The 144,179-nt window shown below is 42.6% G+C and overlaps 3 protein-coding genes across 4 annotated transcripts; all 3 read right to left on the bottom strand.

Annotated features, from left to right (window-relative positions):
• Window positions 1-28,132: 28,132 nt before the first annotated feature.
• Window positions 28,133-43,698, bottom strand: LOC308089449 (endoplasmic reticulum mannosyl-oligosaccharide 1,2-alpha-mannosidase-like). 2 transcript variants are annotated; one of them, XM_080434169.1, is made up of 14 exons: window positions 43,135-43,698; window positions 42,250-42,366; window positions 40,949-41,057; window positions 40,490-40,623; window positions 40,101-40,240; window positions 39,850-39,965; window positions 37,174-37,353; window positions 36,838-36,986; window positions 36,009-36,197; window positions 34,804-34,994; window positions 32,861-32,981; window positions 31,167-31,361; window positions 29,437-29,568; window positions 28,133-29,023 (listed from the first exon to the last, which is right to left on the bottom strand). In XM_080434169.1, exons 2-14 carry the CDS (start codon window positions 42,352-42,354, stop codon window positions 28,814-28,816), a joined length of 1,971 nt encoding a protein of 656 aa, XP_080290295.1. In that variant the 5' UTR covers window positions 42,355-42,366; window positions 43,135-43,698; the 3' UTR covers window positions 28,133-28,813. The 2 variants fall into 2 exon arrangements, with proteins under 2 accessions (XP_080290295.1, XP_080290296.1); XM_080434170.1 differs by having other exon boundaries at window positions 37,174-37,350.
• A 698-nt stretch (window positions 43,699-44,396) lies between these two features.
• On the bottom strand, window positions 44,397-61,509 carry LOC308088464 (collagen alpha-2(I) chain-like). Its single transcript, XM_080432921.1, has 11 exons — window positions 61,457-61,509; window positions 60,495-60,548; window positions 60,242-60,295; window positions 60,128-60,145; window positions 59,950-60,003; window positions 59,604-59,666; window positions 59,152-59,317; window positions 57,557-57,666; window positions 57,030-57,110; window positions 47,137-47,319; window positions 44,397-46,513 (listed from the first exon to the last, which is right to left on the bottom strand). The coding sequence occupies exons 1-11, from the start codon at window positions 61,496-61,498 to the stop codon at window positions 46,355-46,357; spliced, it is 984 nt and encodes a 327-aa protein (XP_080289047.1). The 5' UTR covers window positions 61,499-61,509; the 3' UTR covers window positions 44,397-46,354.
• An 88-nt stretch (window positions 61,510-61,597) lies between these two features.
• Window positions 61,598-141,394, bottom strand: LOC308088919 (uncharacterized protein; the record flags this gene model as incomplete). The annotated part of the gene is made up of 56 exons (XM_080433502.1): window positions 141,170-141,394; window positions 125,118-125,265; window positions 122,487-122,645; window positions 121,463-121,655; window positions 118,991-119,113; window positions 99,485-100,033; window positions 98,426-98,470; window positions 98,083-98,202; window positions 92,258-92,296; window positions 92,117-92,170; window positions 91,188-91,241; window positions 90,850-90,957; window positions 90,168-90,221; window positions 87,927-87,980; window positions 87,603-87,647; window positions 86,907-86,960; window positions 86,593-86,637; window positions 86,203-86,256; window positions 85,958-86,002; window positions 85,778-85,831; window positions 83,872-83,916; window positions 83,717-83,770; window positions 81,458-81,502; window positions 81,037-81,090; window positions 80,242-80,349; window positions 79,574-79,627; window positions 79,023-79,076; window positions 78,698-78,742; window positions 78,219-78,272; window positions 78,014-78,058; window positions 73,216-73,269; window positions 73,044-73,097; window positions 72,396-72,449; window positions 71,954-72,007; window positions 70,671-70,724; window positions 70,412-70,456; window positions 70,184-70,228; window positions 69,758-69,865; window positions 69,539-69,592; window positions 69,200-69,253; window positions 68,538-68,591; window positions 68,122-68,229; window positions 67,977-68,030; window positions 67,402-67,509; window positions 67,266-67,319; window positions 67,015-67,068; window positions 65,725-65,778; window positions 65,517-65,570; window positions 63,972-64,079; window positions 63,742-63,795; window positions 63,410-63,463; window positions 63,231-63,284; window positions 62,269-62,322; window positions 62,119-62,172; window positions 61,902-61,955; window positions 61,598-61,663 (listed from the first exon to the last, which is right to left on the bottom strand). Exons 1-56 carry the CDS (start codon window positions 141,288-141,290, stop codon window positions 61,598-61,600), a joined length of 4,290 nt encoding a protein of 1,429 aa, XP_080289628.1. The 5' UTR covers window positions 141,291-141,394.
• Window positions 141,395-144,179: the final 2,785 nt, after the last annotated feature.

Raw genomic sequence — 144,179 nt, 5'->3', positions numbered from 1 at the left:
CAGTTTGCATAATGGGAGTTAGTTTCATTGTGTGATCTCAGCCTCTCCTGTCTAAGCTATTTATATATTTATATTACATATTGTGATGTCACGTGAAACTAACCAATGTTAGGTGTTCTCAGAGGGACACACACACGCACGGACGGGTGATTTGTACTGGAAGGTACTGTTCCAATCAAGACTGATTGATCCTGTCTTACCTCACACTGATTGATCCTGTCTTACCTCACATAAATGGCTTTTTGAAGTGACACACCTATTTATAGGATTTTATTTCGTCATGCGTCCCTCTAGCCAATCAAAGGCATTGGTGTCAACATATTGACACGTGTCACGTGGAGCTTGACCAATGTTAGCTTGGCTAGGAGGGAGGTGAACACACAGCGGGACGAAGCGAAAACATACTGTCCGCCTCCGGCGGAGACACAAAAAAAAAGCAGATCTACAAGGTCATAGCGCGGCATATGACCTTGTAGATCTGCTATTTTTAATAGCCCGAAGACATCTAAAAATTACACACAGATGCGTTCCCCGTGTCTGAATGGGTTTAACATGACAGACCTGTGTCTTGGGGTCGGATGGGAATCCTGCTCTGATTGGCCGGAAGGATCTCCAGCTTGACGACGTCACAGGTGCTGGCCAATAGCTGGGTGGCTTCCATGAGGGAGCAGTGCTCCGTGCCGGTGCCGTCTATGGACAGGAGGCCGTCACCTGCATGCAGCGCTCCACACCTGAGAGAGAGAGAGAGAGAGAGAGAGAGAGAGAGAGAGAGAGAGAGAGTGAGGAAACAGTGTTCTGTGTTCCTCCGGGACTGGAGGAACCAGAACCCGGTTCCATCACATTTGTAGAACGGTTTCTGGAAGCTGTCATAGCTGGTATGTGGACTTCACGTCGGCTATACCAGTCGTTCTCAACCTTTTCAGCCTTTTGAGTAAAAGTACAAAAGTATCGGCATCAAAATGTACTTAAAGTACCAAAAGTAAAAGTGCTCATGGTGTAGAATGTCCCATTTCACAAGTTCAAAATGTATAAAAAATCTTTCGAAAATAGCAGATCTACAAGCTCTACAAGATGCGTCGCATCGTGACGCAATGTGAGCTTGTAGATCTGCCATTTTCAAATGGCCGAAATATATACTGTACAGGGCCGACGTGGTTAGTGTGTTTTGTAATAATAATCCAAATCTACAAAGTAACTATTACCAAGTTTTCATATAATTCTAGTGGAGTAAAAAGTAGAATATCTCCTCTGAGATGTAGTGGAGTACATGTGGGGTACAAGTGTTGGAAATTTAAAATCCTGAAGAAAGAAAAAAATACCTAAAAATAAATTGTCCTTAAGTACAGTACTTGAGTACATGTACTCAGTTACTTTACAGCACTGATTTAGGGGGTCCTTGACATGACAAATGTTTGAGAACCAAAGTGCCGTATAGACGTAAAATTGTCTCTTGTGTTGATTTTGACAGCAAATTTTGATTTAGTTTTAGTCATAGTCTTTTAGAATCAAATTCCATTTAGTTTTAGTCATATTTTAGTCATCTGAAAGGTCTAGTTTTAGTCGACCAAATATCATGAGATTTTAGTCGACTAAATCTACAGTTTATTTAGTCGACTAAAATGTATTTTGGCGGTGCCTTGATGGCACCGCCTGATTTTACACTTGGTTGCATGCTGAAAATAGCAGATCTACAAGCTCACCACGCGTCGCAGCGCGATGCGTGGTGAGCCTGCAGATCTGCTATTTTCAGTCAGTGAGCTTGTAGATCGGCTATTTTCAAAGTGCAACACCCGAGCGCAACCAAACATAAAATGACTCGTCTTTTAGTTCTTTTTTTTTGTAACTTATTTTTTATTATTTTCCAGGTAGAAAATTCAATGAACAAAGAAACAAGGATGAGAATGACACAAACACAGAGAAATAAAATGAAATGAAAATAAATAAAGTAAAGACAAACAAAAAGACAAACAAAATTGTGTTGAGGTGGGCGTTAGAACACAGGGATTAACAAATGAACGGATTACAATCTTTTCTTTTTTCTCAAATCAATCAATGAGTTACAGTACATTTCTCATCAAACAGTAAGAAGTCCATTTCTTCCATTTCTTCGCATATTGTTCCGCTCTCAGCCTAAGAGAGAAGGTCAGACTCTCCATAGAGTCTATCTCATTGACAACTGTAATCCAATCTTCCTTGGTAGGTGGTGCGGCCTGTAGCCATTTCCGGGTGATGGCTTTCTTACAGGCAACCAAAATGATATTATACAGATATAAGTCCTGGCTTATGAGTTCAGCAGGGATTTTCCCCAGATAGACTGTAACAAAAGAACAATCTATTTCAATTCCAAAAATGTCTCTAATTTCTTTGATGACCTCTTGCCAAAAGGGTTGAATTAAAGGACAGTCCCAAAAAATGTGGAAGTGATCTGCCATCACTTTGCCACATTGCCTCCAACATTGACCCTGTCCTTGACAACCCCGAAAATGACTTTTCAATTTTGGGGTAATAAAGTAACGTATAGTATTCTTCCAGGCGAATTCCCGCCAAGCCCTTGAGTTAGTTGTCCTTGTCTGACCTTCCCAAATACCATTCCAATCCTCCTCAGATATTTCCAGGCCCGATTCTTTCTCCCATTTCTGTCTGACTTTAGTAGTCGAGTGGACTTTAGAGGTTTGTAATCTGTTATATGTTTGTGAAATGAGGTGTTTACTATCCTTATTTTTGTACGCATTCATAAATAAATGAACCAGGTTGGGTTCTGTACCCTCTACCTGTTTAATTTCCTTATTGACATAATCCCTGACCTGGAGATATCTGAAAAAGTAATTTTTCCCAAGAATATAGGTATCTGACATTTGACTGAAGGATGCAAAAATGCCTCTGCTGAATAATGTACAATAAGCTGTTATGCCATTTTCCGCCCATTGCCTATATCGTTTATCCAGATTGGATGGTTTAAACTCTGAGTCAAATGTCACCCATTTCAATATTCGTATATGATTATCAAGACGCAGTTTTTTGCAGATCCTGAACCATGTCCCCAGTGCCACCTTAGTCCACCTATTTACTTTGTTCTGATAAAGGGCCCATTGGAGTTTGTCACCTAGTATAGTTTGAGCAGGTATCTCAAATTGACTTAGTTCCAGTTCCTTCCATTTCGCTGAATATTCTGGGTTGCACCAGCATATCAGTGGTCTTAATTGTGCCGCAGGAAAATAATCCTCCATACATGGAAGAGAGAATCCACCTTTATCTTTGGGTAATTGTAGGGTTTTATATTTGACCCGAGGTCTCTTACTGTTCCAAATGAATCTTGAAATCATCTTATTCCATTCATTGAAGTCTTTAGAGGGGATTGGGACAGGTAGTGATTGGAACAGATACAAATAGCGGGGTAGAACGTTCATTTTAATGATTTCAATTCTATTTGACATATCTAGTGGCAACAGGGACCATCTGTCAAGATCTGCTTTAATTGACCTAACACCAGGACCATAGTTCTTTTCATATATTTTAGATATATCTTTTGGAATCCAAACCCCCAAATATTTGACAGCTAGTGCATCCCATTTGAAGTGAAATCTGGATCGCAGTTCTGGACTTGGAGAAAAATTATAAGTAAGTAATTGAGTTTTGTGTGTGTTCAATTTATAACCCGAGTAAGTTCCAAATATGCTCAAGGTTGTCATCAATTTGGGTACACTAATCTCTGGATTTTTTAGTGTGAGCAATATATCGTCCACGAATAGGCTTATCTTGTATTCAGTGTTCCCGATTAATACCCCCTGAATCTCTGGATCCTCCCTAATTGCCTGAGCCAGTGGTTCGATGAAAAACGCGAAGAGGGCGGGGCTTAAAACACAGCCTTGGCGACAACCCCTCCCTAGCTTGATTGAGCGTGATAGATGTCCATTAATTTTTATTCTGGCTGTGGGAGATGAATAAAGAGATTTTATACATAGCACTGATTTCTCGTCAAACCCAAATCGTTCTAAAACCTGGTAAAGATAGTTCCAGCCTACGCTGTCAAAGGCAGCAGCCGCGTCAAGGCTTATTAGCGTTGCACTTATCTTTTCCTCAGTCATATAGTCAACCACATGGAGTGTTCGCCTAATACTATCTTGCGTTTGTCTTTCTTTGACAAAGCCTGTTTGGTCAGGATCTATCATGTCCGAGACAATATCTTCCATCCTTCTAGCGATAATTGCTGCAAATAGTTTATAGTCTATGTTCAATATTGATATTGGTCTATATGAGCTACATTCTAATTTATCTTTACCCTCTTTGGGAATGACTGAAATCAGCGCTTCACTCCAAGATTGGGGCATATGGCCCTCTTTAAGGGTATAATTAAAACAACTGAGAAGCAAAGGTAGTAGTTCAGGCCTAAACATTTTATAAATTTCTCCAGTGAAGCCATCAGACCCTGGTGTTTTGTCTGTTTTCAACAAGGATATGGCTTCATCCACCTCAGTACTTGTTATCTCAGCAGTCAATGCCTTATTTTGCTGAACACCTATTGAGGGAAGATCCAGAGAATTCAAAAAGTTGCCAATAGTTGCTGAATCAGCTTTGTCTGGCTGGGTATAAAGGTCCTGGTAGTAAATCTCAAAACATTGCTGTATTTCTTCCTGGTTGTGACACATTCTATTGTTTCTCGGGTTCCTTATTTTATAAATGCTTCTATCAGCTTGTTGTTTACGCAGTCTCCATGAGAGGAGTTTCATAGCTTTAGATCCAGTCTCATAGTATTTTTGTTTAACAAATCTCATATTTTTCTAATTTTCTTCATTGTAGATCTTATTTATTTTTTGTTGTAAGCATTTCAATTGAGCTAGTGTCTGTGAGTCTTTTCGGACAGAGTGTAGATTTTCTAATTCCTTCATTTTCGATTGGAACTCTAACAGGTGACCTTGTTTTAACTTCTTCTTATGTGCAGCATATGCTATAAGTCTACCTCTCAAAACCGCTTTCCAAGCATCCCACAGAACATTTGGAGTAACTGTTCCATTGTCATTATTTAGTAGGTAATCCCCTAGCTCTTTCTTGATATATTCTTTACATGAATTGTCATTCAGAAGACTATTGTTGAGTCTCCATATTGAGTTTTTCTTTTTATTATCTAGGTTTAGAAGAGTAAGATATACACCTGAGTAGCCTGGGCACCATTCCTTTTCGGGTATATGATCCGGTCGGGAGCGGAAGTTAAAAAAATAAAAAGTGGCCGGATGGGCAGAACCGGAAAGATGTCTCACCCCAAAATAGGTCCGTCCTAATAAAATCCTTGATGCGGCATAGTTTAGCTTATTTTTTTAATGTAAATGTGCGTGCACTATCCGGAGACTATTTAGCGTCTGTATTATCCCACGGGGAAATTCTATTCCATTTAAATAGGGATTGGGGAACCAAAACAAAGCGGCACCGCAAAACCGGATGGGCAGAATCCGGAAAGAGGATTATTTTTTCTTTTTTTTTTAAGTAGGCGTGGCCTAGACCGGATCATATGGGTCTTTTAGTAACAGAGACCAGGCTTTCCTCCGAGGTGGAAAGACTGGTGATGCGAGGTTAACACCTGAGTGATCTGACACATCCCTAATACCTATCTTGCACTCACTTATCCTATGTCTATCTGTGACTGGGACAAAGAAGTAATCAAGCCGAGTGTTCAGAATGGGGGGAGCTATAAAAAGTCAACTCTTTTTCTGTGGGGTGGAGTTCTCTCCATATATCTATCATGCCAGATTCCTTCAGCATTTTTCTCATAATGCAGGAGTATTGATTCACTTTTTTATGTTGATTAGTAGAGTCAATTTTATGTAATTGTACATTCCAGTCTCCCCCACATATAACCACTCCAGTTGACTCTTTAATTAAGAGATTAAACATTTTTTGAATAAGCGATTTATCGTGGCCTGGTGGCATATAAGCGTTAAACAAGGTCACCTCTTTATTGTCTATCTTGCCTTTAACCAAAATGTAACGTCCCTCCTTATCTTTAATCTGTGTTGTCAATTGAAAATTCAATTTATTAGACAGTAGAATGGCTACTCCCCTTCTACGCCCTGAATTATGAGAAGAATAGAATGTGTTCACAAAACCCATCTTTTTTAATTTTTCATGCTCTGTGTCAGAGAGATGCGTCTCCTGCCAAAAGATTATTTGTAATTTTTCCCTTTTCATTTTAGAAATCACCTTACTTCTTTTAATTGGATTATGCAACCCATTGACATTGAGTGTTATTACCCTGTATTCCTGATAACCCATTGCGGTTGTTTCCTTCTATCAGACTTTGCCCACCTCAACTTACAACACAATACCTTAAAATTTAAATTGGAAAAAACACAAAAATAGACAATAACATCAAGATAAAGAAAACTTAAAGTGACTTCCACAACTGGAGGACAAAAGTGCTCCTTGGAATCGAGGGGAAGTCCTCAGCTCAGCTCACTCACTTTATGTACATTATAACTATTTTGAGCTGGAAGGTGAATTAAATTAAAATAATCAGCCTGTAAACATGAAAAGAAGTGAAAACTAAATTGAAAGCTAAATCAGGGTATTTCTAAATTATCAGAGTACATTATTATATCAGTAACCTGATCCATCCCTGCTTGTGTTATCATGTCTCCTCATTCTCCTGGGCGTCCTCCTGGGCGTCTTGCTGGTCGTGTTGGAAGCGGCGTAGTTTCTCTCTTATCTGGTGTGGTTGGATGGGCTGTTGTCTGCGCTTGTCCCCTGCCTTGATCCATGATGACGATGACTTTTGTGGTCCTCTAGATGGCGCCGTTTCCCCATCTTCAGGGAGAGGGAAGCCCCTCTTCCTCAGGTCGCTTGCAGCCTCCCTTGCATCATTGTAGATCTTGGCCCCAGTATCAAAGAAAACCTTAAGCTTAGCAGGGGGTGGAGTGCGGAATTTGATCCCTTCTGTCTTGAGTAGTTTTCTTATTTCAGAGTATTCTCCTCTTTTCTTTTTTATTTCTGCTGGGTAATTGTGGTCGAAGTAGATTCTCTTGTTCTTGTAGAGAACTATTCCTTTTTTCCATGCAGTAGATATCACTAGTTCCTTGGTGTAGTCCTCTAGGAAGTTTGCTATTATGGATCTCGGTGGAGCTTCCCTCGGTGGTTTTGGGCCCAGGGCTCTGTGACATCATGTATTTTCAGCTCGGTTTCAATCGGTACCCCCACCTCTGTTGTCAGAAGCTTGTTCAGAAAGTCCAGCATGTTATTATCTTCTTCTCCCTCTGGGACCCCATAGATACGTAAATTATTTCGCCTTCCGCGTGTCTCAAGGTCCAAAAGCTTTGTTTGGGTCGACTCTTGTAGTAGAATCATAGCCTGGAGAGCCTCTTCAACTTCAAGGTTACGGTCCGCTGTTTCCATAACACGTTGTTCAACGTCACCTACTCGTGTTATTGTAGTTTCCAAATCACCCCTCATGGTGCCCAGGGATTGATTAATCTCGTCTCTGAAGTCTGTTAATTCTTTCTTCATGTCCTCTCTCAGTGAATCACGGAGGGAGTCGAGTTCTTTCTTCATATCAGGACGGATTGCCATGATCTCAGTATACATGTTAGCCATCAAGTTAGCATCCGCGCTAGCCTCCGTGCTAGCATGGCTAGCTTTAGCATGCACGTCTTTTTCCATGGCTGGTTTATCTTTTGCAGCCGTGACGGTCTTCCACCTTCCGCCCTCTTGGGTTTGTCCCTTTCCATTACTTCCTGACGAATATTGAGTGTTATATCAAGTGTTTCTAGGGATAATTTATATGTGAGTGGAGGAGCGCTGTTTTAGCCTGCCATTTCCTGTCGCCGTCAAACCGGAAGTCCTCGTCTTTTAGTTCTACTGGATCTCTTGTAACATTTTAGTCTAGTTTTTATTTGTTGACAAAATTGTCAATACATTTAGTCTTAGTTTTAGTCATCATAGCTTAGTTTTAATCAACCCTGGTTGTCTCACCTCTCTGCCACGCTGATCTTGTCTATGATGATGACCTGTTTGTTGCGGTACACCGCGTGGTGAGGCAGATGCCCAGGCCCGTGGAAGGACCCTTCACTATCTCCACCAGCAGGGGGCCCGAGGCCTGCTGCACGGCCTCTGGAAGACAACACACACACACACACACACACACACACACACACACACATTTTATAACCATTAAGACCGGGAAAGCATGTGTGTCATTTTTTTCTTTTTTTCTTTGGGCTATTAAAAAAATAGCAGATCTACAAGCTCATAGCACCGAGTGCATATTTTCAAATGGCCAAAATATATATAAGGCTGAAGTGGTTAGTGTAGTTGCGAACACGGAAGGAGGCGCGGAAGGGAGAATCAAAGAGAATCAAATTGAACTGGGGACCCGCCAAGAGAATCATATTGAACTGGGGACCCGCCAAGATATACTCATATTGAACTGTGGACCCCCAAAAAGAATCATATTTGAACATTTTGGTTGACAGATAAAAATTGTGAAAATAGCTGATCGACAAGCTCACACGCCTCGTCGATCGGCTATTTTCAAAATGTTTGCATCTTTCTTAGGTATTATTTGACAATTTGGCTAATGTTTGGCAATTTTTTCGTATAGTTTGTTGATTACCTTTGACAAAGTTATGGTCTTATTTTTTTAAATAATTGTTTTCATTTTAGAGTTATTAAGTTATTATTATTCCTTAAATTGACAATTTTAGGGTTGGCTGTCCCACAGGGTCCATGTAGCATGGATTGACGCACCAGCTTATGCAGTTCCGGCTCCTTCTGTGGGTCAGGTATGTCTGCTCGAATTATTTGATCAATGTCATCCACAGTCAAGATCTCGTGTCCTCTCATTTGTCCCTCAACGGTGTGTACTCTAGCCTTTATCTTCCAAAAGACACTCCACAGGAGCTTGATGTCGTGGAGAAGTTCATCGAGACTTCTTTTGAAAACTTTGTTGGCGAGCTGCTAAATGATGAAATGATGTTTTGTTTATTGGAAAATGCACTTTAAAAGGGCTTATTGTTGTGATGACGAGGTTGTGATGTCATTGCATGGTGACATGGTGTCATTAAAGGAATAGTTCACCCCATGGAGACTTGAATTCATGGATTTGTTTTTGTCGCATTCCTAAGCCAATAATTTGACCGCTGCCTACCGGTCCACAGCTAATGGTGACTAAAACGGAACGGACATTTGGCAGAAACAATCATTTGAAATGTAGTCTGTTAGTTTAAGATTTGTTTGCCAGTAATATGACATCAGTACTATGACATCAGTCACCCATATTTGGGCATATGGATAGGAAGACACACAGACAGAGGATTTATAGATGTAGACCCCAGGCTAAAGTAAAGGAACCAAACAAATCCTTACAGGCCTGTAACTCTGGGAGCGCTCTCAGAGTTATAGGCCTAATGCATACCAAAACAGGGGGTCTTCAACAGGGGGTCCGGGACCCCTAGGGGGTCCTCAGAGTTACTACAGGGGGTCCGCAAAATCTTTGTGTGATATGATTTTTTTTTTTTTACCTTAACCACTTGAACCTTAGCATCCATTTTCTGAGGAGAACTTTTGCCAAAAATAGCAGATCTCACAGATCTCACAACGCCTTGTAGATCGGCTATTTTTGGCAAAGAGGTATAGGTGTAGAGGGGAAAAAAGAGCAGACCACATAAACAAAAAAAGTTGAATCTGAAACACAATTTTATACAATATAGAGGGGGTCCCTGCTTCATCTCTCTCTCAGCTAGGGGGTCCTTGGCCTGAAAACGTTGAAGACCCCTGTTCTATACTGTAGCACTCGGGTGGCTCAGTGGTCAATGGAAGACCATGATCACAACAAGGCCACACCACCTTCCAAAGAAGATTGGATTAAAGTTAGTCAACGAGATTGGACTCTATGGAGAAACTGACCTTCTCTCTTTAGGCTGAGAGCGGAACATTATGTGAAGAACTGGAAGAAATGGGCGTCATACTGTATATTGGGAAATGTGACTCATTGCTTGAATGTTTGAAAAAAGAAAAAAAGAAAAGATAATTCAGTAATATGTTCATCTTTGTAATTTAACTCCCACCTCAACACAAATTTGATGTTATTTTTGTTTGTCTTTCCTTTTTTTTTTTTTTTACTTTTCTGTGTCTTTTGTTTTTTGTTTGTTAAATAAAATATTTTTCCATAATAAAATGACAACCAATAATAGCACACATGGAGCAATATCCTACTACTTTAATTGAAATGGCCTCCAAAGTACGTCCGGGGTTGATCAGCACACGATCACTCCACTTGCCTCCAAACTTGCCACATACAATTGATCAGATCTCTGGCTATTATTTAGGCTTCTTTCCCCGCCTTCAATGTACTTACATACTGTACGGTTAATATAAAACTACATTTCCTACTACATCTTAACATTTTAGCCACAGCACCCCACCCTACTGCGCATCTCCATATATGGTCATATCAGTTGGATCACTGGTGCAACGTAGCTGTGATGTAGCTGATCGGGCCTAGATGTGAGGGCCGCGAAGCGGCCCAAACCTCTAGTTTGACTAATCGTTTTGCCCTTCTTTTAGCCAGACAGACAATTTGTAGTCCTCGGCTCGCACACACATCTTACATGGACACGCCCCAAGCTGGCAAATATCAAAGCAATAGACCACCGAAGTCCTGACGTCACTCGTTCATCCCCAGGTTCGTAAAGTAATTTCGCTATGGAGAATAACATTGGGTCATCTTAGAATCGTCTCATATAAGAATTGTGGTCCAAAGATAAACAAACTGTCTCGGCGATATTGTCAGGGAGGAGGCTCTGTATCGTTTATGACAGTCAGTCACTTATATTTGATAAAGTCTGTTTCTGGCGAAAATGTAACTAATTCGGCGGAAGTAACATTATCGTTTTCTCACCGTCAGTTGATGCTTCATATCCATAAGAGTAAAACCGCTGGGATCATTTGTTTATTTTTGGAACACAGTTCTTATTTGACACGATATTAAATACGTCTACGGGATTCAGAATGGGGGTGGAAAACTGCGAACCAGGTAGACAAACAAAGGATGTGTAAATTACGTCAGACTTCGGTGGTCTATAGTCTTGCAATTATACCCACATGCAGAGATGGCACGTGCAAATTGTTAGTATTTTTACAGCTGAAGCAAGTAAGGAACAACCAATTTCTAAAATAAAAACAGTCTGGATGAATCATAATATATGTATATATCCGGAGTATATGGGGAGATCTTTATATTGAGATACAACACGCTACGAGCTTACAGATCTGCTATTTCTGAGAAATCTTGAAAATGTGTGCAAATCTTTGAATCTTTAGATTTTTAAGGGCGAACATTTTTAACACACATCTTTGCTTCTGGGGGGTCCCTGGCACAGCAAATTTTCAGGTGGGGGTCCGCGGCCACATACATATCAATTTTTGGGGGTCCATGGCACGAAAACATTTGAGAACCACTGACATACAGTACAGGTCCCCTCTTACAGACGACCATAGCCTCCTACAGACTAGAGCCACGTCAGAAACACTTTTTTCAATAACATTACATCATCAAATTGCATCATCCCCAGTCTTTCAATCTTTCACTCTGTGTGCATGTCAGTCTGTGCCCAAAATATGCCCTAATATGGAGATGTGTGATGTCATGTTGATGACGTCATCACCTGGGTCCCGGGACCGGCACTGGTTTGGTTTATTGCAGTGGTTCTCAAACCTTTCAGGCCGTGAGCCCCCAAAATAATCATATTTGAACTGAGGACCCCCCAAAAGAATCAAAGTGAACTGGGGACCCCCCAAAAGAATCAATTTGAACTGGGGACCCCCCCAAAAGAATCAATTTGAACTGGGGACCCCCCCAAAGAATCCCCCTCCCCCTTGCAGTTTGAGAACCACTATTTTATTAAAAAAAACGAAATATTTTATGTTTTTTGTTTCTTCTTCATCTGCCTCTTCTCCTGAAAGCCATCATCTTTATTGTCATCTTCCTCTTCATCATTGTCTCATAATCTTCTAATTTGCAATGACATTTATTTATTAATTCATTTGTTTGTTTTGTTGATTTTAGTTGTCTCTTTTTTTTGGACTATGTTATTTTTTCATTTGCTGTCGTAGTTTCCACCTGATGTTGTGTGATAGTTCAGACTGCTCCAGACCGTTCTGAATAACTGCTAGCTTACATAACGTCTTCAGACTAGGACTAAAGTCTAAGATGACCACGTCCATCTTTTGTTGATATGTGAGTGTGAAACATCCTCCGAAGACGATGATATGATCTCCCACCATGCAACAGCAAATGGCATCGTTCTGAGATGGGCCTTTCCCTTTGAGCTCAACCCTCTTCCAGGAGAAGGTCCCTGGATTGAATCTCCACAGGTAGCTCTTAGTAGCTGTTAGAATGTACAGCTCTCCATTGTAGGCAAAGGCTGGATGCCTCCCATATCCTCGGAATCCTCCTAAAGAAAGCTGTGCAGAACGCCTGTTCAGTTTCAGCCAGCTGTTGGTCTCTGTGTCAAACACTCTGACGTTGTAGGATTCCCAGCCACCAGAGCCCCCAAAGACAAACATCTTTGTCCCGATGATGGTGGCAGAATGATATGATGTAGCAGGTGGCGGAGTGCCTCTGGTGTTAACTAAAGACCAGGCCATTGTGGTGGTGTCCAACTTGTGGATGTCATTAGTGTATCCAGTCATGATGTCTCCTCCATGGATATACATGACCTTCCCCAAGACACAGGCTGAGTGGTACCTCCTCCCCTCTGGGAGAGTCCCAGAAACCCTGGGTTTTAACCAACTGTGGGTGTCCACATCAAATGCATAAAGCACGTTGGAGTAAAGATAATCCCCACCCCAGATATACACGATATCGTCTACAAGCACAGCTGTGAAGCTCTTGAAGGGAGCCTCAACTCTACCGGTTGTCGCTGGGCCTGGGGGCAACTTCCTCCAGCGCAAAGACACTGCGCTGAAGATGACCACTACAATCTGACTTTCGTTCGGATAGCGACTTTGGTTACCTCCAAAGGAGAACAGCTCGTGCCCCACGACCACAGCAGTGTGGAAGTACTGTGGAAGTCCCTCTTTCAGATGCACCGTCCAGTGAAACATCTCACACCGTTCGGTTCGAGCTGCTAAATGATGAAATGATGTTTTGTTTATTGGAAAATGCACTTTAAAGAACTTATTGTTGTGATGACGAAGCTGTGATGTCATTGCGTGATGACGTCATTAATATGTAGAACAGCTAATCGTGACTCCAACGTTTGCCAGTAATATGACATCAGTACAGTGACATCAGTCATCCATATTTGGGCATATGGATAGGGATAGGAAGACACACAGACAGATACGCACCCGGGGGTCCTTTTGAGGGGGTTCCAGGGGGTCCCCAGCTAAAGTAAAGGAACCAAACAAATCCCCACAGGCCTGTAACTCTGAGAGCGCTCTCTCAGAGTTACAGGCCTAATGCATACCAAAACGGGGGGTCCTTGAAATTAAACCACTGATGTAGACTTTTCAGATGGGGGGGTCCACGGCCAGATACATAACAATTTGGGGGTCCTTGACATGAAAAAGTTTGAGAACCACTCAAGTAGACAGCCAACACCCTGGAAATGGACTGTTTGTGTTGTGTTTGTGTCGATGTGGACTGGCTCAAGGCTCAAGGAGATCTTCTATACTGCAGCACTCAGTGGCTCAGTGGGGAAGTGGCTCCTGAGGCAATAATTTGATGACTGGCGGAGACTCCTATTGACCGATGGATGACCCGGTCATCAAATGATTGCCTCAGGAATGCGACAAAAACAAACAAGTCACCACTAATTCAAGGCTTCATGGGGTGTGTAATTGATAGAAAACTAAAAAACTAAAAACTTTTTTGATAAAAAAGTCTCCGGCAGGTCAGGTAGGTAATTTAATAGGCCAGTGTGAAAAGGGACCTATCCTGCAAACTTTGGAAGCCAATGTTAGCCAATTAGGATGGAATATGAAATATCGGACACATCCATCTTGATCACATGACTATAGAGATACTGTGTACCGATTTGCGTGATTTTTGGACAGAATCTGATGGAGTAAGAGCAAAAACAATGTTTTACAAAAGTCAGCCTCCAGGTGGCGCTCTAAAAGATGTGAAAAATGCTGGGCAAAGGTTTTTCCTTGGCGTCTAGGGAGTGTGCGTGCGTGCAAAGTTTCATGCAGATCGGTGCAGTTATAGGCGAAACAGCCTGTTATAGCGCCACCATGAGGCTGATTTGAATGTTTTTAAGTGTCATTTCTCATCAATTTTGTTTGGCAAAAGTCGGCCTCATGGTGGCGCTATGACAGGCTCATCTGAAAAATGTGGGGCAGAGGTTCTGCTGTGGCATCCAGGGAGTGTGTGTGCTTAGAGATTAGCTGGTCGCAGACAGACGGACGGACGGACGGATAGACAGGGGGCAAAACATACTCTCTCGCCATGCCTTTCGGCCTGGCGGAGACAATAAGTCATTGTTTGGGTGAACTACTCCTTTAATGATCAATGAATCGATTGTGTTCTGGCCTGGATCAATGGAAGTAATGTCGTATACTTGATGTTCTTATTTATTTCCGGTATCAAAATGAAAAGAAAATTTTCAAGGTTTTAAAGAAGTAAAAATATATATATATATATTATATATTGTTTATCCACAAGTTTCCTAGGGCGTTGTGGGCATCACTTCCTGTCGATTTGATATTGGAATCAGGGATGAACGCGTCCCACGCTTTCTACTTGACGTCCACAGTGGAGGGACTGTGTGACTTCTCCAGCTATACGTCTCCAGCAGCGCCACACACACAGCTGAATAAGCACATTATGATTGTTTCCCCCTCAGAGCCATGATGCTACCCTGGGTCGGCGTTTCCTCGCCGTATGGCCGGCACTGTGTGTGTGTGTGTGTGTGCAGGGGCGCCGATGACGCGGGGGCTTCGGGGCTAGCGCCCCCACGCTCAATTGGTCATGAATGAATGAATCTCAGATGTCAGGCTCAAACTTACAGTACCACTACCATTACCATTACTATAGCGGGGCGCAGATAGGTGTTAAGGCAACTCCGCACCAAACAGACTCGTCCAGACTATTGCAGACTACTCCAGACTGCAACAGACTGGTATTCGGTTGGCAAAAGTTGCCATTTAAGTCTGTCAGCCGACTGGCCATTCATGTGCTAATTTGACTTTTAGCCTGCCAGCGTTGGCAGGTCTGCTTATTATAAGCGACTTTGGGCTTGTTTCCCTGCAAAGCCACTTAGGGATGTTCCCAGCGTTTTTTCTTCACTGACGTGCAGTGGTGTAAAGTAACTAGTACATTTACTCAAGTACTGTACTTAAGTACAATTTTGAGGTACTTTTACTTTACTGGAGTATTTCCAATTGTCTATACTTGTACTCCACAACAATTATTTGAAATGTTTAGTTACTAGTTACTTTGCAGATATAAATCATTATGAAACATACATTAACCACTTTAGCCCTATTTTATACCTATAAGCTATTTGAAAATAGCAGATCTACAAGCTCACAACGTGTTGCGATGCACGCGTTGTGAGATTTTTGTACTTTTACTTTTGGTACTTTAAGTACATTTTTATACCAATACTTTAGTACTTTTACTCAAGTAAATGTTGAATTCCAGACTTTTACTTGTAACAGACTCAGAGTACATCTATTGCATTCAAGCCTGGAATTTCGTCATTTTAGGGGCAAGGCCACTTGGCCTTTGGTGTTGTAATTTTTTGGAGGGCACAAAGGCCCTGCCCGGCCTTCCTGCCAGGGCAGGAAGGCCATCCAAAAAAATAATAAAGATTTTTAAGTCCAAAAATGATTTTTAAGTCCACGGAAATAATGCATTTAACTTGAAGGTTAAGGATGATTGTATTTTAATATATTATAAGAATAGTATAACTATCTGTGAAATATTACCCATTTATTTCACAAAATAATGTGTTGGCAAATGACCAATATTTAGTTATATAGGTCTCAATATGTCACATTCAGCCCTGGACTTCACTGACTGAAGTAGGGGTCACATTAATCACATTAGATTCACAGAATGTATTTTACCCACAAGTTATTTTCATTCAAATGAAATGTGAATGAACTTGCACTAATAATGACTTTAGTTGATTTTTCACTCTTTAAAATATAGTATTTCATAATTATTAATAATTACAGCTTGTAGATTGGCTATTTTCACGATTTTAAATGGTTTTTAAATAATAATAAAAAAGGAACATACAAGATTTCCACCCGACAGCCATAATATATAGCCAATATATGGTTCTGTATCAGTATATGAGTCCGTTTTTGCAGATTTCATTCTAATTGGCTACTATGCCTGAATATGAATTTCATGAGCCTGGGTAGGTCACCCTGGCTTGGCGGAGATATGCCCTGTAGCGCACTCCGCACAGCAGCAGCAGCAGCAGGTGAAAGCAATTCACTTAATTGCTCGTTCTCTCTCCCTCTTTCCGTCTCCTCAATCTCTCGCTCGCTCTTTCTCTCTCAATCTTTCACTCTCCCTTTTTTCTCTCCCTCTGTCTCTCCCTCTCTCTTTCTTTCCTTCTCTCTCTGCCGCTTTTTACCTCCCTCTTTCTCCCTCCCTCCGTTTCTCTCTCCGTCTCTCTCCCTTTCTTTCTCCCTCCCGCTTTCTCCGTTCCTCTCTCTCCCTCGCTCCTGGTATCTCCCTCTCTCTCACCCACTTTCTCCCACCCTCTTTCTCTCTGTCTTGCTCCCCTCTCTCTTTCTCTTTCTCTCCCCTCTCTCCCTTCCTCTCTCTCTTTCCCTCTCTCTCTCTCTTTCTCCCCCCTCTTTCTCTCCCCCTCTCCCTCACGAGAAACAGTGAATGTAGGTTTTCTTAGACATGGTCGCTTGTTTCTCTCACATAATCTGGCAACACCGACAGCCCTCTGTTGTCACTGCCACTGCGCTACCAGTCGGCTAAAAAGCTGAACATGTTCGGTCGGCTCTGGGTCGGCCGAAAAGGTCCCGACGGACCCCCCGACGGACCCCTAACCGACTGGCCGACGCTTCCCGAAGCCAATTCGGCCCAAAATCGGGCCGATTTGGATTGGTCTGGAGCCAGCTTTAACGCGCCCTTGACACCTAGAACAATAGCCCAAACAGAGAAACGGCTCGCGGCGGGGGGGCGGCTCAAAAAAATCGAACACAACTTTAGACCAGGGGGACTCGGCACCAAGCGCCATGTGAACCATGGCTATGGCTGTGCTAAACATGTTCTGCAGGTTTTGGCTCTGCCGTCTGCCGGGCAGACTCTGCCCTTATTGAAATGAAGGGTCGCTATGCTGTGTCCCTCGACTTCCTCGTCCTGTGTGCACTAACAGTCACTCACTGCATGCACTGAATACCAGTGGTGGAAAAAGTACTACAATTTTTTACTTAAACAAAAGTATCAATTCTGCGGTGTAAAAATACTCTATTACAAGTAAAAGTAAGGTATTCAAAATGTACTTGAGTAAAAGTAGAAAAGTATTGGTATCAAAATGTATTTAAAGTACCAAAAGTAAAAGTACTCATTATGCAGAAGGTCCCATTTCACAAGTTTTCAAACGTGTAAAATGTATACAAATTCTTTGAAAATAGCAGATCTACAAGCTCACGCGTCGCAAATCTGCTATTTTCAAATTGCCAAAGTATATATACTGTATAAGTGGTTTTGTAATAATAATCTAAATCTACAAAGTAACTCTAGTAAATAAAGTTATCAAATAATTGTAGTGGAGTAAAAGTACAATATTTGTCTATATGTAGTGGAGTAGAAGTAACTATAGGCTACTACTAAAATAAGTACTTTTATTTAAGTAAAACATTTGAGGATGGGACACACTGAAGGATGGGTAGAGTGTTGTTAATGTTGTTTTATGGTCATTTAATGAATTAATTAAGCAAAAAAAATCGTACATGCCCGCGACGCAGTGGGTGGAGGGGGGAAGGGGGGGGGGGGCGAGTGGTGGTCAAGTTCAGCCCCCATGGCCACGCACAAAAGCCGGCGTCCCTGTGTGTGTGTGCTCAACCATGGAGAGGCAGTGTGTGTGTGTGTGTGTGTGTGTGTGTGTGTGTGTGTGTGTGTGTGTGTGTGTGTGTGTGTGTGTGTGTGTGTGTGTGTGCGCGTGTGTGTGTGTGTGTCGGCGTTTCCTCGCCGTATGGCCGGCACTGTGTGTGTGTGTGCTCACCCATGATGGAGAGGCAGTGTGTGCGTGTGCGTGTGCGTGTGCGTGTGCGTGTGTGTGTGCTCACCCATGATGGAGACGTCATATTCGATGAGGAACACGGCCTCCTGGCAGCTCTGCATCAGCATGGTCAGAGCGTCCGCATGCTTCTCCCTGGTCAGAGGCATGCCGTCCATGTTCAGCACCCGGTCGCCCGCCTTCACTGTGCCCTCTCTGTGAGAACACATAGGAGGAGAGAGAGGGGGAGAGAGAGACAGACAGACAGACAGACAGACAGACAGACAGACAGACAGACAGACAGACAGACAGACAGACAGACAGACAGACAGACAGACAGACAGACAGACAGACAGACAGACAGACAGAGAGAGAGAGAGAGAGAGAGGAAAGAGAGAGACAGAGACAGAGAGAAAGAAAGAGATACAGAGAGAGAGAGAGAGAGAGAGAGAGAGAGAGAGAGAGAGAGAGAGAGAGAGAGAGAGAGAGAGAGAGAGAGAGAGAGAGAGAGAGAGAGAGAGGAAAGAGAGAGACAGAGAGAAAGAAAGAGATACAGAGAGAGAGAGAGAGAGAGAGAGAGAGAGAGAGAGAGAGAGAGAGAGAGAGAGAGAGAGAGAGAGATAAAAGGATGACAGGGGAAGTGTTTTAGTAAATCAAATAACCACGTGAACGCTAGCCTCCCTATTCTGGGGCCAAACATTCGGTGGAAATTGCCCGAACTACAAGCTTGCAAACTTTAGTGGGGTAAAAAAAAAAGAGAGGAGGAGGGTGGCCTGGTACAGAGCCCTGAGGGACTACAGGACTCAACAGAGTTGATGCAGGGCTCAAGTGGGTTAACTGTTCGGTGTCCTTGTCCAGGTGGAAAAAGTACTCACATGTTTTACATAAGTAAAAGTATCAATACTGCAATGTCGAAGTACTCTGTTACAAGTAAAAGTCAGTACAAAAGTATTGGTATCAAAATGTACTTAAAATACCAAAAGTAAAAGTACTAAAATGTTTGAAAATAGCAGATCTACAAGCTCACAACGCGTCGCGATGCGACGCGTTGTGACCTTGTAGATCTGCTATTTTCAAATGGCCGAGGTATAAATTAGGGCTTAAGTGGTTAATGTATGTTTTTAAAATGTAATAATTTATATCTGCAAAGTAACAAGTAACAAAAGTTTTCAAATAATTGTCGTGGAGTTAAAAGTACAATATTTGCCTCTGAGATGTAGTGGAGTAGAAGTAAAAGTACTGAACATTGGAAACACTCCAGTAAAGTAAAAAAAAAAGTTCCTCAAAATTGTACTGACCTACAGTACTTGAGTAAATGTACTTTAATCTTCGCTATTGTTGGGAAGACCTGTGTGGTGTCTAAACATGTTGCCATCACTTATATAAAAAACATTATTAGTGTGTATCGTCGCACATTCATTGTTGCCAGGTTTAGCAGAAAAAAATAAGCAATCAGGTCTATGAAAACAATCCCAAAAGAAGCGACTATCTACGGCTATTTGAAAATAGCAGATCTACAAACTCACAACGCGTAGCGATGCGACGCATTGTGAGTGTGTGCATCTGCTATTTAAAAAATATATATACAAATATAATGTTGACAAATACATATTAATTTGGGGGTCCTTGACATGAAAATGTTTAAGAACCACTGGTTTGAACAACATATGGAAACAAGCCCCAAATAATCAACTACATTTTAGAAACAAGCAGTGGTGGAAAAAGTACTCAAATGTTTTACTTAAGTAAAACTATCAATACTGCAATGTAGAAGCACTCTACAAGTGAAAGTCTGGAATTACTTGAGTAAAAGTACAAAAACTATTGGTATCAAAATGTACTTAAGGTACCAAAAGTAAGTACTAAAATTTTTGAAAACAGCAGATCTACAATGATGCGATGCGTTGTGAGCTTGTAGATCGGCTATTTTCAAATAGCCTAGGTATAAAATAGGGCTTAAGTGGTTAATGTATGTTTTATAATGTAATCATTTATATCTGAAAAGTAACTAGTAACTAATACGTTTTCAGATAATTGTAGTGGAGTAAAAGTACTACCAATATTTACAAGCAACTTTACAGAAAAATAAGCCCAATGTCGCTTATAATAAGTGGACATGGCAACACTGCTACCGTAGTGTTTACATTTTACAGAGACCTGAGTGGACAGACACAGCTGTGAGCCGACCAATCAGTAGCAGCAGCGTTATACGTCACAGCTTTAGCCCCGCTTAGCCCAGCTCAGACCTACCCAAGACTGGGTACTTTTTAGGCCCCAGTTTAGTACCACTTACACACCACTCTACCCACTTCATTGTAGTGGAAACCGTTGCTGTGGTGGGCGGTGTGGGGTGGGGCTAGGTAAGTCCATGTATATGGAAAGCCGCCTTAGTTACTTTACACCACTGCGGTCCTCGTCCAGATGAAGTGAAGGGCGCGGATAAGGGACGAATGGACATAAAAGCTGTGTGTAACAGTGTACTGTGGACACTGTGGACGTCACCACACTGCATTGTGTCATCTCGACAGGGAAAGTGGAGTGTGCTGTTAGCACTTAGCCTCGGTCCCAGCCTCACTTATCTGCGAAAAGAAGAGGTTAGCACTGCGTTCTGCGGACACATGGATTCAAGTTTCTCAGTCACCATGACTGACTTCAGTCATTTGGATTACATAGAAGACAGCATGTCCTCTATGGAAGCACATTGCGCAGCGAAAAATAGCCGATCTACAAGCTCTCAATGCGTCTGCGACTGCGACGCATTGAGAGCTTGTAGATTAGGCTATTTTTGGTTATTATTTTGAAAGATTAGAGCATTTGAAGTGGTCAAACTAGTTTAGAAGCATCTTCCATAAAACCCTATTATCTCGGATATTACGCTTGTGTGTGTGTGTGTGTGTGTGTGTGTGTGTGTGTGTGTGTGTGTGTGTGTGTGTGTGTGTGTGTGGGCTCACCTGTCGGCCGGACCCCCTGGCCTAACCTAGGTGACCACGAGGGGACGAGACCTGCGCCAATCTTCATGGAAGCCTCCTGTGAAAAATAAATAAACAAATGTTTAACTAACAATTCCAACCCCTAAACTTAACCTCTAAATGTCTTATCCTCACCCTAACATGAGTCTTTTTCTAAAAGTATCTGTGAAAATATTTTTCCAACCATAAATCAACCATCTTGTGAGGACCACGAACACGATTGAACACACACACACACACACACACACACACACACACACACACACACACACACACACACACACACACACACACACACACACACACACACACACACACACACACACACACACACACACACACACACACACACACACACACACACACACACACACACACACACACACACACACACACAATGGATAACAAACCACCAGCGCCAGCTTTTTGTAACCAAACCTTTTGCCATATTTTAGATTCCCATTGTACTTTTTGTTTTGATATGTACAGTAGGTTAGGATAGTTGAAGGGTTAAAAGCAAGGATAGATAGGTTGTTTTGTTTGTTTATTGGTTTGTGTCTGGGGTTGTTTTCAAGTATGTAAAAACCTGCATCCATTGTAAAATATTGTATTAAGATTCTTCTGTAAATATCATTTAAAACCTAAAAGAAACCAAAAGAAAGGTCACAACAATAAAACAACAATTCGCTTTTCAACCTGATGTCACGGTCCTTTTCATTCCCTAGCCTAGACTAAGGATCCTAACACTTGGGACTCAAGACTCAAAAGAGAAATTTGATGTCTCCCCGGGAGCCTGGGTCTTGACTCAAGACTCTTTTGGGTCTTGAGTCAAAAGAGAAATTTGATGTCTCCCCGGGAGCCGGGACCCGGGACCCAAGCCTCAAGACTCTTGAGCTAAAAAGTTTGTGAATTTAAATAAATCTGAAAATAAATCTGCCATTTAGAACAGTGGTTTTCAACCTTTTTCATGCCAAATTGCCAAATTGATATACATTTGGCCACGGACCCCCATCTGAAAATGTTTTGTGCCAGGGACCCACAGAAGCAAAGATTTGAGTTAAAAATGTTCGCTTTAAAAATGTATATATATTTCAAAGATATGAACACATTTTCAAGATTTTTCAAAAATAGCAGATCTACAAGCTCATAGCGCGGCACTCGGTGCTATGAGCTTGTAGATCTGCTATTTTTGAATATCCAAAGCTAAGTGGTTAAAAATGATTGTGACGCTATCAGTGGCGTACCCACCGTAGAGGCAGGAACTAAAATCTCGCCTCACCTAGAAAATGAAGTAAAAGACTGACTGAAAAACAGGCAGTGAAAAAAATCCAAACAGAATAGTGACCGTCGGACCATTAGCCCGCATTAGCCCGTTCATTCAAGCGGGGGCAGGCAGCTAATCACCACCGTATCCATTCAGCGGAGCAACCCTCGCCTATATAGTGATGCAAATGTGGCCTTTGTCTTCATGGGGTACCAGGAGTGCCAGGGGTGGGGGTCTGGGCCATCACCTGTACTCACCTGGCATAAAAGGGGCTCTGAGAGCAGCTTGAGCCATTCATTACTAAACTACAACATGAAGAGACCACCGCTGAAGAATTGATTGATTGATTATACTTGCATATTGTTTTTCTTAACGTTTTTCAGTTTTGTAGTCAATGTAGTGTTGTTGTTAACTTGTTTCCCCCGAGATTTTTCCCCGAGTACGTCATCTATCATCAAAGCATCTATCATTTTCGATTTTAGATATTATATATAGCAACATTAGTTTAGAAAAGTGGTTCTCAAAAATACCAGATATACAAGCTCGCATCACTTCCAGCAGCGCTGCGAGCTTGTACATCTGCTATTTTTGAATATTTTAGAAAAATCTTGAATGTTTTAACGCTATCGACTTTCATGGTCTTTTATAGGAATACGTGAAGCCTGGCTCTACCATCCTGGCTCGACACAGCCTGGCTTGACAAGGTCTAGCTCGACAAAGTCGCTCCTTTTCAGCCTGGCTTGGCGTTCATTCAACGGAATAAACCAGGCTGTATGGACCAGACTTTGTCAAACCTGGATTTGACTTAAATCCAGGCTTATTGTCTCCGCCAGGCCGAAAGGCATGGCGAGAGAGTATGTTTTGCCCCCTGTCCGTCCGTCCGTCCGTCCGTCATTCTGTCTGTGGACAGCTAATCTCCGGCACCGTTGGCTTGCTCGCTGTGAAACTGTGCACACACACTCCCTGGATGCCACAGCAGAACCTCTGCCCCAAATTTTTCACATGGCCCTTTTATAGCGCCACCAGGTGGCTGATTTGTGCAAAACATATTTTTTGACAGTACTCTTACAGATTTTGTCCAACAATCCCGCAAATCGGTACACAGTATCTCTGTAGTCATTAAACAAAACAGGACTTTCAGATTTTTCATTTTCCATCCTGATTGGCTAAAAATGTCTTCCAAAGTTTGCAGGAGTGCTCCGTTTTGAACAAAATGCCTCAAATCAGGAACACAGCATGCAATTTCCTTGAAATTTTGCACGCATATTTCCCCTATGCCGAGGAACAAATGCCACTTGAACATTTTCAAATCAGCCTCATGGTGGCGCTATAACAGGCCGATTCGTGTTTTTACCTATAACTGCACCGATCTGTGTAAAACTTTGTAAGCGCACTCCCTAGAGGTCAAGGAAAAACCTTTGCCCTGCATTTTTCCCATCTGCCTTTTATAGCGCCACCAGGAGGCCGACTTATATAAAACACATTTCTTTATATTACTCCTTACGATTTTATCCAAATTTCACGCAAATCGGTACACATAATCTCTATAGTCATGTGATCATTTTTATTTTTCATATTCCATCCCGATTGGCTAAGATTGACATCTAAAGTTTGCAGTAGTGGCTTGTTTTGATCAAAATGCTGCAAATCATTCTTTTCACGCACATTCACACTATGTTGAGGAGCAAATGCCACCCTTTAAACATTGGCCTGTTATAGCGCCACCAGCAGGTCTAATTTAGAAAAACATTTTTTGATCAAATGCCTCAAATCATGAATGCAGTGTCCGATTGCCGTGCAAGGCCTAAGAAGAAATGGCACCCTTTTAACATTGGCCTATTATAGCGCCACCAGGAGGCCACAATAACCTAACTGACCTGGCGGAGACCTGTGCTCTGAGGAGCACTTTTTCTAGTTTAATTCTCCTTTCGTGTAATAGAAATGTTATAGAGTGACACCACAGAACACGCTGCTTGGTCATGATTATTAACCCATTGAAACCGGGAAAGCATCAGTATCATTTTCGATTTTAGATATTATATAGAGCAACATTAGTGTGCTACAAAGTGGTTCTCAAAAATGCCAGATATACAAGCTCGCATCACTTCATGCAGTGCTGCGAGCTTGTACATCTGCTATGTTTGAATATTTTAGAAAAATCTTGAATGTTTTAACACAAATCTTCTCTTCTGGGGGTCCCTGGCACAAAAAAATGTTTCAGATGGGGGTCTGCGGCACGATAAAGTTTGAGAACTACTGATTTAGAAGGCATTTCAATTAAACAGTTGGCCCCCATCACAGCAAAGTGTGTTTCGACTCAGCTTCAGTATCAAAACAGGAGCCTGGGGGTATTTCTGCATGTTAATTCCAGGGGCGTGGCATATTAATGAGGGGTTGTTTCTATAGGCGTGGCGTACTGGCACAATTAATGGATCCTGGAATTCTAAATGAGGGCAAAAAAGGAGCCAAGTTTGAGGCGCTATAGAACTCCTTTATGGGCATTTTGGGTGAGAAAAATACTTGACATGGACCATATTGATCAAACATTTATATTTCTGACCCAGTTTGGACGTGTGAACTGCAACTTTAATTACTTTTAAGTACTTTTACTCAAAGTACTTTGTGCTCCCTTTTGTTTTTGAGATCGGAACGCGGAACACCAAGAAAAATACACAAGAAACATGATTGCAATTTTTTTCAAATGTAATTAAGACCTGATCAACATTCAAAGAGTGCTGTGACCATTCATAAGCTGAGACAACAAAAACAATCACATTTCACTATTTGCCACTGTTGGGCTAACCAAACAATAAAACAATACAATTCACCAATTGAATTCTAAAACTACATTTTGACCATTTTGAAGTGTTTTGTTACTGTGTTTGGTACAGGATATCAAAAGCGCTGAGATTTTCTTCTTGGAAATTTTTGGGAAAAAATGGCTTTGGAAACATGGCTTTTCCATTCAACAATTCAAACTAAACCTAATTGTGAACGTTAATGGATTTCTCAGCATATCTTTGGCTCAGGAATTATGCTGAAAAATAACCAGGAATTCTGAGAAGTAAGCAAGGGATTAGCGTAGAAAAGTTTGTGAGAGAGAAAGCCCTTGATGGCAAGATATGTTGATATATATATATATATTATATATATATATATATATAGGTTGAGATCTGTAACCCAATGATTGTTACCAGGCATTATTGAATCCTCACGTCATGAATATGTAAAAATATGCATCTTTGCACATTGACCATAGAAACTCCAAAATAGCAAAGTATTGACAAAATAGCCTGAATGTATATAAATGGATGTCCACGTGGACAGTAAAAACATGTATGGGTTTCATGTTGGCTGAAGCAACACTGAAGGCACACGTTGAGTCGATGCCTATGGTTCTCAACCTGGGGATCAGGACTCTTCATAGGGTCACAAGCTAATTTATGAAATCTGAAAAAAATTATGTCTAATATACAAATGTATTATCTATTATCTCCATATCTGACTGAGGTATGCCCTCAGACATTTGGGGGGAAACAAATAGTTGTAGCTTCTACTGTAGGGGTCTTTCAATTAATTAAATCAAGCAACTTAGTTTGGAAAATGAAAATGATCATTTGACGTCACATTTTCACTGTTCTGTGTTTGTATAGCTATACACAAGTAACGAGGGGTTACAAGTAGGTTTGACTTCATTTTTGAGAACTACTGCTATAGCGAGAAGAGTCAAACATCCCAGGAGAGTTCACGGATCCCACATCATACACTTAGGATGGATAGTTTGGTCTCAATATTTAAACATTTCAAATAAAACTACTACAAATAGAGCTACTATAATGTTACCCAGTGCTATTTACAGGAATGATAGAGATATCTGTTCTCTGTGACTACACATTCAATCCTCAGCCTTAAATTAACTCTAAAAGAGAATTCAAATGAATGAAAATGGTAAATTTTGGTGAATTTTCAGTTAAGCACCATTCACACAGAGCACTATAACTATAAAGATAACTATAACTATATCGTTCACCATTGTATTTGTTTTTATAGATGGTGTGAACTCTGCCATCCACTTGACTTAGAACTATTTTAAAAAATACATTTTTATAGTTATAGTGCTCAGTGTGAATGGCCATTTACACAGTAACACATTGTAATTGTGTAATTGAATGTATATTTAAAAAATCCACAATGGTAATTCTCTTGACTGACATGTATAATTACTAAAACATCATATACACTACGAAATAAGTTTAAGTTATATTACACAAAAATAATTGTGAAAGTATTTTTTTCTCACTATAAAAAGGAACACACAAAAAACAACCAAAGTAACCAACACAAAATTACCGAAAAAACAAACAAACAAAACATTGGAACATTCAATAAAAATTATAGCAGCTGCTTAATCACCCCCCGCATACAAGATTCTAAGTGCACACTTAAAAGTCCATATAAACCACAAAAAGCTTCACAGTATAGAAGTTAATCAGGCCGCTCCATGACGAATGAACCGGGACCCACGCCGTTTTATAGTCCCCGCTGAAACACGAGACCTGAGGTGGCGAGGTGAGGACGCACCCCCTGTCGAGGGTGCGTCGAGCAGGCTAGGAAAGAGCGCCTGAAGGGCAGCTCAGAGCACAGGTGGACATGGTCGGGAATCGAGTGTGAACTGAGCTGCTGCAGAGATCTCTTAATTCATTAAGACCGGGAATGCATCTGTGTCATTTTAGATTTTGGCTATAACCATTATTTTATACTTTGGCTAATCAAAAGATAGCAGATCTACAAGCTCATAGCTCATAAAGTGGTTCAAATCTAAAATGACAGATGCTTTCCCGGTCTTAAAGGAGTAGTTCACCCCAAAAATGACTTATTTTCTATCAATTGCACACCCCATGAAGCCTTGAATCCATGAATTTAATTTAGTTTTTGTGGCATTCCTAAGCCAATAATTTAATTCCCGTCTCCTACCGGCTAATGTATCCGGTAGGAGACACAAAGTTGATTATTTGTGTCTCCTACCGGATACACACCCGGTCATCAAATTATTGTCTTAGGAATGCCACAAAAACAAAAATAAATCCATGAATTCAAGGCTTCATGGGGTGTGCAATTGATAGAAAATAAGTCATTTGTTGGGTGAACTCCTCCTTAAGAGAACAATTAAGCCCTGTGTCATTCTTAGTCCTATGGCGGTGTCGCGTGGCGAAAATTTGCCGATCTCCAAGCTCACAACGTGTTGCACTGAATTTAAAAAATAGAAAATAAATCACCTATTAGGGACGCCCGGTTGAAAGTGGTTATACATGGGACCACCATGCCTGCCACTTTCCTCAGCCACCGTTTTAAGACAGGTTAGATTCAAGTCACATTCAGGCTATCATTCAGCACTAACGGACCAAGCCAAGATGTGGGATTAACCACTTGAACCCCAGCATCCGTATTGTGGGGAAAGCTTTAGCAGAAAGCAGATCGACAAGCTCACAACAGAAAAGACACTAGTGTAGAGTACTGAGGGACTCCGGTCAACCATATGGGGTTTAAGTGGTTAAGGATGTATTGTAACCCAGCTGGCTCTCATTGAGTCCAGTGGAAAGCGTTCCATCTCCTCTCCTCGTGTGTAAGGCACAGATCTGAGGAGATGTTGATGAGAACGGAAAGAAACAAATCGTTGCTGTCGGGCAGAAACCTCTTATCTCCATTTTCCCCCCCCTAAATTAACGCCCTACTTGATCGCACTACAGTGTCACACAAAAGCATCAAAAGTGGCAGATGTACAAGCTTGTAGATCTGCTACTTTTGAAGTATTGAATCCTGAAAAGTAACCGTTTTGGACATATGAGGTTTCCACCCGACAGACGAAATGAATAGCTGAAGCTACAGTATGTGTCCATCAGTCTGTGCCCGGCTCTGCTATTTTTACATGGCTATTGTCACAATCATTTTCTTATCGAAAAAAGAAAAGAAAAAAAACATTTCATTTGTAAAAAAAAGTGTTTTTGTTTTCCAGTAAAAGGTCGAAGAGTTGCAAACAATTCAGTCACTGAGAGAGACTAAAAGGAATTGTATTATTGCAAATAATATTTTGTCATCCAAGCCCTGTTCTTGCCCTGAGATGTGTTTTGTGTGTGTGTGTGTGTGTGTGTGTGTGTGTGTGTGTGTGTGTGTGTGTGTGTGTGTGTGTGTGTGTGTGTGTGTGTGTGTGTGTGTGTGTGTGTGTGTGTGTGTGTGTGTGTGTGTGTGTGTGTGTTTTGCGTGTAACTTATTTATGTGTGCATGTTGTTTATAGATGCTGTTCTTTTCTGTCATACGTCTGTGTGTGTGCGCCTGCACGTAGTAACGGGCAACATCTTGATTTGCCATAGATGTGGCACAGTGTGTGTGCCTGTATTTCAGTCGGTGGCAGCAGGCCATATGGGCAGGGGATGGGCCTCTGTGTTAAACACATATTTGTCCAGGCTGAGGAGTTCGGGATCATCAGAGAAGAGCAGGTACAGGTACTTCAGTGTCTCTCCCAAGAAGAAGCTCTCCATCTTGTCTCTGGGACTGGGGTATTCTGGGTCACGCACATTGTTGATGGAAGTGTAACCACCAGAGGATACCTGAGGGCAGAGAGACACATCGCACAGATTTAGGGGTGCAACAGTTAGATTGGTGTTTCCTCAACGGGGACGATAAAGCCCCCCAGGGGGCATACAGAGAAGTTTGGGGGGGGGGGGGGGGGGGGGCGCTGGAAGCAATATTTTTTAAAGGGGGGAACTGGGGTGCTCTTGGGTGCCGGTAGTTTGACATATTTAAGTGCACATTTTCTAAATAACAGTCATGTTAACAGTCAATTAGAAACAACATGAGGTGTGGTTTCTGAATTGTGTGTAGATGCAAGTTTTTGACCATGATACCAACATACTGACTATGATACTGACACGATACTGACCCTCATACTGACCATGATACTGACACGATACTGACACGATACTGACCCTCATACTGACCCTGATACTGACATGGTACTCACCTTGGTGTACTTATTGAAGTTCTTCAGAATCTCCCAGCCCCAGTCCCTGTACTTCTCATCTTTAGTGAACCTGTACAGGTAGAACAAGCTTTCCACCGTCTCTGGGCGTAGCAGGTTGTGTCTGTCTGCAAGCTGAGACACAAAGATAGAGATTCCCAGAGACAAATAATAAAAAGTCAACATTACATGAGCCCTGCTCATGTAGCGCACGGCGCACAGCTCGTCGTAGTGCCATGTGTCTGTCGCAATACAATCTGGGAACCCATCGCCAAATAAAAAGGAAAAACAGCGCCCTCTGCTGTTTTTTACTCTTTCACTTGGCTCTGGGAGGAGCTCAACGTAGCACCCGTGCGCAAGGAAACCGGGGTTTTTGGTCTACCCTCAGCGCTCCACTTCCGGTGGTGCGCTTATGTTTTCATTCCCACTAACACTATTTCTACACGGAACACTAACACCACTTCTCCCAGAGAACATGGATCGTTTTGGTTATAAGCCCACTTGTTTCTATGATGAAAGAGCAAGTTAAAATGTGAATATATTTCCGTGGTCTTGTCTGCTCCGAGGACGCTATTGTTAAATGAGTTTCAGTTTGTTTTCAGTGGGAAGCGAGAGCACAGACAGTAAATCCCGCCCACTACATTTGATTGGGTAAAGTGCGGCCTGCTTCCTGATCTGAAGGCACGCTCACTTGTAGGCCAGTGCGTACACGTTATGACGAACCCCCCCGACAGATTCAAGCGGAGAGCAGAATCTGCTCTTGAGAGATTAGTCTCCTAAAAAATAAACAGTCCCTCTCTCGTGCGCGAACAGGCTTTTTGCATGTAGTTTAAGCGCAAGGGGGCGGGGCCGCGGGTGGCGGGTGGGGAGAGAGCCTGGCGACGCGAGCTATGTTAGTGCACTGAGTGGCAGTTGGGGCAAACGCAGTCCCCACAACATCATTTACGATTCTGTGCCTATCGGTACATAACTCGGACGGCGCTTAGTCGACTAGCAGACCATCGGCCGGTCGTCGCGGGCACTCGCGCCTGGAGGCGCTCGGGCGCGACTCCTCGGCCTCAAGGTCTGCTGAGTCGGCGCGCCTCCGTCATGGTCCAAAACTATACTTTATCGGCGAAAAAAGTAGTCTGCGGTTGTTGTTTGAAAAATCGTGAATGATGTTGTGGGGACTGCGTTTGCCCCAACTGCCACTCAGTGCACTAACTAACATAGCTCGCGCTTAAACTACATGCAAAAAGCCTGTTCGCCTCTCGTGCACGCCCGCTCACTATCTCATTCTGATTTGTAATGTTTTTGCATCTGAAATATTGAAGGCATATACAGGACTGGACTATAATATTGCGGTACTATGTGGGGCTAAATGGCACTTTGGCACAATTGTTTGTTGCAGGCGGGAGCGGCGGTCAGAAATAAAACGGTTAAGAAAACAGTCCCATGCAGGGCTCTAGCATGCAGCTTATGCTCTAACAGTGACAGTGAACAGAATCAGAACGTGTCGCAGTGCAATGTGTTGTGAGCTTGTACATCTGCTATTTTCAAAAATGGTAATTTTTGGAAAACTGTCACCTACAATGACGTGCCCAAAATAGGGACACCAGGGTTAAAGTGGTAAACAGGTCTAATTTTGCCAGAATTCATGTCCTTATGACAGACACCAGGATCAAACCTGTGACTCGGTGTAGAACTTGTGACAATCTCTTCAATCACAACCTCACTGTGGTCTCCAGCTTTACCTTCACATCCACATCCCGCACGCTCCCCTGATGCATGTTGAAGTGGACGATCTCTGGGCTGAGTCCTGTCTCCATCTGGGCGTACATCTGGTAGCAGGTCTCCATCAGCTCCTTGGCCAGGTCCATGTGCTCATCAGGCAGGCCATTGTGGGCCCCCAGTGCCAGGGTGCCTGGCAGAAAACACACCAAGTGGTCCTAAAAAGAACCCAAATAGGATATGAGTCAGCGGAAAGGCAGCTATATTGGTAGACAATAAACTGTATGAAAAAGATCTACAGCTGTGGTTTTCAAACTTTTCAATTTCAAGGACCCACATAACTCTGAGCAAATGGACCCTTATTCAAGAGATTCATTGTCACAAGGATGTACGAGTACATGAACTGTGAAAAACATAGGTTAGGGGTGCTCCTAACCTCGCATCACCAGACTTTCCACCGCGGAGGAAAGCCTGGTATTCGTTCTAAACCGAGCCGTGTGATCCGGTTTAGAAGAAAAGAAGAAAAAAAAACGGTGGTTCCGGTAGTGGGTTGCGGTTGGCGTTGCATTGTTTTTGTTCCCCACATAATGCGAATCAATTAGTTTTATTCTTGCTAGTCACGCTACGAGTTTAGAATAAAAGATGAACATACCAAACGATTATTATACCAAAAGAAACGATAATCCCAATTTAAACCAGTTTTAAACTAGGGGAATCATTTTGGAGGTGCACGGCACCAGTGGTTCCGGTCGGTGGTTCCGGCTGCCTGATGACGTAAAGTTATTTCCGCTCCGACCGGATCAGAAACCCGAAAATGGTATTGATCCCAGGCTAGGGTGCTCCATATTCCATAATACACAAAAGATTAAAACGATACATAAATAACAATACTAAACTTATCTAAAAAGGGTTAAAAACTGTTTTTAAAAAAAAAACGGTGTAAAAAAACCTGTTCAGCATACAAGGCCGTAATACCACAGAAGATGTTAATATTTTTTTCTTATTTAGCAGTCTTATAGCCTAGGGGAGGAAACTGTTCTTCAGTCTGTTTGTGCCAGCTTTGAGGCTTATAGGTCCATTTGGTTCCTTTTGTACACTCTCAGAGCTACAGACCTGTAAGGGTCCATTTGGAGCCCCCGCAAGGAACCCTGGACCCCTCTTTGAGAACCATAGGTATATCTTTTGTACTGTGGACTCACGTAAAAGCCATAAACTTGTGAGGCTTATACTATGAGCTAAAAGCACTAGAGATATCTATAAAAACATGCTACATTGTCAGTGGAGTCAGCAATATGCAACAGTGTGTGATTTTCACAGAAAATGAAGCATTCCCATAGCACTTGTAACCGAAAACTGTGGTGTCAGTAGTTGCCTAGCAACAGTAGTAGCCACAACCCCAACATGTGACATACTACAATTTATAGCTGCTAACAAACAACAACAACAACAAAAAACAGTGGCTTATTCTTCAATGTGTGGAGTACATTAGCCAGAGTGGCCAGTGGAAATAAAATGTTACATTCCCTGCTATGTGTGTGTGTATACCAACAAACCATGTTTTTATTCATTCTTCAATGGTGAGGAGGAGTACATAAGCCAGAGTGAGCAGTGCAATTAAAATGGTATGCGTGTAGCGTGTACATCAAACAAACCATATTTTTATCGAGTAGGGGGGTGGGGGTTCCGAAGTAGTTTAGCTAGCTACAGTGGTACATACCATTTTAGGGCTGAATTGACCATGGGAGACCTCCCCGACAAAGGTGAGGCCATTAGGTGAGGACTTCTGCAAAAGGTTTTTCTTTACTCCCTCAATTGCCTGTAGGTAGTCATCCCGAAACCTAAAGAACACACATAGAATGACACCAGGCTAGGAAATTTGATCTAATTCACCAACCACTTCCGGTATCTGAACAGGCAGATTGGCTTCTACAGTAGGACAGAAAAGACACTCAGTCTAAACAGTGTTTGGTTTCCTACCAAAGTGACCCATTGATTCGATTAATCTATTACCACCCACAGACAATAAGTACCAGCATATTGGAGGTAGGTGGTGTTAATTCCCTCATTTCCACAGTCCAATTCCACAGCTTGTACGATGAGGAATAGCACCATAGCAAGCTCTTGCTTTGTCACAAGGAATCCAGTGTTGTTGCCAACTAATCTAAGCCAAGAACCTGAGGCAACGCCAAAACACAGACTCAACAGACACCCAGCTTAACCCATTAAGACCTGAGGCCGATTCTACGAATGCCTTCTAAATCCTTTTCTATGTCAGTGGTTCTCAAACTTTTTCGTGTCAAGGACCCACAAAATTATATGTATTTGGCCGCGGACCCCCATCTCAAAATATTTTGTTCCAGGGACCCCGAGAAGCAAAGATTTTAGTTAAAAATGTTCACTTTAAAATATATATTCAAAGATTTGCACAAATTTTCACGATTGTTCAATCTACAAGCTCATAGCGTGGCACAAAGTGACGCACTATGAGCTTGTATATCTGCTATTTTTGTATATCTGCCAAAGTATAAAATCATGCTTTTTAGCTCAAATCTAAAATGACACAGATGCTTTACCGGTCTTAATGGGTTAATCTGAGCCCAACCACTCCTCAAACTGACTGACTGTCTGACTGTCTGTGTTTGCGTTATTCAATCTTTAATTAGACGTACTGTAGTTGTGCATAGAGTGAAGCACAGTTATCACTAGGAAATGTTAATGTCTCAAGATGGTACTAGTTGTGATACTGGTGTGGCTCACAGTTTGTAGGGAGTTAACAGTTGACTGCAAAATCAATCCATCAAACTTATTTTTGTGGTAACTCTGTTTCGGAGTGGTTATATATTAATGTCAAGGACAAATGCCTGTAGCTATACTATTTGGAGAACAAAGTGATTTCTATCCTGAACTGAGAGGTTGGTCAATGTTTGCCAGAGGACAAAGGACGCAAAATACAGTAATAAATAAATACATGAGTAAAAGTGACGATGAAAGCAAGAGACATGGCAAATATGTCAACTGGAGCTTGTGTGCAGGCAAGTATAAGCATGTGGCAAATGAAAGTGAGCATTTCTGTGTGTGAGTCAGAGAGAGAGAGAGTGTGTGTGTGTGTGTGTGTGTGTGTGTGTGTGTGTGTGTGTGTGTGTGTGTGTGTGTGTGTGTGTGTGTGTGTGTGTGTGTGTGTGTGTGTGTGTGTGTGTGTGCAAACAGGCAGCAATCAAGCAATAAGACTTTCAGCAATGACAGCATAGAATGGAATAAGCCAGCTGTTTGACACCGTGGCTTGGCTGAAAACCCCAGAAAGGCGTCTTTCACATAGAGACTGACGCCCTCAGACCTGACTTGAGATCTGAGCGGGCCGTACACTGAAGTCAAAGTCACGATAGATTGATAAATACCGAAAATTGTGGTGATCTCGCCATACGCCCATTATTTGGTCTACACCACTTTGATAAATGAGGGCCCTAGTCTCTATGTGACCCTAAGTATTAGAGTCAAGACTGTCAGTCGAAAACATGGAAAACAACACACAGGGAGGGTTGGAGAAGGGAAGCTGATAAGGCGAAGAGGATAAAACAAGTTCAATATAGGCAAAAGATCTACATTAGCAAATAAAGTTTCAGCAAACAAAAGTAAATAAACAGGAAGTAAAACCCAACTTACTGGCTCTCTTTCTTGCCTCCCTGGATCCACTGCTTGAGCAGGTATTCATAGTAGCTATCAGCCCTGGCACCCAGCGTGTAGATGCCCTGGTGGGTGAACTGCCCACTGTTGGTGTTGATGAACATAGGGACCAGACCGTCCAACTTAGCATCCAACTTATGGACCTGATTCGTGACCTCCTCCACTGCAGCCTGTAGGAGAGACAGATTACAACCACACACGGAGATTTTGAAAACATGACCAATGACAAAAAAACTCCCATATCTGCTAGGCGAAGTACAACAATGTGCAAACACAGCAGCAAGATTCGTGAGTTGCTGTGACAGGAGAAGGATATCAAACGGAACACAACCACCCTAAAGACTAATCATTGTGTATATTCCTGCACTATACCTGCACCCAGTGATCTTGGTACATAGAAATTGATCTATTGAAGATTCTGACTTTCAAATGTACATATTTTTTGTTTTGATTGTATTTCTGTATTGTTGTATTGTGCTTTCTGCTTTGGCAATGTAAACGTATGTTTTCTCATGCCAATAAAGCCCTTTGAATTGAATTGAATTGAGAAGACAGAAGTTGACTTTTATTGATTACCACTAACATGAATTAAGCAATATTACACAAGAGGGTGTGCTTTGCCGTCATTATTGCCAGTGACGCGGTAGGGAACAAGGTGCTTGCGCTGTGTTCCTTAAGCCAGTGGTCACAACCTTTTTCAGGCCGCGACCCCCCAGAAAAATTAACTGCCCCCCCCAACCTGAGAAGCACTTGGAATTGTAGGAGTTGAGGCATTACATTTAGTTTGAATAGGTTCCACAGATAAATATAGTGAAAATAGCCGATCTACGACGCGTGGTGAACTTGTAGATCAGCTATTTTCAAAATGTTTTCCTCTACATTTTCACTTAACTGTTAATAATAATAATAATAATAAACTTTATTTGTATAGCACCTTTCATGACATGAAATGCAGCTCAAAGTGCTTTACAGTTACAACCAATTTAACAAAAAAGCTAGAAAAAAAGAAAAGCAAAAGCATAAAACAACATTAAAATAGGCAATACAGTGAGGACCCCTCTGGAGGTCCCGACCCACAGGTTGAGAACTACTCCTTTAAGCATCACCGTGTATGTCGGTGTGTGTGTGTGTGCGTGTGCGTGTGCGTGTGCGTGTGCGTGTGTGTGTGTGTGTGTGTTTCTGACCTGGTACTGTGGGTCCTGGGTGAGTCGGCTGAGCTCCCTGAACTCCAGCTGGATGCTGGTGACCTCGGCCACGGTGCTGTCGGAGGTCCAGCGGGGAGGGTGGGCCGTGCCTTTCCCGATGTTCACATCAGAGTAGGGGATCTTGGATGGTGTTTTGAACGCCGGCATCAACCGTGAGCCTATGTCTTTCTGCATATTGTCGTTGGAAAGAGAAGGGAATAAGTGTGCTTGTTTGGTTTAATTAAAGCCATTTTGACAAATGAAGCTAGATCAACAGGATTGGGGCAGTGGACAAAGAAATACAAAAGAAAAAATACAGAGCCATTGAGAGGCAGATGGGGGGGAGGGGTGTTGCAGATTAAGTCCCAGCTGAAACAACCTGCTTGGTGTGTGGAGATGTTGTATACAAGTGTGTGCATGTGTGTATGTGTCCATTTGTGTCTATGTCTGCCGTATGTGACCTGATTGCATTGCAATCAGGTTTCGGTATCCAGCATTAGATAGTTATTGCGTGGGTGAAATAGGCTCTCTACCTCCCTCTCACCCTCTCTGAGTGTTGTTCTGGTCCGACATCGTCACACAACCTCCCTGTCTCTCTCCCTTCCTGTCTCTCTCTGAGAGAGGGGGAGTGAGTGGCATGTGCAACTGTGCGTGCATACATGTATGTTTGTAGTACATAGCTGTGTCAGTTTCTGTGATGATTGTGTTAATGCATGTGTGTGCTTGATCATGTGTTTTGATTGCAGTGTGTGTGCGTGTGCGCGTGTGCGTGTGCGTGTGCGTGTGCGTGTGCGTGTGTGTGTGTGTGTGTGTGTGTGTGTGGACTCACCGCCTTGTCCAGGAACATGGAGTCTCCAGTCAGATGGTAGGTGCTCAGCAGGCCTCCCAGGATACGGATGGTGCTCTCAAACAGGTTCACGTCCACATTCTTGTCGAAGGACAACTCTGTGGACACCCACGTCTTTGCTTCCTCAAACTCTGATGGAATACATAACAAGTACAAATGATTTGAGGGATCAAAGGTAGGGCAACAGATAAGGGACAACTTCTGATATTTACATACTAACCCATATCTAGACAATATTATTGCGATATACAATATACTTTCCACAGCCGTAACAAATCAACACCCATTAACTAAAGGAAAAGATTCAATATACTGCACCTTGTTTCAACCCAAGGACCCACATGGTGTCAAGGGCATCAATGAGTGTCAAGCCCAGACCAAACCACTCCCCGAACGACTTGGAGATGGGCCTAAGCTCATCGTGGCCCCAGGCAAAGTCTTTGTAGCCTTTCCATGCATGTCTGAAAGCTTCCCGTACTGCCTCAAGCCTACTGGCTGCTGCAACACACACACACAGAAGACAATTAGTCTTACCCTGGTCTACAGAGTGATGCACTATGTTTTTTCTTTTTTTTACAGGAACGACTCAAACCATCTATATTCCATCTATATTCCATCTATATTCCATGTCATCATTGCATAGTTACTTAGTGAATACATTGATTTTCTTAGTAATACATTAATTCATAAATGAATGCACAAATGTATTGTAAATATATAAATGTTATGATGAAAAACAGATGGACAGTGGATCTGTCGGTGCGGCGCCAATGTAGATCTGGATAACGTCAGTCGTCTATGACATATCTATGATGTATGACTCCAAAAGATGTATGACTCCAAACTCCAAAGTTTTCAGCCCGATTAGAGCCCCATTGACTTCCATAATACAATTGCATGGAATAAAGCAAAATAAAAGCTCATGACTGAACGTGTATTGATGTTTAGGTATTATCATTCTAAACCGATGTTTCTGCTGTTCTACGTACAGCCAACCAGTTGAAGAAATCACAGATTTTAGGCTTTTAACCTTTTGCCTTTATGACACAGCTGAGACCATTCATTTTTATGGAAGATGCTTCTAAACATATATTCTATTAGCCTGGGATCCAGCCTGATTCAGTGATAAAAAAATTCTGCCGAACGTAGCGAAGCAGTCTGGATCCCAGGCTAATATTCTATTGCTAGTTTGATCACTTCAAATACTCTTTTAATCTTAAAGTAACTAATAACCTGATCTTAAAATAACAAATAACCTGATCTTAAAATAACTAATAACTGAAAATAGCCGATCTATAAGCGATTTATGAGCTTGCAGATCTGCTATTTTCGGTGCAAGACATGCTTTCATAGAAGACATGCTGACTTCTATGCATGCGCGTCAATCCCGGGGGGGACGGGGGGGTTTCGTCCCCCCCTAGCTTCAGATTGGACCCCCCCCAAGTCAGATTGGATCCCCCCAGACCCCCCCCAAGTAATTTAGAATAATAAATACTTATTTAATAGAATCTGAACCCACTTTTGAAATCATGCACTGCACTCATAAACACGATGTATTTTAAAGGATTTATTTGCACCCCCCCCTGTAAATCCCAAAATGGTTTGGTCCACAGCACCGCCTTCCTTCACTGCACGGGGAAAAAACACTCGCCCCAAAACACACTCGCCCCTATTTTTTCCGCCGACCGAGGCCGCCGGATATACCCGGGGCGAGTGTGTTTTGGGACGAGCGTTCTTGTATTCTATCCCGAGCACGCATCAACATGTGGTTTCATCGGTTTGTTTACAAGTCGAATTTGGGGAAGAACAACATAATGAGAGGATACAAGAGCTATCTGTGCTAGCTGCAAAGTGTGCATATTTAAGCAAGTATTTTAAAACAGTGAAAGCTACCGAGGAAAAAGAAACAGAAAGTGATAGACCCCCGCTGACTCAAACTAACAACCACGGGACTGACGGGAGTTATCATCAAATTCAAAGATTTGTTGTGAATAATTATAGGTAGTTTGACCAAAACCGAAGTGAAGAGGAGGACACGGAGAATGTCGGTCATCAGTGATCAAAGGATTTAGCAGCTGCAATTTTGATAATGTTAGGAGCAATGCAATGGACCTGGACCAGCCCAGCCAACAGTGACACTACGACCAGGTAGGGTCCAGTGTTTCCAAATGGACTGCAGTCTGCAGAGACCATGTATTATGCAAGTACTGTACATAATGTACCAAAGTTTCTCAGCTGCATTATATTTGTTATTAGTGTCTGTCTATCCTGAAACAAACCAACTCCAAGTGCGGCTGCCTGGTGATGAGTAAATTTACTAAGTTAATATAAAGCAAACTTCATGTTCTGAACAAAACTCACAAGCCTCTGTGCCAAACCTTCTATTCATTATACTTTACAGTAGCTATTGATAATCGTAGATGGTTGATGCTCAATTCCTCTGCTCTGCTCATTATTTGAAACAGCCAGTGGTGGGTAAAATAAAATTTATACTACTCATCCCCAAGTCATTTAGAATAATAAAAAATGAATGTTAAAATAGTATTTTGATATTAAATCAGTAAAATTAGGCAAAATAACATAACCCTAACCTAACCCTAAAAACGAAATAAAGTAACCAAAATCCAAGAAAGAAACCTCCCAAATCCGCCATATACCGGTAACCAACATTTTTCGCGCACGCGCCTCAAGACAGATTGACGCCCCTGCTTCTATGGAATCCAAATGACTGAAATCAGTCGCGGCGACTGAGATCTTTAATCCATGCAATTGTATACATAATTGAATATTACGTATACATTTAAATATTTCAAAAAGTATGAAAAATAGTGGAGGTACTTATGTGGCCTACTGGCAGTAAGCACAGGAAATATGGTTGGTGATCATTTCAGCAGTTTGTGAGCTTAGCTCCGGACAGTCGGACACACACACAGACCCTCTCATACAGCTAGCCTCCTGCAGAGTCACACCGCAATAAAAGAAGAGGACAGATACCTGAAACCACGGTGGGTGGTTTGTCTTGTGGGTCAGCAGGTGGTTCCTCTTTGTTCTTCTCTCCATCCTTGGTGTCTTTAGTAGCCTGTTCAGCATCAATCACTGCTCCACGCCAACTGCAGACAGCCATGAGGACACTTCATCAGTTAAACAATGCACAACGCATCTCGAAGCTTTGTGAGCTAGTAGAGCTGTACACAAAAGGTACTGTGTGCTTGCATTTTAGGAATACTGTGAAATGTATATCTCACCTGATCACTCCACCTTCCTCTGCATCTTTCTTTACTTCTGGTCCCTTGTCCTCCTCCAGAGTTTCTGAGGTGTTACCTTTCTTCTGCAGTCGATTTATCAGGGCAGGTGGCCCTCGCTTGTGGGGCAATCTCTTCGGTTTCTAAGAGAAGGTCAGATTATATTACAAAAGTGTCCTTGCATTTTCAACTTGGTGTGCCTATTTTAGGCATGTCAATATATTATTTGTTTTTCCAAATATATTTAAACAATTGTGAAAAGAGAAGATCTACAAGCTCACGATTGGCCCGATGTGACACACTGTGTGAGCTTATACGTAGATCGGATATTTTCGTTATTTTTTAAAATAGGGCTTGTGTGGTTTAAGATTGGAATAAGGAAGGTAACATACAATATCAACATCTGAAGGAACTTCTGGCAACGGAGGTGGGCCTTCTTTCTCAGGCTCAGGTAATGCACCGGGTATAGCAGGCCTCAGGCCGCGGCCATTTCCTCCATCTTTGTCCTGTTCTACCCCAGTAAAGCCTGAATAGACACAGGAACACAAGTTTAAAGGCTGTTATGCTTGTAAAACAAGTGTCAACAGTGCCGACCGACGAAAATAACTGTGTCAACACTCTTATTTTTGTCAGTCAACAGAGTTGTCTGAAGAGTGTGATACAACCAATCTCCAAGACATTGATAAGACTAATATATTCATAAAACACAATTCTAAAAATGCAGGTATGTGATGTTGAAACATTGTTGCCCCATTGCCTTATGTTTACATTGTGATTCACTGGACTTTGACTTCATTTGCGTTACAAGCTGAGTGATTGATATTGCGTTCAGTCTTGACTCACTGCCTTACCTGTGAGGTATTCAGTGACATTGGCATAGGAAGAAGCGCCACAGATCAACAGGAGAACCACCGTGAACAGGATAAGGCTGCGCTGCAACCTTGACAGCTGCTTCCATTTCTGAAGTCACAGTAACAAACAAGTAGTCAACAGGGTTACCACACATTTCACCAATGGGGAAATCAACAGTGTTACCACACATAACAGCCTTCCCAGTGTCCTGCTTTTAAAGGTGCTTATTAAAATGTATTGTGCACTGTAATATAGCATCATTAAGGGATGTTTCTAAATTAAGGAGCTTCCTCTTAGTTATTTTGTCACCTGTGGTGAAGTCAACATGGTTACCACACAGTTCTACTTTCAAATGTTTTAAATGTTTCTCCCCAGACAATTATTGCAGCTTAGCACAGTGTCCAATATGATGCTTGGCGTGCACATGATGGCTGATTACTGACTAGTAGTGACATGGTACTTGTCACTACTACTATCTAATACAGCAGCTGTAGTAATACATTTGTAGTCATGTGTGCATGCAGTTGTAACATGTTTTGCAAGACCTAAAAATCGAATTTTCAAGACTTTCCACAGGCCAAACAATCAAAGAAATATCTCTGACATGCACCACTATCAGCTAAGCTAACTAAACAGCTGACTGACATCATTCAAATTTGTAATTAAAGACTTTCCCACACTGCCGGTTGTGAAAAGCCATTGATAGTTATACACAATGTTGTAAGTGATATGGTACGTACGTATGTACCATATCACTTTACAGTGTGAATGGAGAATTACGTCTCCAATTTGCCCATGTTGTCAATATAGCAATACTTGTGTCAGCTTTCTGTGTGATTCAACAAAAGGCTAAAAAGGTTACTTAAAAGACACAATAAAGTTCCTAGTTTTGCTCCAAAATAGAAGAGCAGCCTAACCTTTGACTGTACTACCTGTACGGTTAACAAACCTGCAAGCTAAAGTATTCAATCAAGCAATCAAACCAACTAATCGTCAGCAAACCACTACTAGAAGTGACACCTAATCTAGCCTCGGATCAAGACTATAATAGATGTATTTTATTGATTTTGATATTTGCATCTTATGCAATGCAAATATCCAAGTCTGACAGCATGAAACAATTCATTGCATGATTGTACTAGTCTATGCAACCCCGTAGTGCAAAAGTGGGTCATGAGAGCTGCTGTCTGCCAGTCAGTGTCATCATCCGGTGTCATCTAGCAGGTCTATCAGGTTGTATGTGTGTGTACGAGAAGGAAACAATACCCAATTTAAAGCTTTACTTAAGGTTTATACGTACCCTCCAGCACGACTGCCTCCGCCACTGCTTGCTATTGTTGTAGTTAGTGCTGCCTGGCTCACTGAAGGTTACTGCTACATAGTCCTTCCTGGATGGTGGGTGCATGTCTCCTGGAGCCTGTCACACAAATAAAGCTCTGGATGGTGGGTGCATGTCTCAGGAGCCTGTCACACAAATAAAGCTCTGGATCTTGGGTGGGTGCATGTCTCCTAGAGCCTGCTGGTCACACAAATAAAGCTTTGGATGGTGGGTGCATGTCTACCAGAGCCTGCCTGTCACACATATAAAGCTCTGGATGGAGGGTGCATGTCTCCTACAGGAGCCTGTCACACAAACAAAGCTCTGGATGGTGGGTGCATGTCTACCAGAGCCTGCCTGTCACACACATAAAGCTCTGGATGGAGGGTGCATGTCTCCTACAGGAGCCTGTCACACAAATAAAGCTCAGGATGGTGGGTGCCGGTGCATGTCTACCAGAGCCTGCCTGTCACACAAATAAAGCTCTGGATGGTGGGTGCATGTGTCCCAGAGCCTGTCACACAAATAACACTCAAGCATGTGGTGACAGACAGACAGACAGACAGCAGCACAACTGCATGGTGGTTGCAAATGAGAGAGAGCTGACAGCAAATTGCACCACCAGTGGTGATGGAGCCTCGTACCCATGCATTTCCAGACCAAAACTACAATGTCCCTTTTTTTAAATCCCACATTGATGTTGCTGTAAACATCTGTAGTAATAAAAACTAAGTGATGATGAAATTACTCAAAACCCCGATTCATCAACAGGCTTTTCCCCCCCTCCTTCAGTCACGGATCCGTGAGTCAGAATTGAAGCAAACAACAACATAATCATGAAATCAAACGTTATAAGTTAAAATGTACCTTTCACACTAGTATCGTTGGTAGAGCCTGTATCGCACGTCTCTCTGACAAGTCCTCTGACCGAGCGATAGGCCTCTCGTTCCCGGTTCACAGCGTGACTACAGACCGAGGCATGACGCGAGGCCTATAAACACACAACCGCTACTAAAAGTAACAGTCTTCTTGCTCTTCTACTTCTGGGACACATTCCTCAATGGAAACACATCCCTATGTTATTGGATTAGCATGGTGTAGCAGCAGCAGGTCGCATCAACAAAACGTAATAGCTACCTTGTTGCGAAATGTTTTTTTAATTTTAACAGCAGCGGGTGGAATAATAGCAACAGTGTATCACTGGTTGTTGGTGTCCATTCACTTCAACAGTCAATCCGCCGTAAGCGATGCAGCCTGGAATCTACTACACATTACACAAATCATGTGTGTGTCGTTCGTATATCGTGTAAATATTACACGAATTGTAAAGAAAATGAATCGAAATAAGTCCACTTGTAGCTTAAGGATGTAAGGCTGTTGTCCCGTGACTCCCGTATCGTATGCTCAGTGTTGCTGCTTGGAACTGACAGACAGCTGGTTTCCTCTAACGACAACAACTCTATGCATCTGGTATAGTGGTGGTGGGTGGTAACTGTACACCCACTATGTCAAATTATGCACTCTTCATTCTGCTGCATAAAAGCCTTCATATAGTTTCATGCCATTTGATGGGTGCTTTTATACAAAAATAGGATAGGTGGGATTGGGAATCAAGGAAGAGTGGGCTGCTCTGTGTTAAATTGGCTATTTTTTTCCCCCCAAATGTAAAATAATAAAATATTTTAAAAGTATAAATGATTGGAACATGCTTAAACATTCGACAATTGAGGTTTAATATTTCTACAATTTCTACAAAACCTGTATATCCAGTCATTTTGGGGCATAAACAAGAAGTTGAAGGATAAACTTAAGTCTGATAATGATGTACCACATCATACTTGACATTATTGAGAACATTTTTCAAATATTAACTTTAACAATTTTTACAAAATAGCCAATCGAGGTGCCCAGATGTCCCTAGTGCCCACCAATCCTGTATCCGTGCAGATACCCCCCACCTTTTTCCTTTGATGGATTTCTACAGTGGAAATCAAAATATATAACACCCTGACAGTGTGCCATGCTAAAGAGCTGGAGTCATAATTTAATGTACAGTCCCTTCATTTATTGATCAATTCTTGTGCAGCATCAGCAGGAAAATACAAAACACTGAGAGAAAGGAGCATCTTGTCAAGTAAAAGAGTAAAATACACAACTTGGACTCAAAACAGAAATTCACACCATTAAAAAACAAATACTTAAGGTGTTGTAAGTGATATTTTGGGATAAAACTAGTTTTTTGTAAAAAAGTTAAAGCTCTATATTCTGATAGTCATTTTGCATCTTTGTTCAGGAGTCTCCCTGGAAAATAAATGTTCAGGTGGGTCACCAATTTTATCAGGAGAGAGGACAGTCTTATCAGTAGTGTTCCAGTTCCAATTTTGTCTGCAGCTCTTTTTTGTTTTTGTTGTATTTCATAACATCCAATTTCACTTATCCTGTATGAGTTCTCCCTCCTGATTGCCGATTGATTACTGAACACACACTCTATAACTATCAGAATATAGAGCTATTTAACACTTATTTTAACAAATCATTTCACTTAGTTACACCCCTTTTATCAGGAAAGCTAAGGAAAACTCTAGGCAAAATAGCCTAATCCAATTGGAAACATCTGTTGGATAGCCTCAATCTAATAATGAGGTTTTACCAGATAGCTGTCAAAACATTATTGTTAAAGCTTACATGCAATGCAAACACAAAATCAACAAAAGATATCTACAACAGCTGTCATCTCATGTATATTTACATTAGGTCATGGTGGACACATGTTACAAATGAAGAAATTCAAACTGTTGGTTTCTAACAGGCATGTAATGTAGGATAGTTATTTTCTGCAGGTATAATACCTGGCGTTTAGTTCTGATCTTATGCTTCTTGTTGAGGTTGTGTTGCACAGTGAGGTCTTCAATAAGCACTGCTCGCTATTTAGGGAAACGGGGGAGCCCTTTGTATCCATAACTTTTGGTTACTCGTAATCTCAGTGATCTAGATTTTGGCCTCAATGTAGGCTGCTCGGGAAAGCAAGTGTGAGCTCAGGGCTTAATATGTATTTGTGGAACAGTTACCTGCTTTCCTCTTTCCTTTCGAAAACGAAATCCATCTTTGCCAAGGGTGTCCCAAAATTGCACAATTGATGTACGGTAAGTGCTCTGGATGAGACCAAAGTGAAAAATGTAATTGAGTAGGGCTGCAACTATTGATTATTTCCATAGCAAAGCGATTATTATATTGATTACTTTTTCAAATAATCGAATAATCTAGAAGCGTGTTATTTTATTTTTTTACAATTTCATTTTTTTATTTTGTATGTCAATGAATTGATGGCAAAAGATTAGTCTCATTAACCACTTAAGCCTGTAGTCGTACAACGGTGTCACGAAAGAATAGCAGATCTACAAGCTCACAATGAGTCGCACTGCGACACGTTGTAACTTCAGAAGAATCAGGTGAGGTACTAAACTGGATAACATTGTGGGTGTGCCCAGTGACACATCTTGACATGGTTCCAGAATTTGTAGCAGTGTCCTTGGAGGCAGCGAGGTGGACTGAACAGTGGATAGGTATTAAGCCTGATTTATACTCAGTTGCACGCTGGTGTCGCTCGCTTGTAGATCAGCTATTTTCGGTGCGTGAGCGTGACATGGTGCACAACCAAGTGTAATCAGGCTTCAGCTACTATGTCTCCAATGTGGACACATTGCTGAGCTATACAACAGACTGACACTTTTCCACAGTGATATGGTTCAAGACAAACCTGAATAAATGTTGTTGTTTTTTTTAAATGCCTGAAATGAAACATGTAGGTACAACTAATTACATAAATAAGCACCGGTTTCAACAATACAAATACATGTAAACAAAATGTACACAAGTTAATTTATCTCAAGAACGTCACGTTCCAAAATATCCTTGGTCTAAAAGGTGGACACTCAAAACAGTCTGTATCAAAAATTGTGAATCTTTATGAAAAGAGAAATATACACTTTCTCTTGGAGGATCTTTAGGCTCCTTGACACTCCTTCATTGAAAGCAGTGCCATGCCCATGGGGTCTTTCCTGAGAGTCTCTGGTGGTCCCCCTCTCACCTAGCTGAAGCATACGGGCCCTATTGTGAAGCCAAACTCCTGTGCAAGTTCATGGTTGCCAAACACGGCTAGGTCCCTGAGGGGTAAAAGGGAGAGGTCTTCACTCTCAAACTGAAAGACGGATTCCCGAGGTCCAGATTCCAGCTTGTCTGTGGTGGGCTGTGGAGGAAAAGGGTACAATATTGGAATTTGCAAAAAAATAAAAATAAAATGCCATTAGATGTTTTATTATCCACAAAGGATTTTTTTTTGCTCAGGTCAATGCAAATATACACAACAATTAAAACACCCAGCAAAGGTTACATGTTGCCATAGTAACTGCCTCTCTGATGTTATCTTGAAACACAATGAGAAAGATACAATGCTGAAACAATATATCGTCACTGTCAGGTGGAAAGCTTGTATGTCCAAAACTGTTACTTTTCCGAAAATGGACAAAAAAGTTTTCAATTAGCAAAAATAGTCGATCTACAAGTTTACAACACGTTGCGATGCGACGCATTGTGAGCTTGTAGATCAGCTATTTTTTCAACTTTTGTGTGACACTGCAGTTTGGTGAAGTAGGGCATTCATTTACAAAAAAAGCATAAAAAGTTGAAATATTGAGAATTATATGAGTTTTCTGCCCGACAGCAACGATATCTCTAGCCATTGTCACACCCTTTCCGCTCAGTACTTGCCCTTGTCATTAGTTCATTTTTCTTCCTGTTTGTTTTGGGAAACATCATTTCGTATCCATTACGGACTTCATCCCTACCGACAGCTCCACTGGTGTCACTTACCACACAGTCTCGCAACGTTCCCAAGTAACTCTGTCTCCGTGTATCAGCCATGAACTTGACTTCTCTCTCCCTGAGGCTCTGTCGGCTTCCGGGCTGGCAAGAGTAGGTGATGTTCTGGATGGAGGATCTGCTGTTCAGCCTCAAGAACCTCATCTGCACCACATCTGCTCCTACATACTCAAACTGATTGGGAGTTGGATAAGGAGAATTCAGAATCGATGAGTCATTGCCACATCGCTTACTTTATTGAGTCATTGCCATAGTTGCAGATTTACAAGCCATAGGTTGCAGATCTACAAGCTCAAAATGCAACGCATTGTGAGCTTGTAGATCGGCTATTTTCAAATGGCCAAAATGTATATAGGGCTGAAGTGAGTAATGCATGTTTTGTAATAATAATCCAAATCTACAAAGTAACGAGTAACTAAAGTTATTATAGCGTACCTTTCAGCAGTATGCTTACTATGGGATATCATCGCCCACTGGCGATGCGCAGAGCACAACACATGAGCTCCCGGTTACAATTCCTATTGGATAGGGTCATGTTACGCGACCCCGGTAACCCGGAAGGGTATAAATACCCTCGCGTCACTTGGACACTCCCTCTTCCTTCACTCTGCCAACGCGAACGCGCACGGAGCCTGAAGCAGCACAGCAAAAAACAACGGAGAAACTATCAAATCCAACAAAACCCATAGTGAGGGCACCCAGTGCTACTCTACGGGCGCTTTGTGTAAAAGTTTCAGTTTTCAACGCTCCTGGTTACACTCAGCTTTATTTCTTTGAAAATTTCCTATCCTCTCTGTTTTCTCGCCACGAGGCGTGAGCCTAGCCGCCGTGTTAGTTGGCTAGGCCGTGAAGCTAACGGCTAGGCTAGGTGGCCTATTGTTCTCTGGTTCTCTGTTCCATGGAGCCGGCCAAGCTATCCATCGGGGTCCCCATCCCGGGGTTCGAAGGTCTGACACCCCTCCTCCCCCGACAGACAGAGTCCAAGCTGCTCCCCGAGGCCGGTGGCGTCAAGAGATGCAGTGCAGTACTCGTGGGCGGCGGGGAGAAGAGAACCCGAAAAGCTAGGCTTTGTAGTGGACATTCTCACCGGTGCAGACCTGGGGGTCGCTGGCCTCCCACCCATGGACTCGACCCTGGCCTCCACCATCGAGAAGGCGAAGCCGGGCTCGGTGAAAACAGGTTTGGGGGTGAGGCCTGTCTTTGCTGACCACAGCAAGAGAGGCAGCACCGTGACACACTCTACAAGGCCTCAGCATCGGCTACAAAGGCCTTGAATGTGGTGTCACTCCTCCAGGGCTCGGCCGCCGTAAAACTTCAAGAGTTGATGACGAGGCCCCTGGTAGAGGAGAAACCTGCGAAGGACGTCCACACCGAGTTCGTCGCTGATGCAGTGGAGCTCGCGAGGCTGGTCCAGCTCACTTTCTTCTGTACATGCAACGGACTACTGTGGACGGGCAGGGCCATGGCCCTCACCGCGGACCTGGAGAGGGTCAAATGGCTCGACCTCGCTACTGGATGTAAGAGTATACTGACTACAGGTCTAATGAGTCTTCCACTCACAGCGGACAATCTGTTCGACACCGCCGCCGACCTGATCATCAGGACCAAGGCAGCGGAGAAGCAGATGGACGAGACGGCTGCAGGCCTTCTCTCCTCCACCGCCCCCTGCAGGTGGGACTCGCGCTGCTGGACGCAAGCGAGGTGCGTCCAGGTCCTCCTCCACCAGAACCAGCTCCTGGGAGCGTCCCGAAGGTTGGGGAGTAGGGAGTCAGGCGCAAAGACGAGAAACAAGCTCCTCCACCCCCCCCTTCGCCCAAGCCTCAACGCAAGGACAGCGGGGCTAGCCGAAGGGGGAAGGGTAAGTGACAGTCCTTGCCCGGTTCCACCGGGCCCACAGCTGATTACCCCGTCACGGCCACTTGGCCGGTATCATGCGGGGTCAGCTTCCCACTTGGGAAAAAGAACTGGCGCTCATCTTGCCCCCATGGACAGAGTCGAGGATGGCTCCACAGGGGCACAGAGACAAAAAGAGACGCTAAAGACAATGAATACGGTTCAGAGTGCTTTGTGTCCCGACTATGTGTGTACAAAATGCGCCTCATGTGTGTGGAATAAATCTATTGCCAAATACACTGTCCTCAAATGTATTCCATGAGCCCTCAGTGTTCGTTATGTCCCCTAAAGAGAAAGGACGACATTCCAAACACTGTAGGGACAGATCCTGTGCATGTAATGAACAAGATGAATCAAATGCAGGTAGAGAAACCAATTGCTATGAATCAAATGTCTCAAATGCATTGTGTAAAACAGGGGCTTTCTGTAAACGAAAATATTCTAACTGCGACACAGCAGTTCCTTCTTCCGTCCGGCAGATGGCTGCAAAGCACCACTGTGGAACGGTGGAAGGGCAAGATGGCCGCCTCCCTCACCCTCCCCAACATGGTGGAGGAGGGGCGGAAGTTTACGTCACAGAAAGCCCCAGTGTTACACCGGCGAAACTCCCCTGGGGGAACGAATGTTTCGTTCCGGGTAACGTCACCACGCAAGATGGCCGCCTCCCTCGACCTACCCAAGATGGCGGACGAGGTAAGGCGGACGTCGTCACATCAGAGAGCCCCGGTGTTACACCATCGACACTTCCCAGGTGCGGAGTGAGTTTCGTTCCGGGTAACTACAACACCGCGGAGGGGTTCCGATGTTACGTCATTTGGAGCGACGGCGTCCCCGGTTCCCATGGGAACGGGCTCGCACTCCAGGACGGTGTCGCCATTAGCCCAGCTAGTGCTAACGAGCAATGCTACAGGGCGGATGTCGACGTTGGGCAAGACTCCCGTGCTGCGTCACGGGCCTTCCCCACTTCCGGTGAACAGACAGACGCTACCGCTGCTGCCCCTCGTGGACGCCTCCTCGATGATCGTTGCGATCAGTCCGAAGGCGTCTCGGGTTCCCATGGGAACGGGCACGAGCTCCACGGAGCAGGTGATGTCAGCAGCCCCCACCAACCCCTCGAATCCTCTGGCTCGATGCTTTTCTCAATGGAAAGCTTGCAAACCAAATCCTTGGGTGCTTTGCACCGTGCTGAAAGGCTACAGGTTGCAATTCTCGGCGAAACCTCCGTTAACAACCAAAGTGGTGTTCTTTCGTGCGTCAGGCCAAGCGGCCATAACGCTGAGGGAGGAGGTTTTGTCTCTACTGAGCAAGGGTGCGATCAGAGAATTATCCCCGGATCAGAACCCGCTGGGTTATTATTCGGAATACGAAGGCAAAGTGTACGAGTACACAGTGCTACCGTTTGGCATGTCACTGAGCCCCCGGGTTTTCGTGAAATGCACGGAGGCGGCGATAGCTCCGCTGCGGCAGCAGGGTCTTCGTCTGGCGACGTACATAGACGACTGGCTGCTGGCAGCGGACTCGAGGGAAGAGGTGGCACGGCACACAGCGTTGGCCATTGCGCACCTACAGTCCCTGGGGTTCACAATCAACGCTCGGAAGAGCGTTTTGATTCCGTCCCAACAAACCACGTTCGTGGGAATCTCACTGGATTCGACCACGATGGTGGCGCGCCTGTCTCAGGACAGGACAGCCGGCTTTCTGGCATGTGTACGCTCCTTACGCCTGGGGCGTCGGGTCACGTACAGAACGTGCATGCAGGCTGCGGGTCTCATGGCCTCGGCCATACACCTGATCCGGTTGGGCAGATTCTACGCGAGACCTTTTCAGAGATGGATGCGGGCTCTGGGGATCCCGCACTCCATGGGCTCTCGGAAAGTGGTAGTCTCACCACGGTGTGTGGTGTCACTCGAGCCGTGGACACACGCGACCTTCTTGTCCGAAGGGGTCAAGATAGGCGCAGTAGTGTCACAGAAGGTGATTACCACGGACGCCAGCCTCTCAGGCTGTCCACGAAGGCTACTCAGCCAGGGGGATGTGGGACTCTGAACTGAGGGAGGCCCACATAAACTACCTGGAGCTGTTGGCGGTCTTCTTCGCTCTCAAGCACTTCGAGAGCCGCATTGTGGGGTGTCATGTCCAGGTCAGAACGGACAATACCACAACGATGGGTTATGTCAACAAACAAGGAGGCTTGGGTTCCCTTGTGTTGGACAAACTAGCGCGCGAGCTGACGCTCTGGAGCGTGCAACGCTTGGCGTCGCTACGCGCCACCCATGTGCCGGGCCTCCTGAACAGCGGGGCGGACCTGCTGTCCAGAGGGGGGCTCCGTTACGGAGAATGGTCGCTTTGCCCGGAGGCTGTGGACCTGATCTGGGCCCGGTTGGCCGGGCTCAGGTCGACTTGTTTGCATCCAGAGAGAACGCGAAATGCTCACGGTTCTTCTCGGTGAGGGACAGGGACCTGTCCTTGGGAGTAGACACTCTGGCCCACAGGTGGCCGAGCGGACTACTATATGCCTTCCCGCCCCTGGAACTGATCCCTCCGACGTTGGAGAAGATCAGAACCCAGGGCGGGACAGTTCTGCTGGTGGTGCCAGCATGGGGCACGTGGAGGACGGATATCTCTCCTCTCCTCTACGCCGAGCCGTGGCCTCTCCCTCTGTTCAGAGACCTTCTGAGACAGGGAGGGAACAAGGTTTTTCACGAGGACCTCCAGGGGCTAGAGCCGAAGGGGGAAGGGTAAGTGACAGTCCTTGCCCGGTTCCACCGGGCCCACAGCTGATTACCCCGTCACGGCCACTTGGCCGGTATCATGCGGGGTCAGCTTCCCACTTGGGAAAAAGAACTGGCGCTCATCTTGCCCCCATGGACAGAGTCGAGGATGGCTCCACAGGGGCACAGAGACAAAAAGAGACGCTAAAGACAATGAATACGGTTCAGAGTGCTTTGTGCTGAAAGGCTACAGGTTGCAATTCTCTGCGAAACCTCCGTTAACAACCAAAGTGGTGTTCTTTCGTGCGTCAGGCCAAGCGGCCATAACGCTGAGGGAGGAGGTTTTGTCTCTACTGAGCAAGGGTGCGATCAGAGAATTATCCCCGGATCAGAACCCGCTGGGTTATTATTCGGAATACGAAGGCAAAGTGTACGAGTACACAGTGCTACCGTTTGGCATGTCACTGAGCCCCCGGGTTTTCGTGAAATGCACGGAGGCGGCGATAGCTCCGCTGCGGCAGCAGGGTCTTCGTCTGGCGACGTACATAGACGACTGGCTGCTGGCAGCGGACTCGAGGGAAGAGGTGGCACGGCACACAGCGTTGGCCATTGCACACCTACAGTCCCTGGGGTTCACAATCAACGCTCGGAAGAGCGTTTTGATTCCGTCCCAACAAACCACGTTCGTGGGAATCTCACTGGATTCGACCACGATGGTGGCGCGCCTGTCTCAGGACAGGACAGCCGGCTTTCTGGCATGTGTACGCTCCTTACGCCTGGGGCGTCGGGTCACGTACAGAACGTGCATGCAGGCTGCGGGTCTCATGGCCTCGGCCATACACCTGATCCGGTTGGGCAGATTCTACGCGAGACCTTTTCAGAGATGGATGCGGGCTCTGGGGATCCCGCACTCCATGGGCTCTCGGAAAGTGGTAGTCTCACCACGGTGTGTGGTGTCACTCGAGCCGTGGACACACGCGACCTTCTTGTCCGAAGGGGTCAAGATAGGCGCAGTAGTGTCACAGAAGGTGATTACAACGGACGCCAGCCTCTCAGGCTGTCCATGAAGGCTACTCAGCCAGGGGGATGTGGGACTCTGAACTGAGGGAGGCCCACATAAACTACCTGGAGCTGTTGGCGGTCTTCTTCGCTCTCAAGCACTTCGAGAGCCGCATTGTGGGGTGTCATGTCCAGGTCAGAACGGACAATACCACAACGATGGGTTATGTCAACAAACAAGGAGGCTTGGGTTCCCTTGTGTTGGACAAACTAGCGCGCGAGCTGACGCTCTGGAGCGTGCAACGCTTGGCGTCGCTACGCGCCACCCATGTGCCGGGCCTCCTGAACAGCGGGGCGGACCTGCTGTCCAGAGGGGGGCTCCGTTACGGAGAATGGTCGCTTTGCCCGGAGGCTGTGGACCTGATCTGGGCCCGGTTGGCCGGGCTCAGGTCGACTTGTTTGCATCCAGAGAGAACGCGAAATGCTCACGGTTCTTCTCGGTGAGGGACAGGGACCTGTCCTTGGGAGTAGACACTCTGGCCCACAGGTGGCCGAGCGGACTACTATATGCCTTCCCGCCCCTGGAACTGATCCCTCCGACGTTGGAGAAGATCAGAACCCAGGGCGGGACAGTTCTGCTGGTGGTGCCAGCATGGGGCACGTGGAGGACGGATATCTCTCCTCTCCTCTACGCCGAGCCGTGGCCTCTCCCTCTGTTCAGAGACCTTCTGAGACAGGGAGGGAACAAGGTTTTTCACGAGGACCTCCAGGGGCTAGACCTATGGGTCTACCCCGTGAAAGGACGAGTCTGAACTCGCAGGGACTGCCCCCTAACGTGGTGGCCACCATACAGGGGGCTAGAGCAGATTCTACCAGGCGTCAGTACGACATCAGGTGGAACATGTTTGAGTCCTGGTGCCTGGATCAGTCACCTTCGGTGGTGGCTTTCCAGGCTCCTGTGAGGAGCATCCTGGTTTACCTACAGGACAGGTTGGACCAGGATTTGTCTTTCTCTACCATGAAGGTGTACCTGGTGGCCATTTCCGCTTGCCACGATGGGTTCGAGGGCAAGTCGGTGGGCCAGCACTCGCTAGTGCAACGGTTTATGGCCGGTGCTAAGCGGGCTAGGCCGGTCAACAGACCTTTGTTCCCGAAGTGGGACCTGGCAGTGGTGCTGGAGGCACTGTGCCGGCCCCCTTTTGAGCCTTTTGAAACCGTGGACCTGAGGATCATGAGTCTCAAGACGGTGCTCCTGGTGGCCCTATGTACGGCTAAACGTGTCGGTGACATGCAGGCGCTCTCGCTGAGCCAGGACTGCATGTGGTTCTCAGACGACGGCAAGAGGGTTTTGCTGAAACCCAACTTGACGTTTGTGTCTAAAACCGGCGTGGTAGCTAGGGCCCCGGTGGAACTAGGGGCTTTCCATCCACCGCCGTTCACTTCGGCGGAGGATAAGCGGTTGCACTGTCTCTGTCCGGTAAGAGGGGTCAGAGGAAGGCGGTGGCTAAACCGACTCTGTCCAAATTAGGCATGTAACGATTCACTCAACTCACGATACGATTCGAATCACGATTCGAGGTTCACGATACGATTTCTCACGATTTTCTCACGATTTTCTTAGCACATTTATTTTCCAGAAAAATTACTGAAAAACCTTGATTATTTATTTTACAAAAATCATGTATGTTTTAAAAACTATATTTTCTCTTATCCTCTTTTTAATATATGAAATTAAATAAAGCCTTTTTATTCATGAGGTACATGCATTAACTGACACATTAAGACATGTTATTTGTAAAATAATAACTTTAAATATATAAGTCTATAAATAATAAACCTAAATAAATAAATGCATTTTGAAACATATATCCCAGATGAAATAAATGATAAAGAAAACCTCTTCAAATAAACAAACTAAGGCTTTGCCTTGGGATTTACAAGTTATTTTTAATCTATGCTACATTCTCAGCATTCTGTATTTAACAACACATTTATGTAATAAGGGAAACTGTTTTAAACTGCTCCAAATGAGATTAGATAATCATTCATTGATTAGTAGTATCAATGAAATTCGCTATATATCTGAAAGACAGTGTTGAAAGGAGTTCGACGTTGTCAGCAGTCTGATACAATTGTTAAATTATTATTATTCATATAGATTATTATTCATTGTACTCTGCAGCGGCAGCCGCACCGAGGCGCTCCAGAATTAGCCGTTTTCATTAGAAGCCTATCAGTTGTATGTTTCCTACAGAGTTTAAATCAGACAGGCTAACAACAGCTAACAATATTGTCAGATGGGGGAGGGGGTAAACGGTATAGTTTGGGCTTTTCATCAATCAAATAAACATGTTTACATGCGACGCACATTTCCCTCTTTATGCAGTGCGATCGCCTAGTTGTTTAGATTTCATAGCCTGAGAGGACGTGAACCCCTCTCTGCCGTTCATAGCCTGCCGTTGAGTGAGTGAAGAAGAGACCGACGGAGAAAGCTATGGTGGCCCTGAGGGGACAAAATAGTAGGCGGATAACAAGGAATTGAGTCTGACTCGATTGCGCCCTCTGCTGGTTGCATCGCGATGTCATATTTTATTGCATCGATTTAAATCGTCACCACTTTGAATCGATTTAAATCGATATACGATAAATCGTTACATGCCTAGTCCAAATGGATCGTGGAAGCGATTCGGTTGGCCTATGAGAGTGGTGGGTCTGTCGTCCCGGTGGGACTGAGGGCCCACTCTACTCGGGGTGTTGCCGCATCTTGGGCCCTTTACGGCGGCGAACTGGTCGTCTCCTTCGACATTTGCGGCCTTTTACAGCCTTGACGTGGCGGCATCTGAGATGGCGCACACAGTCTTGGGTGTAGCGGCTGGTTCAAGCCAGGGGAATGCAGAGCGTGCCTAGGGGCATGCTTTCTCCCCGCTTAAGCGGCTTCTTCAGCCTCCCCTGGACCGGCTAGGCTAGGTCCTGGGGAGAGGAGGCCCTGGTTTCTCTTGTTACTAGTGGGTGGACTGGGGTCTAACCTTCCTAGTTTCATGAGACAGGACTTTGGTCTGTCAGGGCCTTGCCTTTTAATCCTTTCCGCGTCCTGACCCGAGGGGTCAAGGGCGCCTGGGGGCCATGGTCTTGCCAAGGTCGAGACCTGAGGCCTTGGGCGAGCGGATGGGTAGGGTTGTGGACTGGGGCTCCCCCAGGGGGCGTGTATGTGTCCCATAGTAAGCATACTGCTGAAAGGTACGCTATAATAACTAGGGGTTACGTATGTAACCCCAGTTTTATTAGTACCGTAAGCAGTATGCTTACGTAAAACCCCTTCTGTGCGCGTTGTGGCGTGCAGAGTGAAGGTTTTTAGAGGGAGTGCCCAAGTGACGCGAGGGTATTTATACCCTTCCGGGTTACCGGTGCCGCGTAACATGACCCTATCCAATAGGAATTGTAACCGGGAGCGTGTTGTGCTCTGCGCATCGCCAGGGGGCGATGATATCCCATAGTAAGCATACTGCTTACGGTACTAATAAAACTGGGGTTACATACGTAACCCCTAGTTTTCAAATAAATGTAGTGGAGTAAAAGTACAATATTTGCCTCTGACATGTAGTGGAGTAGAAGTAAAAGTACTGAAAATTGGAAATACTCCAGTAAAGTAAAAAATACCTCAAAATTGTTCTCAAGTACAGTACTTGAGTAAATGTACCGAGTTACTTTACACCACTTTTTATACTCAGGAAAGACACAGGGCAGCACACCAATGGAAACAGTACCTACTGTACAACACCCACCACTATGTAGAAGTAATGCAAATTACAGAAAGACTGCAAACAAGCTGGACCAGGGCCGGACTGGGACCAAAATTCAGCCCTGGCATTTTGGTCCGGACCGGCCCACCACCCCCCGGACCGTTTTGTCAACGGGGGGGGGGGGGGGGGGGGGGGGGGTGCGTTTCACTGTTTCAGCCTTGCACATGAACTCTGCAGCCGCACTGAGGCCCCTGCTGGAAAGCATCCCAGCCCAAACATTAATGTAACTAATAATTGGACCACGCGACCCTGAAATGACCGTAATAATCCTAAAATGGGAGCGAAAATATTTGATTTAAAAAAAAAAATTTTGGGTGGCCCAGCGGCCCACTGGCCCGCGGCCCACCGGGCATTTGCCCGGTACGCCAAATGGCCAGTCCACCCCTGAGCTGGACAATGATGTATGTGAAACAGGAAATAAAAAAGAATGGGAAAAAAACTCCTGGACAAAAACAGAGCTGTGTTTTGCTCTGACACTTACCTGGAAGCCCTCTTCAACTGTACTCAGCCAATGAAATGTGTTGTTGGTGCCAGAGTCCTTCAGCCAAGGTTTTACTGGAACCTGTAATTTTGTTATTATCCAGGTAAGAGATCATTGTACAGTGAGCCGGTCATTATTATAAAATAACCACTGTGGTTTATTCAAATTAACCCTGACTGCCTCCTGAAGGGGTTTATTTTCCAACAATAACCTGCTCATTGTACATGATCCTGCTTATTATAGGGCTATCAATCATTTTGCATGACAATGGTTTCATTTTTCATTTTGCATAGCAATGTAAAAAGTGGCAGAACAATGTTCTGTTATTCAGAAATAACAGGTGGAATTCCTTGAATGACCTATCAGAATAGAGTAGTGTCAACAAAGCCATGTAATTGTAGTCATCGCAGTCAAGGCAAGACAGTACAATACAATAATACAATATTATCTCAAGTTGCAACAAAATACTAAGAATTATATTGGTCAAAATTCTGTGCGTATATTTGCTGATATCTGCATGGGAATACCTGAGGCTGGTGTGGAGATAGGCAGGTCTTAGGTTGTGCTTCTGTGAAGTCACAGTAAACCAGAAGGGCATCTGCTTGGCTACCCTGGTTAGGATCAATGTAATACCTCCCTAAAAACAAAAGAAAACAGTCAGGAACCGGATTGTCTACTTAGCTGATACATTCTGGAGGATAATATAAATATTTGACATTTCTACAGTGCCATATTATGTTGTGAAAAAGGGAGAGGGTGAGTGGAGCCGACCATCGTTCTCAGAGCAGAACAGAGAGGCCTGTATTTGAAGCAACATTCAGTATACCACTTCCTGCCATAAACAAGTCACATCTAGAAAAGAAAAGGCAGTGTCACCAAAGCCTGATTGCACTCATCATCTACGAACAGCAGACCACTATTAACTGTGCATGTTCCATATCCCAATATTACTAGTTATGTGTAAATGGTGACATATCCTCTTCTATTTATCATAGACCACAAAGGAAACCTACCATTTCCTCCCATGCCGGCCCCATGGCCTCTGTGTCAAAGTACTTACACTATCTGTCCTAGGCTATATCCGCAACAAAAACAAGTTGCGAAAAGTATCATTTTTTGCAAATGAGCAGCAACAGAGTTCTAATCATAGGGCAGATAATATTATGTGTTCACCTATTAGAACCACCAGAGACGGATACTGAATGTCGGCACTTATCCTATCCACCTGTGAGCTCTGCTGTCCTGGAGCTCACACTGGAGCACGACTTATTAATTAAACTGTCTTTAGAAAATACAAACATACATCTCCACGATTAATATAGCAAAGACTATGTACATATAACCTAAAATATAGACGTTACAGAACTGTATGTCAAATGCACACAGTGGTGAAAATATTATTACGGGAAACGTCACTTTCACAAAAAGTAAATTGTGTTTATTCATACAGTAGGTGAAATAGAACATATGCATGTATACATAGGGTATACATGTAATATGTAACTACTATCAAAATGATGCGCTCCCTGATACTGCATGGAATATCCCAAATATTTTAACAAACTATAAAAATAGCTGCTGTAGATGTGAAATTAATCATTGATGTCTATAATGCAATCAGATTTGTTTTGTTGTTGTATTACAGCATATACTGTAGGTGAATTATAGAGTGCTTCCAAAAAAGCTGCCATTATTCTTCAACACTCCAATTCCTCAAAACTAAGTAAGCAACACCCACAAGCAGCTAGTGGCTTACTTACAAACACCCACAAAATGTCCTGCTAGCTGCACCCTTTGAATCGATAGACATTGACATCCTTACAGCCCTGCACTTGCACTAGTGGAGATACAAATGTAAGATTATTGTTAGTGCCACTTTTTCTAGATTTTGTGATATTTTGTGTGCAAGGGGAAATGTTGGCCTAAGGGTGATTCTAAGCTCACAAAAAATGAGTAGGGTTAATCCCATGGTGCACATCAAATTCCATGGCAACCAAGCCAGTAGTTTTTGAGATAATGTTTGTGACCAAAGTGGTGAACAGACAGCCATCCTTAGAGCCCCACCGCCAGTGGGGCTAAAAACGCCTGTACAGAATGCAACTATGATCTGTGATATTCTAACCATTAGGGGAGTTGGGGTGTGCTAGCCAGAGTTCCAGGCAGGTGGTGGCTGGGTGTTCCTTGGTGCCATCTGGTGGATCCAGGAACCAGCGCAGGTCTCTCTGGAGGGAGTCCAGTAGAGTTTGGACCAAGAAGTAATTAGGCTTGTCTGCCATATACATCAAGTCCTTAGAAAACAGATGAAAAATAATTTAGAACGATTATTTCCCTACAGCCTACCGGTAATCTAAAACACATTTGAGGTGGCCGTGTGGGTTTTCATTCTTTCCTTTTTTGCAATTTTCAAAAAATGAGTCAGAATGTAGAGGTTATGTGTCTTGCTCAAGGACACATAGCTGTTGATGGACATGCCTGTTGCTTAAGAATTGAAGTTGAACCTTTGAACTTACAGTCATAGAACAGCAAGGCAACATAGCAAGGCAACCATGCCACCTTCTTAGCACAAACACTTACCTTCAGCTGAGTTAGAGTGATGTTCAGCGAGTCCCCGCGAGGCCCAGGTAGACCAGGAGGACCCTGAAACAAACAAATACAATATCATTTGTCATCACAATAATCTCCAAGATATCAGGCCAGAAGAAAAATAAATTTATATAAAATTACAAAAAAAGTAATACAAATTTGTATTCATTCATTCTTATTTTCCATTTCACTCCAATGCAAGTCAGCGTGTCATACTGTTGTGAATTAACCGCATTGTAAATGGAGTGATCTGGCTCATTTCAATGTATTGGTTAGCGTTTGAAAAGATTCATGTAAAACTGCATTGCAAATATGAGGACATTTGTACAGTACTCACAGGTAAGCCTTTCTCTCCGAGATGACCTGGTTGCCCAGGAAAACCTTTAAGACCCTGATAAAAAATTTTTATTTTAATGAGTGAACAAACTAAGTAGGCAACGAGTCTGCAGAGTTAATTAAACTCTGTGTTATTAGGATAGTTGTAGGCATTTTAGTTTAGTTTCTCTGATACTCACCTTCTGTCCAAACAAACCCTGTGGGGAGAAAAGAAAGACAGCTATTGGCTTGATTCAGTGTACAATAGCTTTCTATGTCATCATGTGTAGCACCAGTCCTAAGAGGAGACTTACAGGCAGCCCTGGTAGGCCTGGACCTCCCCACGGTCCTGGTGGTCCGATATCCCCCTGAGGACACAATCAATTCTATGATCAGTAAGCCGCTTTATACCTTATTGACACACTGCACAGCCAGCCAGGGAGTTAGAATAACTGAGCAACAACATAAAGTAGGTGTAAATATACAGTACTCAAGAGATACACACTTCTAGAGGTGGTTAGAGAAGCATTTGAACAAAGTGGACATTGTTTCGAGAAATCTATTCACCTGCTCTCCCTTTGGTCCAGCTCTGCCTGGCTCTCCCACAGGGCGTCGTATCCCCTGAAAAAGGAAATATTTCAAAGACTCTCCGCAAAGTATGAGAACATCATGTTCTTCATGACCATCACTGAATGTCAAATGTAGCAGAGTAGTCCAGTCTGAAGCCAGACTCCTCCTAATATACTGTATTCGCCTTGGGAGGTTCTCCTTTGAATAAGCGGTATAGATGTTTGGTTTTCCACACGGAAGACCGGGGTTCGAATCCAGGTGTTACTCTCAGAGTTATCATACTGCGAGCTTACTGTATGTCTGTTAGCTAATTCATGGAGCGTACTGTAGTTATCAGGTGTTATCCAATGTTAACCCTTCATGGACCAATAGTTTAATTGCTTTAAAAGGAATCAGACAAGATTTTTTTGTCAAAATTAAGAAAATGCCTAATCTCTGTGTGATTGTGGGATGTTGCAATAATAGTGATGAAGAGCATGTAGCTCGATACGTCATGCAGACACTTGTGGGTGCAATTAAAGATCACTTTTCAACTCGAGCCGATTCCTTCCTTTTGTAAGTCGTGTATTCTGGTCAGCACCTGCCTAAGTTGGGTTTGAATGTGCGTGTTCCCTCTTCTCATCAGTGTAGGGATAATAGTAACATGAAGAAAAGGTGATACGATCACAGTGTCCTTTGTTTACACTCCTCCAACATGGTGGCTTTCCACACATACCCATTAGTCATCACTCTTCAAAAAACATTTAACCACTTTCACCTTGCATTCCCTAGTTTTAAAAAAATTCAAAAAAAATGTCCAAAATGGAGAAAATCTACAAGCTTGATATTTTCACTATTTGTCATAAGACAAAGTATATATGGCTTAAGTGGTTATGGATAGCCTTACAGTAACTTATATTGGAAAGGAACAATCATGATCAATGTGTCTGATTTGGAGATGTGACTTGTGATAGAAGTACCTTTAACCCTTCTCCGCCAGGAGGGCCAGTCAGACCAGGCATTCCGTCCTCCCCCTGCACATTTGGAGTAGAGAAATTACTCTAATAACCAAGATATATTTACAATCAATGCCTAATGGGAATTCCTTAATGGGAGTCAGTCTAGAGACTTGCCTTCAGGCCCGGAAGACCTATTTCACCCGTTGCTCCACGTGTTCCAGCTTCACCCTTCAAAGAGAGAGAGAGACTTATAAGTACTGCAAACTGGTACACAATAGTGTATAAGTCCTCAGTGTAAAACGGTACCAAATAGACTCTGACCCACATTAACTTTCAGAGTTACAAATGGATTAATTAGCATTGAGGATTTTACTGAATACATTATTTGCTATGCACCCTTTTGTCACAGAATGAGGACACATTCGTCCCAAAAACTGATGACACTGATGAGACTAAAATATCTTACATAAAGACCCTGTCTTCCTGGAAGGCCGACTGGACCAAAATCTCCCGTCTTCCCCTGTAGGCCAGAAACAAGTGAAACCTTCGTTAAATGCGATACCTCTCTTGACCTTCAGCTCATTCTCAAAACATTGAACTGGTATTAAAGGTCAAATGCAACGCTGGTAATGGCTGGTGGGTAACCAAGTCAGATTTTCTGATTGTCAAACGCCGGAACTGACCTTTTCTCCCCGTGTTCCTCTTAAGCCCCTACTTCCAGCTTTTCCTCGTTTACCCTTTGTGTGGGAACAAAACACAGATTTGAAGTTAAGTTCAGACTCACATCGCATTTATAATCAGTTCAAATTGCAAGCTACTGCATGTAATCCTACCCTCTTTCCAACATGTCCATTCTTCCCTGGGCTTCCACTTTCAGCGTCATCTCCCTGGAAAGTGATTCAGTGATATATAATGTTAAACACTGAACGCATCTGGATAAATCCTACACACATTTAATTGTTTCTACATGTGCTGAGATCTAAAGTATGATACCCATTTAAAAAAAATATGTATACTAGATCCACACGTACATGGTCATCAGTCTGAAAAGCTGTTATATTTTATAAGAGATTATACTAAAATAGCAAAACATAGCAGATTTACAAGCTCACATTGAAAATAGCTGATGTGACGCATTGGGAGCTTGTTATGGACCACAATGGAAACAAGCCCCCGGGGCTTTTTGCGTTATCCTTTTCGCATAACCTTTAACTGTACTACCTGTACTGTTCCCAAACTGGTTAGTTAAATATTCAATCAAACAATCAAGATCTGCTATTTAAGATGTGTGACACCATTGTACGATAAAGTATCAAATAGAGCAGTGGTTCGCAACCTTTTCAGGCGTGACCCCCCAAAATAATCATATTTAAACTGGGGACCCCCCACCCTGACTAGCACTTGGAATGTAGTAGTTGAGGCATTCCATTTTGATTGACTCGGTTCCACAGATAAATACTGTGAAAATAGCAGATCTACAAGCTCTCAAGTGAGCTTGTAGATCGGCTATTTTAATTTTATTTGCCTCGTTCTGATATAATTTCACAACTTGGCCAATGTTTGACCAGTTTTTATAGTATAGTTTGTTGATTACTTTTGATGCTGTAGTGGTTAAAAAAAAGTATATACTTTAAAAGTTCTTAAATTGTCCTCTCACTGTCATCCGGGGACCCCCCCAAAAAAAACAAATCATGTGGGGACCCGGATCCCGACCCACAGGTTGAGAACCACTGAAATAGGGCATATAATTGGTTAATTTCTAAATGAACAAATGGACAGAGAAGTCCGATGTGACCTTTTGACCTTTCAGCCCTTGTCTTCCAGGTATACCAGGTTCCCCTCCTGGCCCCTGAAAAGAACAGGTAAAGTATGGTGTGTCTTTTGTTTCACAGTGTTCACAACACACTTAATGACAAAAGTCTGGTGTGTGTGTGTGTGTGTGTGTGTGTGTGTGTACAGTCATGCAACACTGACCTGTGGTCCTGGAGGGCCAGGGGTTCCTGTGAGTCCTACCTCACCTGCCAGGCCCTAAATGCAGAGATAGGAACAGTCATAAGCTGAGATAAACAGAGATATGCCTCATGGCATGTTCTACTTAGCCAGAATCAATGTAAAATGTAGGTCATATAGGCAACAGCCTGGATATGTTTGTTAAGGGTGATACCGACAGAAATATAAATTCATATGAACATGTGTTTTATTTTGTAATTCATTTAACAGCATTTTTTTAAATTAATGTATATTATGACGGCCCAATGGCCTAAGGCGGTACAGGGCATCAATAATGTCCAGGGTGCTGATCTTACTTCTAACCCGTCCAGACCTTTAGGTCCTTCGTCACCTGGTAGACCTTCGGGACCCTGGAAACAGAAAGTGGAACTTTAAAAAAATCTATTCAATTTCATCACTTGCCACCATTTTAAAACATGGATAACAAAACTCTATAACCTGCACCTGAGTAAAACACCACTCTACACATGGCATTGTCAACCTAATGTACCCATAAATCATTTAACACAGTCTTATTCGTTCTCACCAGCCCGCCTAGCTCCCCCTTTCCTCCTGTATCTCCCCTGGGACCATCAGTTCCAGAAAAACCCTTTGGACCAGTGTCACCTTCTCGTCCCCTGGCTCCTGCTGACCCCTGGGAAAAGGACAGTTAATTCAACACTTGTACAGTATAGGTCCAGCATTGTAACGGCATGTCTCTTGAATAATCATTGAATCATCATTTATCGTAATCACATTGTTAAACACATTTACAGTACTCCTGGAAACTACCCAGTACAAACACTGAATGACTCAACTAGTGCAAATTGTGAGTGCCTTGTTCAAGGGCACTTTCAATGGTGGTTTCTGAGGGAGGCAAGAGCATTCTTTTTTCACATTCAGGGATTCAAACCAGTGACTTATGTCGTCACAAACTTGTGTCTCTGACCTTCAGGCTCCCACCATCCCTGTTGCTTTGATGATGACATCTTCAATGTACTCATCAGTGTTGCAATGACTGGTATATATATATCGTCGGTGTCCAGGACGAACCAGCTAACCCCATTTTCATCTTTTTTTTTTTTTTTCATAAATCAAATCTATTGAACACCCTTTACGTCTGTGTAAAAAATCTAAACATTTGAACCAATGAAAAGTATTAAAAAGCGCCTCTGACGAAAACTCCCAACTCCATTGGATCCTCAAACTGTCCGTCAAAAAAAAAAAACTCCCCCCTCCCCTCTCCAGCGCTGCCTTTTAACAGCATGAGTAGAGCGCGCTGCGCAGCGAGCCAGGAGGAGGAGCACGACGTAAAGCTCCCCGTAGTCTTTTAAAACTATACAGTGTACCTGTTTATCAAACTTAGCACTGACGCTAATGTTATGAAAACAAGTAATTATATTTCTAAAATCTATTAACTGTTTAATGAGGAGAGCAATATGACAAGAAGAAAGGCGTTTGTAACATTTCTGCCACGCTAGTTCTACTACCTCTTTGCAGAAGTTATTGTAATATTTAAAGTCCTGTTTATTATTGTAGGCCTATATAATAAGTGTCATGAAGCATCAGGGCATTGATTCACACGTTGTTGTGATGCATTGTGAGCTTGGAGATCCATTGTTAGCTTTTGGGAATTTTTACCCTTTTGAAACCTCTCCCTCAGCAGCGAGTGGAGCTATTGTTGTTTGGACAACAACTCCATTTCAGCTTGATTTCTGCTCGTCTGAAACTACTAACTCCACTCGCGCTGGGTAAAGTGTTGATTTACCCGCGATTTGGGTAAAGTGTTGATAATATAATGACACATGCAAGTATCTGACAATATATAAAGTCACTATACCAACTTTGATGAGGCAGTATTGCTTTGTTTTAAAAATATAAGGTTTTCTTCATTTCCTGAAAAACTTATATTTTGTTTTTTTGTTTCCTGAACAATGAGCGTTTTGGAGTTAGCAGGTTCAGGCTGGACAGCAGAGATATATATATATAAGTTTAAAGTGCTCATGTGGCCTAATAGTCGCTTATTTTGGGCTTGTTTTCCTAGACCTGACTGCTTATTTCTCTCACAAATTCTGGCAACACTAGTACTCACCTTTGGTCCAGGTTTTCCCAAGTCACCTTTGAATCCTCTGCTCCCTGCGACCCCCTGCCCACAGAGAGAGTATGTGATAAATCATACATAAATGGACACAAATGAAACAGATTCTGTCAATACATAAATATATATGTTATTTTAATAACTTCTTTCATCATACAATGAGAGTGAATTTAATTACTAGTTGTGGTTTGCTGTGGTTTACCTTAAGACCTGGTTCTCCAGGGATTCCAGTCAAACCATCATGGCCTCCTTCTCCCTGGAGAAAAGACAAGTCTTAGTTACTCATTTACACTGACATGATATCACTGCATTTTATCACAGGATTCCGTTATTGGTGTTGGCTCAAATGGATCCTTATAAAATACATCCTTTTTTCTATTTTCCTCTACTCCCCAATTTAGTCATTGCCAATTCACCCCATGTGTATGCACCCCATGTGTATAGTCACTGCCAACCCCTACTGGATGTAGAAAACCACATCTCCTCCGATACACATAGAGACACCAGCCGCTTCTTTTCACCTGACAGTGAGGACTTTCACTAGCCTCGTAAACCACCCCCCATACGGAAATCCCATTTGCACCTCCTGAAATCAAATGCAAATGCAATTTCCGGAGGGGGGGGGGGGTGGTTTACGAGGCTAGACTTTCACCAAGAGGGCGTATCACGTGTGGAGGAACACGTTATCCCTCCCATCTCTGCACCCTGCTGAACAGGTGCCCCCACCAAACTGTAGGAGTCGCTAGTGCAGTGACAGCACGCTGGGCGAGACCTAGCTGCTACTGAGAGAGTGCCTAACCGGAAGTACCGCCCAAGGAAGTTACGTTGACGCTTTGCAGAGCCGTTTACATTCTCCGTGCATTAAACCTGTGTTGTGATTGGTCTAAAAAGACAGCTTCCAGGGAAAGTCCCGTCCTATAGACACGCTCTGCATTAGGTCGTTACCGTGCTTTTCTCCTCTGACATGAGAAAAGGCTGGGAATGAGGCTAAGTGACAGAACGCACTCACCTGCCGGTTTCCCACATGCAAACACGGCCAAGGCCAAATGTGTGTTTTTGGAGCATGTGGCCAAGCCGGAGGCACCATGGTGGAATACAATTTGAGTCTACACAGTGGTTGGCAGGAAATTTATCCCTGCACCATCCAGGCGCCCCCTCCCTATGCCATACATAAACTAAACTGTAGCGCACACTGTATGGTGCAGGTACAGTGACACTTCAAAACGATAGACTACATATCACTCTACATACAAGATAACAAAAAGTCAAGTTTTATGGAATTGAGAAAATCTGCCATATTTTGTATGTATGTAATTCTGAAAGACTATCATGAAAGTGGAATATGTTTTATTGCCGCTAGTGTCACGAAACATGCTCTACAATAACTATTAAAAAGGAGCATTCAATGATGAGTAAAATCATAACAGATCCCCTAAAACCATTTCTGTGATAGCAGTGCTATGCAGAATATAGTCTCACTGAAATGATTTACCTTCTGTCCTGGTTTCCCATTAATCCCTAGCATCCCAAAAAGGCCTGGAAACCCCTGGGGAAAAAGACAGAAGTTCAAAGCCATACATTTATGAGATTTTTTTTTTATCCCAGAGGCGTATTCTGGTAATTACAGTAGCCAGCAACAGAAACAACAGAGAGATGAATAATATTCAACTCTCATGATTGATGAATACGGAATAGAATTTGTAATAGTGCAATATTTATATACATTCAACAGCAAATTCTTACCCGTAGTCCCATCAAACCTGATGGTCCAACTTTCCCCCTCAAGCCCCCTTGGCCCTGTGGAAATAATCAGAGCTTAAGTCACTCAGTAGAATACTGTAGGGGTGAGAAGAAGACGCATTATGGGTAACTAACTCACCATCAGTCCAGCATAACCCTTCTCTCCGTTTGAACCTCTTTGTCCTTGTTTGCCCTGTAATCCAGGGGGGCCCTCAAACCCCGAAACTCCAAGATTTCCTACATCTCCCTTGAAATCAGATTAGTAAACGTTAAAAATGTGTGGATATTAGTACGAAATGATGCCCCAAAGGCGTAGCACAAGTAATACAAATCATGTGGACCAAGGGGCAACATAACACACCCACCAATGGAAATGTGCCCTGTACCCAACCCTAACTACCTTAAAGCTGTACTATGTAACTATGTTCTACCCAGGATTTGGACCCGGGTCTCCTGCACAAGTGCTGACTTTTTTACCACTGAGCTAATAGAGCATGCCTGCTTGCTCGGGGGCAAAATTTAATTTAGGTCAAAATCTGTGTCAAACCAGAAACAGGATTGTGTCAAAGGTCATGTCAAACCTAGACATCTACATGTCTCAATTAAAGAGCAGAGATAGAGCAAATACAACCATACAGATTGGACAAAATGACAAGCAAATTACATGATAGAGCTTTAAGTTGATGATTGACAATATATATATTTTGTTTTAACCTTTTGTCCTTTAGGGCCTAGATCCCCCACAACGCCTGGTTCTCCCTCTTCTCCCTATGATAGAAAAGAAGGAAACATGTCATCATCACCCAGCAGACATCCAGTCATTAAACAGCGGCTCTGTAGGTACAGTAAGACGGCTGACCTCTTTACCGCTTGGCCCAGGCTTTCCCTGCGTCCCCTGGGAGCCCTGTGACCCTGCTTCTCCTTTTGGCCCCTCAGTCCCCTGCCGTCCCTGAAGGCCTCGTGCTCCCTGTCTTACCAGGAAGGAGATGTGATCCAGTCAGTTATTTCTCTGTGAGTTAAATGTGCATGTTTGCGGGCGGTTTTCTGTCATCTTTAATCTATTCCCTTGCCATGCATGTATGTGTTCTGTGCTCACATCCTCCTAATACTGTACGATCCATTTTGCTAGTATGAAACCTACTGTATTTTGTAGTAACGTTACCTTTTTAATGAGTTAATAAAGTAGTTTGACCTCGTACCTAGTAATACAAAAAAAATTATCTGGCTGGCTAATATAGATCAATGTATACTGTCCCTGTAATAACAACCACAGACCTGGTTGCCTTTTGCTCCAGTATTCCCTTCTTCTCCAGATGGTCCAGGAGCACCCTAGATACCACACACAGGAACCATAAACGATGAGTTTAAGTGACTGATTTAAATAGAGCAGGTCACGGTCGGGCAGAAACTTGTATCTCCATATTTCATATTCTTTGCTTTTTTCATAAATTAATGACCTATTTTATACTTTGTCATATGACAGCATTGCACAAAAGTAGCGTGAATAGCCCATCTACAAGCTTATACTGTAGATTGGCTATTTTTAGCTATTTTTTAAAGTCTTCGCGTATAATGAATGACATGTCAAAATAGGGATTAGGGACGTCAGGTTTTAAAGTATTAAGTGTGTCTGTGGGTTTTATGGAAATTTAACCAATGAAAAGTATTAACAAGAAGTAGGTCGGGAGAGGCTTATTGTCGGTATCAGCCGATATCGCGGGAGTTTGTCCCCATTACGATGCGCTAGACCCCTGGGAGATGGATTGCTGAGGTGGACAAGTTATTTCTTCAGTTTCCTGAAAAGTGACAGTGGACAATACAAGGTTCCCGTCCGACAGTGACGATATGCTGATATGAATCACAAATTGGAGTAAAAAAAACACTGTAATTGCCATGTACAATAATTTGTCAGTGTTGTCACCAAAGCTTTAACAAACCTGCTGTCCATCCAGTCCTGGTGGACCAGCGTCACCTGCAGGCCCATGTGTGCCCTACAAAAGAAGAATACTCCTCAATGACAAACATGGTTTGAATACAGCAGCTCTCAATCTCAACAACAGGAACCTAGCATCCCTATTCTGGGGCAAATGTTCAGAAAAGAGTCTACAAACTCTACAAACTCAAAAGCGTTGCATTGCTGCGACGCCTTGTGAGCTTGTAGATCAGCTATTTTCAGTGAAGTGTAGAGGGAAATGCTAGCGGACTTAGCATAGAGCCCTGGGGGAGTACATAGGGTTAGTGGCTGTATGTATCACTCAGACACAATCATGTGTTACCTGCTGTCCCTTTTCACCATTGTGACCCATCAATCCATTTTGCCCAGTTGGGCCCTGATGAAGAAAACACTAGCATTATACACAGACACTTAAATTATTATTATTCATTTCTAAACTATAATCAATGTGCACGCTTTACCAAATTTAAAACTGTACATTAGTTAATATTTGATTTAGATTATGGTGAAACAGAGAGAAAGGTGAAAAGTACCCACTCACTGGAAACCCAATTGGTCCGACGGGGCCTGTTGGCCCCGGAGGCCCCTGGCTCCCTGGGGGGCCAGGATTTCCCAAGCCACCGTCTGGACCTGGCTGGCCTGTAGGGCCCTGGAACCATTCATACAATAAACTAAAGACACCATACAGGGCACACCTTACAGTAGAAAACAGCATTTCGCTCCAAATCCCATTTTTATCCTCTATTAAACTCAGCCAAGATCTCTACTGAAGTTATTAGCTTATTAAAGACCGTTGCTCTTTAAAGTGAATAATCTACATATTGGTGTAATTTAAGTGATGCTTGTCCTGTAAAATGCTTTGCCAACATGGATTTACAGCACTTTAAAATGAAACCTATGCATTTTATACATAGAACCCATGTCCTGCCAGAGGTAATAAAGAATATTAAATGTTTTTATTTCTTACAAGGGGTCCCCGAACACCTTTAGGTCCAATCTCTCCTTGACGTCCCTGAGATGAAATGAGAGAAGATAATAATGTGAAACTGGACTAGCTCTGGTCCAGAGCTAGAGGTTAGAGGGAGTTCTCCTTCTAACGCTACGGACAAGAGCTAGACTCCTTCTAACAGCTCTGTGGTTAATGCCTCATTTATCATCAACCTCTTGTTGACTTCTTCACTGATCACTTTCTCACCTGAGGTCCTGGAGGCCCCCTCTCACCAGGGGAGCCTGGCAAACCCTGTGAATAATAATTATCATCATCATCATCATCTGTTACAATGGTAAAAAGTCTGTTACGAACGGCAACAACAAAACAATGTTCCTGCCCAGATAGGCCAGATCTTTTGTCTTGTTTTGAAGTCATTTCTGCACAGTACACAGTGTATAGCATGGCATGACAGATGGGAAAGGGAGAAATATTCAACTCAGAAATATTCAACGCAAATACTCACTGGAGGCCCAATCTTTCCTCGCAGACCAGGAGATCCTCTGATACCAGCTCCCCCCTTCAAGCAGACAGACAGACAGACAGACAGACAGAAAATAGAAATTAATTCAATTTGAAATAAAATGCACTCATAACCAGAATATACCCAGTAGTCATACAAGAAACAGTAAGGGCCCTATCTTGCATGCCGCCTTACCCCTTATCGTTCAACTAGCCGATCTACATTGAGCTTGTAGATTGGCTATTTGAACTATTTTAAAATGTTCTTCAAAATAGTAAAAAAAAGACAAAAACGTTTCGGGATATGGGGTAAGGTGGCATGCAAGATAAGGCCCTAAGAGCTTAATCCTTTGCGTGTCCTTGAGAGACAGATACAGTAGATTGGCTTTACTCTGTCATGTGTGAGGTGCACTAGCTTAGCATTTTGCATGGGAGAAAACACTCAACATCTGTATGAAGGAAACAGTTCTACAGTACCATCTACTCCTGCTTCACGACTGACTGAACCATGCCACCATCTACTCCTGCTTCACGACTGACTGAACCATGCCACCATCTACTCCTGCTTCACGACTGACTGAACCATGCCACCATCTACTCCTGCTTCATGGCTGACTGAACCATGCCACCATATCTAATCATGCTGCACGGCTGACTGAACCATGCCACCATCTACTTCTGCTGCACGGCTGACTGAACCATGCCACCATCTACTCCTGCTGCACGGCTGACTGAACCATGCCACCGCTCTCTGGATTAAAATTTATATTCTGGCAGAGCTATATCGAACAAAATAGGGCTTATATAAAACGATAGTTCCCACCCCTGTGAAAGCAAAACACTGTGAAAGCAGTGTAGATGTTGGTTGAGTGCAAAGATTTGCATGTCAAAGTTGAACTGTATGTGAAGGAATTGTGGCTTCATTCGACTAAATTGAATTATCGCTGTGATTAATGCTGGTATGACCAGGCCTCACGCAATAAGGGATCCAGTGGTGTAAAGTAACTTAGTACTGTACGTAAAATGTTGAGGTATTTTTACTTTACTGGAGTATTTCCAATTTTCTGTACTTTTACTGCCACGATGCGACACATTGTGAGCTTGTAGATCTGCTATTTTAAAAAGATTTTTATATATTTTATAAATTTAAAAGTTATGAAATGGGACATTCTGCATAATGACTACTTTCCACTTTTGGTAGTTTAAGTGCAATTTTATACCAATACATTTTGAATTCCGGACTTTTACTTGTAACTTTTACTTAAGTAAAAAGGGATCATGCCTTACCCTCTGCCCCATATGACCTGGCCTCCCGGTCAGGCCCAGTGCTCCAGGGTAACCCTGTGGAGGAGTTGACATTTCACATGTTAACAATTCATCCTGGTTGAACAGAAGGATTAGCACTTCTTTCAACCTGCCTGGAGCACCAGACGGGTAGGTTTAGCAAAAATTACCAATTCTATCTCGTCTGAAAGAAAAGTACTAAATTGGCTGTAATTTTGCACATTTTATGGCAAGATTCAGAAAAAAAACGTCATAAAATGTTTTATCAATTATTTGTTGTACTACTTAAACATTTTAATGCAGTAAATACACTAAAGCTTATAGTATAATTTCTTTGATTGAGATGAACTCTTAACAGACCCTGGTAAGAAAGTAGCATTTTGGCAAAAATGAAAGTGGTAACCACACAATATACAACAATGTACAGTACAAGAAGGTCACTTACATACATGCCCACTGGCCCCTGAGGGCCAACCACACCTGCTTTCCCAGTGAGACCCTTCAATGGAGAAGTTAAGAGAAGTGATTAATATTCAATATAAAACTGATGCTGCATGTGTGTCAATAAAGTATGTGTACCTGAACTGAATATGATTTAGGGGTTAAAAAACAAGTTTGGTGATTGACACCTGTACTCTTTCCTGGTTGTACAGCCTGAATCTGCAGTAGTCTAGTATCCATAAGAGGGGATAGAACCACATTTTCTCATAGTAATTCTCATTTAATTCAATGGATGGCTCATTTTGTTTTTACGGCGTGGCTCTGTAAGACACTACAAATGGGTCTGTCTGTCTGTCTGTCTGTCTGTCTGTCTGTCTGTCTGTCTGTCTGTCTGTCTGTCTGTCTGTCTGTCTGTGTCTACCCAGGTGTCATGTTTCCATCACTGCCGATTGGAGCTGGAGTCAATAAATACTTGTGAATAGTGCAGCAGAGTCATTTGTTTCGGGAATGAATGCCAATTGTAACCTTTCCACTAAAGACAAAAGCCAGACGTTTAGTGTGTGTTAGTGGGTATTTGTCCAGTGGTAAGGGTACTTAAGATGCTTAAAAAAGGTGTCTGAATACCATACCAACAGGGTTCAAATCTACTTACCCTCTCACCAGGTGGTCCAGTGATTCCATCTTTGCCTGGCTTTCCTAGTGGGCCCTATTGGAGACAAAAACAAATGAAGTCAATATGCATACTTAAGAATAAGAATTGAATTAAACTAACAAGATGACAAATTGGATTACTGTCATCCTAAAAATGTAAAAACCTACAGTACCTGAGCACCCAGGGGTCCTCTCTGCCCGGGACCACCACCCACACCAGGATGTCCCTAAATGTCAACATACAAATACACATAAACTTGACTTCATATTTTAGGTACAGTAGATTAGATCAGTGGTTCTCAAACATTTTCATGTCAAGGCCACGGACCCCCAATTGAAACAATTTTATGCCAGGGAGGGCAGGGACCTCAATAAGATAAGATCTGTCTACTTCTGTCAACACTATTCAAAAATGGCTGATCTACAAGCATCGCAACGTGTCATGAGATTGTAGAGAGGCTATTTTCAAACAGCTGAAAAATAAAATAGGATTTAAGTGTTTAAACTGTTCCTCATTTTCTCAAGAACAACCACTTTGAGAACCACCCAAATAGATTCATAGAAAGATGTTTCATAGAAGCAGTCATTTCAGGATTCCCTCATAACTTTTCACCACAATTCCAATATCTTTTATTGAGCTGAGAGAGTACCAGTAGGTCATTTGTTTTGGTAGCCATTCAATGTTGAGCACACTGGAATAAGACAATTACTGTGAAAGTAAAAAAGAAAAAAAACGAAGAAAAGAAAATGCACAGCATTTGACACGCAGCGTGTTACTGTAGAGTGACCTTGTTTGTACCAGAATACGAGAGTTGTGCCAAAAGCCCGGGAGCCGAGCACATTTATGGGGTCACGTACACATACGGGTTGATTGTTCTTCAGACAGAAATGAGAGATCATTTTGGCTGCTGAATGTCACAGACACCAGAGAATGCAGAGCAAATCAAACCGGTTTGATTAAGTCTTAATTTTAGCGGCCGATAACGCCGCTCTGACAGTCATTGAGGGTGTCACACGAAACAACAGAAGGTCAGATGCAGACCAGAGAGAGAGGGAGAGAGAGAGAGATAGACAGACAGAGACAGACAGACAGAGAGACAGAGAGATCTTTGGTCAACAGGACATTTGCTAAAAGCCCCAGCAGAGAGAGTGGGAAATGCTTCTTACCTCATAAACATTTTAATGGTGACCTATTATGCCTTGTTTGACATTTACAAGCTCATATAAAAAGGAGTGTGGCAATGCTGCCCACCCTCATTGTCATCCACAGGCAAAATGTTACACACAGGGCCAATCAACCTGCCACTGAACAGACACTGACCTTCTTGATTTATTAGAATGGTTTATGTGCATGACATAAATGTATAATGTATGTCCTTATACGCTGTTTGTTTTGTTTTGCTTGTTAGGGTCTTTTTTAAGGAAGAAATTAATGACCTTATTCTGCTTTTTGATTTTTATTATTAAACCTACTTAGCCAGGAGATCACCTTGATGTCATATATTAGTTTTTCAAGCATAACCTGGCCAAGGAATGGCAGCATCAAAGAACAAGATTCAGACAACATGTGTTAAAATGTGCTAAAAGAATACATACAACAGTGCAATAATTGAAAAGTGTATATTAGGCTTGGTTATGTAAAGCAGAAACAGATCCCAACTAGAGGTCTCCGCCAGGTCAGGTAGGTTATTATGGCCTCCTGGTGGCGCTACAATAGGCTAATGTCAAAAGGGTGCCATTTCTTCTTAGGCCTTGCACGGCAATCGGACACTGCATTCATGATTTGAGGCATTTTGTTCATGTTTTGCTAAATTAGACCTGCTGGTGGCGCTATAACAGGCCAATGTTAAAAGGTAGCATTTGTTCCTCAACATAGTGTGAATGTGCGCGCAAAGTTTGACCGCAATCGGGCGCTGCATTCATGATGTGCGGTAGTGATGAGCGGGCCGACCCGTAACCCGCGGGTCCCACGGGTCAACCCGCGGTGCGGGTGGTCGAGTCAGGATTTCAGAGGCAATTATGCAGGCTGCGGGTGAGCGGGTCAGCCGCTCTCAAAAAAAAAAAAAAAAAAAAAAACTGTTTTGAACAACATGCTTGTTTATTTAGCCCATGACAATGTTGTGCTACTGTAGACATTTAAAGCGACTTTGGGTACTTAAAAGAGCGCTATATAAATCTGAGCTATTATGATGATGATCATCTTTTTTTTTCCACCGTGGGTCGCGGGGCGGGTTGAGCCATAGATTTATATATGGGTTCGCGGGGCGGGTTGAGGCGGGAGTGGGAATGTACGTGCAAAGTTTCACGGAAATTGAATGCTGTGTTCATAATTTGAGGCATTTTGTTCAAAACGGAGCAGTCCTGCAAACTTTGGAAGCCATTTTTAGCCAATCAGGATGGACCATGAAAAATCTGAAAGACCGATTTCGTTAAATGACTATAGAGATACTGTGTACTGATTTGCGTGATGTTTGGACAAAATATGTAGGAGTACTGTGAAAAAATGTGTTTTGCAAAAAGCGGCCTCCTGGTGGCGCTATAACAGGGCCATATGAAAAAATTGTGGCAGAGGTTCTGAATTGGCATCCAGGGAGTGTGTGTGCACAGTTTCGCTGCGATCAAGCCAACGGTGCGGGAGATTAGCTGTCCACAGACGGACGGACGGACGGACGGACGGACAGACAGACAGACGGACGGACGGACGGACGGACGGACGGACGGACAGACAGGGGGTAAAACATACTCTCTCGCCATGCCTTTCGGCCTGGCGGAGACAATGATGTCATCCTAAAAGCCAAGCAGTTTTAGGTTTAGCTTGCTCTGCAGAGCAAACAGTCCAAACAGAATGAGCATTATTTATTTGCCTAATTGTCTCCGCCAGGCCGATAGGCATGGCGAGAGAGTATGTTTTGCCCCCCGTCCGTCTGTCCGTCCGTGTGTGTGTGTGTCCGTCCTTCTGTCTGTGACCAGCTAATCTCCGCCACCGTTGGCCTGGTCGCTGTGAAACTGCGCACACACACTCCCTGGATACCACAGAAGAACCTCTGCCCCACATTTTTCAGATCAGCCTGTCAGATCCGCCACCATGAGGCAGACTTTTGCTAAACATATTTTTTGCTATTACTCCTACAGATTTTGTCCAAAAACCACGCAAATCGGTACACAGTATCTCTATAGCCATGTGATCAACACGGATCTGTCTGATTTTCCATATTCCATCATGATTGGCTAAAATTGGCTTCCAAATTTACAGGATTGGTACATTTTGAACAAAATGCCTCAAATCATGAACGCAGCATGTGATTTCCGTGAAATTTTCCACAGAGATTCTCACTTGGCCCAGGAAGAAATGCCACTTGAAACGTTCACATCAGCCTCATGGTGGCGCTATAACAGGCCGATTCACGTTTTTAGCTATAACTGCACCAATCTGTGTGAAACTTTGCACGCACACTCCCTAGAGGCCAAGGAAAAACCTTTGCCCTGCATTTTTCACATATACCTTTTAGAGCGCCACCAGGAGGCTGAGTTTTGTAATACAATTTGTTTTGCTCTTACTCCTTCAGATTCTGTCCAAAAATCACGCAAATCGGTATACAGTATCTCTATAGTCATGTTTTCAAGATGGATGTGTCCGATATTTCATATTCCATCCGACTTGGCTAACATTGCCTTCCAAAGTTTGCAGGATCGGTCCCTTGTGAACAAAATTCCTCAAATCATGAACGCAGTGTGCGATTTCCGTACATTCCCACTAGGCCGAGGAAGAAATGCCACCCTTTTCACCTTGGCCTGTTATAGCGCCACCAGCAGGTCTAATTTAGCAAACCACATTTTTGGAACAAAATGTCTCAAATCATGAATGCAGTGCCCGATTGTCGTGCAAGGCCTAAGAAGAAATGGCACCCTTTTCACATTGGCCTATTATAGCGCCACCAGGAGGCCACAATAATCTACCTGACCTGGCGGAGACTTGTGCTCCGAGGAGCACTTTTTCTAGTTCAACTTCAACTTATTGAGAATAGACTGAAAAACCAAGTCCCCTGAGAAATGTACTGTAGGCACACAAATAGGATGGAAACAAGCCAAGTGTGTACTTGTAAATGAAAGTGCACCAATGACTATAGTGGCAAATACACGATGTTTGGCAGAAAGCACCCTCAAACAGTTCCAGTTCTCTGACGGAACACACACACACACACACACACACACAGCGCTGACGGGTCGGTTCCTCATTTATATAAATTTGCATTCTGCGTGGGTGTGCATAAGAATAAACATCCAGCCCAGCCCGTACATGCCAAGTATAAACATCCAACACATGGTCTCTCAGTGCTGGATAGAGAGTAGCCTAAAAAGACAGCAGTGAATGTATTAATGAAGTAACACAACACTGAACTAGAAAAGTGTGCTAGTTCTCCACCAGGCTGGGTTGCCTCGCCAGAACTGAGTCAGTCGTGGGTTACAGGCAAGGAAGCTGAGGGGGTAGAATTTCTACAATATACAGTGCAACTTTACACATTTGTTGCACTCCTATGGGCAGTAGTGAAAGTGCTTTTGGAGGTGCGCTATAGAGGCCCCTCAACATGTGAGGGGCCTCTCTAGTACTTCCACCCCACGCTCGTTCTCCTACGTGAAAACTGCTTGTTCCCCTACGTGAAACCTTGACATTGACCAACAGCTGCAATTCAACACTGTGAATCACTTCCACGAGGTCCGACTACCGCCACAAACACATACATACCTAGAAGATGACCCCTAATGCACAGGACCCACACTGTTATTGGCTGACCATTGGGCTAATGAATTTGTAGCTTTAGTCTACCAAGTATGGACCAATGAGTGGAGGACCAGTCCACTTTTGCATGGCACTAAGTGGACTAAGTGGATGAGTGAGTGCTTTACAGGCAATGATAAATATGTCATATAATGTTACTCTACAGTCAATCTTATTGGTTAAAGGTTACTCACTCTGTCTCCTTTTGGTCCGGGGCTGCCACCTGAACCAGGACCACCCTGCACATTAAACAAACAACATATATAATATAGCATTATCATCGTATTAACATTCTAAAACACATTACACCAGAGAAAACACATAAATGAGAATTATTGTGGTATAGGTAAGTAAAATATGTGTAGTACAATGGAAAAGTATGAGTCATAAAATGGGAACCTGTGTACCAGGCTTTCCTTCTGCTCCCTCAATCCCAACATGTCCCCTAAAACCCTGCAATAACAGACAAACACACAAACATCAACATGTCCCCTAAAACCCTGCAAAAACACACAAACATCAACATGTCACCTAAAGCCCTGCAATAACACAAAAACACATTCAATGGCAATACACCACATACTACAGTATGAAAATGATGGCTCATAAATATCACATAAATAAGGGGTTTCATCATCAGGACTGAACATTCTTCCATGATAGTTGTGCCTTGTTATTTCCTTTGTGCCATCATCATACTGAAATGTCATAATATGAAACATAAAAAATAAATAAAAAATTCTAGAGTGGACCTTTATAGGAATCCTGCACATACAGTAGTACATCAAATACATTGTCAACCATCAACCTCATAAAGCACTATGTGATTCACATTCTTTCATAGTGATTGTCTGAGGGCTTTTTGTGTAATTTCTTACCGGCATTCCAGGTGAACCAAACATCCCAGTAAGTCCAGTGCGACCCTGGAAATAGACATAAGAAGCCAGCAAACGAACTGTTTAAACGTTTTGTTTAAAAACGAGACATCATCCATTTGAAAAAGATGTGACATAATGCTCTCACAAAATGTTTTAAATGTTCAAATTAATTAATGAAACTTGACCTTGTGTATGTATTGTAACAACATTACAAAAAAATACAACAATACACCGTTTACACCAGACTAAATAGACTTAACAGACTTAACGATTCTGGTCCAAAACAGATAAAGCATTTCATAAATCTATTGTATGATGAAGTTACCCTGGGTCCTTTGGATCCTGCCTTCCCAGGAGCACCCAGAGCACCCCTATTGCCCTTCAACATAAACAAAAGCCAAGAGTTAACGAAGATTATGAGCATGCGAGAAAGATATCAAATGTTATGCATGAGTAGTAGATTGCATAAAAATGTCTCCAGTGGTATAACTTGTTTTTCTGAATTAGCTGATAAGCAATTTTCCCCTCATAAAGCACAGTATGGTTTCTAAATCTCTGCGAGAAGCCTATAATAATCTATGGCTGTTAATGGAGCCAGCTGTGCCAGTCGTTTCTTTTTATGACTCATGATGCTTGCTTTGTGTTTTGTATTTTGCAGCACTTTGTAACTTCATGAAGTGGCAAATTATTATTATCCTTCTTTAGCAAAGATCATCATAAGTATGAGGACTTGTAAATCCTCCATAAAGTGAGCAGACTGTGTTGGCTTGGCAGATGAACATGGGTGCATGGTCTGTTATCAGGGTCAAGCATGTGTGAACGATAATAGCTCTGGTTTATTGTTAATCACTTGACCAGACAGGAATAAACTCTGACCTTTGGCCCCTCCTTCCCCACTCCTCCCTGGAGGCCCGCCTCACCATCTTCACCCTGGAAAAGGACAAATTGCAGAGAAACTAATATATGAAAAAACGTACCAAAAAAAATCCAACAATTCAGCCATGAACTACGCAACATGGTGGTTGGCCATACTTTGTCGTATGATGGTGTCACATATGGGGAAAATAGCCAATGTAGAGTTTCTATAATGACATGCCCAAATAGGGATGCCAGGTTTAAAGTGGTTAAGGCCCAATATTGGCATATTGGTGAGAAACTGTCATGGTTATGTTTTTTTGGCCCCTAAAAGTACAGCGAGTCGTCCAATCTCACATTCATATTCAGAAAAAAGTGTCAAGAGTTGCAGTTTCAAGAAAGGGGTAAAGAATAGAGAAAGAGAGCAACATTCCCTGTTCACAGTCAACGACTTCGCAGGAGCTGAGGACGCTTATTGCTATGGATACCATAACCAACGTTGTTGTTCATAATTGAACAAACGTGTCACGGAGGCCCCTATGGAGTGATAACTTCCTCCACTGTGTTTGACATGGAGTCACAGCGTTGCTATGTATGTAAATGTTATGTTCTATCTGTACCTTTATGTCTATGACTCAACTAGTTGAGAGAACAATAAGGGCATTAGTACGTCGTTATATAATCTGTACCTGTTTTCCTTGTGGCCCGGGTTGTCCTCTGACCCCTAGGAGACCGATAAGGCCTTGCTCACCCCTGTACCCTTGACGACCCATAATTCCTGGAGCACCCTGTAGGCCCTGAGGAGAGAATAGAAACACCATCATTTTATGCAAAATACAATGATTAATTAATGAATTTGTTGTTTTTATACATTATGAATGTTTTAATTAATACATAATGGTAAAATTTCATACAAAGGTTACCGCACCTCGAGCTTAGTGCTGTAGAATAAAATGCATTTCAGAAAGATGTTTGCAGTGGTGTAAAGTAACTAAGTACATGTACTCAAGTACTGTGTATGCACTTTTGAGGAATATTTACTTTACTGGAGTGTTTCCAATGTTCAATACTTTTACTTCTACTCCACTACATTTCAGAGGAAAATATTGAACCTTTACTCCACAACAACTATTTGAAAACTTTAATTATTTTGTAGATTTGGATTATTACTACATTTAAACTTTGGCTATTTGAAAATAGACGATCTACAAGCTCACAATCCGCCACTTTGTGACATGTTGTGAGCTTGTAGATCTGCTATTTACAAAGCATTTTTATACATTTGGAAACGTGTGAAATGGAACATTCTGCATAATTTTTACTTTTACTTTCAGTACTTAAGTATATTTTAATGTGAACACTTTAACAGAGTATTTCTGCATTGTGGTATTTGTACTTTTACTTAAGTACAAAATGTGAGTGCTTCTACCACCAGTGGCTGTTTGTTATTTAGTCGTTACAAAGAACTGTATTAATATTCCTACCCCGTCCCCTTTGGGTCCAGTGTCGCCTCGGTCCCCATCCAGTCCTCTGGGACCCTAGACATTGAAACATTGAAAATCCACATCAGACAATCATGATAACAAAAGTCTCACTGTGATGTTTTACACACTCTAAACATAACTTGAAAGCAAAGAGTTCAAATGTCAAGAATGTCGCACCATGAGCAACCTCTTATATCGTTTCTACAAAGAAATACTAACAATGGGGTGCATTCCAAATACATCCTGCGGGTTCATGTCTGGTTCAAGACCTATGTTGCATTAATGCCCTTTCTCTACCCTCTCTTCACTGTCTGCACTGAGTATTTACAGTAACAAAGCAGCATTACCTTAAAACAATCCTTTAAAAAAGAAACATTTCAGAATGAAGGCTGTATCATTAAAAATATAATGTACAACTTACCGTGTCTGCTCGAAACCCTTTTAGGCCAGGCATTCCATTCATTCCCTGAAACACAGATTTGGTGAGAGAATGAAGAGAGACTTGAAATAACAACATGTTTCTCTCATGACATTAAAGGAGGACTGATTACAGTATATACAGTATAACTCAATGGATAATTCAAAGCATAACTAGACATCAATTGGTCATTTGGTAGAAAGATCGCTTATTGTTCACTGTTAGTAGTAGGTAAAATGGGGACACCTGGTGGACTCAACAGTGGACATTCTTTTATGTCAACAGGGAAGAATCCATCAAATCCGGTTGTTACTTTCATCCTTATGGACATCACATCACACAAAACCAGAGGTTTGTAAATGCAATGGAAACAGCGTCTGGCAGCATCAAGTCAACTTAATGAGTGGAACAGTCAATAATATGAGCCATATGGAGAAAAATCTTTAGATACTCTTTATTGCTCCACAGTGGCAATAATTCAAACAACAAAGCAGCCACTGGGACCTTTAATTTACATGATTCAGATACTCAAACGGCTCTGTGCTGAAAGCAGGTTCACTTGAAGGGCATCTGATGTGATTTAGAATTTTCTGTTGTGATCCTAAAAGCTCTCCTCTGTTAAAAGGTGGTGACTGGTGGTCATGCAGTTGAATTACAAATCTGCAAGCAAGTGAGAGCTCGGAGAACAAGATGACACTAAGGTAGTGTCACTTGATCTGTGCTCAAGTTTAATAAACACACACGCACAGAGAATATATACAGTACCTTTGCACAAGTCACATTAGTGAGTAACTGATCCATAAGTAGACAAGATAAGATAGGAATAGGATTAGATAGAAAACATGATGGTCTCTCAAGCAGATGACAGTTGTACATCAACATTGACATAATTTATACTAGGGCATACAGTATCCCGATAAAGAGGAAGAGCACCTGGCATCAGAAACATATCTATATGCTAATGGCCTGATTATATTTTGCGTAGCCATGTAAAACGAGGGTCTGCAGACAGCGGACTCGCAAATAGTTCTGATTATACTGCAATTTGGTATCTGCAGATGCACACGCTTTCAAGAGCAACACATGCTGCACCCAAAACAAGCAGATGACCTTCTTCCAGACAACTGAAGGAATTGTGACATGGCAAGAAGCCATTGTGAGAAGCAATGTACTGTCCTAGGATGCTCTATCTTGAGTCAATGTTTTCTGTGCATTCCTGTTATACTCGGAAGACTTAGGCTAAGATGCTAATGCACTCTTAAGCAAAGCTTTGAGAAGTCTTTTTTTATTCAGGTGTTTATTCTGTTCTGCTTGTATACCATTTAAAAAACCTGCCAACTAACATCAATTCAAGTTTAAGTTTAATATAATACAGCGGGTAGCGACTGATCTCCTCACTCAACCTCTGCTCAAACAAAGTGACCATTTTTATTTTCTAGCATGTGTGCTAAAAAATCTGGGATGCACGCAGATGTCCCCACGGATATGAGATGTGATGAAATTTGTCATGCAGACCCTAGCTGACCCACGTGGCTATGCATATCTTTATGCTTACACAGCTTAAGAGTGAGTATAATTATACGATTATGCACAGATACTGGGATGTGGGCCAAGCCACAGGGATAATTACAACAGCATCAAAATGTATCCTAGGGCATGACGGCATTATGAAGTACATAAAACATGAAATCACAATTGACTATGGTAACTTCCTAAAGTCTATTCAGAAGAGGTTGCAATCCTATTTTAAGCCCATGAGTCATGACACATGACAGTTGCGTGCACCAGTGCACCACAGAGTTCCACACACGATAAGCAATAAACATACTAAAGAGTCTGAGAATAAATGAAGGCCACAACTTTGCCGGTACTGATAAAACAACAGTAATGTACCTGGGCTTGGAGCACAAAAATAGTCCTAGCAACTTCCCTATTGGTTAAACCTGGTGGCCTCTTCTGAATTGTTGTGCTATGACTCCTGTATGCATTTCTTTTTGTTATGAGGTTCTGGTCTGATTTGAATTGCGTTGTAGAGTTCTGGGAAATCAGAGACACATAAATAAGTTTCCCCTCCATTTCAATTAGAATTCTCTACCTCTCGCTGCTCAACTCAGCCATAGATGTCAAGTGTAGGAAGATTTAGAGGGAAAGGGGTTATTGTCCTAAACGAGGTATTCTTTTTAAGGGGTAAAAAGAAACATAGCTCTTCATAGCATTCAGAACAGATGCACATTGTAGATGACAGATCAACTGCAGACTCACCATGGCTCCTTCAATGCCTGGAAATCCTTTTGTTCCCATGGGCCCTATTGCACCCTATTAAAAGAAAGCAAGGACATGAGTTTCAGTGTAATTTTGAACAAGTGAAAGGACTTTGATCCAAATGTAATTTAGGAGATTATTATAGTATAACTTACTGCATCCCCTTTTGAACCAGATGGGCCATCATTACCTGGATGTCCCTGAGAACAATACAACAATCAATATGTCATAGAAAAAACTGCCAGCAGGATTCCAATTGCATGTCGATGTGTGTCAGTGTTGAATTGTACATCTTGCTTGTAACAATGAAAATGTAACACAATGCAACCTCACCTCCAGATGTTTATTACAAATCAACATATACAGTACCATGATAAGCAATTATCATGGTGGTGACTTGACTTTTTGTCACATGGCTAATTTATTTTCTTTTTCAAATTATAATTTTTAATTTTGTTTGAAAACTTTGAAATTGTTTGCCTATAATTACATGCCCAAAATATGGACACCACAGTTAATGTATGCCTCTCCTTTACATTCACACACATACTGTAATTCCTACATCACCAATACATTGAGGAGTGCAAGGGAGACAGCCACAAAACCCAGAATATAGCAGCAATACGATATTTCAGGCTCTAGGATCATGCATAATAGGAAGAAAAAAGAATTATTGATTTTCACCCCCAGCTGTTCCATAACAAGACCACAGGGAACAAAATTATTGCTGCTGGCACTACCAGTTAGTGGTCAATAACCCTCTCCCATACTGTCCATATCAAACACTAACCAGTTAGTAGCTGACTCAGCAGTAAAACATTTACTAGCCTCATGTCAACAGTCATGGTCAAGGTCGGTGTAATGAGGTGAGCCGCTGCTTACAGATTGGCCACACACTACTTGCCTTGGCTTCAATGGGGTTTTCTTTGTGTTTTAGCCGTGCTCAAACCTCAGCATTCAGGCTTCTTTATTGACTTCAAGCCATCTACAACAGTGTTTGTCTGTAGGTACGTATATCCCCTGAAAAGTGGACCAATCACAGCTCACGCTACGAGCATGCCATTACAAAACATAACCACCTCTGGCCACGAGCGAAGTGCAGTCTGCACAACCAGGAGATATCTGGTTTCTCGCTGAATCTCTTAGTTAGAATATTATACTTTTGTACTTATTGGTGAAGTTGCAAAGATCCATATTTCCATTTGGCCAGAGGAAGGTCATCACACTAGTCAACATGACAAACCCGATTTGTCCTGTATACTGCAGTTTCGCCACTGTACACACTGCATTGTTGTTTGTGCAGCTTTGTTCACACAGTTTAACTGCAGACACAGTATCTCAGTATCGATAGCTACAGAATAGATGGAGTGGTCAGGTTGTTATTAGACTCTATGGACTCTATAGTTTGAGGGCTGTACACAACCACATTCGGCCGAATAATACTCAAGCAGTGATTTATCTGAGTTCCAAGGAGGAACTAATGAAATGTCCTATCAGTATTGTGAGCAGAAAACATCAGTGTGAATGGTGTTACTACAGAGCCCCAGAAGTACAGCGCCCTAGAAGTGAAATAGTGTTGTTTTTGTTTAAAGTCATGGGAACGTCTATGCTGTATGTGTTGAGGCCATGACTGAATAACATGTGGGAATGAGATGTGTATATTGTGGCAATGACTTAATGAAGGTGTGCACACGAGATCCATATGTTGTGGCCACAAGTTAATTACTTGTGGAAATGAGATCCATATGTGGTTGTGTCAGCAATATCCTACTGACGATGTGTCTGACTAATGACAGTTTGTCTCTTTGAAAAAGATCCTCTCTCTTTTTCCTATTATTTGGAGGGGGTCATGTTTCCTCAGCCCTATGTTTCCTCAGCTCTATGTTACCGCAGTCCTATGTTCCCTCTGTCCTATGTTCCCTCAGTCCTATGTTCCCTCAATTTAGGGTCAAGCTTGGGGTTAGGGGTTAGGATTGGGGGTGTTAGTTGAGGGAACATAGGGCTGAGGGAACATACGTGGACTCCCATTTTGAGAACCATGGTTCGTGTGAGTAGTCTTACCTGGGGCCCTCGAGGTCCAGGTGATCCTCTCTCTCCTGGCAATCCTGCCGGGCCCTAGTGGGGATACAGGAAATACAATAACCAGGTTGCCTGGTGGGTTTGACATTCACTGAGCATTTTGCTGTTGATGTTGCTAGTTGCTATTGATCAGTGTAATAAAAGGTAAAATGGGGGACATACTGCAGGGCCTCGATGACCTCGTCGACCAGCTGGTCCTGGATCGCCCTACGAAGGGTGCAGGAAACAATGTTAAACAAGGATTGTGTGATGATGAGGATGTGGTGCCCTTGTGTGTTATTTTACCCATTTGAGCCAACATGCAATATTTAAAATAACAACGTAAAATGATGGTATGCTGTAAGCTTAGGTGTTAGCCGATGGTGGATGATATCTTTATTGTCATGAAACTCCTCATATGGACTCACCTCAGATCCATTGGCGCCCTGTGGTCCAATCATGCCAGTGGCCCCTGGAGCACCCTGTATATTCACATATGGAAAATAACCACATGATCACTAGCATCCCTATTCTGGGCATGTAATAAGAGCTATAATAAAAGCTACATTCTGCAAAAATGTTCTACAAGCTCACAACATGTCACAGCATGACATCTGATGTGAGTCTGTTGATCTGCTATTTTCACTACTTGACGTATAACAAAGTATATAGGGTTTGAGTGGTTAAGCTACAGTGTTTCTTCCCATCTCTTCTCACCAGTCAGTCATACAGCAGATACTCGTACTGTATGGCAGCACATTGTGACTACAATGCAGTGAAAATTAAGTTGGTATTTATTGGTATGGATGCATACTCACAACTGGTCCATGTGGACCCATCTGTCCGTCATATCCAGCATCTCCCTGGTTGACACACATTAATAGAGTTCAACAGGCAGCAGTCAAAACATTAATGGGAGGAACTACGACCACATGAATGAAGAGGATGACCAACAATACTAGAGATGGAACGAAAGTGAACCATTGATGGATGTTGAAAGTTATCCCTTTTTTTGGTGTGATTAAATTCTTTTCAATGGACGTTCTGTAAAAAGTTCAGTCAGCACGCAGTGGCGTACTTACCAATGAATGATATGGATGAAATCACCATCTCTGGTGAGGAGGTACATTACCTGTGGCCCTGGAGACCCCTGAGATCCCTGGACGCCTCTATTGCCAAGCGGACCCTGGAAGAACAAACTGAGGTTTAAAGTATATAGATACACATTTTATGAAAACAAATGTAAAGAAAATAATATATCCACAGGTTTTTAAAAGGTGTGGAATAAAAGTATCACCCCACACACAAAATATACACGGATTGTGATGTAATCATTGTAATAATACTGACGGACAGTACATTTATGTTCTGTTCACCTATGTAAGCTGACGGACGCCATAATGTGTGCTTGTGGTATACGGTACTTTTACAATCATGCATTTTAAATGTTGCAAAATACATAATTGCTGCCTTATAGACGTGACGGGAAAATTGCGAACCTTATGCAACAGAGTTGTTGTAAAAGTGTGGTCTATTGCTCCTTTAAGTCACATGTATTTAACAGGTTTATTATTATGGAAGTCCATTGGTCCAATTTAATAATAAATACCACAATGAAATTAATAAATAAAATAAATACAAAAATACAATTAAATAAATAAATGCTTCTATTTATTTTACTGTGGTGTTGATAATTACATTTTTGGACCAATGGACTTCCATATATTATGGCATCCTACACAGAGTATGTAAGTAAACACTTCAATATTCTTCAGGGAGACCATGATGAAAATATATGAAAAAGTTCTCCATAACATGTGGTCCTTACTGTAGGGCCATCGGGTCCAGTTTGTCCTTGCTCCCCTTTAGAACCCTGGAGAAGAAACAAGCTTTATGTAAACATTAAAATACAAGAGTTTGTTCTTTACTGCCATGAGAGGCACAATGCAGATGCAACAGCTATGACCATTCAAATTTTAAGACTAAACGCAGACTACCTTTCAAGCCACTAGATGGCAATGTCATCAAACCTTTCATTTACAGCTCAATTACCGCTCAAAGTGAGGGACAGAGAGGTTCAGTGCTTCTCAAAGGAGGAGGAGAGGGTTAGATTCTTCACAATCTGTTTGGATGTGTAAAGATCTGTACTAACCTTCTTCCCAGCCCTGCCTTGGACCCCACATGGTCCTGGTTCACCAGGAAAGCCCTGTAGTTTCAAGGCAAGAGACAGAAGAAAATGTATCATTACTATTTTATAATTTTTTATTATAAACAAGACAACAGCAATCCCATGGAATCTATTGCAAATTGTTGCTCTCCATTATTGTGACTGAAATAATCTTTTTCAGCAATGCTGTGCTCCGCTCTCATTCATTCATTCAGATACAGACAGTCACACCTTGTAAATGCTAGCACCACCCCTGTCTTCTACTGCTGTACCACTGAGCAGAGTCACTGGGCCAGTTGTGGTATCAAGTGTCTTGCTCAAGAGTCTCAAGGACAGGCGAGTAGGAAAAGCATAGTGTGTGTGTCTCATTCACTTCACTTCTCTTCCTTATTTGTTGACCATCAGTGACCATCGGGTTTGAAGTTCCTTCTCTACGTATCCGTATGTACAGTATTCATTCATCTGTACAGTAGTATACTGATGTCATTCAGTGGTTCCCAAACTTTTTAGCTGCCCGGGATCCAAACTAGTGAAAATATTTCACTTACTTACTTCGTAAGGTATTTTTTTCAAATGACAATTCCTTGATTTTTTTTTAAATTAATAGGTTCTTTTGAAGAAAAAAAACTGGGATATTTACTCACGACCCATAAAAATGGGTCTGCGACCCAAAATGGGTCCTGACTCACAGTTTGGAAACCATTGATGTAATTCATCTGTACACTATGTCATGATGTCATGTTTTTAATATTGCTGAGGTTTCCCACAGTAGTGCTATGGTTATTAGATGTGATGAGGTGAGCTATGCTATGATAAATTGGCATTTAACAAATCATGTGGCCATGACCAAATAACGGGGAACATCTGAAGCTTGCTAGTCATGCTACAGTACTTGTAATAATGTGTTATTCAGGGTTGTTAATGCATGGCATACTGCCTGAATCCATGTTATCTGTCCTGTTAGTGCCAGTAGTCAAAAACTAAACTGGTAAATTAACTAGCATGAAAAAGTATAGACCAATTGCACTGGCGAGCATACTGTCCAAGGTATTAGAAGGTATCCTCATGGAAAGGCTCAACGAATACATATGAAAACTGCTGACATTCAGTGTGGTTTTAAGAAAAAAACATGGCACTGATTTATGTATTTATTCACTGTAAGGTCAGTCAGTACAGAAGATGTAATAGTAGCCTACTATGTATGTATTTCTTGGATCCATCGCAAGCTTTTGATCGTATCAACCACGGTAAACTGTCTTAAAGCTACAAGAGCGAGGTGTCCCTTCGTATTTAATAATCTGTACAGTAGTATGACATCATTAATCTGTACAATAGTATGATGTCATTCATCTGTACAATAGTATGATGTCATTCATCTGTACAATAGTATGATGTCATTCATCTGTACAGTAGTATGATGTAATTAATCTGTACAGTGGTATGATGTCATTCATCTGTACAGTAATATGATGTCATGTCTTGCATCTGTACAGTAATATGATGTCATTCATCTGTACAGTAATATGATGTCATTCATCTGTACAGTGGTATGATGTCATTCATCTGTACAGTAGTATGATGTCATTCATCTGTACAGTAATATGATGTCATTCATCTGTACAGTAATATGATGTCATTCATCTGTACAGTAATATGATGTCATTCATCTGTGCAGTGGTATGATGTCATTCATCTGTACAGTGCATTTGAAAGGCTTAAGGCTTCATTAATAATGTATTTTTACACTTTCTAGAAATGTAATAGCGTCGAAAGTACAATATTTGATAAGTACAGCACTGATACTCATAAAAGGTACTTAAGTACAGTACTCAAGTAAGCGTAATTAGTTACTGTCCACCACTGAGTATGATGTCATTCCTCTCTTCTAAAGCTGAGCAATTAACCGAAACCAAATCCGATATTTAGAACCAATAATATTTTTTAAACGTTTTTAATCGATTAGTCTGATTAACCACTTAACCCTGTATTATATTTCGTTGTACAGACATTGTGAAAATAGCCGATCTACAAGCTCACAACCCACCATCGCGACCCGTTGTGAGCTTGTAGGTCAGCTATTTTCACAGAAAAATAAGTCATTATCAACCATTAATCGCAATCAAGGCAAAATTTTGAAATAATCGTCATATTGATTTCATATCACCCAGCCCTCCTCTCTACAGTAATATTTCACCAATTAACAGCAGTACAACAACAATCTCTCACCTCATCACCTTTCTCCCCTGGTGGGGCCGATTCCCCCTTAAAACCTCTGGGACCCTGGAAGAGAAACGTGGTTGCCAATAACATGTGTGATGTGGGAATGTAAGATGACTGGACACTATCATTCTAGAATCACATTCATATTGTTTGGCTCTGTAATGGTACATTACAGGTGATCCAGGATAATGAAGCTTATTCTAATGCCTTCATTACATGTTGCTCATTACTTGCCGACTTATACAGTCAATGACATGCTTTATAGGGCATGGGTTCTCAAACATTTTCATGTCAATGACCGCCTAATTTGAAAGGATTTTGTGACTGGGACCCCATAAGAGAAGATTTCTCAACATTTGTCAACATTTTAAATGGACAAAAAAGTTAAATAGGACTTATGTGTTCAAACTGTTCCTCATATTGCTGGGGACCCCCTCGAAACCCCTCAAGGACCCCTAGGGTTCGCCGGACCCAAGTTTGAGAACCAGCGGCTTAGTAGTGTGTAGATTTAATATCCTCATCACATACTTAATGTGTAAATGTAACGTTATCATCCCACATGCTTGGTGTGTAGATGTAAAGGTTATCATCATCAGTGATCACATATGCTTTGTGTGTACAGTAGATGTAATGGTTATCATCACCCATTGTAGCGTGTAGATGTACAGTAATGGTTGTTCATCCTCACCTGCAGCCCTGGTAGCCCCGGCAGTCCACGCTCTCCATCCATGCCACGACTGCCATCTCTGCTCCCCCTCCCTGCTCGCCCAAGAACGCCCTTTGGCCCCGGGTACCCCTAGTGCACACACACACACACACACACACACACACACACACACACACACACACACACACACACACACACACACACACACACACACACACACACACACACACACACACACACACACACACACACACACACACACACACACACGGTTGAGATTGAAGGTCTCGAGAGTGGTATTAGTAAAACTTGGGAGAGGAAAGTTGTAGGAAGGAAGGAAGTTGGTTTTCAACATCTACCATGTCTCCTCGGTGTCCGCTCCTTCCTGTGGGTCCAGGGTCTCCAGGAATTCCCTGTATCAGAGCAAAGCTATCAGTCTTGTTGACGCCACATAACAAGAATACAGCAACATCAAGCTTGGTTTTTAAGGAAAAAAAAGAAGCTGCAAAGTATGCTAGATTGATTAACCACTTGAACATGCCTTTTCTGGGGGGAACATTCAAATCTCTTTCACCAAAAATAGCCGATCTACAAGCTCACAACGTTTCAGTCAAAGTCCGGTTGTCTAAGACCAGAGGGTTTCAGTGGTTAAACACAAAGACATGAAAAACATTATTATTAAGTGAGAAAAACTTGTATCCAAGATTTACAGTAAGGTATATAACATTAAATTAAATAAAAGCACAGCTAACTAAGTTAAGACTTAATTAAATTAAGTCTGTAATGGCTAGCAATCTCTTCTTTGTGATTGTCTGGAGGAGTTATATTACTACTAATAATAATACATTTATAATGAGGCACTCGATGGTCACTCTGCTCGTTCAATAGTCTAATTAGCTCTAAAGTATCAACAGTTCATAACAGGAAGGAAGGACACTATCTGACATGGTTACAGTGTGTATTTTATTATTTATTTTGTCCTGCATAATGCAAGCTTTATCATATTATACTGTTGTATATTTTGTTCAATATTGATGGCGTTTCTTTTTTTGTGTGATGTCTTTACCCAGATGTATCTACAGTACTGCCAGTATTGCGCTGTAACTGTATCTTAACTGCATTGCTGCCTTTGGTGACTGAATTTCCCTTGTGGGTCTTATCTTATCTTATCATGACATGTGCAGAATAAAAGCCACAGTGTTTAATTTAACTGTAACCAAATTTGGTTACATTTGTGCACTATTGGAGTTAGATTAACGCTCAGTATTTCAATGGATGTGGGACTCACTGGCGGGCCGGGTCGGCCTGTTTCCCCACGTGGTCCTGGAGGTCCTGCTTCCGTCTGAGGAGGCCAGAGAGGAAGCTGATCAGTGACACACTCAAACAGATTCAGTCTACAGGACAAGCAATGTCAAGATGCAACACTTACCGGCCAGCCTGCCCGCAGCAAATGATAGACGTTGGATCTCTGGAAAGAATGTAAAGACCATGGTTGAAAATCATCAATTACTCACACTAAATAAATACATACATACATACTAGAGGTTCGGGCCACTACGCGGCCCTCGCACCTAGAGGTCAGTCTGATATGTGGCCATCACACCTACGTCGTCCGACCGATATGTCCGAGTCATAGTGTCTGGGCTTTGTCAGAGTACCTGTTGTACCCGTCCGTCTGTGTCCCTTTTGTGCCCATATATGGAGATCTCTGTATCTGTCTGTCTACCTATGTCCCTTTTATGCCCATACTGTATATGCTGGCCGGTGGACCTCTGACCAACAAAAGAAACAACGCATGGGTACCCAAGGCTACTCTGACTCAGACATAACCATAAACAAACCCAATACACCCATATACTGTATAGGCAGGACCACGGCCACGTCACTCTGACTCAGACATAACCATAAACAAACCCGATATGCCCATATATATATATATATAGGCATATATGGAGATCCGGTTGTCCAGAGCCACAGATCCGACTGCTATGCATATGGTCATGTGCATACAGTATATGGGACCGACCGACTTCAAACTCGCCACACGCAACGGCAAGGACTCAAGGGAGTGCGGTGCCCGCCGCTGAGTTGTTCGGATATGTGGTTGTCCATAACCCGCCGATCCGACCGATATGTTCATATATGGGCATATATGGATATCCAGTTGTCCAGAGCCGCCGATCCAACTACTAGGCCCAGGGATTTCCCTATATGGGCATAAAAGGGACACAGGTAGACAGACAGACACAAAAGGCACACAGACAGACGGGTACAACGGGTACTGTCACAAAGCCCCCAAGACTCAGATATATCGGTCGGATCGTTATTACGTAGGTGTGAGAAACCTCTAATATATATATATTAGACATCCATGGAAGCACAGAGATGAGATAATGTATATGAGTGTTGTGCCACTTCATGGCTGCAGCACTCTTCACCCAGATAGAACTGTTAAAAATAAACAAAACAAACAAACAAACAAACAAACAAATAAACAAGACTTTGCTCTCCTTTCAGCAGTCAGACATTACAAGGTTCTGGTTGCCAGATCCTTTTGATTTAAAGCATGCAAATGTATTTTTATCACTTAAGCTTGTACTTTGTTGTACAACAAATAGCGAAAGTAGCCAATCTTCAAGCTCATAACACATGGCATGGTGACACTATGGAGCTTATACATCTGCTATTCTTGATTTCTTTAGGGATTTTTTTGGCTATAATGACATCCCCAAAATAGGGACACTAGGGTTTATGTGGTTAAAGTATAACAATTTGTGTTACATCCTGTGAAACTCCTAATTGCCAATTGAAAAGAAGTGGCTGGTCGACTTCATGTCCACCGGAGGAGACACATAACCAACGGTAGGGCGTGAGCACCGACAAGGGACTACATGTGAGGGGAAAAACTGGGAATTGGCATAATGTAGGAGAAAAAGGGTAAAAAAAAGGAAAACATGTAAACTAATTTGTTTCTTTCCACTGTATAACATTGTGGAAATTAACTGCCTGCAACATGAATGCAGCATACATTCAGGATGAAGGCATGAAGTGGGACATTTATGGCCAGATCATAATAGGCTGCTACAGGAATATCTTGCAGAAATGAGAGACAGACGGTCAAACTGCTACGGATGAGAGGACGAAAGCCAGTGCATGGCTCAAGGCAATCTCTCACACTGACAGACTGTGTGCCCACATGTGGCCAAAAGAAATGAGTCGGCGACAAAGTGTTGAGAGCCCCATGCCGAGGGTCCCATGCCGAGGGACCCGTCCCGCTGGGATGGCAGGTAAAGACACGCGGCACAGAGCTCACTGTCACTGCGCTCCAAGGGTGCGAGGGGAAGTGGTGGGAAACTGTGCAAAGAAACACACACACACACACACACACACACACACACACACACACACACACACACACACACACACACACACACACACACACACACACACACACACACACACACACACACACACACACACACACACACACACACACACACACACACACACACACAGGCTTCAATGTTTTCTCAAACCACCCAGCTCTGCTGAACCAGCAACATTTGTCTTGGCCCTGGGTACTCACGCCTCTCCTCTCAGGGTAAAGGGGGATTGTGTAGTTTGAGAAGCGTATTTTCACATGTAATCTGATTACCCGTTTAAAGCAATCTGTAACCACTCGATTACTTGGATAGTATTCCGATTTGCAGGCTGTAAAGTGATTATATCTTTACTATCATCAAGATTTACAACCATAATCATCCATTGCTCCAAGACTCCAAGATGTTTGCATAATGCAGTCATAACAACAAAAACTTTGCATCCTTTAACCATTTTATTTTTGACATCGACTGTAACAACACATTTCACCACGTTGGTTACCACTGTCTTTTGTAATGACATTACATCAATCCCATTACATTTGTACCTTCCCTCCCTGTGAGCCCTTTTAAGGTGAAGCTCAGACAGGAGGAGGAGGAGGAGGAGGAGGTGGAGAGGTGTGGAGCTCTCTCCAAACCCTGTGTGGTTGTGTCTCTGTGGGCCTGAGGGAGCTGGAGAACTGAACGAGGTCTAGTGGAGAATCAGAGCCCTCAGTGTGCTCAGAGACACAGGCTAACACTGAGGCCATTCACAGCCAGCTCCAACGTCCACCGGGGGGGCTGGACACAACAACAACCACAGCACAGGAGCCGACCCGACGCAAGAGGAGTCTGGGCCCAGTCTGGCCCACAATGCATGGCATCGGCTCTCATCGCTGTGCACACTGTGAGAGCGCCCACAAGCCCTGAGTTCTGCCCAGCCCTCTCATCCACCTAAAGTACACCCCGTAAACACATAGTGAAAAGGATTACGCACGCCGGCTTTAAATAGAAAGCCCACTTCTCTCCGTGGGGTCACGGGGGAGCATGTGGTCTGTGAAAAAAACAACATACAGAGCATTTACATATGCAACGGCCACACAGGTTGCACTCCGCTTCGTCTGCAGTACGTCTCCATCACCGAGAGACCCAAGGAAATGGATTTCTGTCTTTCTACCTCGACTCTCTCACAGGTAGGTCTCTTTCCTAGTCTCATAAATCATTCTAGGAAAATGATGTGTGATGTTCTAAGGTCAGTTAAGGAGTAATTCTGGGGTCAGCGGAATATTTTTTTGTCAAATGTCTTGTAAGGGCCGCGTGGCTCTGACCCTTGTACGGTACTTCTTACTATGAGTTGCTTGTAGTAAATGTTTCTGATGATGCATATTGCATACAGCAAAACGTACGCCATAACGTATTATGTACGCTTAAACGCTTTTAACCACATTAACCGAGGCATGGGAAAGTTCATTATAGGCGAAAGCTTTCAAAAGTAAAGAAAGAAAGAAATTCAAAATGTAAAAAAAATGCTGGACAAAATAGTGAAAATAGCAGATCTACAGGCTCACAATGTATCAGGCTTGTATATTGGCCATTTTCCCTATTCGTCGTACGATGACGTATATTGGGCTTAAGTGGTTGATCAGATTTAAGCATGGAAAAACACAATTCATCGTTTTAAACTGTATAGCCAAATGTAATGTAGCCAAGTGTACATCCTCAACCCCCATGTATGTCAAATTCAACATCAGCAATAACATTCTACACTGAACGTCATCATCAAACACCTCTACAGTAAGTATAGAGACAAAATGTTCTGCAGCAATGTTATGATTTGTCAAGCAAAGTCTTAAATTACCTCCTATCCTTTGAAAAGTATCATGATTTATTCTAGTCTTCAGTACTATACAGTACACTGTGACAGGACAAGACAAACTAGCTGGAGGTTAGAACCTGAGATTGAACCTGTGACAGTCTATCACTAAACCTCCCTGCTACACCGACTTAACTATCTCCCGGGCATTTTCCTTCATACAGTCTAAAAATGAAAGTTTGTGTATACTCTTATGCATTCATTCACAGGATCAGATTAGTATAGACATTGCCAGCGGCAACTGTTTTCAATCATGGAAACCGTACTGAGAGCGGAGGAGTGTGGCATTGCAGCAGGGGGAAATTATCAGTCAAGAATAGACAAGAGTGACGGTTGGGTTAGCCTGGTGAGGACAGTGGGACAGCTGTCCTGGTCACCCTCTGAGCCAGGCTAGTGGCTGGAGACCACAGCTGGAACAGTTGAAGACAGACACACATTTGACAGTACCATGTGCTGAGCTGTGATTCAAGCCCGTCTTTCCCAGGGTTGCATAATATACAGAATACATTTTCATAACACTACACTACAGTACAGTACTGTATGTGCCTGTCTGCAAAAAGCCTAATTCTGTCTGTGTACAGTATATCACCTGTATGTGTGTATGCGTGTCCCTACAAATGTAGACCAATCATAGCGAACTACACAGATCAGCTGACGCTGCTGTGCCAAACACAGCTCAGCAACTTCAGCTCATCATTGGTGAAAAAAGTACACAAATGTTTTACTCAAGTACAAGTATCAATACTGCAATGTAGAAACACTCTGTTACAAGTAAAAGTCCGGTATTCAGAGTTACTTGAGTAAATGTACAAAAGTATTGGCATCAAAATATACTTAAAGTATCAAAAGTAAAAGTACTCATTGTGCAGAATGTCCCGTTTCACAAGTTATCAAGTGATTTATGGTCATGATAGTAGTTATTTATGTATAAAAATCATGTGACATCATATGAGTGTGTTGGAGGTGCAAACAAAGGTACTTCTTGTGTGGATTTGGCTGCTTTTTGTGGTTCAGGGGCTTCAAAAATGTATTTCTAGAGGTCTCGTTTACATTTTTCACGTTGCATTTCCCGGCACTACAATACTTAATGACAATTATTGTCTCACACAAACTCAAAGCCGATACCTGTGTTGTCAAGACAATGGCGGACTCGGACACAGCTTCAAATACAATTTCTGCTTCGTTCACAAAATGCACACCTAGAAACTCGCTGTCCATGGCTACAGAGTTCAAAAGGAAGCCACAGCGTTATTGGATCCTGTATCGTTTTAGTTTTTTTGGTCACAATCCCAAGTGGTGGATGTGCCATTTCCTTTAGTTGTTGATATTCATTGATCAGTATTTCAAGGCTATAAATTACTTACTTACCACAGGAGGGGGACTAAAAGATACCACGACGGGGGGGGGGGGGGGGATAAAAGATACTTTGCACAAGGGCCTCCACAAGTCTTAATCAGTCTCTGGCCACAGATTGCATTTAATTTTATTAGATAATCTCTTGAATCTACTTAGGATTTTAGTAATGCTATACGTTTTATACAACAGTTGGTTTGGATCAAGCAATCTGATTGGCCGAGAGCGGCGTGTTATTTCCCATAACATAACAGCTAGGAGTTGCTTAGCAATGAATATAGCCTAAACAGAGCAGAACTAACTCTTCATCAATCCGTATCAGTATTTATTCCCAATACGAAATCAGATATGTACAAAAACGGTTGTATAAAAGCAACGGAACACTTGAGGTCATGTTATGGCGAATGGCAGCACCTTCAGCCCGTGCCTGTGATCACAGCCGTGAGCAACTCCCTCTCATGTTCTATTCCTTATTTATACCAACAAAGGCTCCAGAACTGTGGGGTCCGGGGACCCCTAGGGATGCTTGAGGAGGTTCCAGGGGGTCCCCAGCTAAATGACTGACCGTTAGGAACCAAATGGATCCTTATGCATACCAAACTGGTCCTTGAAATTAAACAGTTTGAGAATCTCTGCTCTAGTGTACTGCATGTTTAGACTCAGTCCTACCTTGAAGGCTGTCCAGTCCTCCACAGAGTTCTTCCACAGATATAGTGAGGGCAGTCCTGGGGGTCCTGGAGCCCCTGCATCTCCTCTTCTGCCGTCCCGGCCCGCCAAGCCCTGAGAGCCCTGCAGAGGCGTGGGTAAGGAGGACAGTGAATGGATTACTGATGTACAGATGGAAAATCCATCAATGAAATCCTTGCACCAATGCAACGATCTAACACATTTTAACCCATTACTGTAATTTTTACTTGTTATTATTTTCATTTTTTTCACAAATATATATTATAATTCAGATTACTGTATAAAACACAGGACATAAATAATTGTCATATTAATTGATCATTACCTTGTCGCCTTTAAAGCCTAAATAGCCTTGTATCCCGGCACATCCCTGTAAAATGCAAAAAGCCAGATGAGAGCAGTTTGTTTCTATACACTTTATAGACTATTGGCACAACCTGGAAGAACTGTTGTTTATTTGGCGATGCCTACGCAGGTCTTTGAAGAGAGGGCTGTGTGTGGTTTCTGCAGTACATTATTAATGCCATTACAGTTTGAAACATCTATTTTTGGCCTGTAATTTCTCAGGTTGGTCAGACTTTCTCAGAGTCAGTGTTTCAAGGGTGGATTCAACCACATTGTTTCCACAGCATTACCATAACCTTCACTTACAGTACAACTGAAATACAAGCGGTTTTGGGGTATTACATAATCTGCCAGGGAAAACTTTCTAAAGTGAAATTTCAGAGTTTTACGCCAATACTGATGCTTGGATGTTTCACCACTAGTGACAAAGACTATCTGTTCTAAAGGCTTCCTAACAGAAACACGCTTTTCCACTGGGAAATTTACTTCACAGTACTGGATGTTTTTTCTCCCGTTAATGAAAACGGATGAATTAGAGCATATGTTTTCAAAGTGTGAGGCGTGCTCCCACCCACCCAGAAAGGCTCCACAGCAGGCGATGCGCAAGGAGAAGTGAGGGTGAAACAGGAAATTACTGTTGCAATGTTGAGTAGCATCTCTAAAGGTTTGCCTACATCCAGCGTACAAACAATACGTGTGTGTGTGTGTGTGTGTATGTGTGTGTGTGTGTGTGTGTGTGTGTGTGTGTGATCTTAAACTTGGCATTGGCACAACTCGTAGTGGCGTAGAAAACTTTTACTTGAATTATCAGTTGCAAGTGTATGGGCTTTGTCTGAAGGGAGGTCCACTTTGAAAACTCCTGGTGTAGAATTTAACGTGTTTTAGAGTCCAAATAGCCACGTAAAAAAAAAATCAACTTTTACCAAAAATACTTCACTTTAAACAGGTTATCAATATCTGCTTAGTAACAACAGAACACCAGTAGAACGCACTAACCACAAGCCTCTGTAAAAGAAAAAAAAGAACACGGTGGTCTTACTCTTTTTCCCCATATCCCAGTCCGTCCAGGAGGACCACTCAGGAGCCGGTACTTTCTGTTGTCAGAACCAATAACGATATCACCTTCTTTGGGTCCCGAAGACAGCGTGTGTCTCTGCTTAGAACTAGGGGCCATCGCTCCCACACGGTTCCCCTCTGTTATGACTGGGGAACTGCTGGCATCTTTCCCATGTTCCTCTGATGCCGTTTTCACAAAAGCTATCACGTTCTCCTCCAGTAGAAAACTAATGTTGTGAGAAGCTGCCTCCTCGTCAGAAATTTGTGGAATGGAGTCGCGGGAGGGAATGTCCAAGTTGATGATGTTATGTGAAGCTGTGTAAGCTCTGTCATCAATCTCTACAGTGCTTCTCTTAGTAGAGGTGTTTTCATTTAAGATTTGGACGGTCTGCGAGGATTCATCAACAAACTGTCTCACAGTCTTTTCCTGTACAGTGGCCTCCAGAATCTCATCAACGAGCACGAGTACATTCCCTTGTTCAACAGCATCCGCAGCGCTGGAGGCTTTGTCTTCATGTTCTGACAGAGCATCCTGAGAAGAGAGAGAAAAATGTATAAATAATGATATCTGGTAAGGAAGTAAATCTTACTTACAGTATAGCACTTTTTTTAAACACACAATCAATAGGGCATAGCAGTGGCGGCCATTTTCAGGTTCCACCAATCCAAAGCCCATTTTTTTTCCCATAGAGATTTCCAAAAATATTTATATCAATTATTTTAACACCTTTACCGCCGGGCCCGTAGTTCTACGGGCCGTTAAATCCAACGGTTAAGCGCCGAGCCCGTAGTCCTACGGGCTGCGGTCTTTTCGCGCATGCGCGGTCCGGGTGCACTTTCGGAATTTTTTTGATCCACTTCCGTTTCCGGTTTGATGACAGGAAATAGAATTATTTGGGATCCGGTTTCGACGATCACGCCCGCTCCCATTCTACAGACGAAACTGAAACTCAATTCTCTTCCTGTAGTTTTTTCTCCTCGCATTTCACTGTTTAACGTAATCCGCTCTAACTCAAACATGGATGCCCCGTTTGACACGCGATCTTCACTGGGAGATACAGGGAGATCTCGCGGATGTAAACAGACCGTTCACGGCTCAATCTTAAGGATTTTAACAAGATCTATGGCGACATGAAAAAAACAAAAAAACAACAAAAACACCTTGGCACTGGTGAGTACATTATGAGATTAACCTCTGGCGGTGGATGTGTTAAGCCTACTGTATAATCAAGCCATCCAGGCTCCTGTTGAATCATGACCATAAATCATTTTATTCTGTGATAATTGCTTTTTCAAAACCGCAAAACAAAAGGGTATTTATTAACACCATCATACAATCAAATATTCAATTTTATTTTCACATAATCAAATGTTTTATTGATTGATTGATTGATTGATTGATGTACTTTATTTAGTAAGACATTCCCTTTGTTGAGCCAAATCTGGGTTGAACATGATTAGTGGAGCTGCCTCTGGTGTTATGATCGTGGAATTAACATTTTGGAAGTATTTAGACAAATACAGGGGGATCCCAATGTTGTGGTGTATCTTGAAGACCAGGCCCATAGCAAGTTGCTGTACTCTGTCCTCAACCCTAAGTCATGATTCACCAGGAACCTGGATGGCTTGATTCAACACAACAGCTCAACAGCTCTGTCATGACTCATGTAAGCTGTAAATAGGCCATGCACAGCCTTACACTGTAAGAATGTATAAGGCTAATGTAATTGAAAGAATAGTAAGATGAATTCGAATCTTCAACAGCGAGTGAAGGGAGGCAAAAATAGGTGAAATGCTGGGCCTACACAGTACAATCCTTAAATCCACACTGAGGGACATGAGAAGATGAAGGTATGAAAATGTGGTACAATGTATTGCTGCTGTTATACTGTAATGATACAGTAGGTATAAATCATAAAAAGATCTAGGACAACTTTCTATAAAGTAACACATCCCTCAAGCACATACAGCATGCGCCAGTCACTCAATGCCTGGAGAGCATCACTATTATAAAACTAGGCCAATGTTCTATAAGTCTGGACCTGATCAACTTCAAAGTCTGCGTCATACTGCTATACTCAGTATGAAGCAGATAGCAGCATGCAGGTGAGCTGCACAAAGATGAAACAGAATACATGCACAGTACAGACACATTTCCCTTTACCAACAGTAAAACCCTAGTGTCAATTTAACTCTGAGAGTGCAAAACTGACCCAAATGGAGGGTCCATTTAGGTCACGTGGTGATGTGTTAGCTTGAAAATTCTTCAGTTCTTGTCGGCAAGATACACCATCATACTATGGCATATAAATTAGGCTCTGCAAAGACAATGCTCCTTTATCTGGGACTAGGCTAACATTGTTGCTGCCTCTTTCACAGAGAGCAGCAGACATTTGATCTCTCTGCACCTGAGTGTATTTGTTGAGCCTATATCTGCTATGGGTCAAGTCTGGAATAGCAGTACGAAAATTAGGAATGTATGATGGTCCATAGCAGAGGAAACCTTATACCTCCGTTATCGTAGTTGATACCATGTGCTCTTGATCTAAACTCACTCCTCAGAAGGAATATTCCCACTTCACCATTTGAATTACGGTAGCTGCCATTTTCAGATGGCAGACAGACTGAAAGTGAAAAGTTAACACTTGTGTTTGCACTGTTGTTCTGTCTTTGGTTGGGCGTTGGGCGTTTTTGAGTGAACCACAATGGAAACAAGCTTTGGCTTTTTTGTGATTTGATCGATGTTGGCGGTTTTTATTGCGGTCTGTCTTCTATTGGTGCCAAAGAAAGTATTCTATTAGTCACGTCACATGTTGCTGCTGAGTGGAGGGTTCATGAACCCTAGCGTCCCTATTGTGGGCATATCATAACGGCTTAAATAGGTGAAGAGATTTAAGGAGGAGACCAAGTGTAGACTCCTGGGACCACAAAGTATAAACAGTAGGCTTGTACAACATTGTACGACAATGTATAAAATAGGGCTCAAGTGTCAGGAAGAGGACAAATGTTGACTGTAAAGCACCTACAAGTGGCCACTAGTGGCCAGTGGTTGCATTAACCTTATAATTACTTATAGACCAGTGTATCTGATGTAGAAAGATCAAATCTGACACACTGCTGGTGCATGTGATGTTACGAAAGTAGGATTGTGTTTGGGCCAGTGCTGTTCCACAGTCTATACCAGTGATTCTCAACCTTTTCAGGGTGCAACCCCCCAAAATAATCATATTTGAACTGGGGACCCCCCACCCTGACAAGCACTTGGAATTGTAGGATTTGAGGCATTACATTTAGTTTGGCTCGGTTCCACAGATACATTTTGCGAAAATAGCCGATCAACAAGCTCACAACGCCTTGCGTTCACTGTCATCTGGGGCCCCCCAAAAATCATGTGGGGACCCCCCTGCGGGTCCCGACCCACAGGTTGAGAACCACTGGTCTATACCATACTGTAGGTCAGCATGTGGCCTGCAGTATAACACATACATAGAACCAGATGCTTTGATCTCTGCATTGGGACCATAACAGACCTTTCCCATTCACTTCAGCCACACTGAGGTAAATGTAAATGCTCTGTAAAAAAGCCATAAATCAAATCATAAAATGCACGCACGCACACACACACACACACACAAACAATACTACATCCTGCAGATTAAATGTCTAACAATACAAATAACACAGTACCGGTTCAGTACATGATTGATTATAAAATATACAATAGCCTGGAAACAGCATTGCTGATGAGTAGAGAACGTCAGGTCTGAAACATACCATGCAACATACAGTAAACGAGGCATGTACATTGTACAGTACAGCCAGGGAAAAAGGTTGCTTTAGGTCAGACTTATTGCAAAGCAGGGTGGAATTCACTGAACCTTATTTGGTATTCAAGTACAGTACAGCCATTTTTCCTGTAGGTTGAACTTGTAGCCGACACACATGGAACCATACACTGTGAAATTCTTTTGCCCCCTTACAGAGGTCGATTTCTACACCCTCAGAGGTTGAATCAATCAGGATTTTTGCAGCGTATAGGGAGTGTAACGTAAACAAAGTGATGTCACCAGGCTGGGACATCAGCATGAATGATTACTTTACAAGCTCTCGGATATCGCTGCTGTCGGGCAAAAAACATGTATATCCTTTTTATGTTGTTTTGTGAATCAATGCCCTACTTTGTCATTAGTACAGTGTCACACCAAAGTAGCGGAAAATCGCCGCTCTACAAGCACACAGCTTGTAGATCGGCGATAAAAGTGGTTAAGTGTGTCTGTGGGTTCTATAAATATTAATAAGAGCTTGTGACTAAATAATAACTACATTGGATCAAATTTGGTTATTTTTTCCATTTTCTGAAAACAGTTTTGGACATACAAGGTTTCCACCCGACAATGACGATATATGCTGGCAGGGCTGACCTGACTGCACTACAGGCTGACGTAAGCATAAACACTCAACACTGAAGAAGAAGAACGGCAACACTGAGAGACGGTGTTAGGGGGCTTCAATAAATTATGCAACCTTTATGTCTGGGTAAAGGAAATGATCTCTGCTGAAGAATGTGTCCTAAACTGCAGCTGGGCAAACACAGTCCATCATCTGAGGATATGGTACGCTACATAATGAGCATGGGAGGCTTTAAGGAAGCACCCTGGGCATTTGTTTGGGGTGGATGAGATGAGGGATGGTTGGAGGAGAGGGAGGAGATGACACAGAGGGGAGGACAGAGATGTCGGTCAACACATTTAGAATGGGAACTTATTACGACAGACCCTAATCACAGCAGACCATCAGGCTGTTGAACAAGCCCTGTCAGCATGTCAGTTTTGGTGAAATACGTAGTCACACAGGCATTATGACTTCATGATATGACTATGAATACACTCCATTGCTGCTGAACTTGCATGATATTTGCTGCTAAATGATGTCGCTGACTTGCACAAGAGACAGATTCTATATGCTGCCACAGTGTACACCTGCTGCTAAGTGTCTCTATTTGCACAAGAGACTGATTGTCTGCCTCATTATTGTTTTCTATTTTGACCATGCGCCTTATGTATAATTGACATTGTACTTGTTGTTATCCGACTTTGTTTCCTCATGTTTTCTCTATAATTATGACAATTTTTGAAACTGCTAAATGTTGGGTGCTTGTACAAAAAAAAATTGCATCAACTCTTGTACACCTGTAAACTCTCTAAAGTTCAAGTTGTGGCGGTGTCTGTCTATCTGCGTTTCTGTTACGTATTATGGAGATCCCTGACGTCAGCACAAATAAATTGAATGGACCAAATGGATTACATTGTCAAATTAATGGTTATTACCTTCAGCTGTATTTACTCATGATATGTCAAACATTATGTGAGTGCAATCTGCGTGAAACTACAGTATTTCAGTTCACAGCAGCCAATGGTGAATTTTTTACCTGTGGTTGGTCACCAGTCAGTTCTTAAAAATCTAGTCGGTTGACAGTGAAAGGGGCATTTAAAACCAGGGATGTCCCAGCTATATGGTTGGTGGATGGAAAAACATGCATCTTGCGCTTACATCGTTGTTTTGCTGAGGAGGGATAGTTTTTTATGACAAGCTTTCCATTCAAATCACATTGCACACGCTCTTTAAGATCATCAGACAGCATATGATGAGAGACCAAGTTCTAGAAGTGCCCATATGTGCTGGCAAAGAGGAGGATTGCTTCATATGGATCTATTTAAAGGGGCCTCAATGAATAGAGGGCGTTTACAACTGGCTGCAATACAGAAGAACCATGACAAAACTAATGAGTCCAATGAACTCTTACAGTACATGGGAAAGAGTGTAATTTAGGATACAGGTTGGATGTTATCCATAGCCTAATCAGGGAATCCATAGAAACATATCCCTAAGATACATGTCAGTCTGATCCTCTCTACCTAACCTGAATGGATCTACTGTATTCCTTAGATTATATTCCTATCAGCATCCCAACACTTTCCAATACGTTAACCCTTCGTAGGGCATCTTGTTTTTTTTTACAACCACAGACAACATAGTAACACCATGGTCCATTCCATCTCTTAACATACCATATGATTGTCTGTCCATTGTCCTTCCACAGCCAATCCCATATGGAGAGATGTCTGCAGCCAAAGGAATCCCAGGATCCAGGTTAACACAATCCACATGGCTAGCGGATGTGCACACTCACTCCAGCTGCTTCTAAGGTCTATACGCTATCCAGAGCCCAGACAATGTAGTGCAGTGGTGGTGATATTCCAGCAGTGCTCACGTTCTCTGCCACTGATCTCTAACCCTGGAACCATGGTGAGACCATACAGGGACAGGCACACCCTGCATGGCTTCTAGACACACCCTCCCTCCACAGAGACACACTGCTGCCACAACACACTGTGTATAGTGGCCCTCCAGCTCTGGAGACGATGGAAGGTTGGCTCCTGAACACATAACCTCCTATACTGCTGTCTGATGGAGATCTGTTCAAGGCTTGTGCTGTCACATATTTAAGTAATGAATGGCCCGGTTCTCAAATTGACAAATATGTATTTGGATTACATTTTGAAATGATTCTTGGGGGGGCTCGCGGTGGCCAAGCAGAACAAAAAAAAGAAAAAAATCACACATAATGCAAAATGACATCAGGTCTATGATTGGATGAAATGGTGTCTTAGCCAAGGTTTTGTGCAACATTTTCAATTCCTATAGGAACGATCAAATTGAATTTCCCAGGCATTCCCCTTCTGACTTATCAGAGTTGCCATGTCAACCCTGCTGCAGTTACGGCTCAAGTGAGCTTCCCCAAAAGGGTTGTGGTTGTTGGGGGGGGGGGGGGGGGGAATTACCATGAATATAGAACTCCCGAGCCTTCAAAAATAGCTAGCAGAAGTCGTGCTGACTCACGTAATCATATAATATGACTCTTCCTCACAGAAAACCGCACGCAGCGATCCGCTAATGATCTCATAGAGGGTAATTTGATTTAAATGAAGAGTAACGGAGCAGATCTACAGCAGCTTAAATCAAAGCGTTTGAGCTGCAGCAGAGGAACCACAAGGTCATTAAACAGGGGGATCAATGGCTAATAAGGAGAAACCACCACAACGACGGCATCAACCCCAGACCCATCGATGAGTGTTTCTTCTTGCCATGCCCGACAGTGGGAAAAAATCTCTGTGAGGCTTTGGTAGGTATGCTACAGTATGTTGTGCTTAAGAGGGAAAGCCGTTAGCAAATAAACTGCTCTAAGTCCCATCGCAAATATACACACTCTGGCTACGACAGAACTGCTTCATCTGTAGGATAAGTATCGGTCAACACTAGCTGTACCGAGGCCACTGTGTCTCACATGTGGTTTCAATTAATATGTGGGGTTCAGGGCCAGTGTTGCCAGGTCTGCTTATCATAATTTCCCCCCAAGATTCTATTTGAAAATAGCAGATCTACAAGTGTTGTGAGCTTGTAGATCTGCTATTTTCAAATAGCTGACGTACATGTTTAAAGTGCTCACGTGGCCAATAGTTGCTTCTTTTGGGCTTGTTTTCCTAGACCTGGTTGCTTGTTTCTCTCACAGAATCTGGCAACGCTGTTCAGGGCACCATTGGATTTCTCATCGCAAGGCTTTTCTTTGGCTAGGAAACGGGCACAGATCAGCCGCTGCCGCCGCGTGTTACTGAATATCTAACATGATAGGTTGTGATGGTAGATGCATGGTAGTGTTTTCCTCCCTTACATACAGTACGTTGTCTTCAGCTGAGGCTGGTTACGTGAAATTACAGACCAGAGGGCATGATTTCAAGTCTAAAGGCCTCGAGATTGGAGATGACAGATAAGAGCCGCCAATAGACAAGAGCAAACATACTCATGTGGGATATGGTACAAGTACAGAGGACATGTCCCACTTCAAAACCCGCTCCCTGCTCCGTGTTTACTCTGCCAAGCAGTGAGAGTACAGAACCGACTAATGCTACCCAGGCTGACAGACTTACAGACTTAGTTACATAGCACTTATTTTGGGCTTTTTATCTTTCTGTGATCTATTTCCTAGATCTGTCATTGCTAAGACACAGTCAACCAGCTAAGAGTAACACATGAAAATGTTGATATACTGTACTAACTGCATGCTGCTGCTGTCGGGCAACGACAGCAAAGACATCTCCATATTACATTTTTTATGTTCAATCTTTTTTTGTAAATTAAAGGAGCAGTTCACCCAAACATTTCTTATTTTCTATCTATTACGCACCCCATGAAGCCTTGAATTCATGCAGATTTTTGTATTTGTCACATTCCTAAGCCAAAAATATGATGACGGGGGACTCTCCTATGAGACTCCTATTGACCGATGACCCGGCCATCAAATTATTGGCTCAAAAACGACAAAAACAAATCAAATCTCCATGAATTCAAGGCTTCATGGGGTGTGAAATTGATAGAAATCAAGTAATCTTTTGGGTGAACTATTCCTTTAATGCCCTATTTTATACTGTACGTCATATGACAGTGACACAAAAGTAGTGAAAATAGCCAATGTACTACTCACAACGTGTCCGGGTGTGATGCGTTGCGAGTCTATAATGACATGGCCCAGATTCAGAACAGAGACGTTCGGTTCAAAGTGGTCAAGTGTTACAGTGGGCTTTATAAATATCTAACCAATGAAAAGTATTAACAAGAGCTTGTGACTAATAACTATATTGGATCCATTGGAACACAGATTCTTTGTTTTCAATTCCTGACATATAACAATTTTGGACATATAAGGTCCCCCCCTGACAGCGATGTTGTGTGTGCACACATGGTACAGTACGTTGTTGGCACAAATGGCACAATCAAGACTGAAAAGGTTTTGCTTCGAGATTAAATATCCATCGCTTGGATAAAAAGGTGACAATTGCATTGTCTGAGTGACGGATAGATCATACTTATAGATCCACATACAGTATAGCCATTTCAGAATATAACTCCAAATTTTGAGGAACATGTTCACGGTAGAGCTGGAGGCAAAGTAGCTGCTCTGTTGTAAAAGGGTCTACATCTGGAGGGCTGATGTGGGATGCAGATTTGCCTCGACTTGCAGTGAATAGCTGCAAGTCTGCACTCTGACCTCAGCACCAAAATGTGTACTCTAATACACCCCCCCCCCAACCCCCCTGCCCCCAACACCACCAACACACCTTGTAAACATTATCCGCACAGGGTTCAAATATGTGTCAGAGACAGTTTGTATCATGACTCATTTCAACACCATGTCGACATTTATGTACAGCTATTGTCCTAACTGGAGAGATGCTGGAACGGATAAGGCTTCCTGACACATTTTCCATTTTAATTGCTCATTTTGCGGAGTGAGCGTAACAGGATCTGATAAGATTTATCAAATTGATCAGTATTAGTTTCCAACAACATCAAACATCTCAGTGAGAAATGACAGCTACAGTAACTCAATCACTTTTAAAAATGTTGTCAAGTGGGTGTATTTGTCAAAATACTTCCAAAATGTTAATGAAGTCCATGATCATAACACCAGAGGCAGCTCCACAAATCATGTTCAACCCAGATTTGGCTCAACTAAGGGAATGAACTTGTTCTCATGATGCTATTCATCAAAAATGTGGAATGCCCTACCAAAAGGAGTAAGGGAGTGTAAACCCCTACTCACTTTCAAAACTGCCCTAAAGATACACCTTCAGGAGGCTGCAATTCGAAAATGGCCCCTGTCCAAGTCTTAACCTACCCCCCCCCTCCTTCATTTTCCTCTTTTGTATATATATATTTTTTTTCTCTCTTCATACCAGTAACCTGAAAGCTGATTGTATGACATTCTGTATAGTAGTGTGTATATCTGTCTGCCTCTTATATATCATCATGATTTGTGTGCATGGGGTTCTCATCTTAAACAAGCTTAGTGCTTAATGAGAGTTCCAGTTTAGTAGACCTTGTATTGTGAATTTGTACTTCCATGTACTGTTATGTACTGTCATGTACTATTCTCATGTCTTACTAAATAAACTACATCAATCAATCAATCAAAGACCAGGCAACTTCCTTTCATACCTTTTCACACTTTCTGCTCTCACACTTTATGAGCTGGACAAACATTAATTTTGTATTCTATTTCAGATTTTCTAGATCTGCGAAATAAACCTCTCTGAGTCCCCCCCCCCAGGCCCTCCTTATCTCATTTTGTCGGTACCCATGGGTTCTTCAACATATCCTCTGAGTGTACTATATCTCTTTTAACAGGACTGTCAAAGCAATGACAACTTGTAGCCTGGAGGATCATTAGGACTTGACAAGCGATCAGTCACAATGCCCCTGACCTCTCGGCAGGTGGAATGGAACCCTGAGGGCACCTGTGCAAGTCTCAAACAGTCTGGAGATACGAATCGGCACCAAAGACACACATGCTCACTGAGGGATCCACTCATGTATATTTGTAGCCAACTCCATTCATGCATTTGTCCTATTGCTATTCTTGCACAACAATGGCTCAAATAGAAAGAAACTAATACACTGTATATTAATCACGTTCAACCTGCCATCCCTATTTTAGGCATGTCGGGAAAATGTTCAAAAACTTTCAAAAATGAACATTTCAAAATCTTTTCAAGAACAGACAAAATAGCAGATCTACTAGCTCACAAGGCGTCATGATGTGACGCCTAGTGAGCTTGTACAGTGACGCCTTGTGAGCTTGTACAGTGGCAAAGTAGATTAGTATGCAGTGTAGAAGGACCAAAAGTAATGTAGTACAGCCTGATGCTGTATCCCATGATGGAATGACCAGCTTCCACACATGCAGAGTAGTTGGAACTAGCATTTCTCATTGCCTTTCCTCGCCCAGATTTCCACGGAGCAGCCACGGATTAAGAGCATCAAACATTCAAGTTGCAACCATGCGTCTCTAAGCTTTGGGCTAGATCAAAAGTATATCCATGTTTATGTCGCAGTAAAGCGGGATCTTACATTTAAGCGGAGGTCTGCAGCGCTGAAAGCTGGTTAATAGATTTTCCAGCTGGCTGGTAACAGAAGTAAGGATGTAGCTAGTGAGGCGCAGTGAATGAACTGCCGGACCGTCCCATATTACTCCCTAATGGGCCGTTCATCAGAACACAGCTTTCAGCATGTGCACGCACACGCACACGCACACGCACGCGCACGCACACACACACACACACACACACACACACACACACACACACACACACACACACACACACACACACACACACACACACACACACACACAGGTGCTCAAAACCACACTTGAAAGGATGCGTACACCATGCTACAGTACACACCTTATCAAAATTAATCCATAACGATGCACACACAGAAACACACTGAAATGTGCATGCAAGTACATAGGCAGACTAGGCACGCACGCACACGCTGCAAAGTGGTGAGCTCTGAACAACAGGCCTGGTTCCATAATTCTAATGAATCACAGTCCATTAGGAACATGAAGCCAGTTCTTCTTAGGGACCATGCAGTGACATATCAGTGGAAGCCCATTCACTTCCATCAATTCACTTTCCAAAACTAATCTACAGCCCTGTATCGGATGCTTGGCTCAGTTGTCCCCCCCTTACTTCTATACTGACATTGTGTTACAATGATTACACAGCAAATCCTACCACGCGTTCATTGTTGGCCATCACACTGTAGTGCACATGATGTGATCAGATGAACTGTCGTTATTCCCAGATGCGTTATCACTCAAAATGCACGACACACACAATCCAAATTTGAATAGATGGCTTCATGGTCCAAATAAGTCCATGACATTATATCAGTGGTTCTCAAACGTGTCATGGACCCCCAGTATCAGTATCATATCTGAACATGTTGTGTCAGGGACTGTGTCAGGGATAGATAGATATACTCCAAAATGTTCACATTTCTTCAGGATTTGTCAATGTTTTTGTTACATTGTGATGCGAGCTTGTAAATCGTCTATTTTCAAATATCCAGAGTATAAATACCCTATAATAGGGTTAAAGTGGCTAAACCAATTTTGATGCTATGTTAACTAATTTTATTGAGGACCCCCTAGACCCCCCCGGACCCCATCTTTGAGAAGCACTGCATTACATCATGTGCTCCTCAGCCTTAACCTTTGTTAACCCATGGAAGATTTGTTGAGCAGTATGTGCACTTTTTCAGCGACACTCCAGAGTCACGCAATTACAGAGACATAATGCTGTCGGGCAGAAACCTTGAATCCATATTTCAACTTTTTATGTTTGTTTTTTTGGTAAATGAATGACCTACTTCATCATTCAACAGTGTTGTGCCAACATTGCAAAAACATTAACAAAAATAGCCGTTCTACAACGCTTCACATCCTGATGAGTTGTGAGATTGTAGATCAGCTATTTTTGAAAGTGGTTCTGTGGGTTTTATAAATATTTAACTAATGAAAACTAATAACTAAATTGGTTCCATTGGAACACAGGTTCTTTTTTCCATTTCCTGAAAAGTAACAGTTTTCAACATAAAAGGTTTCTGCCACAGCAGTCACACAATTAAGCCAAGTAAAACATTGAAAAAGGCAGACCTGCAAGCTCAAAACGGGCTTGTAGGTCAGCAACACGCGACACAGTTGTGTGACGAAGTATGAATCTGGCTTTACAGTGACATATTTGGAGAGTCTTATGTAGCTCTAAGCGTAAGTTCAATAAAGAAGATCTCTCTCTCACGCTTTCATCTTTATTGCTGGGGATGCTCCACAAATATTCTTTCATTTACAGCTTGAAGTGTGAGCACTTCTAGCCAATCTGCCAATCAGCAGTCAGCCAATCAGGCGATTGGGCTCCGCCTATAAATATCACTGCCTCTGCTCCTGTCATTTTCTTTTCAGCAAGCAGCGAGCAACCCACCTCCATCCCCAACTCCACCGTCCAAAATCTCAATTGTCTAGAGTTGAGAAGGAGTGAGGTTCATCTGAACTGCCACCGCCAGCGTCTAGACACCAGGGGGCGTTCTCCCTATTAAAAGCTAATCTTATACGTTAAATGTTAACAGAGTCTAATCGCCAAAAATGGTGTATCTTTTATTCAATAAAACATTTAATTTCCATCAACTTTCTTTTATTGAACTGTCATTGGCCACTGTTCCGGCCCACAGGAACATTTAGAGATTAAGAGCCTTTACTCAAGGCTTCCTCAATGACAGTTTACAAAGGAGAGGAACCATAGACAATAAAAAGTATGGACAAAGTTACGCCCATAGTGTCAGGAGTCCTCTCTAGACCTGCCCTTGTGTTCACTCCCCCTAGCTAATTGTCTACTCCTCATAGGTTGCTACTCACCTGCTGTGTGTTTCTGTGATTAGTTTGAGGGTATATATTTCAGTGTGCTTCAACATTATCATTTGTCAGTTTGTCGTAGTAACGCCTGTCTTCTGTTCCAGCCTGAACCACTGCCCTTTTCCTGTTTTGCTCCTGGACTAAGAAGTTGACCGTGTTTTTGGATTTACTCTTTGCCTTGCCCTTGCCTGCCTTGTTTTGCTTTTTGATGATATACCTCTGGTATTGTCTTTTGTTCTGTCTAATTGGAATTTACAGTAAAGACTGAGTTAACTTCATTCTGCCTCTTGCCTGCTGTTTTCTGCATTTGAGTCCTCCTGAATATTCTGACAGTACAAACTGACCAAGAATGGACTCAGCGGAATTTGACCAGGTGAAGACCGCTCTTGCTAATCAGGGTGCTTTGCTGGGAAATCAGCAACAGAACCTTACGTCGGTTGCTGAACATTTGGGAAAGATAACTGACACTGTGGCGACGCTGTCACAGCAGGTCCAGAGGATTGTTGTTCAGCATCCTCAACCCCAAGCCGATGCAGCTGCACCACCAGCTCCTGTCCAGCCAGTTCAACCAGCTAGGGAGCCTAGGCTCCCGAATCCTGAGACCTACTCCGGGGAACCCGGTTCCTGTCGGTCTTTTCTTTCTCAATGTTCTCTGATTTTTCAACTGCAACCATCTTCATTCCCTAATGACCGCTCCAAGATTGCCTACGTCATCACCCTGCTGGCTGGAAGAGCTAGAGAGTGGGGGACCGCTATATGGGAGGCTGATTCTGCTGTGTGCCACACTATGGACGATTTTTTCAAGGAAATGAAAAAGGTTTTCGACCGGTCAGTCACAGGCCGGGAAGCAGCAAGGGAGCTGCTCCACATGCGGCAGGGTAATAAGACTGTTTCTGATTTTGCCATTGATTTTCGCACTTTGGCTGCTACGTGTGGCTGGAACTATGATGCCTTATATGATGCCTTTCTAGACGGTCTAAAGGAGAGTTTAAAGGATGAGCTGGCATCTCGGGAGCTACCCGCCACCTTTGATGAACTTGTGGATTTGGCCATCCGCCTTGATAACCGGCTGCGACTCCGCTGGAGGGAGAAGGGGGGTAGTCGTCCTCCTCAGCAGCGCCTTCCTATCCTTCCCCCTTCCCTATCTGCAGCAGTCCGGACACCTTCTACTGTCACCACAGATGCCACGGAGCCAATGCAGGTGGACCGGGCCAGCCTGTCTTTGTCTGCAGAGGAACGCAGGAGGAGGATTGAATCGAGAGCTTGCCTATACTGCGGCGGGGCTGGCCATTTCAAAGCTTCCTGTCCAGTAAAAGGGAGAGCTCATCAGTAGAGCGAGGGTTACTGGTGAGTGTGACATACAAGAGCCCTCCTTTGACCAGGTCCACAATGCATGCTACTCTTAGTTATGTTAACCAACAACTGCCTATTTCAGTTCTGATTGATTCAGGGGCCGATGAGAGTTTTATTGATTCTTCTCTGGCAGAACAGCTTAATCTGCAGACTTTTCCAGTGCAGCCCGTCCTCAGGGCCAATGCCCTTGATGGGCGCCTCCTGGCCACTGTAACCCACATTTCTGCCCCAGTAGGCCTGTTAATCTCAGGCAATCACAGAGAGGAGATAGCTTTACACCTAATTTCCTCACCTCATGTCCAGGTTGTTTTAGGCCGACACTGGCTTAAACGGCATAACCCTCATATTGACTGGACCAAGGATGTAATATTAGGCTGGAGTCAGTTTTGTCTCTCCCATTGTCTCAGAGATGCTCAGTGTTCTGTTTCCCCAGTGCCTCCACTGCAGGAGGAATTCCCAGACCTATCAGAGGTGCCACCAGAGTATTTGGATTTGAAACCAGTCTTCAGTAAATCTCGAGCCACTTCACTACCCCCTCACAGACCTTACGATTGTGCCATTGAATTGTTGTCGGGTACAGTACCTCCTCGTGGGAAGCTATATTCACTGGCCCGTCTAGAGATGGCTGCCATGGACCAGTATATCAGTAACTCTCTGGCTGCTGGCATTATCCGCCCCTCTTCATCCCCAGCAGGAGCGGGGTTCTTCTTCGTGGGGAAGAAAGACAAGACATTGCGCCCTTGCATCGACTACAGAGGTTTGAATGACATTACTGTTAAGAACAGGTACCCTATTCCTCTTTTAGCCTCTGCTTTTGAAGTACTGCATGGTGCCACAGTATTCACTAAGTTGGACTTACGCAATGCGTACCATTTGGTCCGTATTAAAGAGGGAGACGAATGGAAGACAGCTTTTAACACACCACGAGGACACTATGAATATTTGGTGATGCCTTTTGGGCTTACAAATGCCCCCGGTGTGTTTCAAGGCATGGTCAACGATGTTTTGAGAGACATGATCAATAAGTTTGTTTTTGTGTATCTCGATGATATTCTGATTTTTTCCCCTTCTCTTGAGGAACACTCTAAGCATGTCCGACAGGTCCTGCAACGCCTTTTGGAGAATCAACTCTATGTGAAAGCTGAGAAATGTGAATTTCATCGCCAGACTGTCTCCTTTCTGGGGTTCATCATTAAGGATGGGAGTATGCAGATGGACGACGCCAAGGTCAAGGCAGTGATGGAGTGGCCCACTCCTACGTCCAAGAAGGATGTGCAACGGTTCCTAGGTTTTGCTAATTTCTATCGCCGGTTCATAAGGAACTACAGCACCCTTTCCGCCCCCCTGTCTGCACTCACCTCCATCAAGGTTCCGTTTGACTGGTCGCCAGCTGTAGAGCAGTCTTTCAAGGAACTGAAGAGGCGTTTTACTTCAGCTCCCATCCTGATTCGGCCAGATCCTACACTTCAGTTCATAGTTGAGGTTGATGCCTCAGAGGTTGGTGTTGGAGCTATTCTTTCCCAGCGTTCTCCTGTTGATAACAAGTTGCATCCTTGTGCCTTCTTTTCTTACCGTTTGGATTCCTCTGAACGCAATTATGACATTGGCAATAGAGAACTGCTGGCAGTTAAGATGGCACTTGAGGAATGGAGACATTGGTTGGAGGGTGCTCTAGTGCCATTTTTAGTCTGGACAGATCATAAGAATCTCGAATACCTGCGCTCTGCTAAACGCCTTAACTCCCGGCAAGCACGTTGGGCTCTGTTCTTTTCCAGATTTTCCTTCACCCTCTCTTATCGACCAGGAAGCAAGAACGGGAAGCCTGATGCACTCTCCCGTCAGTTTCCCACTCCAGATCGCCCTGTACATCCGGACACCATATTGCCTAGAGACTGTGTGGTGGGGGTTCTTCGTCTGGACATTGAGAACACTGTTAAGTCTGCTTTGCAACAGGACCCTGGGCCAGGTAATTGTCCTCCTGATAAACTTTTTGTGCCAGTTTCTGCCCGGTCTCAGGTTCTACAGTGGGGTCACTCGTCACCGCTTGCCTGTCATCCTGGGGTGCGACGTACCCTCTATCTGGTCCAGCAGCGCTTCTGGTGGCCCTCGATGACGAAGGACGTAAAGCAGTTTGTGGCTGCCTGTATTACCTGTGCTCAGAACAAGACGTCCACTCAACCTCCGTCTGGCCTTCTGCAGCCACTTCCTGTTCCGTCTAGACCCTGGGCTCACATAGCCATGGATTTTATTACAGGGCTCCCGCCCTCACGAGGTAACACAGTCATCCTCACAGTGGTAGACAGGTTCTCAAAAGCTGCTCATTTCATTCCATTGCCCAAGCTTCCCTCTGCTAAAGACACTGCTCAACTCATGATAGACCATGTGTTTAGGTTGCATGGGCTACCTGTGGCCATAGTTTCAGACAGGGGTCCACAGTTCACTTCCCGGTTCTGGAGGGCTTTCTGTAAATCAGTGGGAGCCTCTGTATGTTTATCTTCAGGCTTTCACCCTCAGACGAATGGCCTAACTGAGAGAACTAATCAGGACATTGAAACTATGTTACGCTGTCTTTCCTCTCACAACCAGGCCTCGTGGGCTGAATATCTATCGTGGGCTGAATATGCTCATAACTCTCTACCTGTTGCCTCCACTGGTTTGTCCCCATTTCACTGCTGTCTCGGCTATCAGCCCCCTCTGTTTCCCTCCCAGGAGGGGGAAGCTAATGTGCCCGCTGCCCAGCAGTTCATCCGCCGCTGTCGCAAAGTGTGGCGGGCCGCCCGGTCCTCCTTGCTGCGGTCATCTGCCAGGGTCAAGCACTATGCCGATCGTCGTCGTCGCCCAGCTCCTTCCTACCATCGGGGCCAGAGACTGTGGTTGTCATCCAGGGACTTGCCACTACAGGTGGAATCACACAAGCTGGCTCCTCGTTTTGTGGGACCTTTCCCTATCTCTAAGGTCATCAGCCCTTCAGCAGTCCGTCTCAAACTCCCTCGCCCCCTTCGTCGGATTCATCCATCTTTCCATGTCTCTAGAGTCAAACCTGTCAACCAAGGCCCGTACTCCCCGCCCTCCAATCCCCCCCCTCCGCCCAGGTTGGTGGACGGCTCTGAGGTGTACACGGTGCGTCGGCTGCTCAAGGTTCGTCAACGTGGCCGTGGGCGCCAATACTTGGTGGACTGGCAAGGCTATGGTCCTGAGGAGAGGAGTTGGGTCCCTGCTCGGGACATTTTGGACCCGGTCCTTATTCAAGACTTTCATCGTCGTCATCCTGAGGCACCCTCTAGGACGCCTAGGGGCGTCCGTGAGGGGAGGGGTACTGTCAGGAGTCCTCTCTAGACCTGCCCTTGTGTTCACTCCCCCTAGCTAATTGTCTACTCCTCATAGGTTGCTACTCACCTGCTGTGTGTTTCTGTGATTAGTTTGAGGGTATATATTTCAGTGTGCTTCAACATTATCATTTGTCAGTTTGTCGTAGTAACGCCTGTCTTCTGTTCCAGCCTGAACCACTGCCCTTTTCCTGTTTTGCTCCTGGACTAAGAAGTTGACCGTGTTTTTGGATTTACTCTTTGCCTTGCCCTTGCCTGCCTTGTTTTGCTTTTTGATGATATACCTCTGGTATTGTCTTTTGTTCTGTCTAATTGGAATTTACAGTAAAGACTGAGTTAACTTCATTCTGCCTCTTGCCTGCTGTTTTCTGCATTTGAGTCCTCCTGAATATTCTGACACATAGACTCTACAGACCGTAAATGAAGCCTATTTTCAAACTATTTCAAATCCGCCATCTTTCTATATCCTATGCACTCGGAAATGAATGCTATTGGTTGGGACCAGAGCGGGGGTGGGGAATGAATGCTATTGGTTGTGTAGCTTGTCAATCAAATCATCACAAGGCAGCCACGGCCCTCCTACAGCATACCCTACTTTATCATCAATTTGAATGGGACCATGATTTACCAAAACGCATATCATGGTGTGATTGAAGACTTTAAACTAGCTACTGGAAGCATACTGTATAGTATTTATGACAATGTTTATTAAGGTAATAAAATCAATTGTAAAGTTCGGCAAAAACCCATCCACTTGAATGGAGCTTATTTACTTCTGACACCAGCAGGTGTGAAACAGCGAGACTACAGGCCATTCATATGAACTGTCTCTTCCTATATAGCCTAAATGTACAACTCGGAAGCTGGCCCCTTGAGAGGAACACATTTCTCATTCAGCCACATGACAGTTCAAACTCTCTTATCAGTGTCCTCACCATATGTACATCATCTGTGGACCCCTCTATGCTGTTGTTCAAGACATCACCAGCAGATGATTCATTGCTCTACAATGAAAGAGAGGAGTCTTTAAATATAATTCCATTCCAACACATACATAACATACATACTTACGCACATGTACATTATGTACTTACATAAAATACATACAGTACATAACTACAGATATACATACATACATACATACATACATACATACATACATACATACATACATACATAAAGCCATTGCAAAGTAAAAAATAAATAATAATAAATGGCGAGGCTCTGACATGTGGGGACTTCATGTGATCAGCCTGTGACATCAGTCATCTATGATGGCAGTCGTCTTGACATTATCTAACTATGACGCATTTAATAATTTGTGGAGGTACTTTTACAGCATGGCCTAGACAGCTGGCAGTGTGTGTGCAAGACATCACGCACACGCACACACACACACACACACACACACACACACACACACACACACACACACACACACACACACACACACACACACACACACACACACACACACACAAATTTGATTTCAGTTTTCAACCTGTAAGCGTGTTTCCCTGAAAGACGATGAGGCCATCCGGTCGCAGGCAGGCAGGTGGGACGTACAGTGTTGTCTGGCAGCCTTTGGGTCCCCCATCACAAAGGTCATCTGTCTCACAGCCCCCTGGGGGATTACAAGTATAGGAAGAGGGTGAGACACACTGTTGAAAAGGTGAAAGGTTACCCATGGCAGGAAGTTCCAGCCTTCACCCTGCCTGACGTATAGACTCTTATCTGAGTGGAAAGGATCAACGAGGTTAGACAAGGATATATGTGTCTCTATTCCCATGACGATTCCATGGCCTTGACCTTAAAGTCTTACATGAGAATGTGACAAAAGACACTTTTACCTTTTTTTTAAAGAAATGTTTCCTTCTTTTCTTGGGCTTACATTACCCGTGGTGGAAAGAGTACTCAAATTGTTTACTTAAGTAAAAGTATCAATACTGCAATGTAGAAATACTCTGTTACAAGTAAAAGTCTGGAATTCTAAATTTACTTGAGTAAAAGTACAAAAGTAAATAACAAAAGTATAAACCTTGCCTCTGAGAGTAGTGGAGTAGAAGTAAAAGTACTGAAAACTGGAAATACTCCAGTAAAGTAAAAATACCTCAAGTCAACATTGTACTTAAGTACAGTACTTGAGTAAATGTACTTAGTTACTTTATACCACTGTACATTACTTATCAACAACCTCAGAGGTTTTTGTTGAAGAAGGGGAATGTTTCACTTTCCCTGCCTGAACGAGTGAACATCCAGTCACAAGTCTGACTTCCAGTCTACCTCCACCCCTGTATATAAAAAGGTACAGTAAACTCTATGAATATGAACAGAGTTCTGCCAACAAGATAGACGATACAACCCAGCCTCTCAGACAGTGATTAAAAGGCACATGGGACCACTGGCTCTGGATTCAATTACAGTTCAGATGAGTAGCACTGGGAGTGTACAACCATAGAGAGGATTTATGGGCTGTCAGTAAAGTAAAGTTTTTGTAGAACTGGTTAAAGTTTAGGTGGCAGTAGGGTGGACGAGCTGATAAAAGAACCATCCCAAATGTCAGGCTTTATCCTCACAGATCTGTCCATCATCTGTCAATCAGTTCATGTTACTGTTGAAGTGTCCACACGAAAGACGCTGCACTTTTGCTGCCTTAAGCCTGATTCATACTTAGCTGCATGCCAGTGTTGCGCACCGAAAATAGTCAATCTACAAGCACGTCGCAATGCAATGCGTTGGGAGCTCGTAGATCTGCTATTTTTGGTATGACACTGGCGAGCAAGTATGAATTAAGAGTTATTATTCCAAGTCTCGCTAAGAAAGAGCGTTACCTGTATAACAAAAATGTAAAACACAAATGTAACACTTTTTAAATGATCCACCTATATGATACATTGCAATGCAAGATAAGATGTACAAAAACGAATTTCACCCACTTTTTTACCTTGTAAACCTGTGATGTGACAATAAAACTGATTCTGATTCTAAGATAACAAAAACCTTAATTGATCCCTGGAGGGAATTTAGGGTGTCCACGATATAGTAAATAAGAATACAAGTTTTATTATACTGACCCCTAGATATGTGCACTGGATCTCTGAAAGGGGGAATGAGTCTATCAACAATGAGTTTATGGATTATGGATGGATAATTGTATCAACGGTGTATGAGAATTAAAAAAACGTATGGTCTGTCAGCAGCGATCTGAATGAATATATGACAATGTATCAACAGTCTATGAGTGAATATAACAAGTACCATCTCTCAACAGTTATCCTTAACAGACATCAAAGTTCAGCAATGTGTCCTAGTAGTCACACACTAATGTCATACAATTAACATTTACTGTTTACAGTAAGCTGAACTTCTCTTTACTGCCACCAAGTGGCCAAGATCATCTGTGAAACAAACCCATTCATCCATTGACTCCTAAAATCCTGAAGTGAGTCAGCAATGGGTTCCCTCGCCAGATTTCCAACGTTTTTTCTCAGGGGGTTTTCGATTTATGCGGAAAATAAGGTCTGTGGTTTACATGAGTCAGAAGAGACTTTCACATTTTTGTTATGTTTATGTTATTTTTTGTACTTATATATGAATCAAAAGGCGTGAATATCATGAGCCTTTGTAGGCTACAGAGATCATTTTAATTTATTTATCCAAAACCCACCGGGGGGGGGGGGGGATTTTGGGATGGTCTACAAAAAAAAGTAACCCTCAGTTACTGTAAAGTAACGTTCTGGCAAACTCAGCGTAAAATAAATCCCTAGGCTATTACCCTCTAAACTTAGTAAACTCAACCTGAGTTGGCTACGTCTTTTTTTCCCCTCAACACCAAATCTCTTCAATCGTCTTCAAGCTCACAACTATATAAGCTTGTAGATCTGTGTTTTTGGTAAACGTTCCCCCCAGAATATAGGGATACGGCAGTACAGGGGTTCAAGACTGATAGTATTCCGAAATCGCAGTTCCTTACGTCAAATGGAGTCTCGAAGGCCTCCAGGATGCCTCCTACCATCAGCAGACCATCAGTGATGAGATCGTGTTGAGGGTAGTCCCAGTGAACCTTCTCCACCAGGGTACAGTCCACATACACCTCCAGCCACAGAGAGGACACCCCCACTGAAACCTGGTGCCACCGGCCGTCACACAGCGAAGTCACTGGGAATCTGAAGTGTATTCAGGAAAGTAAGACGGGTAAGGATAGGAAATTCCATTTTGTCTGTATGGTACGTACTTTCATTCACAGCCACGATTACAAGAGGTGATACATTTTCTTAGCAAGGGTACACTTAGAATCTAAGATCTACCATGCCATTTAATTTTACTCTTTATTTATTTTTAAACACATTCTTATGCATTATGGAAAGCAATTTTAAATGCCTTTGTGTATGGAATTCTGTGTGCTTTACAAATACATTTGCCGTGTCCACTATGGCGAGTAACGTCAACGCTTGCTCTTCCCATTAAGTATTACTTTAACGGGAAAGCGATGAATGAAGGCAGTGAATATTCTGTCTGAATGAAGATGGATCATATGGATCACTGGTTCCCACTGTGCGTAGGGACCTCCAGGGGGGTCCCCAAATTATTTTGGGGGGTCCCCAGATGAGCGGATGTGCATCATTGTTTTCTCACTCAACAGTAAACAAACCAACATACAGTATAATATATATATATATATATAAGTGTATAACGGGTATCTGCAATTTTTTAAAGTTACAATTTAATTACTTTTAAGACTTGGCCAAATTGTCAAATATTACATAAGAAAGAGGCAAACATTGTGAAAATATTATTTAAAACAATTATAACAATGTTTAGCTGTGGAATTGATTCAAACTAAATGTAATGCATACAATTCCAACAAAGTGCTTGTCAGAGTGGGGGGTCCCCAGTTCAAATATGATTATTTTGGGGGGGGTTGTGGCCTGAAAAGTTAGGGGAACCTTGATATGGATGACACCCCAATCCGTCAGTGTGGTACAGTATAGTCTTACTCGTAGTCTCGGTGTTGTGTGGAGACGTAGGTGAGGGAGTGGGGGCTGAGGCGGAGCTGCAGCTGGATGTGGTGGTAGGAGTCCAGCACTGTGACCAGGCTGCTCTCCTCATGCTGGGAGCTCTGCACCTCCAACAGCAGGCTGAACTCTGCTGCAAACCTGTAGAGGAAGACCACATGCACATCATACACACATGTCATGTATGTACCCCCTTCAAAAACAAGATGCTGCCATCTCAAAGGGCATATCATCACGGTCAGGTGTGGAAATATTGTGTATGTCCAAAACTGTTGTACATGTAGTGTTGTTGTTAGTAGGAATTTTCTAACGCAGAAGTATTCGGGAGGAAGTGGACTAAGAAAGCGAAGGACCCAAACCGAGTTCCCGTCTCTACACAAAAAAGGAGGTGGTGCCCCCAGAGGCAGGTGGTGGCCCCATTTTTACCGAATGGGTTCCCAGATTGTTTAGTCACAAACTCTTGTTAACACTTTTCATTCGTTCAATATTTATAAAACCCACTTTCACTTTCAAACATTTTGAAAAGTAGAGACAATAGCAGATCTACAAGCTCACAATGCGTTGCGATGTGACATGTTGTGAGCTTATACAGTAGATCGGCTATTTTCTCTACTTTAGTGTGACACTTGAACGACGAAATATAAGTCATTGATTTATGGAAAAATAAACAGTTTCATAAAAAAGTTTATACAAGATACAAGGTTTCTGCCCAACAGCAACGGTATCCTGCTGAAAATAAATAGCGTCTCTGTCGAGTGGAAACCTCATATGTCCAAAACTGTTCAGGATTCAAGTTCAAAAACAGCAAACGTAGCAGATCTACAAGCTCAAAACGCGTCGCTTCGCGCCACGTTTCAAGCTTGTGGATCTGCTACTTTTACTACTTTTGTGTGACGCTGTAGTATGATCAAGTACGGCACTAAATTATGAAAAAACACAAAGACGTTAGAATATGGAGATAAGAGGTTCTGCCCCGACAGCAACGATATATTTCTCACAATTTCCCACATGCAAGCACCCCACAGAAGCACACATGTCATATGGGTATGCACATGCTGTTAGAAGTCCAAAGGGAAGCACGCACATCCCAACAAAAACTACGTACATTGGAGAGGGTGTGTGACAGTGGTTAATCACTGCAACAGCTGCCATTGATTGTGACTGTCCTCGTTTGTTGTATAATATAACACGCCTACTTCCTGTAATGTATCAGACCTGATGAAGACCCACAGTGGTCGAAACGTTGTCGAAAAAAAAAACATCTACTGGGAGTTACAGTGTGTGAACTTCCCTTCCTTCTCCTATGCACATGCTAACAGAAATGCATTCCATCAGTCAGTTTGCCAGAGGCGAGAGAGGCACACACATTGCAAAGTAATGTTTAGAATACTGTTATACTCTGTTAAAACGATCCCTGGCTAATAAGCCAAATATGCCTTAATACATTATAAATGTCCTCTATAACAAAAAAAACACCTCAAATATTAAATTTATTTTAGAAATAGTTCATCTTTCACTCAATAGGGGCAATGCCCGTCGCAAGTTGATGATGTCATTTGCCCATGTGTGGTCTAGCCCTAAGGAATTTATGGAATGCATGTGCAAAAAAACAATTACAAATATTGATTTGATGCTCATATTAACCTTAGGTTAAACCGTAGTTTCTTATTTTCACATGCATTCCATTTCCAGATTTGTCTTATTATCCAGGGATCCTTTTGAAGATATTCAAGCGTATAAACGTGTTGTATAGTGTTTCCCAACCTTTTCTGGATCAGGGCTCACTTAAAAATCTCGAAAGCGTTGCGGCCCACCCATCTGACCACATGGCAGCTTTGTTAAATGGTCAGATGGGTGGGCTGCACACATGTTTATTCTAATGATCTGTGTTCCAACTTGAACAATGGAACTAATGTAGTATACTAATCGGTATCACAATGAAAGTTGTTCTTTTTACATTACATTAAAGGTAGGGTAAGTGATATTTTTTGGTTAAAACAAAAAGTATTTTGATAAAAGGTTAAAACATTATATTCTGATAGTAATCATTGCTAGAGTGTTTGTTCAGTAACAGGAGTCTCCCTGTCTCTCCAGCTCTTTAATAAACAGAAAATACATTTTCCGGTAGGAGTCAAAATCTCAGCCAATCAGGAGAAAGTACCCATTTTTAAGCTTAATTTGTATAATGTTCCAGTTCCAATTTTGCCTGCTCATTTCTTAGTGTCATCACTTCCAATTTCACTTGTTTAATCTGTATCCTGATTGAGTTCTCTGTCCTGGTTGGATAAAATTGGAAATGAAACTGAAACGAAAATGTATTTTCTGTTTAATAAAGAGGTGACAAGGAGAGACAAGGAGACTCCTGTTACTGAACAAACACTCTATAGCAATGAGTACTATCAGAATATAGAGCTATTTAACACTTATTCTAACCAAAGCAAATCACTTACCCTACCTTTAATGTTATATCAGTAATAAAAATCTTAGTGTTTTGCCAATTATTTGAGGGTCCACATTCAATATCCTCACGGCCCACCAGTGGGCCCCAGTCCACAGGTTGAGAATTGCAGTTATAGACAGTTTTAGCCAGAATAAAAAGGCAAGACACAGTACCTTGGTCCAAATACCTGCCATGTGGGCATTGTCAAGCTGGCATAAAGGCCGATGTGGAGCGTTGGACACAGCTGGTTGTCCAAAGACAACGATACGTTAGTGGTGTTGACCGACAACCGGGAAAGATGCTCCATTACGTCCATCTTCTCTGTTAAGAAAACAAGAACATAGTGTGAATGTTAGCCAGGGTTCACGGTTCCTAAGGGACCCTCAGGGTTCCTTGGGGCAGTGGAAAGAAGACCATTACTTCATAAAAAAATTATCAACAAACTATACAATAAAAACTGGTCAAACATTGGCCAAATTGTCAAATAATATAAGAAAGATGCACAAATTGTGAAAATAGCCACTATTTTCACAATAATTATCTGTGGAACCGACTCAAACTAAATGTAATGCCTCAACTCCTACAATTCCAAGTGCTTGTCAGGGTGGGGGGTACCCAGTTCAAATATGATTATGTTAGGGGGTCACTGCCTGAACAAGTTGAGAGTTGCCTTGGGTGTTCCAAATGGACCAAATGGTCTGCAACTCTGTGAGTGTACAAATTCATTTGTCTGTGGCAAACGGATGGCAAACATATTACATTTGTTCTACTACAGAATTAAATAATATTCAGTATTGCCATTTAAATATTCCGACCACCATCAGCTCTCCTGGGCCAAACCCTTGAACTTTTGTTACATGCTACAGCAGAACCATCGTTTAATCACAGCAGGGCAGTGAAAGCCAACTCCCACAGTGGGGGAGGAATGAAGTCTTGATAGTGCTCCTTCATGTCTCCCTCGGTGGGGAATGGGGCCGGGAGGGCTGCTCCGTGGCAAGGTAACAGCCATGGATAACGGATTATGGGACATGTACGCTCCATCACCACCCAAGGACCTCCAGCAGCCAACAAGCTTGTGGCAGTCCATCATGAACGGACTGATTATGTCATTTTGACTTTGCCCTTGATTGTGAACTTGAGCTTTGACCTTTCCTACCCAAAAGTTAACCATCTCTTCAGGGCCGCCTACTAATCCTTCCCACCAAGTTTCCTGAAAGTCTGGCCATCCATTCTCAAGTTATTTTTGCTAACAGGCGTAAGGCCTAAACAGAACTCCTGTCCAACTCTGTTGGTGGAGGTAACAATGCATAACATTGATTGATTGATTGATTGATTGAATACTTTATTAGACAACACAAGGTGTAGTACAGTCAGACATTTGGGCTAAACTGTACTGTCCTACAGTATGTATTCAATTCATAGCATAAAAATAACACCAAAATACAACAATGTACAAAGTGTGTGTGTGTGTGTGTGTGTGTGTGTGTGTGTGTGTGTGTGTGTGTGTGTGTGTGTGTGTGTGTGTGTGTGTGTGTGTGTGTGTGTGTGTGTGTGTATATATATATATATCTCTCTCGAGGCAGTGAATATCATCATCTTTCTATGGGAAAAGTGAGTTTTGAAAGAAGCCATCCACATTTTTTAAGGGATGGGGTCAAGGCATTCCACATTTTGGTGGCAGAGTAGAAGAAAGATAATGTTCCCATGACTGGATCTAAAAATGTGTAATCATGTGTCCTTGTACTGGACAGAAACATTTTATGTGATTCCAAAACTTTTGAAGACCTGGATATGATCACATTTTTACTTTCCAGACCTGCAGAGGAGTCCTATATCAGACCCAAAAGTTGGCCCTGTATGATTTTGTGTATTGTTCTGACCACCTGGCTTGATGGCCTCGATGCTTGCCAGACTCTCCAGAAAAGATCATTCCATGAATGTCAACACTAAAACAAATCCCACCATCACAAAACGACACATTATAGGTTAATATTAATGTTATTTATTTTCTTAGGAATTAGTTTTACCCAATGCATTTACCCAATACATTTCTAAAGGAGAGAGTAATGTATGCTTTTGAAAAACTGTGGAGGAATTTCATGAAACAAACCCTTTCTACATCATAATTGATAACCTATATTCATCATACACAGAGAGGGATAGAGAAATGAAAGAAGCCTCCTATTTATTGTCTCCGCCAGGCCGAAAAGCATGGCCGAGACTATGTTTTGCACCCTGTCCGTCCGTCCGTGTGTCCGCCTGTCTGCGAGCAGCTAATCTCTGGCACTGTTGGCCCGGTCGCTGCGAAACTGTGCACACACAGTTTCTGGATGCCAAAGCCAAACCTCTGCCAGATTGGCCAGCTATAGCGCCACCAGGAGGCCGATTTTTGCTAAACAAAATTTGCAAAACATTTTTTGCTATTACTCTTTCAGATTCTGTCCAAAAATCACACAAATCGCAGGATAGGTCTGTTTAGAACAAAATGTCTCAAATCATGAACGCAGCGTGCACTTTCCGTGAAATTTTGCACGCACATTCCCACTAGGCCTAAGAAGAAATGGCACCCTTTTCACATTGGCCTATTATAGTGCCACTAGGAGGCCACAATAACCTACCTGACCTGGCGGAGACCTGTGCTCCGAGGAGCACTTTCTCTAGTTTACCATGTTGCATCAAGTTCATGTTCCGGTTTCATTTTCTAGAATATTTGCGTAAAGAATGCACAAAACGTTCACTATTGTTTTGACTTTGATCATGCTAGGAGGACTTAAGAGCTTATGGTGAATCCCTCCCCTTGCCTCTTCCCTGTATGCGTGTGGTGAAAGACCTACCTGGCTACCTGTCTAGCAGCACAGCCACTTCATCACTCACTGCCCTTGTCCCTCACACACACTAGCGCTCTTCCTCCTCTACTGGGAGACTGGTCACACATGACTGGGCTCTGATAACCCGATGAAAGGACTGCTATGCACCATGCTCTGCATTCCTCTACTCAGCAGGGCATATATATTTTCTGAAACAGCATGGTTGAGAGGAGAAAGGTGCTGAAAGCCGGCATGCATTCCTGTATATGAGGGTATTTATATCACGCTGTATTGGCCTCGTTATAGTGTTTGTAAACTGAAACAATGACGGACAAATGTTCTGGAGAGGCTTGTGTTTGTAAGCCTGCAGATGTTGATAGCATGCCAGTATACTATTTAAGAAGGAGGACGAGGCTCTTTGAACAACTCAATGTGACACGCAGCAGAGGCCCCACTCAAAAGGGAACACTGCCAGACCTGAAGAGATGGATGGAGCGAGCGAGAGAGAGAGCATATGAGAGAGAGAGAGAGAGAGCATATGAGATAGAGAAAGAGACACAGACAGACAGACAGACAGACAGACAGAGGGAGACAGAGAGAGGGAGAGAGAGAGACAGATACAGAAAGGGGGTACATTTTTTAACGTAGACCAAATCACTTAAATGCAGGTGCAAGCAGGCATCTTGAGCCCATGTGTTTAAAAGGAGAGTATAGGAGAGGTTAATTCTAACTTGACTCAGACCCAATAACAGATTCAAAATTGATTCAATACAATTCTCTTACATAGACAGACTTTGGAACCGAAGCCATGGATAAAAAAATATAAATATAATATTTAAAAAAGGTCTTTACCACTGGCTCGCACCACCCGGCAGTATAATGTAGTACTGAAAACAGCAACCTTCCAGCAGTGGTGGAATATATCTAAGCACATTTACACAATTCTGAGTTGTACTCAGAATTGCAAATACTTAGAGGCAAATACTTTTTACTCCGCTACAATTATTCAAAAACTTTACTAACTAGTTACTTTGCAGATTTTATATGACATTTTTTAAACTGATAATGGTGTATTATTATGGGTTAAGCTACCCAGCAGCACATAGTTAAAGGACGACTTCACCCATTTTCAACCTATCTTCATATAATTGGTCCTCACTAATGCTCTTTATAATATAATTTAAAAAAAATCCTACTCGTTCTGTGTCTCACTGTGGATACTTTAGAAAACCTGCCTACCAGTGACATCATCAGGGTTTCCTTTTTTTTGTGTGAATATTAACATATTGTATTAACGTGAGAACAATGGTGGCTTCTAACATGCTAACTTTCCAGGAATAGACATCCTGCAGTTTCTATTAGCTTCCCGTTCAAAGTACCTAGATGGGTCTGAAACGTGCGTCAGGGGGTGAGGGATTCCGTCCGTTCTTTACGGACACATGCATAGTCGCTCACGTTATTTAGGGGTTATTTTATTTATTTTAAAGTGTACAGGCATAATACACCTATTCATCCACTAGATGGCAGTTGCGAGAGTATGTACCGTTCCCATAATGTTGCCATGTCTGCTTATTATAAGCGACTTTGGGCTTATTTTTCTGTAAAGTTGCTTGTAAACAAACAAGCAATTTTTTATTGGTGGTTGCGGTTTTATTTGGGCTTTTTTCTAAAGTGTAGTTGCTTATTTGGGCCAATTATTATTTAAACCAGTTATATTGTAGATCTGCTATTTTCATGTGATATGGCCTAGTCGATTCTTTTGGGCTTGTTTTCATAGACCTGGTTGCTTATTTCTCTCACAAAACCTGGCAACAGCGCAGCTAACAACATGAAGCTAGTAAGCTACCATTGTAGCATCTAGCCAAAACAACGCAATAAAAGACACAAACTAGTCCACAAACTAGACAAAAGCAATGGTTGTCTACAAAACGTGAGTTTCGACCCTTACTGCACTGTGCTATATTATTTGTGTGTGTGTGTTTAACTTTAGGGAATGGCTGGGTTCATTTTGTCACAGACCGTGGATTGACGGTCTAAGTAATTAAGTACATTTACTCAAGTACTTCCACCAACGTAGGCCTAGGTCTTTTTTTGGAGAAAGGGGGTAGAGGAAAACTTTTTTCCCCTCATACTTCCAACGGGCGCCAGTGGTACTACAGTCAACGTGCACGTCGGCCTGACGGTGAATGTCAACTGCACGGAAGGAAATCCTGGAGCCGTAGGTGACGGAGGGGGAGACAAAAACGACAACGTAAGGAGCGCCGGCGCTTGTTACGTATCCTTACGTCCGACTATGAATGATACTGTAGACGGGTTTCTGAACTGTCCACAGCCCTCCTCTGAGACACAGACGGAGTAGACAAAAATGGTACCATATTATTATGAGCATAAGTGAGGACCAATTATATGATGAAGATATGGGTGAAATGGGTGAAGTAAGTTTTTTTTAAGTAAAGCACCTTGAACCTTTAACAACTAAAACATTAAAGTGGTAAACACATTAATGAATTACTAATTAAAATCCAATAATAATATGATTGTGAAATCTGAATAATGAGTTTTTTTATGTTTGTTACTTCTGTACTTTTACTCAACAAAAAAATCAATTCAGGAGTTTTACTTGTAACAGATAATATGGACGGCACCGTTTCTGGTTCAGAAACATGCCTACAATGACATCACCAGTGAAGATTCCAAACTAATTGAAACTACAGCCTTTCTCTTCTTGGAAAGTTAGCAACCCAAATAAAAGGCATCGGTCTTGCATCAATTAAAAATGTTAAACACCTATGATGTAATTGGTACTTCTGGGAACCCATTCGGTAAAAAAAGGAAACAGAAACTCAAACTCAGTTTGGCTCCTCCCCTTTCTTAGTCCACTTCCTGCCGGGTGCATTTGTGTTTATTCCTACTTACAACAACACTACATGTTTGTTTGTTTTTTAAACAAAACAAAACAACATCAAGCCCATTCAACGTTCCACAAGACCTCACGTATCCGTATCCCCAATCAAAGACGGATTCAAATTCCGGATAAATTGAAAGAATGGACCCCGTACCTTCCCAAACTTACTGGAGGAGCCAATCAATGAGAATCTTATCTTTTCTAGTTTTAGGCAGTGCAAGATGTCTTTTATCCAATGCGTGTGAGAGGGGGAAGTACGGTAGGTGATTTCCAATTAATTAAAATGAGTCTCCTAGCCAATAGAGTGACAAAAGCCAAAACATCCTTTTCCAATCTACAGAACGAGGGCAGTGAGGGGAAACCCCCAAACAGAGCAAACAACACTAAATGCTTAAGGCAGTGTTGCTGACTTGAGAGATTAATGAACTTTCCACAGCCCACCTCTGAGATGCAGAGTGAGTTGACAGAAATGGTGCCATCTTATAATGAGGAGGACCAACAATGATATGAAGATAAGGTTAAAAACTGAAAGAGCTCCTTTAAGTAGAAAATCTTGACAACTCCAACAATTCCACCACTGCCTTCCAGCGAATAGGCTGTTTCTCAGTTTCTCACCAGCCAGCCACTGCTCCTTACTTCAGCATCATGGCGTGTTTGTTCATATACAGTATGTATGTATGTATGTATGTATGTATGTATGTATGTATGTATGTATGTATGTATGTATGTATGTATGTATGTACAGTATGAATGTATGTATGTATGTATGTATATATGAATGCATATGTATATGTATGTGTATGTATGTATGTATGTACTGTATGCATGTATGCATGTATGCATTGTATGTACTGTATGAACATCATTTTCTTTTAGCTGTTGTATGTCAGGTGTTAGAAGTGCGTAAGTAGGAGGTTAGCATTTAGTTGCCTCTGCCCAATTTAAGCTCAGGAGGTTTAGAAATCCTTTGGGGTGTTTTGTCTTCCCCACAGTTCCCAGGGAACAGGATAATTCCTGCAGTTCCCCCCTGCACTGGTTAGTGTTTACATTTACATTGAGGTTAACTGACGGAGGGATTTAGGGAAGTGATCATGTATATGGAATAGCTACAGGAATAAAATTCCTCCAATGTTTCCTCTCTTGGTAATAGGGGCTTCTAAAGTAATCATAAATACAGTATATATCGAGGAAATAAGACACTTGCGGGACAGAGAGGTCACACGTCCAATGGTCTGTGCCAAACAAAACATGTTCTCTTTGTAATGAATGCTGTGTAACATTCTAACCTGCTGCCTTTCTTTATCTCTAATTCTCTCTGATTGCTACTGATCACTGTTTGGGGGAAAACAAGCACACAATTCTTTTGAGACAGGATTTTAGTAATATAATACACTAAGACCTACTCATTAACCCCACTCTGTAATTAGCCCACATAGATTCATCATTCTATGATTGTCTTTTGACTCGGAGTACTATCTAAACTTTTACATTTTAGTATTCATGTATAGCCACCGCAACCAGCGCTGGGTTTAGTCCACACCAATGATTCGCGACGCAACTCCTTGAAACTACTACAAGGAGTTGCATTGGTGTGGACTGGCCTTTACCCAGTCCTGAAATGAATGCATGAACTTTTACCCAGCCACCAGCAGTGTTTGCTCAAGACAGAATTAGCCTAAATCATCTGTTTTTCTACATCACTCCGCTCCTGAAATATACAATACCCTGCCACGCATGCATGTGGTCAGGGTAATTAGCCAAAATGACTAGATCCCCATTGATGCAAGCATATGTGTTGAGAGAGCCCTGATAACAGATATATAACACACATCCCATTGTGCCTGGCCCTGGATTGAGCATGTATAACAGAAAAGAACATGGAATGTAAAGAGTAGAGCCAAACTGATCGCTTTCATGTTTGTGTGTGTGACGCTTTCATGTGCGTGCGCGCACACACACACACACACACACACACACACACACACACACACACACACACACACACACACACACACACACACACACACACACACACACACACACACACACACACACACACACACACACACACACACACACACACACACACACACACACACACACACTTAGTTTGACTCGGTTCCACAGATACGTGCGAGGCGTTGTGAGCTTGTAGATTGGCTAATTTCACAATTATTGCCTCTTTCTTATATTATTTGACAATTTGGCCAAGGTTTGACCAGTTTTTTATATTTAAGCTCAGTTTTGGGGCTTTTATGCCTTTTTAATGATAGGACAGTAGACTGACAGGAAATGGGGAGAGAGATGGGGAGTGACACGCAGAAAAGGTCATCGGGATCAGGACCCGAACCCGCGACACTCTGTCAGGCTGGAATTGCAGCCTGGACCGCCACGCCCAGGCCCAGTTTTTATAGTATTGTTAGTTGATTACTTTTGATGCAGTAATGGTCTTTTTCTTTTTTCCCCCCGAGGTATGTCATCTGGGGACCCCCCTGGGAGTCCCGACCCACAGATTGAGAACCAGTGCCTTAAGATCACTGCAAATGCAGAGTGATCACCGATGGGACTGCTCTTCCAGAATGACAATGCCCCCATCCACAAGGGGTCTCTGAATGGTTTGATGTGTATTACGATGATGAATTATATGCTACAGTATGGCCTTCACAGTCACCACACTTAAACCCAAATGAACACCTATCGGAACACCTATTTTGGAATAGAATGGTGTTCCATTCCACCCTGCCATTTGACTTCCAGAGACTAAAGGCACATTCAAGCACTTAATGTTGGTTTTTCCTTTAATTTGTCACCTGTCCGTATATACAATATTCACATACACACAATGGATCTTTTTGTTACTTTATGGCCCATAAAAGAGCATTCCGTTTCAAATTATCTACTTTCCCTGCCTTCGGTAAGTACCGTATGACCTCTTAAAATATTTCCTCATTTCCCCACACCAGAAGAATAATATTTAAATGAAGGGGGGGTTGACTCAAGGTAAAAGTAACCCAACACTTGTGCAGCATTATAGCCAGAAGACATAGCACTGGAAGTATATACATTGTACACTTCACTCTCAACTAGTTCTGAAATGCAGCTGCCTCATGAATTAAAGTCTCACTCCATCTTTACCTTCATTATACTGATATGGTCATGAATACTCTGGCATACATACAGTAGTTAAAATTCAGAATTACTCAATTCAAACAAAGCATTAATGTAAAGGATTTTTAACTTGGTGAAATTCATGCAGGAATCTGCCATTAACACAGATCATAACAAAGGAAAATATATATATAATAGTCATTACTATAAAACAGGTAATACTATTATTGTTTCACCGGTGAGTTCGCACTTGCTGTCAGCATTCAACGAACCATGTTCCAGAAATTACTTGGTGTTGCTGTGTTTCAATTTCGACATTCTGACCGTTTAATGCTACAATCGGGTCTCATTTTAATGAATTAGAAAATGTTATTTTAACCAATTTGTATGGTAAAGTCTGTTAATACAATATAATTAGCACATCTACAGTACTTGGAGGTGGTCTCCCTTCTCTGCCATTAAGAGATTCTGACCCTGGTGTCAGGCAGTGGTATAAAGTAACTAAGTAAATTTACTTGAAAGTACTTTTTCCACCACTGGTGTCGGGTACCTGGTTGACAATGTCAATAAAGTTATTTGACGCAGATTGGACACTACATGCACCACCTATTAAATTGTAGTTCGGACATTGTTGCAATTACCCGTCTCCATCAAGTGAGGGAGACAACGGACATGAAAATTAAGGATTTCAGTTTCAAAATGCCATGAGTGAGCCTCAGTCACAGTCAATGTAATCTCTCAAGACAGATTCAAAGCTCAAATTCAAAGTAATTTCTTTGCCGATGGGTTCCCAGATTGCAGTCAATGTGAGAATGGGGATCAAACTTGTTAGCTGTAGGCTCGTCCAACCAGTCAATCATCCTATAGGACTACCACACCATGTACCAAGACTGCCATATTTGGCCATGTAGTAGAGGAATGGTGGGGGGGGGGGGGGAACCTGGTCCATACTCAAAAATAATGTCACGGCTCACTTAATTTCCACATTTTACTACTTCTAATTCTTTCATCAATGCAAAAACACATGCTGGCACTCGGGCCTTCCTTAGTGGACAGGCTCCAATGGCAATCAAATTGGACATGGCTCCTCTGGAGGACAGACACTGTCCAAGGAAAAACAAGCCCGGGCTGACATGAGACACATTTTTGTAAAATCTCATACAGTAGAATGGGAATGAAAACACTGGTGGACTCGGTTCCCAGACTCCCCTGGGGGAGACGTGATTTGTGCTGGACACACGCCGGCCCAAGGTGAATTCAAGACGTATAGGAAAAATATACTGTACTGATGCTTCCAAGAGATTTATATTCACAGCACATTATCACCAGGTACGAGTCGCTCATCTGTCAGAGTTATTACAGAGGCCTTTCCCAGACAGATATACACAGCTTAAACGGTGACCCTCAATAGACAAATTATAGGCCAAATCTTTCTTTATTATTTTGTAACTGTACCACATTTCCCTGTCAAAATTGGCCGATTTATTACAATTCCCTTACAAAATATTATACCGTATCTATGTCAACCTGTAGTGTAGACCTTGCAGTGTTAACCACTTAAAACCTACTGTATACTTAGTTGACCGGATTCCCAAGGGCCCTATACTTAGTTGAACGGATTCCTAAGGGCTCTACACTAAATATCTGATCTACTGTACAAGCTCACGTCTCACGACACGTTGTGAGCTTGTAGATCTGCTATTTTCACCGAATGTTTGCCCATAATAGGGCTCAATACAGTACAGTAGCTGAGCTGCCCATGTGTAGCCCCCCCACCCCACCCCCTATGAGGGACTGCATGGGCATGCATCTGGAAAAGCTCTGTGCTGAGAGACTGGTAGACTACAGTAGGAAGGAGCACATTCCTGTGTGGTATTAATTCAGTCAGTGAAGGCATCAAGCTCAGTGTCAGGGTAGTGAAGAAGAATGCAGTGTCAATGTGTCTGCTCACAATACAGAGCAGGCAAGGAGAGGATAAAGGTTCTTGGACACAAGAAGTTACTGTTGAGTCGTCTTCTTGAGGTATCCGCTTGGAAATTCACTGATATAAAGTGCCATACAAAGCCAAGTGCAGTAACTATATTTTTGGTTTAAATGTAGTTATTTATTTGGTTCAAAGGTCAAACCAGCCATCATGATTTTGGGGAATACATCCACATGAATGTACAATTAGTGCAATATCACTGGCCAGTTGAAACACTTTAAAATACATTCTTATCATTTCACACACTATACCAGTTATGTGCTTGGACCACCTCCGCTTATCTCTTATCAATATCGATACTGAGATTTATCGAGATGCTCAGGCAAGAAGACTCATCTGCCTATGCTTTTATGGTAAATATGTGATGACTTGAGGTCCACCATAATGAAAAATCACTTTGATCCAAGAGAAATATTTGATCAAATAATTGACCATTCAGCGTCAAAACCTGACCAACAGTTTCACACTTTCCACTTGCCTGCACACGTACCACAGTCAGTCACAACGAACAAAATCCCTTTTGTCTTACAGTGTATATTATGAAATGTACCCAACTTTCACTGTGGACTTTTTTACAAGCACTAAAAACACAAGCTACCCCAGCGACAGAACATGGCGGGTCACCTTGTTAAATTCTTTGTCGGCACTTACAGGGGTCGACCTGCAGTGTTGTCACATCGTCAAAGCGCTGACCTCCTCTGTCCCCAGCATTGTAGTGCTTGTCAGCGTCCAGCCGCACACCCCCTCCCCAAAGGCGCGCTGTTCCAGACTTTGGCAGCAGCCACAGAGGTCTGACTGCGCCAACATTACAGCATGTCTACTGTGTTGCCAGGACCCCCCGCTAAACGGGTAACAACCTGCTCGGAGCCAAGTGTGGCGGCACCGAACGGTGCCAGGCCTGCATGAGGAAATCAATCAGTCAGGAGAGAGATGAGAAGCAAGGAGCTCGACTTCTTCTACACGAGAGTTCACAGGCTGCTGGGACCACTCCAGCTGCAAAGCTCAGGTTGCAGTGATAGTTATGAGATTGCAACTAGCACTCGGTGGTAGAAGAAGTACTGACATTTTGTACTTAAGTAAAAGTACCAATACCACAATGTAGAAATACTTTGTTACAAATAAAAGTCCGGTATTCAAAAATTACTTGAGTAAAAGTACAAAAGTATTTGCATTAAAATATAAGAGTACTAAGAGTAAAAGTACTCATTTTGCAGAAGTTTCCAATATATACAAATGCTTTGAAAATAGCAGATCTACAAGCACCCAACATGTCGCATCGCGACCCGTTGTGAGCTTGTAGATCTGCTATTTTCAAATAGCCAAAGTTTAAATAGGGCTGAAGTGGTTAATGTATGTTTTGTAATAATAATCCAAATCTACAAAGTAACTAGTAACAAAATAATTCAAATAATTGTAGTGGAGGAAAAAGTACAATATTTGCCTCTGAGATGTAATGGAGTGGAAGTAAAAGTACCTCAAAATTGTACTTAAGTACAGTACTTGAGTACATGTACTTAGCTACTTTACACTACTGCTAGCACTAAATACAGAGCATTACTGTATACAGGGTGCCGCCACAGCAAAGAATGGATATCCTCTCATTTCAAAAGGATTACGCTGATCAAATAGATTAAAGACCGTGTCTTTTTTTCCCCCTGCTTGAAATGTTTCTTTGTTTCAAACAGATCAAAAGAGAAGTGCAGATAAAGGAAATCTGTGATTAGAGAAGCTCTCAGATCTCCCAGCGGCTGTGGTGTGCTCACAGGTGTATGAGTTCGGCAGCCTACCATCAAATTGGTGCTGAACAGAAATCAACCCGTACATTATCCAGTTTGAGGTGCCTCCGTCGCCACTGTTATGACTACAGCTTGGAAAAATGTCATCCTTCTCAACATGAGGACATGCAGAACAAGGCATTTCCCTGATGCCAGAGCTGTCACACACCCCGATATGATTATGTTTAAAAAGTAAAGCAACGCCATTCATTTCAGCACGGCAAAGTGTCACCCAAGGGTTTTCTCAGTGTAACACAAGCCAGCCATTAGAGATGGTGTCATTTTCGTTTACAACTTACTATGATATCACAGGTCAGGGATATCGTCAGGGCCCCTGCACATGAAACGACATCATTTTTTGTAAAAGTTCCACGGCAGCGAGATCAGTTATTGCTGCTGTCCGCCTTAAGCAAGTCATGATAAATTGCTCCGTTGGACTTTTGAGGTCAGCCGACGAGGACGTTGAGCTTTCCTTAAAGGGCCCTAGGTGCCAAGGCCAAGTCATCCGGTCATTATTAACCACAGAAGATCTTGTGCTAATCTCCAACAGACTGGGCCCCTGTCCGTCAACCCAAAGCCCATTCAGCACCTCGGCTCACTGCCTTGTTGTTCTTGGATATCCTCGAGCTCCGGCCCGCTTCTCCGTAATTGAAAAGACACAACAGATTTCAGAGGAGAGTTTCCCACCTCATGTTTGGAAAACCAGATCATTGACATCAGCTTGAAGCTCAAGGAACAAGGAGATATAGCAACAGAGTTCTGGCTGGGGATGCCGGTTTTTGTTAACAAATCCACAAAACGTCCAACTCTATGTACACAAAAGGCTATGGGTGTTCAAGCTGCAATCCATAATCTTTTTTAGTGAATAAAACGGTTATTATGACCAATCTGTACGGTAGAGTATGTTACTACAATTTAAGCAGCATATAAGTGGTTGTAGTTGGTCTACCTGCTCTTCTATTGAGAAATATCCTGTGGTCGGGTAATATAAGACCATTATTGGTCATGCAATACCACCAAAGTCGTTTTGCATGAAGCTCAAAAATGCCATTTATCCTCTGGGCAAACGGACTCTGTGTTAGCTCAGCAGTAGAACGTTTCTACTGAAGAAGTAAATCAAGGCGTTGGGAGGATAGAGCCAAATGAACTGCAAATAACCCATCAGAAATGTGCTCAAGATGTTTAAGATATTGCAACAACCTGTTTAAAGGGAAATACCGTAGTTTTGTTGCAATAGCTTTTAGCTGTGATGAATCATGCTAGCCTAGGCTCATGAAATCAAGAATCAACATACACAGCTTGAGAAGAGCAAACACTGACTGGAGCAGCTTGGACAATAAGCCTCTTTATTAACGTGCTATAAGTATACAGGACAAAAAGACAGACGTTTAGAAGCTATTGCATCTTCCTCAGAGTCACGAGCTTGAGAAGAATGAGAACAAGTATCAGTATACAGTATCAATCATTAATTTATGATAATTAACGACCAACAACACTGTTTTTTTTTGTTTTAAGAAAAAACCTGTTTAACCTTTTCTATTCTGATAAACTGTATAATAAAACACATCCAGCCTTTCCCTATCATAGCATGCCCCAGACTAGAGAATGTATTACTACTATTTACCACTGTGCCTTTCACTTGTGTGAGCCTTATTCTGTACTGTAAGGCAGAGTCTTACAGTACAGAATAAGGCTCCTCCTCCAATCCACGATCCACCCATGTCCCAATTAGTTGTTCTTGTACTGTATGTAATGCTATTCTACTGCAAAACACACAATCAACTTCAGACACACGGTCCCCCCATACTGTAAAACATATTGCTGTGGTTATCATGGTAGGATAACACTAATTACTAGGCGTCTGGTACTGTACTCAGGGCCCCAGTCTGGCGTTTGGACGGGTGCCATACATTCAGAGCCAGACAGGGTGTCGGACGCTCCTTTGATCTGTTCTCGGTGTCATGATATGGGAACAGAAGGCCCACGGATCAGGTTTCTGAACCGGTGCACTGTTAAAACATTACATCAGATAGGACTATAATGTGCTTGATAACAGCATGCCGTCTTGGTATTACACATCAAACACATACAGTACATAACATGTTGAACAAGAGTTTTTTCCACCCCTTTTTTTAACATGATCTTTAAGCTTTGACCGCTGTTAAGAAAGTATTGTCTATCCTCTGTGGTATGTTTTTCCAAATCAAAACAAACAATAATGTCAATCCCATAAGAAACTGATGTAGATAAGCCTGAACTTTAACTTTAGTGGAGCTAAATCACAATGGATAAAATATCCATGAGAAATTCTACTTTGACACCCTTCTTCTCTTATCATTTCCAATCACCCATTCCTATGTAACAAGCCCATAACCTCTCTCCCAGCCAAGGTCTTTCTGCCTGGTCACTTCTGGGTTGAGGAGGAGAATGTGGACAGTGGGTTCTCTCCAGCTGGCACCGTGCCATCATCCCCAAAGGGAACCCTACTTAGCAACAGCTAAAACGAACGTGGCCCAGGAGACCCTGCATAAGCACTGTAAAAGAGCATTATGAGAATAGTTTTCCTCCACACATGGACAGGAGTTTTGTGCTATGTCATTTTGGGATGGAGAGGTGGTGACAGGGCATGGGAAAGCACTTGGACTAAAGGGTGAGAGAGACTAAAAGTATGTTTTAGTTGAGCTTGTCTAGTTTTTGTCAGTGTGTCCATCATATAGGCTACTTTACATGGCTAAATATCAGCAAACTACTTGATCAAGTCAGGTGTTTGAGCAGTAATTGAAGAAACATTTCAAAATACAATACTAAAAAGATAATGATTTATCAATCAGTAGGCCATATCTTCAAAGTATTGGATACAGTCTGTAAAGGTTTTCTATAAGGGTTATATGGCCATTGTTAGGACTATAATTTTTGAATAAAACTCTTCAGAAAAGCACACTGAACAATTTTTTTCTTAATCCACAAAGTCTCAAAGAACATCCATGCATTGAAATAAGGATTCATAGTTAACACTGCAACAGCGGCTCTCAGTGGAACGACACGGTACTACAGTTTGAAGCAATAATTACAGACAGCACACATCCCTGCAATTTCATCACTATCACAAAATATAGTACTGTCTGTCAGGGAAGTCGTCAAGATACTCGACTCAAAAAAGTGCGAAATATCAGTGGAGGAAAGTAACTAAGTACATTTACTCAAGTACTGTACTTAAGTACAATTTGAGGTATTTTTTTACTACTGGAGTATTTCAAAATTTCAATACTTTTACTTCAACTCCACTACATCATCTCAGAGGAAAATATTGTACTTTTATTCCACTTAAATTATTTGAAAACTTTAGTTACATTGTAGATTTAGATTATTATTACAAAACGTCTTACACCACTGGACCTCACAAACAGTTACCTACTGCTCCATGCAAGATATAACAAATGCACCTTTTTTTTCTCTCGGATTATAATGTTACAGTATAACACCTGAAAAAACATCAATCTCACATTCAATATAGGCTAGGCTACTGTATATGCCAATACATATTTAACCAAATAAAGCATGACATATTTTTTCCTCATCTTACCTTTATGCTGAAAAGGCGAAATAAATAAAACCAAAAGCATGACATATTTTGTCCTCATCTTACCTTTGAGCTGAAAAGGCGTGCTTTCATGGACCAGGACGTTCTGAGAGAAAACGTCAACCGCCGCTCCGATCAGGAAGAAATAAGCCACAATTAACTGTATGTTCTTGACTGATATCATCATAATTGTGGACTGCTGTTCCTCCGTAAAACTTCACAACAATTGTAGGATTGAGAACATTATCATTAATAATTTCAGTCTTTCACAAACGCTTAGATATGTCCTGAGTTACATCATTAGGATAAAAGCAATGATTCTCTTGGTATGATGAAGGACTGTGATATGTTATATTCCCATTCATTCACAAACTCTTCCTCTAATGAACTCGCTGATTTTGGCGTCAAGTATTCCACCTGGAGGAGTTTGGCTCCGCCCAGTCGGTTTTCTGACCAATGATATAACAGCAGGCTTGACGTCTATAGTATATTGTACACGCCCTCTCCTTGTAGCTGCCAAGCGTACTGTAAGAGGGGAGGGGTTCCAGGGGGTCCCCAGCTAACCAAATGGACTCTTATGGGTGTAACTCTGAGAGTGTACAAATGGAACCAAATGGACCCATAAGGGTCCAAGCGTACTGTAAGCCACTGGCTCCCTAAGAGAGGGGAGGGGGTCCAGGGGGTTCCAGGGGGTCCCCAGCTAACCAAATGGACCCTTATGGGTGTAACTCTGAGAGTGTACAAATGGAACCAAATGGACCCTGTAATTCGTACACTCTCAGAGTTAAATTAACACTGAGGATTTTACAGTGTAGTTTGGGGTCCCGGAGATGAAATAATAACATATATTAAATGGGGGGCTGTAAACCGCCATAAAAGAGCACCTGTCTGCAATTTGTAACTGGTCCTAGTGAAGTCTAAGCTTAACACCAGAAATTAGCCTCCCCCAACTGTTTACTGTACATAGTGTACAGTACTAGTGCTACTAGTGTTGATGATGTCTTGTATATAATTGTATATTATTGTATGTCTTTAAATGTCTCGATGAATTGAATACACAGGACCGCAATGGAAACAAGCCCTTATAGGGCTTTTTGTGTTATCCTTCTAGCATCATTGTATAATCGTACCACTGTGCTATTAGCTAACCGTTAATAAAGTATTCAATCAATCAATGTAGTGGCCTAATGCATAATAAACTATAGGGGACCTTGAAATTTAAAAAATAGTTTGAGAAGCACTGCTGTAAGCCACCATGACACAAGGCTTAATTTTTTATTATTATTTTATTTCAAGGAACTTTTTTGCTTCATACAAAATGTTAAATGTATAGAAACAACTGCAGAATTCAAAGTCTGGCCAATAAACATAACTCAGGCAACAAACAATTAAGTCACTGAATCCCAAGACCCGACAAAAAAAAAAGAAGAGGAATGTTCCAGCTCTCAGCTGCATGGGTGGAACGATCGACAATGTTCAATACTGTTTAATTCATTAAGTATTCTTTTCTTTTTGGTATAAATTTGTCTTTTCAACAAACCCCACAGTTTATATCAAATATCGTTTTAAAAATCAACAACAAAATAACACATGGTATCAAAAGTACTAAGATTGCTACATGCACATACATTGTTGGAACATGCAAACGTTTATTTATTTTTCTTCTGTTTCTCAGAAAAGAAAAAAAAAAACAGCCAGTTCTACACTGCTGCTGTTGGTATGCATTAGAAGAAGGTTGTATCAGTCAAATTGTTTGGTGGCCAAATGGTGCAGAATTAGACGTGGTATACGTTTTCCTTTGACATAGGAGATGAAGAGAGCTGTTAGATGACATCGTTGACCCACGTGACAGCAATGTCAACGGGAAATTGATGACAGTATCTGTGGGGGGAATGTGAGGAATGTATTCACTGTCTTAATAACCGGGAAAGCGTCTGCGTCATTTTAGATTTTTTTGTGTTGCCTATTCAAAAACATCAGATATACAAGCTCACAGCGCGGCGAGCTTGTACATCTGCTATTTTTGAACATTGAAAAAAAAAAATCTTGAAAGTGTGAGAACCACTGATTTAGAAGGCATTTGTAGAATCGGCCTCAGGTCTTAATGGGTTAAAATGACAATTAGAGGTGTACAGTAAAATCTTCAGTGTTCATTTAAAGTGGGTGTATGTGTAAAAACAAAACAATAGGAATAGGAATAGCTATAGACTGAGTGTTCAGTAACAGGGGTCTCCCCACCTCTCCAACTCTTGAAGTGAACAGAAAGATTTTCAGGTCGGATTACCAATTTGATCCAATCAGGAGAGAGAACCCCACAAAGATCATTTACAATACCAGTGTTCTGTTCCACTTCCAATTTTGTCTACTTGTCTTTTGTTTTTTTCTTAAGTTAATTTTGCTCGTAAATCCTGTATCCTGTGTGAGTTCTCTCTCCTGATTGGATGAAAGTGGTAGGATCTGAACTGAAAATACACTTTCTGTTTATTAACAGTCATTGGAGTGACGGGGAGAGCCCTGTTAATGAACAAACACTGTATAGCACTGCTGTCGGAATATAGAGCTATTTAACTCTTATTTGAATAAAAAACATATGTAACCAAATGGACCATATGGACCCTTTTGGTTACATTCGCACTCTCTTGGAGTTACAAATGGATTTATAACTGACACTGATGATTTTACTGGGTATCACTTGGGGCAATTTATTCAACGATTTATGAACACAACCCTTTTGTGGCAACCTACTGTAACTGGATATGTGAACCCCCACCCCCATTTTGACATTGTCGAAGTGGGTAAATGTTATGCATGCAAATATTATAAAGTTGCTGTATTTATAAATATTCTATTGATTTCTTGTTTACACATTGTGCCTTTATGCATTTTTAAAATATCTTTTTGTATGCGTTTTTCTTTCTTTTCCATAGCGTTTCATACAAAACATTTGGTCACAATCATGCTGAAGCCTAAATCCAAAGAGACCAGCATGTACAGCTACAGAATGGATGGAGAAATTACTTTGTCAAGTCTTGTTGCATATCCCCACTCTCTCTTATCGTAACTGGAACCCTGTTTC

Source organism: Gymnoscopelus braueri (genome assembly GCF_963280865.1).
Source record: "Gymnoscopelus braueri genome assembly, chromosome: 7".
NCBI lineage: Eukaryota > Metazoa > Chordata > Actinopteri > Myctophiformes > Myctophidae > Gymnoscopelus > Gymnoscopelus braueri.
Note: the sequence above shows the minus strand (reverse complement) of the source record. Positions and strands in the feature narration are given on the sequence as shown.

Excerpts from the sequence above, each read along its gene's own strand:
- LOC308089449 (XM_080434169.1), bottom strand. The coding sequence starts at position 42,354 with ATGCACCCACCATCCAGGAAGGACTATGTAGCAGTAACCTTCAGTGAG. Across the intron at positions 36,198-36,837 it reads CCATGTTCCTGGACAAGGCG|AAAGACATAGGCTCACGGTT; the intron begins GTGAGTCCACAC and ends GACAATATGCAG. Across the intron at positions 31,362-32,860 it reads GTCAATTCAGCCCTAAAATG|GACCACTTGGTGTGTTTTCT; the intron begins GTATGTACCACT and ends GGTTCTTTTTAG.
- LOC308088464 (XM_080432921.1), bottom strand. The coding sequence starts at position 61,498 with ATGCCTGGTCTGACTGGCCCTCCTGGCGGAGAAGGGTTAAAG. Across the intron at positions 60,296-60,494 it reads CTGGACCAAAGGGAGAGCAG|GGGGATATCGGACCACCAGG; the intron begins GTGAATAGATTT and ends TTGTGTCCTCAG. Across the intron at positions 46,514-47,136 it reads GAACGTTGCGAGACTGTGTG|CCCACCACAGACAAGCTGGA; the intron begins GTAAGTGACACC and ends TTTCCTCCACAG.